The following is a 133,470-nucleotide window of genomic DNA, read 5'->3' on the forward strand; positions in this document are numbered from 1 at the left end:
CATAGAGGCCAATATTTCAATTACAGCTAGCTCTTATCGACAGGGGGATTCATTGACCAATAAGGGATTCATTCATAATCACCTCAGGATACAAGGACACAGTGAATGTCAGGTGGGTGAGTCTGGGGCAACTGTCTTCCACCTGATGCAGCAACAAGTTACGCAATTGGTGTCAATTGGGAAACGTCGTTGGATCAGCCAAGACCTCAGAAAAAAAATTGTAGACCTCCACAAGTTTGGTTCTTCCTTGGGAGCAATTTTCAAACGCCTGAATGTACCACGTTCATCTGTACAAACAATTGTGAAGATGATGGAGAAAACAGGTAGAAAAGTATCAAATACATTTATACTCAGTTTTTCACAATTTCTGACATGTTAGAAATTGTGAAAAACTGAGTTTAAATGTATTTGATACTTTTCTACCTGTTTTCTCCATCATCTTCACATCTTCACAAGGTCACAAGGTCCTTTGCTGTTGTTCTGGGATTGATTTGCGCTTTTCGCACAGAAGTATGTTCAGAAATTACATGTCAGAAATGGTGAAAAACTGAGTTTAAATGTATTTGGCTAAGGTGTATGTAAACTTCCGACTTCAACTGTATATAGGGGATCAAACTGATGATATGATAGACACAGGGGACTGAGGAGACAGTAGGTATGTAGGTATTACATACAGCATGTTCTGGTTGCTCCAATGTGATCCGATCTCCATCCAATCTCTCATCTCATCATTTTCTCACATTTTATGGTAATCCCTGAGGTTGCCTGACATCCTGTAAAAGTACATTATATGGTAATCCCTGAGGTCGCCTGACATCCTGTTTCTGTACATTTTATGGTAATCCCTGAGGTCGCTGGACATCCTGTAACAGTACATTTTATGGTAATCCCTGAGGTCGCTGGACATCCTGTAACAGTACATTTTATGGTAATCCCTGAGGTCGCTGGACATCCTGTAACAGTACATTTTATGGTAATCCCTGAGGTCGCTGGACATCCTGTAACAGTACATTTTATGGTAATCCCTGAGGTCGCCTGACATCCTGTTTCTGTACATTTTATGGTAATCCCTGAGGTCGCTGGACATCCTGTAACAGTACATTTTATGGTAATCCCTGAGGTTGCCTGACATCCTGTAACAGTACATTTTATGGTAATCCCTGAGGTCGCCTGACATCCTGTTTCTGTACATTTTATGGTAATCCCTGAGGTCGCTGGACATCCTGTAACAGTACATTTTATGGTAATCCCTGAGGTCGCTGGACATCCTGTAACAGTACATTTTATGGTAATCCCTGAGGTCGCTGGACATCCTGTAACAGTACATTTGATGGTAATCCCTGAGGTCGCCTGACATCCTGTTTCTGTACATTTTATGGTAATCCCTGAGGTCGCTGGACATCCTGTAACAGTACATTTTATGGTAATCCCTGAGGTCGCCTGACATCCTGTTTCTGTACATTTTATGGTAATCCCTGAGGTCGCTGGACATCCTGTAACAGTACATTTTATGGTAATCCCTGAGGTTGCCTGACATCCTGTAACAGTACATTTTATGGTAATCCCTGAGGTCGCCTGACATCCTGTTTCTGTACATTTTATGGTAATCCCTGAGGTCGCTGGACATCCTGTAACAGTACATTTTATGGTAATCACTAAGGTCGCTGGACATCCTGTAACAGTACATTTTATGGTAATCCCTGAGGTCGCTGGACATCCTGTAACAGTACATTTGATGGTAATCCCTGAGGTCGCCTGACATCCTGTTTCTGTACATTTTATGGTAATCCCTGAGGTCGCTGGACATCCTGTAACAGTACATTTTATGGTAATCCCTGAGGTTGCCTGACATCCTGTAACAGTACATTTTATGGTAATCCCTGAGGTCGCCTGACATCCTGTTTCTGTACATTTTATGGTAATCCCTGAGGTCGCTGGACATCCTGTAACAGTACATTTTATGGTAATCCCTGAGGTCGCTGGACATCCTGTAACAGTACATTTTATGGTAATCCCTGAGGTCGCCTGACATCCTGTAACAGTACATTTTATGGTAATCCCTGAGGTCGCCTGACATCCTGTAACAGTACATTTTATGGTAATCCCTGAGGTCGCCTGACATCCTGTAACAGTACATTTTATGGTAATCCCTGAGGTCGCCTGACATCCTGTAACAGTACATTTTATGGTAATCCCTGAGGTCGCCTGACATCCTGTAACAGTACATTTTATGGTAATCCCTGAGGTCGCCTGACATCCTGTAACAGTACATTTTATGGTAATCCCTGAGGTCGCCTGACATCCTGTAACAGTACATTTTACGGTAATCCCTGAGGTCGCCTGACATCCTGTAACAGTACATTTTATGGTAATCCCTGAGGTCGCCTGACATCCTGTAACAGTACATCTTATGGTGACACTGAACCATATACACCCAAGCATACATGTATCAGCAAGTTGATCAATCAATCAATCAATCAATCATTCAATTGATAAATCTAAATGTATTTATATTGCATTTGTCATAATGTGTTTAGTATTTACTCCCACTGCTCGTTGACCATTTTCAGTGTTGGTTGGTTATTCACCATGCAGCGTAATAAGTGTTATTCCTGCTAGTGTAACAAGATATTGGAAATGAAACACCAACTCCTTAGAAAAATGTTCCCCCTATTTGACCATGTTTCCTTGTTTTCTCTGTCAGGCTGCAGCTCAGGAACTGGACGAGCTATGTTTCCTCTCAGCCCAGTCCATGTCCACTCTGGAGACCTCCGACCACTTCCAGATGGTCAAGCTGCTGGGAGAGGGATCCTACGGCAAGGTCATGCTGGCCGTCCACAAGAAGAGAGGTCAGTAAAGCACCAGAGGTCACTGTGGTGGTTCCTGGAGAGTTATGGGGTGGGCAGGTGTTATAAATGATGCCTTCCGATATTATACTTATGCTAAAACATTTATTCTGTTCAACTGAGCCACTTACTTAATTTTGTTGTTGTTGAATTTTACCCCCTTTTTCTCCCCAATTTCATGGTATCCAATTGTTTTAGTAGCTACTATCGTGTCTCATCGCTACAACACCCGTATGGTCTCGGGAGAGACGAAGGTTGAAAGTCATGCGTCCTCCGATACACAACCCAACCAAGCCGCCCACACTGCTTCTTAACACAGCACGCATCCAACCCGGAAGCCAGCCGCACCAATGTGTCGGAGGAAACACTGTGCACCTGGCAACCTTGGTTAGCGTGCACTGCGCCCAGCCCGCCACAGAAGTCGCTGGTGCGCTATGAGACAAGGATATCCCTACCGGCCAATCCCTCCCTAACTCAGATGACACTAGGCCAATTGTGCATCGCCCCATGGACCTCCCGGTCGCGGCCGGTTACGACAGAGCCTGGCCGCGAACCCAGAGTCTCTGGTGGCACAGCTGGCGCTGCAGTACAGCGCCCTTAACCACTGCGCCACCCGGGAGGCCGTTGAGCCACTTACTTTATGTTCGTATTCTTATCTTCTATAATTTCTCATTGTTGTTGCATTGTCGAGAATTAACCTGGCAGTAAGCATTTAGCTGGACGGTATAAACCATGTGTATCCCGCACAGACAGCTAATAAAACGAGAAACTTGTTAGTGTCCACGGCACACCTATAATGGCTTGTTAGTGTCCACGACACACCTATAATGGCTTGTTAGTGTCCATGACACACCTATAATGGCTTGTTAGTGTCCACGACACACCTATCATGGCTTGTTTGTGTCCACGATACACCTATAATGGCTTGTTAGTGTCCGCGACACACCTATAATGGCTCGTTAGTGTCCGCGACACACCTATAATGGCTCCTTAGTGTCCACGACACACCTATAATGGCTCGTTAGTGTCCACGACACACCTATAATGGCTCGTTAGTGTCCACAACACACCTATAATGGCTCGTTAGTGTCCACGGCACACCTATAATGGCTCGTTAGTGTCCGCGACACACCTATAATGGCTCCTTAGTGTCCACGACACACCTATAATGGCTCGTTAGTGTCCACGACACACCTATAATGGCTCGTTAGTGTCCACGACACACCTATAATGGCTCGTTAGTGTCCACGGCACACCTATAATGGCTCGTTAGTGTCCACGACACACCTATAATGGCTCGTTAGTGTCCACGACACACCTATAATGGCTTGTTAGAGTCCACGACACACCTATAATGGCTTCTTATAAAGGTAAAACATTGTCAGACTCCGGCCACCCAAGTCATAGACTGTTCTCTCTGCTACCGCACGGCAAGTGGTACCGGAGCGCCAAGTCTAGGTCCAAGAGGCTTCTAAACAGCTTCTACCCCCAAGCCATAAGACTCCTGAACATGAACTCAGACTATTTGCATTGTCCCCCCCCTTCCCCTCTCCACACCACTGCCACTCTCTGTTGTCATCTATCCATAGTCACTTTAAAAACTCTACCTACATGTACAAACTACCTCAACTAACCGGTGCCCCCGCACATTGACTCTGTACCGGCACACCCTGTATATATTGTTATTTTATACTGCTGCTCTTTAATTACCTGTTACTTTTATCTCTTATTCTTATCTTTTTTTAAACTGCCCTGTTGGCTAGGGGCTCGTAAGTAAGCATTTCACAGTACGGGATACACATGGTATATACCTGTTGTATTCAGCATTTCACAGTACGGGATACACATGGTATATACCTGTGTATTCAGCATTTCACAGTACGGGATACACATGGTATATACCTGTTGTATTCAGCATTTCACAGTACGGGATACACATGGTATATACCTGTTGTATTCAGCATTTCACAGTACGGGATACACATGGTATATACCTGTTGTATTCAGCATTTCACAGTACGGGATACACATGGTATATACCTGTGTATTCAGCATTTCACAGTACGGGATACACATGGTATATACCTGTTGTATTCAGCGCATGTGACTAATAACATTTTATTTCTGGTTCTAGTGAAATATAGGTCTGAAGGGGTCTGGGGTTATAGTTCAGAGGATAAAACTACACGTGAACAGTGAGTGTAGAGGTGTCTTTAAATAGTGTCAACTCAACCGTTAGCATGAGTGTTGCTGTTATGAAGTGCTTTACTACATTCTTGGGGATAGAGTTGCTGTGGGGTTTCCTCAGGGGAGAATGACTGCCCCTTCTCATTGAAGCCACGCAGGGTTGGATGGGTTACTTTCTAAATGTCATACGTAACAGTTACTAGTTACCTGTCCAAAATTGTAAACTGTAACTTTTGGATTACCCAAACTCAGTAATCTGATTACTTTCCCCTAAAGAGGCGTTAAAAGAAGACAGACTATCCATCAAACATATTTTTTGTGTCATCATAGAGGTCTCTGACTTGTGGTCAGACTCATTGGGTGGAACAAACTTAAACCTTTCTTCAATGCTGAATTTTTTTAACCTTTATTTAACTAGGCAAGTCAGTTAAGAACAAACTCCTATTTTCAATGACGGCCTAGGAACAGTGGGTCAACTGCCTGGTTCAGGGGCAGAAAGACAGATTTGTACCTTGTCAGCTCGGGGATTCGAACTTGCAACACTCTAACCACTAGGCTACCCTGCCTATGTCATTGACAAAACAGAAAGGTGTCATATTGTATTTTTTCGCAAGCATCCTTTCTGAATTGAAAAGTAATCCAAGAAGTAATCATCTAGTTTTTCAAAATATATGTATTCTGTTTACAATATTTTTTGCAGGCAATGTCATTTCTTAGTTAGTTTTTTTAACCAGTTCTCCGCAACCCTGAAACCCCGGAAGTTCAAGGCCGACCGCATTACTGCAGGCATTGTTAGCAAAAAATGGGATCCCCATGATAGTGAATGGAAACTTGTCAATCTTCGTGGTGTAAATAAAAAACTTTGTCACTTGATCGATGGCTTTGTCCATTCATAAACAGTCATTGGATTTCCTCTATCTAAACCCCAGGGAATAGGGAAGTAATGTAATTAGACATCCCCGGGGCTATATGGAATCTGCCAGGATGTTTTTATGTTATCAATGTGGTCACAGTGATGACAACATGATTTACTCTATAATTGATCTATTGATGTTTTAGTGCAGTATTTGATTTGATTTTAATGTCTAAATCATTTCTTGGGCCTCTCCTCCTCTCCACCAGGCACTCCCATGGCTCTGAAGTTCTTCCCCCGCCAGTCCACATCCCTCTTCTCTTTCCTGCGTGAATACAACCTCTCCCTTTCTTATTGCACTCATCCCTCTCTCACCCGGGCCCTGGGTATCTTCTTCTCCACCCCCTGCTACTACGTCTTCGCCCAGCAGGCTGGTCTCTACGGAGACCTCTACAGTGTCATCGTGTCAGAGGTCAGTTAGAATCATACATCTGTTTACAATCTCTGAGTCAGTCATACATGAGAGGTGTTTCATTTCCATGTCAAAGCACTAAAGCTAAGTGCACAACACAGACCCAGTATTGTAATTCCTCCGAGGTCTGATCTCTGTCTGCCACCACCTCTACTGTTCCATATTGCCCTGGTCCCAGTTGCCCTCTTCCTCTGTCAGTGAGTACATGATAAAGACTTCAATGGAATCTCTCCAGTAGCCTCCACCTCATCCCCTCTAGTGACTCTTTGTTTGTGTCGGTCTATGCCATTAACCTACAGTGGATGATAAGCTTGCATCATCTTCAAGACCCTGGTGCTTGCCGACATAGCAGCAAGAGGAACTGCACCTCCTTACCTTCAGGCTATGTTCAAACCCTACATCCCAACCTGAGCACTTCGTTCTGCCACCTCTGGTCTCTTGGGCCTCCCACCCCTACAGGAGGGCAGGTCCTGTCAAAGCTCTTCTCTGTCCTGGCATCCCAATGGTGGAACAACTTTTACCCTATAGTCATGCCCATTTTTCGAAAACGTCTGAAACCCTACCTCTTTGAAGAGTATCTTAAATAACTCTCACGGTGCCCCCCCCCCCCCACCTCTTTTCACCCTTGCACTGACTTTGCTGGTAAATGCTTTGTCGAGGGAAAATGTCCTTGATACGATTGTGATGTGTTGTTGTCTCACCTAGATACTGTATCTTCAGCACTAATTGTAAGACGCCCTGAAGAAGAGCATCTGCTAAATGTCTAACTTGTAAATGTGAAAAATTACAAAGTGTTTGCTGTCCCCGATCCATTTGGCATCTTTGGGTGGGACGAGGACAACGTGATAGAACAGTGGTTCCCAAACATTTTTGCATCGTGACCCACATAAAGCTTATTGTGTGACCTAACTAGTAAACTGAACCTAGCAGCCGCCTATGTTGAACCATGACCCAAAAGGAATCCAGGTCATACCATTTATGAAACAATGATATACAGTATAATGTTGTTTCTCTCTCTGTCTCCAGGTGGGTGTAGATGAAGAGTGTGTCCAGAGTGTGATGTCTCAGCTGAGTGGTGCCGTCTCACACCTCCACTCCATAGGCTTCGTCCACCGGGACATCAAACCAGAGAACATCTTCCTGTGTGACCGCACCTGTCGCTGGGTCAAACTGGGTGACTTCGGCCTGGCCCGCCCCACTGGCTGCACTATCCGCGCCATCTGGTACGACTCACCCTTTTGCACGCCTGAGGTGGAGCAGGCCAAAGAGTCTGAGAAAGTGAGGGAGCAGAGAGAGGAGGATGGACAGGAGGAGGAGAACATTTGGATCACAGTGGAGACCACTATAGACAGCTGGGCCCTGGGCGTGCTGGTCTACTGCCTGCTGACGGGATGCTTTCCCTGGGAAGAGACCACGCACAACGACCCCGCCTACAGGAGGTACAAGGAGTGGTACGACTGCGAGATGGAGAGGGAGGAAAGGAGCGAGGGACTGAGAGGGGAGCAGGAAGTAATTTGGTGTGAAGGTGAAAGGGAAAAGGACAATATCCTGAGCCTGGAGATGAATCAGAAGTCGAACCCTGTGGCCCCACAGTTTGAAGGCTTTAGCCCACTGTTGATGTCTCTTTTCAGGGAGCTGCTTAACCCACAGCCCAGGCTTCGAGGAGGCCCTGATGAGATCCTCAGCTACCTGGGTGGGCCCTGGTTGATGGAGACGGAGAGAGAGGAGAAGAGGAAAGCAGAGGAGGTAGAGAAGGAGGCCAGGAAAATAAGAGAGGCAGGAACGGTGGAGGAAGGGAGGGAGAGGGAGGGAAGAGGGGAGAGATAAAGTGTTTCATACTAGACAGGTTCGAGAATTTTTAAGATGTACTGTACATTTTCAAAGACAATATTTGCTTTATAGAGGTTGATATTCAGAATATTTTGCTGAACATTTCTTACTCTGTATTGATAGAATTGAGATAACTGTATTTTGATATTGTTGTATGTTTTACCTTGTAATAGTTCTCTACAGTGTAGTGCAACTTAATATAATGTGTGTGTGTGAGCGTGCATGTGCCATTCCTGCCTGTGTATGTGCGTGGTTGAACATGATCGTGAGTGTGCATGTGTGCTTAGGGGCAGCTAGCCTCTTAAGAGAATACATGAATTCGTTCTCCTTCAACACACAGGCAGTATTATAATGATCACTCTATGACACTTTAAGTTGTAAAAATATCTGAATAAACCAGTTTGTATTTATATACATGTCTTGCTTCTCTATGTTTGTCTAATACACTTTTTCTTGTATTATTTTTAAATAATACATTTTCCAATATGCAAACCTAGGGATTTTGTCAAAAATCAGCAAAACAACTAGGTTATCCACAAGTGTACCTGGCTCCACGAGGGCACTAAAGGGGGCTTAGTCCCCTCAGTTCAAACTTTAGCCAACTCAGTTTTCATTTTAAGTCACTATATAAAAATAGCAAAAAAGTTACAAGCAGTGTGTGTATGGGGCTATGGAAAGCTACTGGGGCGGTTAAATCAAATCCTATTTTATGCGCAGAATACAACAGGTGTAAAAGTAAAAAATACAAATAGCAAAGAATTAAAAAGCAGCAGTAAAATAGCATTAGAGAGGCTGTATACAGGAGGTACAGGTACAGCAGGAGGTATCTTGAGAGGCTGTATACAGGAGGTACAGGTACAGCAGGAGGTATCTTGAGAGGCTGTATACAGGAGGTACTGGTACAGCAGGAGGTATCGAGAGAGGCTGTATACAGGAGGTACTGGTACAGCAGGAGGTATCGAGAGAGGCTGTATACAGGAGGTACTGGTACAGCAGGAGGTATCGAGAGAGGCTGTATACAGGAGGTACTGGTACAGCAGGAGGTATCTTGAGAGGCTGTATACAGGAGGTACAGGTACAGCAGGAGGTATCTTGAGAGGCTGTATACAGGAGGTACTGGTACAGCAGGAGGTACTGGTATCGAGAGAGGCTGTATACAGGAGGTACTGGTACAGCAGGAGGTACTGGTATCGAGAGAGGCTGTATACAGGAGGTACTGGTACAGCAGGAGGTACTGGTATCGAGAGAGGCTGTATACAGGAGGTACTGGTACAGCAGGAGGTATCTTGAGAGGCTGTATACAGGAGGTACAGGTACAGCAGGAGGTATCTTGAGAGGCTGTATACAGGAGGTACTGGTACAGCAGGAGGTACTGGTATCGAGAGAGGCATGACTCCTTTGAGTTTCCATAAAAAAGCGGGGGAAAGCGCTTCTCTTCTCTGTGGTAGGCTGTGAATAACGTGATGTAATATTTGATTTTGATTTATAAGGGTGTGGTCCAGTTGATGGTCTAACGGACCTTTCTGGTCCACTGCTGTTCCTATGGGTGGCGCTCTGAGGGTTGTCTTCCTTATGATGGTGTGACGTTTTCATCCTGACATTTCCCAGTTCAAAACAACTGGGAATGACGTCAGTGATCTTCAGGTCGTAAAGTCGGAGCTCCAGAAAGAGCAGAAAGAGGCTCGAGTTCCCGAGTTGGAATTCCGACTTGGATGACCGTTCAAAACTATTTTTCCCAGTTGGAGTTCTTTTCCCCTGTCACGCCCTGGTCTAAGTATTTTGTGTTTTCTTCATGTATTGGGTCAGGCCAGGGTGTGGCATGGAGTTTTTGTATTGTGGTGTGTTTTGTCTTGGGGTTTTGGTGTGTATGTTTTTGGGATTGTAGCTAGTGGGGTTATCTAGCAAGGTCTATGGCTGTCTGGAGTGGTTCTCAATTAGAGGCAGGTGCTTATCGTTGTCTCTGATTGGGAACCATATTTAGGCAGCCATATTCTTTGAGTTTGTCGTGGGTGATTGTCCTATTTGTCCTGAGTGTCTTGATGTCCTTGTTTGATGTTAGTTGACACAAGTATAGGCTGTTTTCGGTTTTCATTTCGTTTATTGTTTTTGTAGTGTTCGTGTTTAGTCGTGTTTACGTTTGTTTAAATATACATGGATCGCAATCGACACGCTGCAGTTTGGTCCGACTCTCCTTCACCACACTTAGAAAACCGTAACAGAATCACCCACCACCAACGGACCAAGCGGCGTGTCAACAGGCAGGAGCAGCCGAAAGAGGAGAGGCAACAAAGGCAGCAACAGCGGTGTTATGAGGAGGTTATGGACAGCAGAAGCATGGAGTATACGACGTGGGATGAAATAGACAGGTGGGCGGCCGACCCAGAGAGAGTGCCTGAGCCCGCCTGGGAATCGCTAGAGCAGTGCGAAGAGGGCTATAGGCGAATGGAGTTGGAGAAACAGACACGGCGGCGCAGAGCGAAAACCGAGGGTCACCCCAAAAAATTTATTGGGGGGGGGCTCAGAGGGAGAGTGGCTGAGTCAGGAGATAGACCTGAGCCAACTCTCCCTGTTTATCGTGAGGAGCCAAGGAGGAGACCAGAACCAGAGCCGGTGTTGGAGGTGAGCGAAACAGAGACTGTGAAGGAGTTAATGGGGAAATTGGAGGAGAGAGAAATGAGGGAGTTGCTGTGTTGGTGCTTTTTGCATGGAATTCGCCCGACGGAACGTGTCGGAGATTTGATGGCACCTGGGTTAGCACTCCATACTCGTCCTGAGGTGCGTGTTAGTCGGCTGGTGAAGTTGGTGCCAGCCTCACGCACCAGGCCTCCTGTGCACATCCCTAGCCTTACACGTCCTGTGCCAACACTGCTCTCAAGATCTCCAGTACGCCTTCACGGTATAGCCCATCCTGTGCCACCTCCACACTCCAGCCCTCCGGTAGCAGCTCCCCGCACCAGGCTTCCTGTGCGTGTCCTCGGTCCAGTAACACCAGTACCAGCACCACGCATCAGGCCTACAGTGCGCCTCGCCTCTCCAGCGCTGCCGGAGTCTCCCGCCTGTTCAGCGCTGCCAGAGCTTTCCTCCTCTACAGCGCTGCTGGATTCTCCCGCCTGTTTAGCGCAGCCAGAGCCTTCCTCCTCTCCTGCGCTGCCGGAGTCTCCTGCCTGTTCAGCGCAGCCAGAGCTGCCAGCCTGCATGGAGCAGCCAGAGCTGTCAGTCTGCATGGAGCAGCCAGAGCTGTCAGTCTGCATGGAGCAGCCAGAGCTGTCAGTCTACATGAAGCAGCCCGAGCTGCCAGTCTGCATGAAGCAGCCAGTCTGCATGAAGCAGCCCAAGATGTCAGTCTGCATAGAGCAGCCAGAGCTGTCAGTCTGCAAGGAGCTGCCAGTCTGCATGGAACTGCCAGTCTGCAAGGAGATGCCAGTCTGCAAGGAGCTGTCAGTCTGCATGGAGCAGCCTGAGCTGTCAGTCTGCATGGAGCAGCCTGAGATGTCAGTCTGCATGGAGCAGCCAGAGCTGTCAGTCTGCATGGAGCAGCCAGAGCTGTCAGTCTGCAAGGAGCTGCCAGTCTGCATGGAACTGCCAGTCTGCAAGGAGATGCCAGTCTGCAAGGAGCTGTCAGTCTGCATGGAGCAGCCTGAGCTGTCAGTCTGCATGGAGCAGCCTGAGATGTCAGTCTGCATGGAGCAGCCAGAGCTGTCAGTCTGCATGGAGCAGCCAGAGCTGTCAGTCTACATGAAGCAGCCCGAGCTGCCAGTCTGCAAGGAGCTGCCAGTCTGCAAGGAGCTGCCAGTCTGCACGACGCTGCCAGTCTGCAAGGAGCTGTCAGTCTGCAAGGAGCTGTCAGTCTGCACGGAGCTGTCAGTCTGCAAGGAGCTGCCAGTCTGTAAGGAGCTGCCAGTCTGCAAGGAGCTGCCAGTCTGCACGGAGCCACCAGAGACGCCAGTCAGCGTGGAGCAGCCAGAGCCGCCAGTCAGCATGGAGCAGCCAGATCTTTCAGTCTGCCAGGATCCGCCAGTCAGCCAGACTCTTCCAGATCTGCCAGTCAACCAGACTCTTCCAGATCTGCCAGTCAGCCAGACTCTTCCAGATCTGCCAGTCAGCCAGACTCTTCCAGATCTGCCAGTCAGCCAGACTCTTCCAGATCTGCCAGTCAGCCAGACTCTTCCAGATCTGCCAGTCAACCAGACTCTTCCAGATCTGCCAGTCAACCAGACTCTTCCAGATCTGCCAGTCAGCCAGACTCTTCCAGATCTGCCAGTCAACCAGACTCTTCCAGATCTGCCAGTCAACCAAACTCTTCCAGATCTGCCAGTCAGCCAGACTCTTCCAGATCTGCCAGTCAACCAGACTCTTCCAGATCTGCCAGTCAACCAGACTCTTCCAGATCTGCCAGTCAACCAGACTCTTCCAGATCTGCCAGTCAACCAGACTCTTCCAGATCTGCCAGTCAACCAGACTCTTCCAGATCTGCCAGTCAACCAGACTCTTCCAGATCTGCCAGTCAACCAGACTCTTCCAGATCTGCCAGTCAACCAGACTCTTCCAGATCTGCCAGTCAACCAGACTCTTCCAGATCTGCCAGTCAACCAGACTCTTCCAGATCTGCCAGTCAACCAGACTCTTCCAGATCTGCCAGTCAACCAGACTCTTCCAGATCTGCCAGTCAGCCTGGATCTTCCAGACCTGCCAGTCAGCCTGGATCTGCCAGTCAGCCAGGACCTGCTGAAACCGCCAGCCAGCCAGGATCTGGTAGATCTATCTACCTGCCTGAGCTTCTTCTCACTCCTGAGCTTTCTCTCACTCCCGAGCTTTCTCTCACTCCCGAGCTTTCTCTCACTCCCGAGCTTTCTCTCACTCCCGAGCTTTCTCTCACTCCCGAGCTTTCTCTCACTCCCGAGCTTCCTCTCACTCCCGAGCTTCCTCTCACTCCCGAGCTTCCCCTCAGTCCCGAGCTTCCCCTCAGTCCCGAGCTTCCCCTCAGTCCCGAGCTGTCCTTCAGTCCCGATCTGCTCCTCAGCCCAGTGGGGTTCTGGGTGAGGACTACTAGGCCATGGTCGGCGGCGAGGGTGGTCTATCCAGGGACGCGAGGAGAGGGGACTAAGACATTAACTGAGTGGGTTCCACGTCCCGCGCCGGAGCCGCCACCATGGACAGAAGCCCACCCGGACCCTCCCTATTGTTTTGAGGTGCGTTCGGGAGTCCGCACCTTAGGGGGGGGGGGGTTCTGTCACGCCCTGGTCTAAGCATTTTGTGTTTTCTTCATGTATTTGGTCAGGCCAGGGTGTGGCATGGAGTTTTTGTATTGTGGTGTGTTTTGTCTTGGGGTTTTGGTGTGTATGTTTTTGGGATTGTAGCTAGTGGGGTTATCTAGCAAGGTCTATGGCTGTCTGGAGTGGTTCTCAATTAGAGGCAGGTGCTTATCGTTGTCTCTGATTGGGAACCATATTTAGGCAGCCATATTCTTTGAGTTTGTCGTGGGTGATTGTCCTATTTGTCCTGAGTGTCTTGATGTCCTTGTTTGATGTTAGTTGACACAAGTATAGGCTGTTTTCGGTTTTCGTTTCGTTTATTGTTTTTGTAGTGTTCATGTTTAGTCGTGTTTACGTTTGTTTAAATAAACATGGATCGCAATCGACACGCTGCAGTTTGGTCCGACTCTCCTTCACCACACTTAGAAAACCGTAACATCCCCCCCAGAGTTCCCAGGTTTGACCGGGGCACTAATCCCGACTGATACTTATTAAAGTAGTGGAGTGGAGCTATACATCGTATCAATTAATAGGGCTGATGGAAAAGATCGGAATGTTTAGCTTATGTTGATAAACTTTTATTTATTCACATTTTAGGAGCAGCAATGTACACACGGCAGTAGGCCTACCCGTGAATGTTCCAAAATGCATTTGCGGGAAACACCGTTCTGAAATGGGCACCTGCACACGCAAGAGATTTCATTGACAGACATGGAAATATCCATTAGAAAGAGGGGGGATTTAAACATGCAACAACTATCATGAGTTGCTAATATGATTAGGATAATGCCTTTAGCTGCTAGAATAATAATTGCCTCCACGTTTCTGTGGTGGGATTTTGGCTATAGGCTAGTTTGAATCAAGGTAAGACATGCGTCATAATATGAAATACAACATCCAGGTTTACTAATGACAGCGATGCTAATGATAGGTCTAACCATATTCTGGTAGATGAAATGTTAACTAGCTACGAAGAAGCCTACCTGTCAGAATGACGGTGGTGGAAAAAGTACCCAATTGTCATCCCTGAGTAAAAGTAAAGATACCCGAAAATGACTCAAGTAAAAGTGAAAGTCACCCAGTAAAATCCTACTTGAGTAAAAGTCTGAAAGTATTTGGTTTAAAATATACTTAAGTATCAAAAGCAAATGTAATTGCTCAAATATACTTAAGTATCTAAAGTGAAAGTATATAAATAATTTCAAATTCCTTATATCAAGCAAACCATTTACAACTGTCAAAACAAGCAACTTGTTCTCTAAAAAATAAAAATAAACGAAGTATGTGTGTTCAGTGAGTCTGCCAGATCAGAGGCAGTAGGCATGACCAGCGATTTTCTCTTGATAACTGTGTGAATTGGACGATATTTCTGTTCTGCTAAGGGTTGAAAATGTAACGAGTACTTTTTGGTGTCAGGGAAAATGTATGGAGTAAAAAGTACATACTTTTCTTTAAGAATGTAGTGAAGTAAAACTAAAAGTTGTCAAAAATATAAATAGTAAAGTACAGATGCCCAAAAAAACTACTTAAGTAGTAGTTTCAAGTATTACTACTAAGTACTTTACCCCACTGCAGAATGATACCATGATGTTATTTGCGTCAATCCAGTGGCCATTTATTTGACAAATTCCATCTCATGTGCTACAGAAACACCGCAAACAATGATGCTAGGTGCCTGCACACTTGAATTAAAGGGTAACTACTCTAAAAAGCAACATTTCTGAGATTTTTCCCAGACCTCAAAAGAGGTCTCCTGATATGGTTTAAGCACTGTTATGGACTTAGAACATCCAATTTTTCGGGAGAAAAAAAGTGGGACTTCTGAAACCTGTGAATTTCTGACTCAGTTTATCTGTTCCAATAGTAGGCCTACTATTAGCCTTCTGCACGGTACAGCTTGGGTTGGCCTGACTGTGACAGACCAATATGGGATTCATGATTTTAGGTCGTTCAGAGTGTATGTCACTGTTTCTCATAGAATTTTTCACACAGGGCGCCTTTCCTTCGCCTGGCGGCCGGTTAGATTTTTTTGTTGCAATATTAGAGTATACCCACTTCTCCAGGCACCACTACACCACTACACCACTGCTCCGACTGGGAATAATCTATTTGAATAGTCATCCAACTCGGAATTCCACCTTGGGAACTAGGTCCTCTTTCTAGAGGACCTAGTTCCAGGCTCTCTCCAGAGCCTGGAAAGGAGAGGGTGTGCTCTGACCCTTTCACAGGCATGGAGAGAAAATGACTGCACTGCTGGGGGGTCTGGAGACAACCCCAGTGTCCACTGTGCAGAATGGGGAGAGAATGCTCCCTTACCTGCTTCAGCAAAGGCAGGCCACCACATTGCCAAAAGATTGTCTAGGGGGGAAGTGTTCATCTGCCTCAAGGCAACTGTGTCAGGTGGTGGGTAACTGGTGCAGTGAATCAGGTGCAGGAATGAGCAGAAATGAGTGTATAAGGTATTTAATTCCATGACAGCACCAGTATACAGACAATACTCAAGGTGCGGAGAAATACCGGTAACTCGAAAATAACGTCCGTAAATACATAACCCGGCAAACATAACCAGCCAACAAGTACCGACATGAACAATCAATAAACACGCACACTAACATGTGGGAAACAGAGGGTTAAATAATGAACATGTAATTGGGGAATAGAAACCAGGTGTGTAGAAAACAAAGACAAAACAAATTAACAATTAAAAGTGGATCGGCGATGGCTAGAAGACCGGTGACGTCAACCGCCGAATGCCGCCCGAACAAGGAGAGGGACCGACTTCGGTGGATGTCTTGACAAACTGCTATGTTATTCCTTTATTTGCTCCGCCAAACCAAATGGACATATCATGTTAATCAATATGTATCATGTACCCAGTGCTCGTTTAGAATGAGGCGCACCGTTTGAGTGTGTCCAGAACTGCAATGCTGCTGGGTTTTTCAAGCTCAATAGTTTCCTGTGTGTATCAAGAATGGTGCCCCACCCAAAGGTCATCCAGCCTACTTGACACAACTGTGGAAAGCATTGGAGTCAACATGGGCCAGCATCCCTGTGGAACACTGTCGACACCATATACAGAGCCTTCGGGAAAGTATTCCGACTCCATATTTTGTTACGTTACAGCCTTAGTATAAAATTGATTAAATAAAAAAAATCCTCAGCAATCTACACACACTACCCCATAATGACAAAGCAAAAACAGGTTTACATTTTTTTTGTACAAATCTATAAAAAAGAAAAACATAAATACCTTATTTACATAAGTATTCAGACCCTTTGCTATGAGACTCAAAATTGAGCTCAGGTGCATCCTGTTTCCATTGATCATCCTTGAGATGTTTCTACAACTTTATTGGAGTCCATCTGTGGTAAATTAAATTGATTGGACATGATTTGGAAAGGCACAGTTGACAGTGCATGTCAGAGCAAAAATCAAGCCATGAGGTCGAAGGAATTGTCCATAGAGCTCAGAGACAGGATTGTGTCGAGGCACAGATCTGGGGAAGGGTACCAAAAAATGTCTGCAGCATTAAAGGTCCCCAAGAACACAGTGGCCTTCATAATTCTTAAATGGATGAAATTTGGAACCACTAAGACTCTTCCTAGAGCTGTTCGCCCGGCCAAACTGAGCAGTCGGAGGAGAAGGGCCTTAGTCAGGGAATTGAACAAGGACTCGATGGTCACTCTGACAGAGCTCTAGAGTTCCTCTGTGGAGATGGGAGAACTTTCCAGAAGGACAACCATCTCTACAGCACTCCACCAATCAGGCCTTTATGGTAGAGTGGCCAGACGGAAGCCACTCCTCAGTAAAAGGCACATGACAGCCCGCTTGGAGTTTGCCAAAAGGCATCTAAAGACTCTCAGACCATAAGAAACAAGATTCTCTGGTGTGATAAAACCAAGATTGAACTCTTTGGCCTGAATGTCAAGCGTCACCCCTGGAGGAAACCCGGCAACATCCCTACAGTGAAGCATGGTGGTGGCAGCATCATGTCTGGAGGAAACCCGGCACCATCCCTACAGTGAAGCATGGTGGTGGCAGCATCATGTTGTGGGGATGTTTTTCAGCGGCAGAGAATGGGAGACTAGTCAGGATCGAGGCAAAGTACAGAGAGATCCTTGATGAAAACCTGCTCCAGAGCACTCAGGACCTCAAACGAGGGTGAAGATTCACCTTACAACAGGACAACGACCCTAGGCACACAGCCAAGACAATGCAGGAGTCTTTGAATGTCCTTGAGTGGCCCAGCCAGAGCCGCCAGGACTTGAACCCAATTGAACATCTCTGGAGAGACCTGAAAATTACTGTGCAGCACCACTCCGATGTGCAGTCCAAACCTCTCTTCCAATAACAGCTTTTTCAGTGTCGCCTCCCCACCCAGAATTTGTCATTATGCGGTATTGTGTGTAGATTGATGAGATTTTTAAAAAACAAACGTTTTAGAATAAGGCTGTAATGTAACAAAATGTGGAAAAAGTCAAGGGAATACTTTCCAATTTTTGGGGAAAATGTATGTGTTTTTTTGTGTATCTACCTGCCAAGACTCTCCAGTTAGCTAGCTGGCTATATCTGGCACATTTACAAAAATGTTGATTGATGTGCAGTCCAAACCTCTCTGCCAATAGCAGCATTTTCAGTGTCGCCTCCCCACCCAGAAATGGCTCTTTGCTAAGAAGCTATTTTTGTTTATTTTTGACTGTTTACATGTTTTTTAAATATCACCTTTATTATTTATACAAGTAAGTCAATTAAGAACTCATTCTTATTTACAAAGATGATCTGTCAAACATCAATAAACAGCACATCAATAAACAACAGTTTCCCTTTACATATATATATATATATATATATATATATATATATATCTTTATACACATCAACAAACAAGTTTTACTATACATATCTTTATACACATCAACAAACAACAGTTTTACTATACATATCTATATACACATCAATAAACAACCATTACACTATATATATCTATATACACATCAATAAACAACAGTTTTACTATACATATCTATATACACATCAATAAACAACAGTTTTACTATACATATCTATATACACATCAATACATGAAAAGCAAACACAAAACACAAAAAGCAATCAACAAACACATTCTTCAGGAAAAAAGGTCCTCTTACATCCGACTGAATTTTCTTGGAGGCACCAAATCTGGCAACTTTAAGGACTTTTGGAGGTCATTTTCCATGAGGACAAAAAATAGGTTATCTGTCCCTGAGTCGGGGTCTGAGTCTGGGTCTGAGTCTGGGTCTGAGTCGGGGTCTGAGTCGGGGTCTGTCCCTGAGTCTGAGTCGAGGTCTGAGTCGGGGTCTGAGTCTGGGTCTGAGTTGGGGTCTGAGTCTGTCCCTGAGTTGGGGTCTGAGTCTGGGTCTGAGTCGGGGTCTGAGTCTGGGTCTGAGTCTGGGTCTGAGTTGGGGTCTGAGTCTGTCCCTTAGTCGGGGTCTGAGTCTGAGTCGGGGTCTGTCCCTGAGTCTGAGTCAGGGTCTGAGTCGGGGTCTGTCCCTGAGTCTGAGTCGGGGTCTGAGTCTGGGTCTGAGTCGGGGTCTGAGTCGGGGTCTGGTAACTTATACGTCTGAAGGTTGGTAAGGTATGGCAGAAGTTAATGCAAGAGTGCTTTATAGACTGAAAGAGACAGATGAGGTAAAGGAGTCAATGGAACGCAGACCAGATTGGCGCACAATCAAAACATCTGAACTAACAAAGTGGATATTGGTCAAATTTGTCATGATTTATATGTTGTAACAGGCCCACAATGTGGTTACTTAAGTCCGATTTGTATATATTTGTTTGTTTTTGTTGCATAACAACAACAAAAAGTCCCTTTTCAGGTTTAGAAGAAGTGACTGCTAAATGCTAACTCCTGTATAAACTGGTTAGCATAGCTAGCATACAGAAATCAGTGGTGGTAGTCAAAGTCATTTGTAACTGTAATGAAGTTGATTGGTGACGATGACATGAACATGTTTTGGGGTTGGCATCCATACAAGCTTTATACTCAGATTTTGACCCCAACATAGAGTGAGATGTCATATACACAATAGCCTAAATGTAGGCTAATTTTGCTGGGGAGCAATGAGGAAATTCGGGATCTTTCTCCCACGGCCCTTTACCCCACACGATTCCATAGTAATTCCATTGTTTTGTTCGATTTCGATTTACCTTTTTACCGCATCTATGCATTGATCTTTGAGACTTCAAGGAGGGCCAGCCTACTTTCTGATACAAAATGCAATGATGTGTACAGAACATATCGTTGTAATAAAGCGCACTGTGCTATGATAAACTGTGTACAATGGCTTCAATACAGTGGCAGCTGGATTCATTAGATATGGCCATAGTCAATAACCGGAATGAATGTTGACCGGATTATTTGTTTTCTGCTATTTAACACAAGACCGGACCTGTTCCTGTAGATGAAGACTAATAATTATTGAAATAATAATACATTTCTTAATTAACTCATCAACATGCTTTTTGAAAGATACTTTTTCATCAATCCAGTTACCCAGGTAGTCATAAACAGGGACACGATCAATGTGGGCACCATCCAAAGTATGTATGCATCAGATACATTTTGGGAAATAACATATACTTGGTTTTACCTGTATTAATGACCAATATCAGTTCAACAAAGGCCTTCTACAGGGCTATAAAGACAGATTGAAGATTTGACAGAGGCTGGTCAGCTGTGGGGGCAAAAGCATTCACCACAGTGTCAGCTGCATACAGGTGAAAGTCATTTCTTTATTTATTTTTTTAACAGATAAACTAATATTGTTCATGTAAATAGTGAAATTAACTGGACCAAGAATCGATCCCTGTGGGACACGCTTTGTTACGCCCAGAATACCTGATTTAACACCATCAGTAAATACACTCTGTTCTGTCCTTTAAATCATTTCCAAACCAGCTACACGCAGCCTGGTCCAGGCCAATTGATGAAAGCCTCTGAGTAAGTAATTGTGTCGAAGGCTTTAGACATATCAATAAAAAGGGCCGAACAGTGTTTCTTCTGATCCAAACAATTAAGAACATCAGTTAACCAAAGAAGTAGCAGAAATGGTGCTATGATCAGGTCTGAAACCTACCTGACTGGTGTTCATTTTAGAATACATTTCATAGTTGAAAGGGATCTAAGTTGAGTATTTACCAAGGATTTGATCATTTGTGCTAGGCAAGAGAGTTAGGAAGTGGGGTGGTAATTATTTAAGTCACACAGGTCTCCACCACCTTTCAAAACCCGGGGGATGGTACCAGAAATAATTTGAAGGTTATTTAAAAAATAAATACTCTGCAATCAGAGGAGCAGAAATCTGCAGCAAGAAATGATCAAGCAAATCAGACCCCCATTTATTTTTTACTTCAATCTTGCTTAAGGTGTCTAGCACATCAAAAGTAGAAAGTTGATGAAATGAAAACAAAGATTCATTAGAAGTTGCCAGAACTTCCATTGAGACAACTAGAGGTGGGGAGAGGGGCAGGCAGTCGACTCGCTGACCAGGGCCAATTAAACCACAATTTTTTTTACAATAAAAAGCCTGCAGAGATAAAATGATTAAAAGCATCACATCTCACTTTTCTTAGTAATGATCCCAGAGTCTGACACAATTTGCTTAGGCAAGGAAGGAGTGGGATTTCCACTCTTCAGCGCATTAACTGTTTTCCAACATGTAGACGGATCACCAGCAGTCTGAGATGGAACTTAGACAGTAGATAGATTTAGCTGGCCTAATTTGCGAAAGTGCATCAATTTCCCAATTGCCTGAAAAGCTGCAAATCAGCTACAGAGTCATTTTTTCTATACTTGACGCAGCCTTGACCCAGCCTTGGCCCAGCCTTGACCCAGCCTTGACCCAGGTCTGGACCCAGCCTTGACCCAGCCTTGGCCCAAGCCTTGGAATTTTTCCTATTTTGTTGCCTTACAACCTTGAATTCAGATAGATTTTTGGGGGGTTTGTATCATTTGATTTACACAACATGCCTACCACTTTTAAGATGTAAAATATTTTTATTTTGAAGCAAACAGGAAATAACATAAGCTTGGCACATCTAGCCACTTTTTCAAGGCAAAACTGCTCCAGCTCCTTCAAGTTGGATGGGTTCCGCTGGTGTACGGCATTCTTTAAGTCATACCACAGATTCTCAATTGGATTGAGGTCTGGGCTTTGAGTAGGCCATTCCAATACATTTAAATGTTTCCCCTTAAACCATGTGAGTGTTGCTTTAGCAGTATGCTTAGTGTCATTGTCCTGCTGGAAGGTGAACCTCCGTCCCAGTCTCAAATCTCTGGAAGACTAATTCCCTCAAGAATTTCCCTGTATTTAGCGCCATCCACCATTCCTTCAATTCTGACCAGCTTCCCAGTCCCTGCCGATGAAAATCATGTTGTTCTCAGGCTGATGAGAGGTGTTGGGTTTGCACCAGACATAGCGCTTTCCTTGATGGCCAAAAAGCTCAATTTTAGTCTCATCTGACAAGAATACCTTCTTCCATATGTTTGGGGAGTCTCCCATATGCCTTATGGTGAACATAAGCAATGGCTTTTTCTGGCAACTCTTCCAGCTCTGTGGAGTGTAAGGCTTAAAGTGGTCCTATGCACAGATACTCCAGTCTCCGCTGTGGAGCTTTGCAGCTCCTTCAGGGTTATCTTTGGTCTCTTTGTTGCCTCTTTGATTAATGCCCTCCTTGCCTGGTCGGTGAGTTTTGGTGGGCGGCCCTCACTTGGCAGGTTTGTTGTGGTGCCATATTCTTTTCTTTTAATAATGGATTTAATGGTGCTCCGTGGGATGTTCAAAGTTTCTGATATTTTTTTATAACCCAAACCTGAGCTGTCCGCAACCTGTATGGAGAGCTCCTTGGTCTTCATAGTGCCGCTTGCTTGGTGGTGCCCCTTGCTTAGTGGTGTTGCAGACTCTGGGGCCTTTCAGAACAGGTGTGTATATATACTGAGATCATGTGACAGATCATGTGACACTTAGATTGCACACAGGTGAACTTTATTTAACCAATTATGTGACTTCTGAAGGTAAGATCTTATTTGGGGGCTTCATAGCAAAGGGGGTGAATACATATGCACGCACCACTTCTCCATTTGACTTTTTTTTGTTTGTGTAACGGCGTTCTTCGTTTGTTGAAAGAGAGGACCGAAATGCAGCGTGGTGGTTACTCATGTCTTTAACGAAAAAAGTGACGATACATGAAATAACTTAATAAATACAAAAACAACAAACGGAACGTGAAACCTAATACAGCCTATCTGGTGAACACTACACAGAGACAGGAACAATCACCCACGAAACACAAAGTGAAACTCAGGCTACCTAAATACGGTTCCCAATCAGAGGCAACGAGAATCACCTGACTCCAGATTGAGAACCGCCTCAGGCAGCCAAGCCCAACTAGACACACCCCTAATCATAGCAATCACAAATCCTATAAAACCCCAATACGAAACACAACACACAAACCCATGTCACACCCTGGCCTGACCAAAATATATAACGAAAACACAAAACACTATGAACAAGGCGTGACAGAACCCCCCCCCCCCCCCCCCCAAGGTGCGGACTCCCGGACGCACCTCAAAACCATAGGGAGGGTCCGGGTGGGCGTCTGTCCTTGGTGGCGGCTCCGGCTCGGGACGTGGACCCCACTTCATTAATGTCCTAGTTCCTCCCCTTTGCGTCCTGGGATAATCCACCCTCGCCGCCGACCATGGCCTAATAGTCCTCACCCAGAACCCCACAGAACTGAGGAGCAGCTCGTGACTGAGGGGCATCTCGGGACTGAGGGACAGCTCGGGACTGAGGGGCAGCTCGGGACTGAGGGGCAGCTCGGGACTGAGGGGCAGCTCGGGACTGAGGGGCAACTCGGGACTGAGGGGCAGCTCGGGACTGAGGGGCAGCTCGGGACTGAGGGGCAGCTCGGGACTGAGGCAGCTCGGAACTGAGGGGCAGCCCGGAACTGAGGGGCAGCCCGGAACTGAGGAGCAGCCCGGAACAGAGGGGAAGCCCGGAACAGAGGGGAAGCCCAGTACGGAGAGGAAGCCCAGTACTGAGAGGAAGCCCAGTACTGAGATGAAGCTCAGGTAGGTAGTAGGCTCCGGTAGATCCTGGCTGGCTGGCGGATCTGGAAGATTCAGGTTGACTAGCAGATCTGGAAGATTCTGGTTGACTAGCAGATCTGGAAGATTCTGGTTGACTAGCAGATCTGGAAGATTCTGGTTGGCAGGCTGATCTGGAAGAATCTGGTTGACTGGCAGATCTAGAAGATCATGGCTGACTGGCGGATCTGGAAGATTCAGGTTGACTAGCAGATCTGGAAGATTCTGGTTGACTAGCAGATCTGGAAGATTCTGGTTGACAGGCTGATCTGGAAGAATCTGGTTGACTGGCAGATCTAGAAGATCATGGCTGACTGGCGGATCTAGCTGCTCTATGCAGACTGACAGCTCTGACTGCTCCATGCAGGCTGACAGCTCCTTGCAGACTGGCAGCTCTGGCTGCTCATGCAGACTGACAGCTCTGACCGCTCCACGCAGGCTGACAGCACCCTGCAGACTGGCAGCTCCTTGCAGACTGACAGCTCCCTGCAGACTGACAGCTCCCCGCAGACTGGCAGCTCCCTGCAGACTGACAGCTCTGACTGCTCCACGCAGGCTGACAGCTCCTTGCAGACTGACAGCTCCTTGCAGACTGGCAGCTCCTTGCAGACTGGCAGCTCCTTGCAGACTGGCAGCTCCTTGCAGACTGACAGCTCTGGCTGCTTCATGCAGACTGACAGCTCTGACTGCTCCATGCAGGCTGACAGCACCCTGCAGACTGGCAGCTCCTTGCAGACTGACAGCTCCCTGCAGACTGACAGCTCCTTGCAGACTGACAGCTCTGACTGCTCCACGCAGGCTGACAGCTCCTTGCAGACTGACAGCTCCTTGCAGACTGGAAGCTCCTTGCAGACTGGCAGCTCCTTGCAGACTGGCAGCTCCTTGCAGACTGGCAGCTCCTTGCAGACTGGCAGCTCTGGCTGCTTCATGCAGACTGACAGCTCTGACTGCTCCATGCAGGCTGACAGCACCCTGCAGACTGGCAGCTCCTTGCAGACTGACAGCTCCTTGCAGACTGGCAGCTCCTTGCAGACTGGCAGCTCCTTGCAGACTGGCAGCTCTGGCTGCTTCATGCAGACTGACAGCTCTGACTGCTCCATGCAGGCTGACAGCACCCTGCAGACTGGCAGCTCCTTGCAGACTGGCAGCTCTTTGCAGACTGGCAGCTCTGGCTGCTTCATGCAAACTGACAGCTCTGACTGCTCCATGCAGGCTGACAGCACCCTGCAGACTGGCAGCTCCTTGCAGACTGACAGCTCTGACTGATCCATGCAGGCTGACAGCTCCTTGCAGACTGACAGCTCCCTGCAGACTGGCAGCTCTTTGCAGACTGACAGCTCTGGCTGCTTCATGCAGACTGACAGCTCTGACTGCTCCATGCAGGCTGACAGCACCCTGCAGACTGGCAGCTCCTTGCAGACTGACAGCTCCTTGCAGACTGGCAGCTCTGACTGCTCCATGCAGGCTGACAGCTCCTTGCAGACTGGCAGCTCTGGCTGCTTCATGCAGACTGACAGCTCTGGCTGCTTCAGGCAGGCAGGAGGCTCCGGCAGCGCAGGAGAGGAGAAAGTCTCTGGCTGCGCTAAACAGGCGGGAGACTCCAGCAGCGCAGGAGAGGAGAAAGGCTCCGACAGCGCTGGAGAGGCGGGAGACTCCGACAGCGCAGGAGAGGCGAGGCGCACTGTGGGCCTGATGCGTGGTGCGGGCACTGGTGATACTGGAGCGAGGACACGCACAGGAAGCCTGGTGCGGGGAGCTGCTACCGGAGGACTGGTGTGTGGAGGTGGCACAGGATGTGCAAGGCTAGGGATGTGCACAGGAGGCCTGGTGCGTGAGGCTGGCACCAACTTCACCAGCCGACTAACACGCACCTCAGGACGAGTATGGAGCGCTAACCCAGGTGCCATCAAATCCCCGACACGATCCGTCGGACGAATATGATATCTATAGCACCAAGCTAGCAACTCCCTCATTACTCTCCACTCCACTTTCCCCATTAACTCCTTCACAGTCTCTGCTTCGCTCACCTCTAACACCGGCTCTGGTTCTGGTCTCCTCCTTGGCTCCTCACGATAAACAAGGAGAGTTGGCTCAGGTCCATCTCCTGACTCAGCCACTCTCCCTCTGAGCCCCCCCCCCCCAATACATTTTTTGGGGTGACTCTCGGGTTTCGCTCTGCGCCGCCGTGTCTGTTTCTCCAACTCCATTCGCCTATAGCCTTCTTCGCACTGCTCCAGCGAATCCCAGGCGGGCTCCTGCACTCTCCCTGGGTCGGCCGCCCACCTGTCGATTTCTTCCCACGTCGTATACTCCATGCCATTGCTGTCCATAACGTCCTCCTTTCGCTGCTCCTGCCGTCGCTGCCTGTTACCAATCTGCTTGGTTCGTGTGTGGTGGGTGATTCTGTAACGGCGTTCTTCGTTTGTTGAAAGAGAGGACCGAAATGCAGCGTGGTGGTTACTCATGTCTTTAATGAAAAAAGTGACGATACCTGAAATAACTTAATAAATACAAAAACAACAAACGGAACGTGAAACCTAATACAGCCTATCTGGTGAACACTACACAGAGACAGGAACAATCACCCACGAAACACAAAGCGAAACTCAGGCTACCTAAATACGGTTCCCAATCAGAGGCAACGAGAATCACCTGACTCCAGATTGAGAACCGCCTCAGGCAGCCAAGCCCAACTAGACACACCCCTAATCATAGCAATCCCAAATCCTATAAAACCCCAATACGAAACACAACACACAAACCCATGTCACACCCTGGCCTGACCAAAATATATAACGAAAACACAAAACACTATGACCAAGGCGTGACAGTTTGTTGTTGAAACAAGTTATTTTATTCATTTCACTTTGCCAATTTGGACTATTTTGTATATGTTCATTACATGAAATCTAAATAAAAATCAATTTACATTACAGGTTGTAATACAACAAAATAGGAAAAATGCCAAGGGGTGTGAATACTTTTGCAAGGCACTGTGGCTGATAGAGGAAATGTCAGAGTAATACATTATGAAGAAAGCTTGTTGGAATTTAAAACATTTCTCGTCATGATTATTTGAGGATCAGTGTTAATCTGTTTGACATCACTAATAAATGCAGTAGGACAGTGATCACTGAGATCATTGAAAACAATCACAGTAAGGTATTGAATTGTTACCCAGAAATGATTTGATATTGACATAAAAACAGCTGCATTGGACCTTTAAGACCTTGGGACAGTAAGAAGCCAGTACTGGAACTAGAGATGTGGACACACACACACACACACACACACACACACACACACACACACACACACACACACACACACACACACACACACACACACTTGGCTACCATTAGCAGTAAATAATACCTAATACCCTGGCTGTTCCAAGCTCAGTATTCAATCTCATATGGCCCCTATCTGCCCTCTTCACCCACGTTAGGAATTAGAGCTTATCAGGGTGTTTCATTAGAAGCAGGTCAATCAGGCACCATTATTACACTGCTGATGTTAGCAACAACTGACCCTAACACCTAACTACAGGACAGGCTCCTCTAAAGTTATGTCACTGCCTTAGCAACAACTGACCCTAACACCTAACTACAGGACAGGCTCCTCTAAAGTTATGTCACTGCCTTAGCAACAACTGACCCTAACACCTAACTACAGGACAGGCTCCTCTAAAGTTATGTCACTGCCTTAGCAACAACTGACCCTAACACCTAACTACAGGACAGGCTCCTCTAAAGTTATGTCACTGCCTTAGCAACAACTGACCCTAACACCTAACTACAGGACAGGCTCCTCTAAAGTTATGTCACTGCCTTAGCAACAACTGACCCTAACACCTAACTACAGGACAGGCTCCTCTAAAGTTATGTCACTGCCTTAGCAACAACTGACCCTAACACCTAACTACAGGACAGGCTCCTGTTAAAGTTATGTCACTGCCTTGGCAAAAACTGACCCTAACACCTAACTACAGGACAGGCTCCTGTTAAAGTTATGTCACTGCCTTAGCAACAACTGACCCTAACACCTAACTACAGGACAGGCTCCTTTTAAAGTTATGTCACTGCCACAACTGACGAATATAATAACCTGCTGTGGAGAGATCTGCCTCCATGACCCTTGACCTTCTTAACTGTCCCCCTGAGTACAATAACTATACCCTGCAGCAGAAGGAACTCTGGACCTGTCCCATTTCTGTCACTGAGAATGATGCCAACAGATGAAAAATGACCTCCCTGAATGTTACCCTAATAGCCCAGACCCAACCATGCCATGCTGTTAGCCTGTCAGTAGCCTATGTAGACTTGACCCCTAATTGAATGCAAAGCCAATGCTACCAGTTACGTAGCAGCATTTATTGGTTGATAGTGGGCAGACTGAACTGTATACCAATTAACACAAATAGAAAAACTACAAATCCTCAGCGTGTGTGAGTGCGTGCGTTCATTTGTGTGTGTGTGCATGTATGTGCTTGTGTGTTTGCGTGTGCATGCGAGTGTGTATGTGTGTGTCAGGAAGGGAGGTCTGTGCTAACCCCAGCTAAGGGCCACTCCAGATGACTTTATAAATAGACCCCAGGCCCATCTATTTACACAACACATACATCATCAGCTCTGGGGGCTACACTGCCACCGTGGCTCCTTCCCTCCTCCTCTCTACTTCTCTCATTCTCTCTGCCTCCCTCTCTCCCTGGCTCCCTCTCTCCCCCCTCTCTACTTCTCTCATTCTCTGACTCCCTCTCTCCCTGGCTCCCTCCCCCTCTCTACATCTCTCCCTCTCTGCCCCCCCTCTCCCTGGCTTCCTCCCTCCCTCTCTACATCTCTCCCTCTCTGCCTCCCTCTCTCCCTGGCTTCCTCCCTCCCTCTCTACATCTCTCACTCTCTGCCTCCTCTCCCTGGCTCTCTCCCTCCCTCCCACTCTCTACTTCTCTCACTCTCTGCCTACCTCTCTCCCTGGCTCCCTACCTCCCTCTCTACATCTCTCACTCTCTGCCTACCTTTCTCCCTGGCTCCCTCCCTCCCACTCTCTCCTTCTCTCCCTCTCTGCCTCCCTCTCTTCCTGGCTTCCTCCCTCCCTCTCTACATCTCTCACTCTCTGCCTCCCTCTGTCCCTGTCTCTCTCCCTCCCTCTCTACATCTCTCACTCTCTGCCTCCCTCTGTCCCTGTCTCCCTCCCCCTCTCTACTTCCCTCCCTCTCTACATCTCTCACTCTCTGCCTCCCTCTCTCCCTGGCTCCCTCCCTCACTCTCTACTTCTCTCCCTCTCTGCCTCCTCTCCCTGGCTTCCTCTCTCTTTACCACTCTACCTCTCCATACCTTAAAGCACAATTTGGCCAAACAGTTTGACCTTCTGCTATTGGTTCTCTCACACTCTCTTTCTCTCTCTTCCTCCCTCCCCTTCTCACTCTGTACCTTTCCTCCTCTCCAGAACTCGCAAGGCAGCCTGACTTAGACTCTAGTGGTTGTTCAACAGTTTGTCTATTCTCTCTATCATGGCACCCCTTCTCGCTCTTCTCTTGCACTTTCTCCCCCTTTAACTTTACCTCATGCTTTTTTGTTTCCTCTCATTTTTTTACTTATTACATCTGGTCCCCACTATAGTTTTTAAAAATGCACTCTTTCTCTTCATTGCCTTCTGTCTCTGCAGGTCACTGTTTACTTGGGCCAGTAACAGCCGGTGTAGTCTAGAGTTCTGTGTGCAACATGTGGACATACTACAGTGCCTTTGTTACATTACAGCCTTATTCTAAATACATTTTCCTCATCAATCTACACACAATAGGCCATAATGACAAAGCAAAATCTGGTTTTTAGACATTTTTGCTACTTTAATAAAAAAAAACTGAAATATCACATCTACATAAGTATTCAGACCTTCTACTCAGTACTTTGTTGAAGCACCTTTGGCAGCAATTACAGCATTGAGTCTTCTTGGGTATGGTGCTACAAGCTTGGCAAACCTGTATTTGGGGAGTTTCTCCCATTCTTCTCTGCAGATCCTCTCAAGGTCTGTCAGGTTGGATGGGGAGCGTTGCTGCACAACTTTTTTCAGGTCTCTCCAGAGATGTTTGATCGGGTTCAAATCCGGCGTCTGGGAGGGCCACACAAGAATGTTCAGAGACTTGTCCCGAAGCCTGCTTTGTCTTGGCTGTGTGCCTAGGGTCGTTGTCCTGTTGGAAGGTGAACCTGAGCCCCAGTCAGTAGTCTTGAGCGCCCTGGAGCATGTTTTCATCAAGGATCTCTCTGTACTTTGCTCCGTTCATCTTTGCCTTGATCCTGACTAGGCTCCCAGCCTCTGCCACTGAAAAATATCCCCACCGCATGATGCTGCCACCACCATGCTTCACCGTAGGGATGGTGCCGGGTTTTCTCCAGACGTGACGCTTGGCATTCAGGCCAAAGAGTTCAATCTTGGTTTTATCACACCAGAGAATCTTGTTTCTCATGGTCTTAGAGTCTTTAGATGCCTTTTGGCAAACTCCAAACAGGCTGTCATGTGCCTTTTACTGAGGAGTGGCTTCCGTCTGGGAAATCAACCATAAAGGCCTGATTGGTGGAGTGCTGCAGAGATGGTTGTTCTTATGGATGGTTCTCCCATCTCCACAGAGGAACTCAAGAACTCTCGGGTTCTTGGTCACCTCCCTGACCAAGGCCCGTCTCCCCCATTTGTCCGGGCAGCCAGCTCTAGGAAGAGTCTTGGTGGTTCCAAACTTCTTCCATTTAAGAGTGATGGAGGCCACTGTGGACCTTCAATGCTGCAGACATTTTTTAGAACCCTTCCCCAGATCTGTGCCTCGAACACAATCTTGTCTCGGAGCTCTACGGACGATCCCTTCGACCTCATGGCTTGGTTTTTGCTCTGACATGCACAGGTGTGTGCCTTTCCACATCATGTCCAATCATTTGAATTTACCACAGGTGGACTCCAATCAAGTTGAAGAAACATCTCAAGGATGATCAATGGAAACAGGATGCACCTGGTATTTCTGGTTTTCAAGAAAACAGTCAGGTTCAAACTAGGGATTTTGTGGCTAATTGAGGTAAGACAGTAATTCTGCTCATAGATTATGTATGTATGAACTACATATTGACACATCCCAAATCGGGAGGTTTATAAAATACTTCTTTATTGCCAAAGTACCAGAGCATGTCTTTAACACCCCTCACCCCCTCTCTTTGTAAATGGTTGTGCTGGATCCCCCCCTCAGTTGTAGATGTTTAGGGTGCGCTATTTCCAGGAAACAGGGGGACAGGGCTCATGTGACAGGGTTGGGGGGGGGGGGGGGGGGAGTTCAGGAGCACGGAAACTCTGTTTGACAAATGGAAACACATGGTGCAGGGAGACAATGGAGTGCCAACACAAAGATGCTGATCCAGGCGTAGATCTGTGGGAGGCTGTCTGCATGGCAGAGAGAGAGAGAGAGAGAGAGAGTGAGAGAGGTGATTAAATAATAGGACATAGCCAGGAGGACAGTTTGATATGAGGGACAGTGAGACAACAGGACAGAGAGGGGGTGGGGCAAAGCCAGAGGGACAGATAGACAAGAGGACAGACAGAGTTAAACAGAGACAGACAGACAGACAGAGGTAAACAGAGAGACAGACTGGGTAAATAAGAGACAGTAGATAACCAGACTGAGCGAGACAAGACGGTGAGATGTGCCCCGCCCCCTTGTTAAGTCAGTAATACTGGAATTGTTCTGCTGGATCAGGGGAATGGCATCAGTAAGGAGTCTGGATGATTCTCAAATTAACTATCTTACTAGAGGGAGCACTGACTCACACAATGTCACCTGATCTAGGTCATAAAGGCTGTGAGTGATTGAGTGTGAGTGTGTATGCGAGGGAGAATGTGCACTTGTTGTTTGTGTGTGTTTGTGTCCAGGGCTGTAACCAGGGTTAGAGTATTAGTGAGTGGGAGGCAGAGCTCCGCACAAACAGACATCAAAATGCAAAATGGAGCACACAGATGATCATATTATCACATTCACATGAATTATTAGAATATTACTTACAATTCTGTATTAATATCAGTGATGTAGAGGTTAAAAAAAAAGAGGGTAATGTATCAGACAAAACAACCACCGATATAAACTAAAACATTACATTTTTACAGAACTGTATTGTTTGCTATTTTTTTAAATATAATTTTAATGTAGGCCTATAGGGAAGATAGGCCATGTGGATGTGTTTATATTGTAACATACATTTGAAGTCAGAAGTTTACATACACCTTAGCCAAATACATTTAAACTTTTTCACAATTCCTGACATTTAATCCTAGTAAAAATGCCCTGTTTTAGGTCAGTTAGGATCACCTCTTTATTTTAAGAATGTGAAATGTCAGAATAATAGTAGAGAGGATTATTTATTTCAGCTTTTATTTCTTTCATCACATTCCCAGTGGGTCAGAAGTTTACATACACTCAATTAGTATTTGGTAGCATTGCCTTTAAATTGTTTAACCTGGGTCAGACGTTTTGGGTAGCCTTCCACAAGCTCACCACATTAAGTTGGGTGATTTTCGGCCCATTCCTCCTGACAGAGCGAGAGTTCTGCCCACAAATTTTCTATGGGACTGAGGTCAGGGCTTTGTGATGGCCACTCCAATACCTTGACTTTGTTGTCCTTAAGCCATTTTGCCACAACTTTGGAAGTATGCTTCATGATCCAAATGGATCATTGTCCATTTGGAAGACCCATTTGAGACCAAGCCTTAACTTCCTGACTGATGTCTTGAGATGTTGCTTCAATATATCCACATAATTTCACTGCCTCATGATGCCATCTATTTTGTGAAGTGCACCAGTCCCTCCTGCAGAAAAGCAGCCCCACAACATGACGCTGCCACCCCTGTGCTTCACGGTTGGGATGGTGTTCTTCGGCTTACAAGCCTCCCCCTTTTTCCTCCAAACATAACGATGGTCATTATGGCCAAACAATTCTATTTTTGTTTCATCAGACCAGAGGACATTTCTCCAAAAAGTACGATCTTTGTCCCCATGTGCAGTTGCAAACCGTAGTCTGGCTTTTTCATGGTGGTTTTGTAGCAGTGGCTTCTCCTTGCTGAGCAGCCTTTCAGGTTATGTTGATATAGGACTATATAGATAATTGTGTACCTGTTTCCTCCAGCATCTTCACAAGGTCCTTTGCTGTTGTTCTGGGATTGATTTGCACTTTTCACATCAAAGTACGTTCATCTCTAGGAGACAGAACCCGTCTCCTTCCTGAGCGGTATGACAGCTGCGTGGTCCCATTGTCACGCCCTGGTCTTAGTATTTTGTGTTTTCTTTCTTTATTTGGTCAGGCCAGGGTGTGACATGGGTTTATTTTGTGGTGTTTTTTTGTATTGGGGTTTTAGTAGGTATTGGGATTGTGGCTTAGTAGGGTTGTCTAGTAAAGTCTATGGTTGCCTGAGGCGGTTCTCAATCAGAGGCAGGTGATTCTCGTTGTCTCTGATTGGGAACCATATTTAGGCAGCCATATTCTTTGAGTATTTCGTGGGTGATTGTTCATGTCTCTGTGTTTGTTTGCACAAAATAGGCTGTTTAGGTTTTCGCGTTATGGTTCTTGTTTTTGTATTGTTCGTGTTTATTCGTTATTAAACATGTATCAAAATTACCACGCTGCATTTTGGTCCGATCCTTGCTACACCTCTTCGTCAGAGGAGGAGATAGAAGAAAACCGTAACACCCATGGTGTTTATACTTGCGTACTATTGTTTGTACAGATGAATGTGGTACCTTCAGGTATTTGGAAATTGCTCCCAAGGATGAACCGAACTTGTGGAGGTCTACAATTTATTTTCTGAGGTCCTGGCTGATTTCTTTTGATTGTCCCATGATGTCAAGCAAAGAGGCACTGAGTTTGAAGGTAGACCTTGAAATACATCCACAGGTACACCTCCAATTGACTCAAATTATGTAAATTAATTCTTATCGGAAGCTTCTAAAGCCATGACATAATTTTCTGGAATTTTCCAAGCTGTTTAAAGGCACAGTCAATTTAGTGTATGTAAACGTTTGACGCATTGTGATACAGTGAATTACAAGTTAAATAATCTGTCTGTAAACGATTGTTGGAAAAATGACTTGTGTCATGCACAAAGTAGATGTCCTAACCGACTTGCCAAAACTATAGTTTGTTAACAATACATTTGTGGAGTGGTTGAAAAGGGAGTTTTAATGACTCCAACCTCAGTGCATGTAAACCTCCGACTTCAACTGTATGTTGTTTTTTAAAGTTCCTAACCTGTTTGATAAGATTATTGCAGGTCTTCTCAGAGGACCACATATGGGGCTCCGACCCCAAGTTTTGGAACCACTGGACTAACCTCTCACTTTCCTTGCTTCCTCTCTCTCTGTCTCTGCTTCCTGTGTATGTAAACTTCCGACTTCAACTGTAGGTATTACAGACTCGGTCGGTGCAGACACTTGCCAGTTGGTCCACGCATGCTTTGAGTACATGTCCTGGTAATCCATCTGGCCCCTCGGCTTTGTGAATTTTGACCTGTTTAAAGGTCTTGCTCACATTGGCTACAGAGAGCGTGTTCACACAGTCGTCTGGAACATTTGGTCCTCTCATGCATGCTTCAGTGTTGCTTGCCTCGAAGCGAGCATAAAAGGCACTGGGCAGCATCTGGGTTTCACTTTGTAATCTGTAATAATTTGCAAGCCCCTCAACTACTGTCAGCTCAGCTCAGCAGTTCCAGTATTCGGTTAAGTCTTGTTCCATGTTAGACCATCCGTTGATTATTATTTTCTTCATGTTCTTCATGTTTCAGTGTCTTTTTCTGTCTCAGTCCCTATGTTTCCATCTGCAACTGGCAATGCTGGTGTGATCATATCCACTTCTGCTCTCACTTCTTCATCTGCTTTGGTCCTTGCTGGCGCCTTCGGGTCCACAGCTCTAGAAATAGTGTCTGCTGTGTGCATCATCTTTCCTGGAGTGTATTCTACATTCATAGCATAGCGTTGTAGTTTGATCATCATTGTTTGGACTCCCAGCGGACAGTCATTCAGTGGTTTTTGAAACAGCGGAATCAGTAGTTTGTGATCCATTTCAACGCTGATCACTTGTCCTGACACAAACTGATGGGATCTCTCCCAAGCATATGTTATGCTGAGCAGCTCCTTTTCAATTTGAGCGCATCTCAGGGTCAGTCATTGAACAAGATGCATATGCCAGTTGTTGTCGTACTTCTGCAACAGAACAGTCCACTCTGTGATGCATCTGACGATGTCTTGATGGGTCTCGCTGGGTCGTAAAATCTCAAGACTGGTTTCTCTGTCAGCTGTTATTTCAAGTTGTTTAATGCGGTCTCATGTTCATGACTCCATTCCATTTTCTTTTCCGTCAGTCTTCTCAGTGGAGCAATCTTCTCTGAGATGTTGGGTGTGAATTTTCCCAAGTACTTGACCATCCCATTAAACCTCTGGGCATCCTTTTTGCTTTATTGTTTTGGCATGTTATCCACAGCAGATATCTTTCTCAGGTCTGATGCCTTCACAGCCGATGATGTCTCCAATGAAAGTCAACTCCGTTACACCAAGCTGGCATTTCTCTTTGTTCAGTTTCAAGTTTGCTTTCCTTACTGATTCTAGCACTTTTTTCAGTCTTGTGTCATGCTCTGCTTTCGATGTCCCCCATACAATAATGTCATCCATCGACATGTCCACACCTTCAATGTGTTCGTAGATCAGATGTATGGTTTTGTGATAAACTTCAGGAGCTGAGGCAATGCCAAAAGGTAATCTCAGGAACCTGTATCTGCCATGAGGGGTATTGAATGTACATCAGTTAGAGCTGGCCTCGTCTAACTGCCACGAGTGTCATTCCTGCACATGCTTTATCCTGCCCAGGCATGGTAATCAATCTAGCAAACAATATTTTCTTATATCATTACAAATATCTAAATATATTCTTGATCTGACCGAGTTCTAATCGCGCATGCCTTTTTGCGAATGAGTGGAATCAGTGGATTGTTTATTATTATTTGCCTCCCAGATTAGCCTTTTTAGTAGCACATTCACCCCCACTCAAATGGTAAACTTGGTCTTCTCGAGGCACAGGCCGAGGGCCTGAGACATGAAACAAACTACCCCAGCTCTATCTGGCTCACTAGAGAAGTAGGCAGAACTAAAGACGCTGCTGACAATGCGTTTGCGAGATGCAGGACCAAAGGCAATTTAAAACAGTCCTGCAACTCCTACCATGTCTCAGACATACCCCAAACAAAAAACAACTCTTGGAGAATGAGTGCACAAATGGTAGTCACTTTTAGATACAGTATGTCAGTCAGTCAGGTGGCTATAGCTGCCGGGAGAGACTTCTATTGCAGTAACCTGAAGGGCTCTGGCTAGTATTACTTAGCCAGCTAGAAGGGTGAAGTAAGAAGCTAACATTAAATGGAGCCTACCTCAGCAAGAGCAAAAAAAGTTATCCAAATAATTTTGCTTTACAGAGAATGGGCTACTAAGACAGACAGTGATGTTGCGCTCAGTGGTGAGGCTGAGGCAGGCTGCAATGCATGCAGGAGGAAGCAGAGACAGAGAGAGAGGAAGCAAGGAAAGCGAGAGGTTAGTCCAGTGGTTCCCAAACTTGGGGTCGGAGCCCCATATGTGGTCCTCTGAGAAGACCTGCAACAATCTTATCAAACAGGTTAGGAACTTTAAAAAACAACATACAGTTGAAGTCGGAGGTTTACATGCACTGAGGTTGGAGTCATTAAAACTCCCTTTTCAACCACTCCACAAATGTATTGTTAACAAACTATAGTTTTGGCAAGTCGGTTAGGACATCTTCTTTGTGCAAGACACAAGTAATTTTTCCAACAATTGTTTACAGACAGATTATTTCACTTAAAATTCACCGTATCACAATGTGTCAAACGTTTACATACACTAAGTTGACTGTGCCTTTAAACAGCTTGGAAAATTCTGGAAAATGATGTCATGGCTTTAGAAGCTTCCGATAAGAATTCATTTACATAATTTGAGTCAATTGGAGGTGTACCTGTGGATGTATTTCAAGGCCTACCTTCAAACTCAGTGCCTCTTTGCTTGACATCATAGGACAATCAAAAGAAATCAGCCAAGACCTCAGAAAATAAATTGTAGACCTCCACAGGTCTGGTTCATCCTTGTGAGCAATTTCCAAGCGCCTGAAGGTACCACGTTCATCTATACAAACAATTGTGTGCAAGTATAAACACCATGGGACCACGCAGCCGCCATACCGCTCAGGAAGGAGACGCATTCCCCTAGAGATGAACGTACTTTGGTGTGAAAAGTGCAAATCAATCCCAGAACAACAGCAAACGACCTTGTGAAGATGCTGGAGGAAACAGGTACAAAAGTATCTATATCCGCAGTAAAACGAGTCCTATATCGACATAACCTGAAAGGCCGCTCAGCAAGGAGAAGCCACTGCTCCAAAACTGCCTTAAAAAAGCCAGTCTACGGTTTGCAGTTGCACATGGGGACAAAGATCGTACTTTTTGGAGAAAAGTCCTCTGGTCTGATGAAACAAAAATAGAACTGTTTGTCCATAATGACCATCGTTATGTTTGGAGGAAAAAGGGGGAGGCTTGCAAGCCAAAGAACACCATCCAACCGTGAAGCACAGGGGTGGCAGCATCATGTTGTGGGGGTGCTTTGCTACAGGAGGGACTGGTGCACTTCACAAAATAGATGGCATCATGAGGCAGGGAAATTATGTGGATATATTGAAGCAACATCTCAAGACATCAGTCAGGAAGTTAAAGCTTGGTCGCAAATGGGTCTTCCAAATGCACAATGACCTCAAGCATACTTCCAAAGTTGTGGCAAAATGGCTAAAGGACAACAAAGCCAAGGTAATGGGGTGGCCATCACAAAGCCCTGACCTCCAATCCTATAGAAAATGTGTGGGCAGAACTGAAAAAGTGTGTGCAAGCAAGGAGGCCTACAAACCTGACTCAGTTACACCAGCTCTGTCAGGAGGAATAATTCACCCAACTTATTGTGGGAAGCTTGTGGAAGGCAACCCAAAACGTTTAACAAGTTAAACAATTTAAAGGCAATGCTACCAAATACTAACTGAGTGTAATGTAAACTTCTGACCCATTGGTAATGTGATGAAAGAAATAAAAGCTGAAATAAATCATTCTCTCTACTATTATTCTCTCTACTCTCTACAATCCCTGGTCACATATGACTGCGTGACCAAGTATGACTCCAATGTCATCATTAAGTTTGCTGATGACACAACAGCCTGATCATCACAACAATGAGACCGCCTATAGGGAGGATATCAGAGACCTGGCATTGTGGTGCCAGGACAACAACCTCTAACTCAACGTGAGCAAGACAAAGGAGCTGATCGTGGACTACAGGAAAAGGCGGGCTGAACAGGCCCCCATTAACATCGATGGGGCTGTAGTGGAGCGGGTCGAGAGTTTCAAGTTCCTTGGTGTCCACATCACCAACAAACTATCATGGACCAAACACACCAAGACAGTAGTGAAGAGGGCACGACAACACCTTTTCCCCCTCAGGAGACTGAAAAGATTTGGCATGGGTCCTCAGATCCTCAAAAAGTAAAACATAACTATTTCCTGTACCCCTACACACTGACTCGGTACCAGTACCCCTGTATATAGCCTCATTATTGTTATTTTATTGTGTTACTTTTTTATTTTATTTTTTACTTTATTTTATTTATTAAATATTCTCTTAACTCTATTTCTTGAACTCTATTGTTGGTAAAGGGCTTCTAAGTAAGCATTTCATGGTGAGGTCTACACCTGTTGTATTCGGCGCATGTGACAAATAAAATTAGATTTGATTTAATGGAATGGATGACCTTGTTCTTACAGACTACTACTCCCTGTATCCAGAGGTTTGTCGGCTGAACACCACCACCTCAGACACTGAGGTAATGTGTATGAAATCCATATTATCCAGACCCAGAGTGGCAAGTGAAGTCTTCAGCGATACTAGACCGTAATTCTCTAATGCAAAAGTTCAAACAATTCAGCAAGGACTGGGACTTGGTCCACGCTACGTCAAGTCCCCACTTCCCACAATCGAACGGACTCGTGGAGAGATCTGTTCAGACAGTGGAGAGACTGATGTACAACGCAAAAGACAGTGGAACTGCCTTCTACAGGAGCCTGCTTGTTTACTGCACGTTGCCACTTGACTGGGAGTTTTCCCCAGCACACCTCCTCATGGGATGCAGACTGAGGACCAACTGACCCATCACGCAGGACCTCCTAAAAAGGAAAGACAGAGAGAAAGTGAGGAAGTTCAAAGAACAACCGAAAACGAATCAAAAGTTCTACAATGACAGAGGAACAAGAAACCTATCTGATCTCCAACCTGGTGACAACATGAGGTGCAAAGATTAAACAAAGGCATGGGCACAAAAAGGAACAGGTACGGAAGTACAGCCAAGGTCATACAACATACGAACATAAGATGGCGCTGTTCTATGAAGAAATCGCCGTGATCTTCTAATCTAAGGGGACCAGCAACAGACAGTCATGACACTGTTGAAGAGGCTGAAAGCACAGCTCTGGCAGCAGCCCAGCGTGATGAACAAATCATCAAAAGATCGACAATGCAAGTGAGTGTCCTCGTGTAGTTAAGGCCATGTTTGTGTTGTTGCAAATAGATACGGAACACTTGTGTGGACCTGTGGGGCTAAGAACAACTAAAGGAGAATAAAAAGAGAGGGAGAGAAAGGTGCTGCAGGGTTAAAGATGCACTCTCAAACCTTTGTATCATTTCAGCCACTAGTTTTGAAAGTGGTGCTCACAAGCCAAAACTGGTCCCTGTTTTTTGTGTACAATGTCATCCAGTTTGTGTGATATGTTATGATTTTTTGTTTTTTGTTGACCAGTTAAGAACACATTCTTATTTTCAATGACAGCCTAGAAACAGTGGGTTAACTGCCTTGTTCAGGGGCAGAACAGATTTCTACCTTGTCAGCTCGGGGATTCAATCTGGCAACCTTTCGGTTACTAGTCCAATGCTCTAACCACTAGGTTACCTGCCACCCTATACATTTGTGTGATATCATCCCATTTTATGCAATTTGTGTGATATGTTAAGAATCCAGTTTTTGCAAATGATACAAATTTGTTGTGCTTAAGATCCCAGAGTGCATCTTTAACAAGGGGTTGTGTGGAGAAAATATGCACCAGACAAGAATGGGCAGTCTTGTGGAGGGGTGGGGAGAAAGGCCAAGTCTGGAGGTTGTTTATTGGTAAAAAATTGGGTCAGTCGCAATTGGGTCAGTCCCATTCCTTGATTTTAATGTCTACAGATATTGATTTTTGAGCCAATCTGGCCTGGCCAGACCGGCCTTGATTTGGTTGCAAAATAGTTTTTTTCAACATCCATAAAAGAGGTTGTTTAAACTTTCACTCTGTACCTTCACTCTGGACATCAGGCAGAGTCATATTTTCTGTCTTGCTGACTGGGTCTTGCTCACTATGCCCTCCCTCCCTCCCTATTTCTCAGGGTGAAAGCAGAGTGTTCAGAATGGCAGGTCAGTGTGTTCCCTGGCCTGATCTCTCCATCACTCAACCTGTCATCAGCCATGCCTGCCTGACCTTGTTAGGCCAGCACTTCCCTCCCCCTCACCCCTCCTCACCTCTCCTCACCCCCAGCCTCATCCCAGAGACTATGTAGCCCCAATATGTCAGGGGGATGATGAGTGTGTGTCCCTCTTGAAGTGACTTTGGGAGAGAGCGCGCCAGCGGGGTTTTGTTGTCTGTGACTCTGGTAGCATGTGTGACAATATTTATATTGGTCAAGTTCATGGAAGCCTGCTGTGATCAGGTTTCCCCCATACAAGCTATTAATGGTCCCCATGGAAACCCTCTTTTCAACACAAGTAGGGGATCAAACAAATGGTCAGGTGTTTCGGTCGTGATATTCACTCATCTTTGTTGCAATGCCTTTTGATGTAGCAATATAATTGTCTACTCTAGTTTCTTAATCCTGCACGGTCCTTCGGGTCCCACAGCACATTTCTGCTTCAGCCCATCACCTAATTCAACTACCCAACCTAACATAGGCCCTTGATTAGCATGATAAGGTGTGTGTTAGTGCTGGGCACGATCAAAATATGCACCCCTGTGGGTTCCCAATACCAGGATTAAGAACCCCATGAATACAGAAATATGTGTGACCTTTAGCTACAAGCAACTCTGGACAGTGATACAGGCCGCGCAAGCTTTTACTCCAGCCCTACACTAGCATGCCTCATTCAATCTAGACCATGATAAGTTGGTGTACAGTTAGAGCTGGGCTGAAACAAAAGCCTGCACACACTGCTGCTCTTTCAAAACCAAAATTGGCCACTTCTGAGCTGAGACCACACTCACCAACTACACTGTTGTTGTCTGGTGAATATAGCATATCTAATAAGTTGAAGTATCATACACACTCATTCATAGAATCTACCCTGTAAAGAACTTTATTATACACAGATTTAAAATAGATATTGATAACTTTGTGGTTGTGACCCAGTAGAACCCATTAGAACTGTTCTTATGTCAGAAGTGTTTTGAGTGAGTTAGAAGATTTTATTTGAAAATAAACAACTATTAATGTTGTTATGTTTTATTTTGATCTAAATGATATGGACCCTGATTTACCTTTCATTGTTCATGTGTTTATTTTTCATGGAAGATTCTTTATCCATAAAATGAAGTGAGCAGAGAACAAACTCTTCTTCACATTATTTAAGATAGAATTGAAATATTATTTTGAAATGATCAGTAAATGTAAAAACAAAAAAGCAAAACACACCATAAAAAAATTTGACAAATTGAAAATGTATTTGATATGTAATACTGTTAGGTCTGTTAGGTCTGTTAGGTACTGTTAGGTCTGTTAGGTACTGTTAGGTACTGTTAGGTACTGTTAGGTACTGTTAGGTCTGTTAGGTACTGTTAGGTACTGTTAGGTACTGTTAGGTCTGTTAGGTACTGTTAGGTACTGTTAGGTACTGTTAGGTACTGTTAGGTACTGTTAGGTCTGTTAGGTACTGTTAGGTCTGTTAGGTACTGTTAGGTCTGTTAGGTCTGTTAGGTACTGTTAGGTCTGTTAGGTACTGTTAGGTCTGTTAGGTCTGTTAGGTCTGTTAGGTACTGTTAGGTACTGTTAGGTCTGTTAGGTACTGTTAGGTACTGTTAGGTACTGTTAGGTACTGTTAGGTCTGTTAGGTCTGTTAGGTCTGTTAGGTACTGTTAGGTCTGTTAGGTACTGTTAGGTCTGTTAGGTACTGTTAGGTCTGTTAGGTACTGTTAGGTACTGTTAGGTACTGTTAGGTACTGTTAGGTACTGTTAGGTACTGTTAGGTACTGTTAGGTCTGTTAGGTACTGTTAGGTCTGTTAGGTACTGTTAGGTCTGTTAGGTACTGTTAGGTACTGTTAGGTACTGTTAGGTACTGTTAGGTACTGTTAGGTACTGTTAGGTCTGTTAGGTACTGTTAGGTCTGTTAGGTACTGTTAGGTCTGTTAGGTACTGTTAGGTACTGTTAGGTCTGTTAGGTACTGTTAGGTACTGTTAGGTACTGTTAGGTACTGTTAGGTACTGTTAGGTCTGTTAGGTACTGTTAGGTACTGTTAGGTCTGTTAGGTACTGTTAGGTCTGTTAGGTACTGTTAGGTCTGTTAGGTCTGTTAGGTACTGTTAGGTACTGTTAGGTACTGTTAGGTACTGTTAGGTCTGTTAGGTACTGTTAGGTACTGTTAGGTACTGTTAGGTACTGTTAGGTCTGTTAGGTACTGTTAGGTCTGTTAGGTACTGTTAGGTACTGTTAGGTCTGTTAGGTACTGTTAGGTACTGTTAGGTCTGTTAGGTACTGTTAGGTCTGTTAGGTACTGTTAGGTCTGTTAGGTACTGTTAGGTACTGTTAGGTACTGTTAGGTACTGTTAGGTACTGTTAGGTACTGTTAGGTACTGTTAGGTCTGTTAGGTACTGTTAGGTCTGTTAGGTACTGTTAGGTCTGTTAGGTACTGTTAGGTACTGTTAGGTCTGTTAGGTACTGTTAGGTCTGTTAGGTACTGTTAGGTCTGTTAGGTCTGTTAGGTACTGTTAGGTCTGTTAGGTCTGTTAGGTACTGTTAGGTCTGTTAGGTACTGTTAGGTCTGTTAGGTCTGTTAGGTACTGTTAGGTACTGTTAGGTCTGTTAGGTACTGTTAGGTCTGTTAGGTACTGTTAGGTACTGTTAGGTCTGTTAGGTACTGTTAGGTACTGTTAGGTCTGTTAGGTACTGTTAGGTACTGTTAGGTACTGTTAGGTACTGTTAGGTCTGTTAGGTACTGTTAGGTCTGTTAGGTACTGTTAGGTACTGTTAGGTACTGTTAGGTCTGTTAGGTACTGTTAGGTCTGTTATGTACTGTTAGGTACTGTTAGGTCTGTTAGGTACTGTTAGGTCTGTTATGTACTGTTAGGTCTGTTATGTACTGTTAGGTACTGTTAGGTCTGTTAGGTACTGTTAGGTCTGTTAGGTACTGTTAGGTACTGTTAGGTCTGTTAGGTACTGTTAGGTCTGTTAGGTACTGTTAGGTACTGTTAGGTACTGTTAGGTACTGTTAGGTCTGTTAGGTCTGTTAGGTACTGTTAGGTACTGTTAGGTCTGTTAGGTTTATGTACTCTTGTTTGTATATTTCTGTTTTGGTATTTGTTGTGTTCATAATAAAAATTAAAAATAAATCACCAAGTTTACTGCCCCGCCTAGTGGAGAAAGGGGATCACTGCAAACGCAAGGTCTGCCAGACCTGTACCAGACATTCCAACATATTCCTTTAGCTGCTCTAAAGCATACTGGGCTAATTGTTATTGTTCATATTTATTACACAATATTCTATCTATCATCGTGTGTATTATTCTTTTAGTTGTTTTGTATTTGTAAAGTGTAAGTTCCTAGTTCAATGCGCTGATAGATGTGTTTACTATTAGTGATGGTTATTGTGAAATCAACAGATATATATTTTTGATAATGAGTTTGTGTTGTTTGGGTGTATACGAAATCAACTCTGGACTAGAACACTTCTCCCTGAATCTCTGCCAGATTGGAGGAGAGGAAAGTCAGAGCAAGAGAATTGTAATGAGAGGGGAGGAGAAGGGGTGGAGGAGAAGGAGGAGGAGGGGATGGAGAGAGAAGGAGGGGAAAGGAGAGAGGACAAAATATTCAAAAACAAAGGACGCTTTTGGACGACAGAAAAAGTTGTGAGTATGAAAACATTGTGTTCTTTTCTTAATTTTGAAGACTATAAAGACATTAGTAGCACTGTAGTATTGTATATAGAATGATTCAAATAAATAACATGAAGTACATATATAAAAGATGCATAGAGAAACCAAACTATATTTTACTGCAAAAAACTCACTTTACATGAAGTCATCCTAGTAGAATACTGTTTGTGAACTTCGGTCATGGATGACAATATGTCATTTAGAACTATGTGCCCTGGCATACAAGAGTGTATAAATGAGTCGCAGCAAGTTAAATCAATTTAACGTATTCAGGGCCTGGGTAAGATGCTGGTAAAGGAGGAACGGGTGACATATTAAACATATTGAGTGACAAAACTGTTCGGACGCTTTAGAACATTCTTAATGAGGTTTACGAAAAGAGAAGTGTATGAAAAGAGTGTGTATGAGAAAGGAGGAGTAGAGGGGTGCTCAGATAGGGCACAAAAAACACATTCTTTTGTGAGAACTCATGTCTTGGACTCCAAACTCACACTGACACATCACAAGAGGAATGATGCAGGGAGAGAGCTGAGGGAGTGTGTGTGTGTGTGTGTGTGTGTGTGTGTGTGTGTGTGTGTGTGTGTGTGTGTGTGTGTGTGTGTGTGTGTGTGTGTGTGTGTGTGTGTGTGTGTGTGTGTGTGTGAGTGAGAGAGTGAGGTGTTTGTCTCTATATACTGATACTATCAACAGCACATATACTGATACTATCAACAGCACATACACTGATACTATCAACAGCACATACACTGATAATATCAACCCCACATATACTGATAATATCAACAGCACATATACTGATAATATCAACAGCACATATACTGATAATATCAACAGCACATATACTGATAATATCAACAGCACATATACTGATAATATCAACAGCACATATACTGATACTATCAACAGCACATACACTGATAATATCAACCCCACATATACTGATAATATCAACAGCACATATACTGATAATATCAACAGCACATATACTGATACTATCAACAGCACATATACTGATTCCAAGAACACAGGATGAGATGTTACTATCCTTTGTGCAAGCACTTCCAAGAGTTAATGAACAGTGAGCCTGGTGAAATTTGGGGAGCGCATCGTCAGTAGTGTACCTTTGGTTCCTAGGGTGTTTCGGCCTTTCACACTATACACCCTCCCCAAAGGCGGCCAGCGACAGGGTGATCAATCCTACGCTTGCGTCCCATTCCCAATTAGTCATAGGAGTTGCCTTGTTGATGATAGCCAACATCCCATGGGACTATGCATGGCAGGGGCGTCCTCCTCCCTGAGTCAAGCATTGTTGACTGCATACCTCCTGGCCCTCTCACTTCGGGGCCCAGCTGGGGTCTTTCCTCTTCATCCAGAGCCCCTGACTGCTGCCTTCTGCCGCCTCCGATACAGCTTTGATTGCCGAACGCTGGCTCTGGCCCTTAATTCCAAGGTCTCTAAGCAGTCTGGTTGTAGATGTTGCCACAAAACCTCTGCAGCCCACCTCCACTGGTCGGACTTCTGTGTTCCAGCCATGATGCCGTGCTTCGGCAGCTAGATCGGCATAGCGCAGATGTTTTCGCTCATAAGCCTCATCTACTGAGTCCTCCCAGGGTACTGTGAGCTCAGTGATGAAGACCTTCTTGAGCGAACGGGACCAGAGCACCATGTCAGGTCTTAGGGTGGTGGTTGCGATCTCCGGAGGAAACACAAGTTGTCGGCCAATGTCAGCTAGCATTTTCCAGTCGCGGGCCAAGCGCAGCTGGTCTCGCTCTAATGGTGTCGAGCCGCGCTTCGGTGGTTTAGCCCCTTCGCGGACAAAGTTTGTCCGTAAGGGGTGTGATGCTGCTGGGGGTGGTAGGGAGTTGGTGGCAGCTCGCTTGTCCTCCAGGGCGGACGCAAGGTTTTTAAGGACTTGGTTGTGACGCCAAGTGTAGCGTCCTTGGGTGAGGCTTGTTTTACACCCCGTGAGAATGTGCCTGAGGTTGGCTGGCATGGAACAGAGGGCACAGTCCGGATCTTCACCATACCATTGGTGAAGATTAACTGGAGTTGGAAGGACGTCATATGTTGCTCTGATGGAAAAGCTCAACCGCCTCGCTTCCATGGCCCACAGATCCTTCCAGCTGATCTTCCTCTTCTCCACACTGTCCCATCGAGTCCACTGTCCCTGTTTGGCAAGAGAGACTGCCTTGGCCCACCTTGCAGCCTCCTCCTGATGGCGTACTTCCTGCACTACCATCTTCCGCCGCTCTGGTGCAGTGGCCTTACTCCAAGCAGCACGGCTAGTTAGCCCAAGGCCTCCTCTCCCTTGCTGAACATGACCCACAATGTCAGCATGTCTGAGGGCTGCTGTTGCCTCCTGGACTGCTTTTCCTGGCCTCCATTTGCGCCCAGTTGCCAAGGTCGGCGCGTTGTTGCTCACCACTGGGTCTCGAGATTCATTCAGTGTCATCTGGAGCCTGGTTTTTGAACACTTGAATTCCTCTGTTAGACTGGTGAGGGGCAGCTTGAGGACACCATCTCCATAGAGGCCGATGGTGGTAAGGCATCGTGGAACTCCGAGCCACTTCTTTAAGTAGCCTGTGACTCCTCTTTCCATCTTCTCCACTGTTGAGATTGGAACCTCATACACTGCTAAGTGCCACAACACCCAGGGTAGGAGACCAAACTGCAGACACCAGGCCTTTAACTTTCCAGGTAGCTGGGTGTTGTCAATGGACTGTAGGCTACTACTGATGTCTTTGCGCAGCTGTTGCACCTGGTCTTTGTCCTTCAGGCTTGCATCATACCACCTTCCAAGGCTTTTTACCGGCTGCTCAGACACTGTTGGGATTTGGTCATCTCCGATGAAGAATTTCAGGTCAGAGAGTCCTCCCTTCACAATCGAGATGCTGCGTGACTTGGATGGTTTAATCTTCATACGGTCCCAGCTGATGTTCTCCTCGAGTTTTCTGAGCAGTCTCCTGGTGCATGGGACAGTGGTAGTCAATGTTGTAATGTCGTCCATGTAGGCTCTGAGTGGAGGGTGGCGGAAACCAGAGTCGACTTGCTGTCCACCAGCAACCCATTTTGAGGATCTGATGATAACCTCCATTGCCATTATGAATGCCAACGGAGAAATGGTACATCCTGCCATTATACCTACATTCAGGCACTGCCATGAGGTGGTGAACTCTGAGGTGGTGAAGCAGAACTGCAGATCCTGGAAGTACGACTTCACCAGGGTTGTGATGGTGTCCGGTATGTGGAAAAATCTTAAGGCAGACCACAGGAGTTCATGGGGCACAGAGCCAAATGCATTGGCGAGGTCGAGAAAGACTACATGGAGGTCCCTTTTCTCCACCTTGGCCATTTGGATCTGGTGCCAGATCATGCTGGAATGTTCCAAGCAGCCAGAGAACCCTGATATTCCTGCCTTCTGTACAGATGTATCGACGTACGCATTCCTTTGCAGGTACTCGGCCATCCTCTGGGCAATGACCCTAAAGAAGATTTTACCCTCGACATTCAGTAAGGAGATTGGGCGGAATTGGCTGATGTTCACTGCATCCTTCTCCTTAGGGATCAGGACCCCGCCTGCCCTACGCCACACTTTGGGTATTATCTTATTTTTCCAAGCTGTTCTCATAAGCCTCCAGAGGAACCTCAGGACGTCTGGTGCGTTCTTATACACTTTGTACGGGACTCCATTTGGCCCCGGGGCTGATGCTGTTCTTGCCCCTCGAACTGTGTTTTCCACCTCTTTCCATGTCGGAGGGCTGGTCTCAATATGATGTTCCGGGGGTTCAATGGGTGGGATATCTGATGGGATGGCCAGATGTTCATGTCGCTTTGAGTCAAAGTTTGTTGTTCTCAGGTGCTCCTCTAGGTCTTTCTTTGTTGTTTTTAGAGCTCCACTTTTTCCCTTCGTGAAGAGACTTTTAAGGAACTTGAAGGGATCTTTATAGAATCGAGTTCTAGTTTGTTCTTTCTTCCTTCTGCGTTTCCGTAGGTTCTCTGCTCTACGGAGGGATGCCAACCGGGTTTTGATATCAGCCTGAAGTGCCTCTATGCCCTCCTTCTCCACTTCCGAGGCCTTCTTCCACTGTTTCTTAAGCTGTCGCCTTTCTTGAACGAGGCGCTTGATTTCTTGTTGCCTCCTGGAAACTGGTGGGGTTGGAACCGGGTCTGTGCCCTGGTAGTCTCCTCTCGACTGCAGGTCTGGGAGGCTCGGTGAGTTCCACTCCTGTTGTTGGTTCCACCTCAGTTGTTACTTCGGGGCTTGAGTTTACGTCCTCCATGACAGTGGTACTGATGCACTGCAAACTATGGTTTGCGTCCAGTTGCTGTGCTTCATTCGACTGATTTGATCGCTTTCGCAGAAAGTAATCAATGCGAGGCCTCTGTCTCTCTTTACCCAAACACCCCTTCTTCCCCTGGTGGATCCTCAACCCATGGTGTGATGTAACTTTCCTCCAACCACAGACACATACCTGCATCTGTTTGTGGCCCGCTGTTGCAGCAGAACTTGTGACAGTTGCTGTGGTGTTCTCTTGTGCTGTGCTCTCATTACTCGTAGTCGTTTCCGGTCCAGTCGTTACCATGTTGTCAGCCGATGAGTCATCTTCCGCCCCCGCTCTCGCAGACTCTAGGGGTATTCTCGTATGTTGACTTTCTGTAGCTAAAGCGGGTGTTTCCAAAATACTGCGACGCATGGGAAACTACAGAAATGGGAAGCTACCCCATGACTGTCCCAGTGGGGTCTATTCCCTCCTGTCAGCCGTCTCTCCGTGCCGCCACAAGGACTTTCCCCTGTTGTTAGCTGATCTTTCTCAGCAGTCACTGGACAAGTCCAGATATTCAGATTCCAAGAACACAGGATGAGATGTTACTATCCTTTGTGCAAGCACTTCCAAGAGTTAATGAACAGTGAGCCTGGTGAAATACTATCAACAGCACATATACTGACTGTCAACAGCACATATACTGACTGTCAACAGCACATATACTGATAATATCAACATCACATATACTGATACTACCAACAACACATATACTGATACTATCAACTGTATATACTGTATCTAGCTCATTTACCTGGATTTCATCAGGTACACATTTTCTACAACTGCCTTAGAGAAGAGTATACATTGCATTAGAAACAGCAGAGGTAGGGCCAGGGGCAGAGCAGAAGGAGGAAATGTAAAGTCGAGATATTGAAGAGTTCCTCTGTGTGAATTGAAACATATAAACTATTTTCCTCTTGGGCTTTTGTGGGTCCTGTTTCCTTCAGCTCGTAAACATTCAGCTCTTACAAGGATGGGCAGTCTTCCAATCGCCCTGCTCCTCTGCGGTTTCCACGGTAACCCCTGACAAACACAACACACAAATCATCACCTTCAATTAGGTTTGAGTCCATCACTGTTTGTTTTAACTCCATAAAAGACTCCCCTCATATGGTTTTCTGTTCCACAGTCCTCACAGCTGTAGCCCAAGCCCCGCAGGCTGGTAATAATGCCCTCTATTCAATGGTCACACGTTATTTCAACAGACATTAAGTTACATGATATGTCTCTGTCTGTGAGTCATGCCGTGGGTAGAGGTTGTTCCCATGCTGGTTGTGTTGTTTCCCTGCTGGTAGAGGTGGAACTCCACAGAGGTGACTGGAATGAAGAGGAGGCTTTGGTGTCTATCTCTACCCTACCGCCTGGTGAGTGAGGTGTCTGTCTCTATCTTACCACCTGGTGAGTGAGGGGTCTGTCTCTATCCTACCACCTGGCGAGTGAGGTGTCTGTCTCTACCCTACCGCCTGGCGAGTGAGGTGTCTGTCTCTACCCTACCGCCTGGTGAGTGAGGTGTCTGTCTCTACCCTACCGCCTGGTGAGTGAGGTGTCTGTCTCTACCCTACCACCTGGGGAGTGAGGTGTCTGTCTCTACCCTACCACCTGGGGAGTGAGGTGTCTGTCTCTACCCTATTACCTGGGGGGTGAGGTGTCTGTCTCTACCCTACCGCCTGGTGAGTGAGGTGTCTGTCTCTACCCTATCACCTGGGGAGTGAGGTGTCTGTCTCTACCCTATTACCTGGGGAGTGAGGTGTCTGTCTCTACCCTACCACCTGGGGAGTGAGGTGTCTGTCTCTACCCTACCACCTGGGGAGTGAGGTGTCTGTCTCTACCCTACCACCTGGTGTGTGAGGTGTCTGTCTCTATCCTACTGCCTGGTGAGTGAGGTGTCTGTCTCTACCTTACCACCTGGTGATTGAGGTGTCTGTCTCTACCTTACCACCTGGGGAGTGAGGTGTCTGTCTCTATCCTACCACCTGGTGAGTGAGGTGTCTGTCTCTATCCTACCGCCTGGTGAGTGAGGTGTCTGTCTCTATCCTACCGCCTGGTAAGTGAGGTGTCTGTCTCTACCCTATCACCTGGGGAGTGAGGTGTCTGTCTCTACCCTACCGCCTGGTGAGTGAGGTGTCTGTCTCTACCCTATTACCTGGGGAGTGAGGTGTCTGTCTCTACCCTACCGCCTGGTGAGTGAGGTGTCTGTCTCTACCCTATCACCTGGGGAGTGAGGTGTCTGTCTCTACCCTATTACCTGGGGAGTGAGGTGTCTGTCTCTACCCTACCACCTGGGGAGTGAGGTGTCTGTATCTACCCTACCACCTGGGGAGTGAGGTGTCTGTCTCTACCCTACCACCTGGTGTGTGAGGTGTCTGTCTCTATCCTACTGCCTGGTGAGTGAGGTGTCTGTCTCTACCTTACCACCTGGTGATTGAGGTGTCTGTCTCTACCTTACCACCTGGGGAGTGAGGTGTCTGTCTCTATCCTACCACCTGGTGAGTGAGGTGTCTGTCTCTATCCTACCGCCTGGTGAGTGAGGTGTCTGTCTCTATCCTACCGCCTGGTAAGTGAGGTGTCTGTCTCTACCCTATCACCTGGGGAGTGAGGTGTCTGTCTCTACCCTACCGCCTGGTGAGTGAGGTGTCTGTCTCTACCCTATTACCTGGGGACTGAGGTGTCTGTCTCTACCCTACCACCTGTTGAGTGAGGTGTCTGTCTCTACCCTACCGCCTGGTGAGTGAGGTGTCTGTCTCTACCCTATCACCTGGGGAGTGAGGTGTCTGTCTCTACCCTGTCGCCTGGTGACTAAGGTGTTCAGTGTGGAACAGAAACATCACTAAACAATGTTAGGCCAGGGATGACCAGGGGTGTCCAGTGTTATCTAAACATTGTGTGTGAGTTATCTGGATGTTGTGTGTATCCTCTGTGCTAGACTGTAGGGAAGAAACGTACCCCTGCACCAGGATGTACTCTGTCCACCGGCCCATCAAGAGATGCATCCACTCCCTCTGCCTTTACAGGTAAACTGCAACTACAGGTTCTCTCTCACAGGAAAACATAGACACACTCAGTGCCTCCTGGTCATGCGGTCAAAGTTCATTGGTTTCAACCTGAGAGCCTGTACAGAGAGGCATGTTTTAGAGACAGCAGCTGGGCTCTGATTATAGTGTAATGATGTATGTCTCCTGGTTTGTCTCAGCCTCCCTCGTGTCTATGTGATCAACAAGGAGATATGTGTTAGAACTGTCTGCCAACAGGATGAGTACCTGAAGGGTAAGACAGTCCACCTGATAGCACTTCATTAGACCTGTCGTTAGGATTACAACAACATAACAATCTTAGAGTGCATGAAACACTTACTGGCTTTAGGACAGCATGTACATCTGAGCCCACACATCCTCTCTCTCTTCTCTCCATCCCAGCTGAGCTCTGCAGGGAGCGGTCCGGCTGGCCCAAACGCTTCCAGAGGTCAACCACCAATAAGAAACGCTGTCGCAATCGCCATGGCAACCCCCAAACCTGGGAAAACAAGGCCTGATGGGCCCAAGATGGCGGAGATGGAAGGAGGGGCGGAGGAAGAAGGGAGGAAGGAGAGAAGGAGTAGAAGGGAGGAAGGAGAGAAGGAGTAGGAGGGAGGAAGGAGAGAAGGAGTAGGAGGGAGGAAGGAGAGAAGGAGTAGGAGGGAGGAAGGAGAGAAGGAGTAGGAGGGAGGAAGGAGAGACAGAGTAGGAGGGAGGACACCCTTGGAGACAGAACACTGGGTTGTCTCCATAAAAACATCATAAATCCACCGCTCAACACCTGGTGCTAGCCAGCCACACACACACACAACCAGACACACACAAACAAACAACATATATATAACACAGTCCATGTAACTCCAGTTAAGAACAGTCTGAGTCATATTTCTCAGTTCTGCTATTAGCCCTGTGTTTTAATAGAACTGTCTGTGAATATCAGGGGAGAAATCACTCCCCACAGATTGGACCTGTGTTTTATTTGACACAGATCATGTTCTGTGCCGTTGCGGGCTGTATAATACTGTTCAGATGGAACGCTGTTGAGTTCCTGTAGTTGTGTACTGTAGAGACAGTCTGAGAACAATGTTATCCACTCTGTCATTACTGACACCTTATTGTAAAGCACTCTATCACAATCCAATACCAAAGCAGTGCAATACTACAAAGCAGTGCAATACTACCCAATAAAATGTCATTCATTGGTTTGTGTGGATCACTTTATTGATGTAGTCCAGTTTTTTCCTCATGTAGATAAAAAGAAAACAAGTCAACCTTGACTCAACATTAGTTGATATCTTTATGCTTTGATTTTCAATACATCAGCTTTTACATACACATATATTGTATTTGTAATGTCAAGAATAAACACATAAACCAACATGAGTAGAGTCTACACAGACTCTCACCAGTTCATACCAATTCTCCCACTAGCTGTGTTCTCACACAGGAAATCAATCAATTATCACCTCATTAATAAACATAATGTCATCAGTCAATGCAAATGTTTGAGTCCATGTGTGTCCATGAGAGAAAGACGCACACAATGATAAGTACAAAAGCCACATAACTGGCTTACTGTAATATGATGTCCTGTACAGCATTATCACCCATCTCTCCCTCTATCACCCCTCTATCCATCCATCTATAAATGTATCCCTCCATCCATCCATCCATCATCCCTCCCTCCCTCCTTCCCAATATCCCTCTATCCCTCCCTCTATCCCTCCCTCTATCCATCCATCCCTCCCTCTATCCATCCATCCCTCCCTCCATCCATTCATCCATCCCTCCCTCCCTCCATCACTCCCTCCATCTATCCCTCCCTCCCTCCCTCTATCTATCACTCCCTCCCTCTAGCCATCCATCCCTCCCTCTATCACTCCCTCCCTCTATCCCTCCCTCGATCTATCCCTCCCTCCCTCCCTCTATCCCTCCCTCCCGATATCCCTCTATCCCTCCCTCACTCTATCCCTCCCTCCCTCCCTCTATCCATTCATCCCTCCCTCCCTCCATCACTCCCTCCCTCTAGCCATCCATCCCTCCCTCCCTCCCTCTCACTCCCTCTATCCCTCCCTTGATCTATCCCTCCCTCCCTCTATCCCTCCCTCTATCCCTCCCTCCCTCCCTCCATCCCTCTATCCATCCCTCTATCCCTCCCTCCCTCTATCCATCCCTCTATCCCTCCCTCTATCCATCATCCCTCTATCCCTCCCTCCCTCTATCCATCCATCCATCCCTCCCTCCCTCTATCCCTCCCTCCCTCCACCCATCCTTTCTCTCACAATAACAACACAACAGTAAAGTAAAACACTGCATCTCACAAGGACTGGAATGGTCTGACTGCATTGACAGAGTTACGTTAGTTCCAGGGTTCAACGTATAGAATACAGACAGACAGACGGACGGACAGACAGTTGTATGTACACACACAGGGCTATTCATCCAGCAGGGCAAAAGTCGTGACCTAAATGAGTCATCTACCCAGAAACCCCGAAGGGACTGTTTACATCACAAGGCCTAAATTATTACATCACAAAGCCTAAATCAGGCCTGTCTATCACCCCATGGGTTTAAGCCCTTCCTCACCCTCCATCCCTCCTCAGAACCCACTCATCTTTCCCTTTCATCCCCTCACTCTGCTGTCCCTTCCCTCAATTAGCTAACTTTTTTCCTCTCACTCCCTCCATTTCTGTGTTAACTAACACCAGCTTCCTGTTAAAACAATGCAGCCAAGTGATCCAGACAAGTGCTCATCCCCAGCCAGCAGTGATCACGTCCACAGCAGCTGCTGTTGTGCATCTCACCACTCTCCCTGTCAGACTGTGGTTGTAGGACCGCAATAGCCCACTAAGGGGCGCCAAACAGCATGCCTGCTGTGTAAACGTACAGTAGATCAGTGTCCACTCAAAGCAGAAGCTGCTCCAAAGCACAGCTCCAGACTCACCGTGGCCTGACCTTAGCAATTAAGAGGAAAATGCAAATCTGACCTTAGATCAGATATGAGATAACTTGGTCATATACTAATGCATCCAGGCAAGCCTGTAAATCAGTTATTTCAGGCGATAATTCCAGTTGTACTGGAGATTCTAAAGGAAAATTAGCTACAACACTACCACAACAACAATGGGAATTACAAACTACTGACAATATATACATTTACAATAATATATTATGTACATAAATTAATTACGGTATTTATTTATCAAGACTATATTAGTGTGAGTCACCATCATTCCTTTCTGTACCATCTTTCATTTAGAGATTTGCCCTCAGTCTTTTCCCTCAGTAATAAATAAACTCTGTTGCAATAGATAGAGAGACATAGGGAGAGAAGGGCAAGGAGAGGAGACGGGGGGACAGAGTGTAGAGTTGGGGCTGAGAGGGAAAGATGTAGAGGGAGAGGATGGTAAGGAGAGGAGACGGGGGGAGAGAGTGTAGAGTTGGGGCTGAGAGGGAAAGATGTAGAGGGAGAGGATGGTAAGGAGAGGAGACGGGGGGAGAGAGTGTAGAGTTGGGGCAGAGAGGGAAAGATGTAGAGGGAGAGGATGGTAAGGAGAGGAGACCGGGGGAGAGAGTGTAGAGTTGGGGCTGAGAGGGAAAGATGTAGAGGGAGAGGATGGTAAGGAGAGGAGACGGGGGGAGAGAGTGTAGAGTTGGGGCTGAGAGGGAAAGATGTAGAGGGAGAGGATGGTAAGGAGAGGAGACGGGGGGAGAGAGTGTAGAGTTGGGGCTGAGAGGGAAAGATGTAGAGGGAGAGGATGGTAAGGAGAGGAGACGGGGGGAGAGAGTGTAGAGTTGGGGCAGAGAGGGAAAGATGTAGAGGGAGAGGATGGTAAGGAGAGGAGACGGGGGGAGAGAGTGTAGAGTTGGGGCTGAGAGGGAAAGATGTAGAGGGAGAGGATGGTAAGGAGAGGAGACGGGGGGAGAGAGTGAAGAGTTGGGGCTGAGAGGGAAAGATGTAGAGGGAGAGGATGGTAAGGAGAGGAGACGGGGGGAGAGAGTGTAGAGTTGGGGCTGAGAGGGAAAGATGTAGAGGGAGAGGATGGTAAGGAGAGGAGACGGGGGGAGAGAGTGTAGAGTTGGGGCTGAGAGGGAAAGATGTAGAGGGAGAGGATGGTAAGGAGAGGAGACGGGGGGAGAGAGTGTAGAGTTGGGGCAGAGAGGGAAAGATGTAGAGGGAGAGGATGGTAAGGAGAGGAGACGGGGGGAGAGAGTGTAGAGTTGGGGCTGAGAGGGAAAGATGTAGAGGGAGAGGATGGTAAGGAGAGGAGACGGGGGGAGAGAGTGTAGAGTTGGGGCAGAGAGGGAAAGATGTAGAGGGAGAGGATGGTAAGGAGAGGAGACGGGGAGAGAGAGTGTAGAGTTGGGGCTGAGAGGGAAAGATGTAGAGGGAGAGGATGGTAAGGAGAGGAGACGGGGGGAGAGAGTGTAGAGTTGGGGCTGAGAGGGAAAGATGTAGAGGGAGAGAATGGTAAGGAGAGGAGACGGGGGGAGAGAGTGTAGAGTTGGGGCTGAGAGGGAAAGATGTAGAGGGAGAGGATGGTAAGGAGAGGAGACGGGGGGAGAGAGTGTAGAGTTGGGGCTGAGAGGGAAAGATGTAGAGGGAGAGGATGGTAAGGAGAGGAGACGGGGGGAGGAGAGTGTAGAGTTGGGGCAGAGAGGGAAAGATGTAGAGGGAGAGGATGGTAAGGAGAGGAGACGGGGGGAGAGAGTGTAGAGTTGGGGCTGAGAGGGAAAGATGTAGAGGGAGAGGATGGTAAGGAGAGGAGACGGGGGGAGAGAGTGTAGAGTTGGGGCTGAGAGGGAAAGATGTAGAGGGAGAGGATGGTAAGGAGAGGAGACGGGGGGAGAGAGTGTAGAGTTGGGGCAGAGAGGGAAAGATGTAGAGGGAGAGGATGGTAAGGAGAGGAGACGGGGGGAGAGAGTGTAGAGTTGGGGCTGAGAGGGAAAGATGTAGAGGGAGAGGATGGTAAGGAGAGGAGACGGGGGGAGAGAGTGTAGAGTTGGGGCAGAGAGGGAAAGATGTAGAGGGAGAGGATGGTAAGGAGAGGAGACGGGGAGAGAGAGTGTAGAGTTGGGGCTGAGAGGGAAAGATGTAGAGGGAGAGGATGGTAAGGAGAGGAGACGGGGGGAGAGAGTGTAGAGTTGGGGCTGAGAGGGAAAGATGTAGAGGGAGAGAATGGTAAGGAGAGGAGACGGGGGGAGAGAGTGTAGAGTTGGGGCTGAGAGGGAAAGATGTAGAGGGAGAGGATGGTAAGGAGAGGAGACGGGGGGAGAGAGTGTAGAGTTGGGGCTGAGAGGGAAAGATGTAGAGGGAGAGGATGGTAAGGAGAGGAGACGGGGGGAGAGAGTGTAGAGTTGGGGCAGAGAGGGAAAGATGTAGAGGGAGAGGATGGTAAGGAGAGGAGACGGGGGGAGAGAGTGTAGAGTTGGGGCTGAGAGGGAAAGATGTAGAGGGAGAGGATGGTAAGGAGAGGAGACGGGGGGAGAGAGTGTAGAGTTGGGGCTGAGAGGGAAAGATGTAGAGGGAGAGGATGGTAAGGAGAGGAGACGGGGGGAGAGAGTGTAGAGTTGGGGCAGAGAGGGAAAGATGTAGAGGGAGAGGATGGTAAGGAGAGGAGACGGGGGGAGAGAGTGTAGAGTTGGGGCTGAGAGGGAAGATGTAGAGGGAGAGGATGGTAAGGAGAGGAGACGGGGGGAGAGAGTGTAGAGTTGGGGCAGAGAGGGAAAGATGTAGAGGGAGAGGATGGTAAGGAGAGGAGACGGGGAGAGAGAGTGTAGAGTTGGGGCTGAGAGGGAAAGATGTAGAGGGAGAGGATGGTAAGGAGAGGAGACGGGGGGAGAGAGTGTAGAGTTGGGGCTGAGAGGGAAAGATGTAGAGGGAGAGGATGGTAAGGAGAGGAGACGGGGGGAGAGAGTGTAGAGTTGGGGCTGAGAGGGAAAGATGTAGAGGGAGAGGATGGTAAGGAGAGGAAGCCAGGAGAGGGGTGAAGAGAGAGAGAAATAAAGAGAGGGGGAAGAGAGAGAGAGAAAGAGTACACTGAGGTTGAGGTGATAATATACAGTGTTCTGCTGGAGTCCTCCGCTGGTCAGGGGTTAAAGGTCAGGTGAAGGTCAAGTGAAAGAGATTGTGCGACGACCTCAGAACTGCTGCCAGTTGGTAGAACCATCATCGTTGGCGAGAGGAGACATTGAACTGCATTATGGGGAAAAAGAGGAGAGCATTAATGGGGGGAACAGATTAATGAAAGAAGAGAGAAAAGGATGAAAGAGAGAAGATTTTCCCCTTACTTTTCTGGGGCAGAGAAGTCTCCCCACATGTCCGAGCCGCCTGCGGGATTGGGGTTCGGCTGCACCACAGAGTTGGAGTTACTGCTGTCCAGGTCTAACAAACAGCCTGAGAACAGAGAGACAACGATAGAATTAGGAAAATAATGTAATAGGATCTCTATGGAGACAACACACATCAAACCCTTCCATACACACCCTCTACTGCTTTCTCTACATTCATACTCTAACGACAATAGCCTTTTTTCTTGGTTAGCTCATAAAACTAAACTAAAAAACACGCAGGGCCCCATTCAATCCTTAACCTAATTACACAGTGGCATATAAAACATACCCTTTTTCCCTTCAGTCAAATGAATTCACAGCCTGGTTTGGGGAACTGGACAAATAGTCTTCAACAATGGTAGCAAAAAGTGCTATACAGAAAAAGCAGTTACTAGGGTAACCGAACAAGATAAACAAACAGATGAATCAGAAGCAGCAATATAAAAACAGGGTTGCATTCAGGAGAACACAACGCTCTGAACGTTGCACATAGAATTGTCTTGTATGGAGCTGACATCATCCCTAATCTACATGCCAGAGCAGATCTATACTGAACAAAAATATAAACGCAACATGCAGCAATTTTAATGATTTTAATGAGTTACAGATCATATACGGAAATCAGTCAATTGAAATAAATAAATTAGGCCCTAATCTATGTATTTCACAAGAGAGGCCAGGAGCACAGCCATAGGTGGGCTTGGGGGGACATAGGCCCACCCACTTGGGAGCCAGGCCCAGCCAATCAGACAGACAGTATTTCTGATAGACAGAAATACTGCTCAATATCATGAGTTGTCCGGGGTGGCTGGTCTAAGACAATCCCGCAGGTGAAGAAGCCAGATGTGGAGGTCCTGTGCTGGTGTGGTTACGCGTGGTCTGTGGTTGTGAGGCCGGTTGGACGTACTGCCAAATTCTCTAAAACAACGTTGGAGGCGGCTTATGGTAGAGAAATTAACATTCAATTCTCTGGCGACAGCACTCGTGGACATTCCTGCAGTCAGCATGCCAATTCCACACTCCCTCAAAACTTTAGACATCTATGGCATTTTTTTGTGACAAAACTGAACATTTCAGAGTGGCCTTTTATTGTCCCCAGCACAAGGTGCACCTGTGTAATGTTATGCTGTTTAATCCGTTTCTTGATATGCCACACCTGTCAGGTGGTACGATTACAGTATCTTGGCAAAGGAGAAATGCACACTAAAAGGGATGTAAACAAATTTGTGCACAAAATTTGAGAGAATTAAGCTATTTGTGCATATGAAAAATTTCTGAGATATTTTATTTCAGCTCATGAAATATGGGACCAACACTTTACGCGTTACATTTTTTGGTTATTATATACACTATATATATATACACATACACAAAAGTATGTGAATATCTCTTCAAATTAGGGGATTTGGCTATGTTAGCCACACCTGTTGCTGACAGGTGTATAAAATTGAGCACACAGCCATGCAATCTCCATAGACAAACATTGACAGTAGAATGGCCTTACTGAAGAGCTCGGTGACTTTCAATGCGGCACTGTCATAAGATGCCACCTTTCCAACAAGTCAGTTTGTCAAATTGTCAAACTTCCCTGCTAGAGCTGCCCCAGTCAACTGTAAGGGCTGTTATTGTGTATGGAAAGGTGGAAACGTCTAGGAGCAACAACGGCTCAGCCGCGACGTGGTAGGCCACACAAGCTCACAGAATGTGACCGGCGAGTGCTGAAGAGCGTAGCGAGTAAAAATAGTCTGTCTTCTGTTACAACACTCACTACCAACTTCCAAACTACCTCTGGAAGCATCATCAGCACAGGAACGATTCGTCGGGAGCTTCTTGAAATAGGTTTCCATGGCCGAGCAGCCGCACACAAGCCTAAGATGACAATGCACAATGCCAAGCGTTGGCTGGAGTGGTGTAAAGTTCACCACCATTGGACTCTGGAGCAGTGGAAATGTCTTCTCTAGAGTGATAAATACGCTTCACCATCTGGCTGTCCGACGGACGAATCTGGCAGATGCCAGGAGAACGCTACCTGCCCCAATGCCTAATGCCAACTGTCAAGTTCGGTTTAGGAGGAATAAAGGTCTGGGGCTGTTTTTCAGGTTTCAGCTAGGCCCCTTTGTTCCAGTGAAGGGAATTCCTAAAATTACAGCATACAATGACATTCTAGACGATTCTGTGCTTTCAACTTTGTGGCAAAAGTTTGGGGAAGGCCCTTTCCTGTTTCAGCATGACAATGCGACAGTGCACAAAGCGAGGTCCAGACAGAAATGGTTTGTTGAGATCGGTGTGGAATAACTTGACTGGCCTGCACAGGGCCCTGACCTCAACCCCATCGAAGACCTTTGGGATGAATAGGAACGCCAATTGCGAGCTAGGCCTAATTGCAGAACATCATTGCCTGACCTCACTAATGCTCTTGTGGCTGAATGGAAGCAAGTCCTCACAGAAAGCCTTCCCAGAAGAGTGGAGGCTGTTATATCAGCAAAGGGGGGGACCAACTCCATAATAATGGCCATGATTTTGGAATGAGATGTTCAGGGAGCAGGTGTCCACATAGATATGCACTCCATGACCAAATGTATCTGAACAACCAGTAGCATTACACTTCGCTGAACGTGGCCCAAAATGCTGTTCACCTACCTGTGTTACTTCCCCCTGAGAACATGTCACTTCCTGCTGAGTATGTGTTGTTTCCTCCTGAAAATGTGTCACTTCCCCCTGAAAACGAGTCACTTCCCGCAGAGAATAAGTCTCCCCCTGAGAATAAACCATCATTGTCATTGGAGGAGCTTGACATAGGGGGAGGGGCTATCTTGGAGCCTCCACCGCTAGGAGGAGGAGGGAGGAGCCCAAAGCCACCAGCGCTCTGGGGGCGGGACTTGTCTCTCTTTCTGCCTTGCTGAGAGAGGAACAGAAATAGAAAGAAAGAGAGAGGTGCGACGGGTGAGAAGGAAGGAGAGGAATAGGTGTCTGCTTGACAAAGCTTATAAACAGAACATGGGTTTGCAACATGTGCGTGCATGTTCGCGTTTTAGTTGTTAAGTGCTAACCAGGTACCATGGAAGGAGTATTATGGGTATGAGTTGAGGAAGTTACCCCGATATTGAGAGTGATGGTCTGTCCTTCTTTGAAACCCAGGTCCAGTTTAGGAGTGTTGTCTGGAGTCTGAGACTGCTTACTGATCTCAAGCTCCTGTTTCACCCACCTGAGAGAGAGACAGAGGTAGCGAGCGAGCGATAGAGAGAGAGAGAAAGAGATATATACAGTAAACAGAGAGAAAGAATGAGAGGGAAAAAGGGACAGAGTTATTATATATATATATATATATATGATCTGTAGATATTACATTTCAAGCGTCTTTATTCTTTTGAAAAATGTTCTGTGCATAATGTTTACTCTTAATTTGTGATTGTTTATTTCACTTGCATTGGCAAGACAAAGGAGATGATTGTGGACTATAGGAAGAGGAGGACAGAGCACGCCAACATTCTCATCGACGGGGCTGCAGTGGAGCAGGTTGAGAGCTTCAAGTTCCTTGGTGTCCACATCACCAACAAACTAACATGGTCCAAGCACATCAAGACAGTCGTGAAGAGGGCACGACAAAACCAATTCCCCCTCAGGAGACTGAAAAGATTTGACATGGGTCCCCAGATCTTCAAAAGGTTCTACAGCTGTACCATCGAGGGCATCCTGACTGGTTGCATCACTGCCTGGTATGGCAACTGCTCGGCCTCCGACCGCAAGGCACTACAGAGGGTAGTGCATACGGCCCAGTACATCACTGGGGCCAAGCTTCCTGCCATCCAGGACCTCTATACCAGGCGGTGTCAGAGGAAGGCCCTAAAAATTGTCAAAGACTCCAGCCACCCTAGTCATAGACTGTTCTCTCTGCTACCGCACAGCAAGCGGTACCAGAGCACCAAGTCTAGGTCCAAGAGGCTTCTAAACAGGTTCTACCCCCAGGCCACAAGACTCCTGAACATCTAGTCAAATGGCTACCCAGACTATTTGCAGTGCCCCTCTCACCCCCTCTTTACACCACTGCCACTCTGTTGTCATCTATGCATAGTCACTTTAATAACTCTACCTACATGTACATACTACCTCAACTAACTGGTGCCCCTGCACTTTGACTCTGTACTGGTACTGGTACTGTCGTGTATTGTGAGGTGCTCGGTTAGGTATTACCGGTATTTGTTTTCACGGGTTCTGAAGTATATGAGTGTCGGAACTTTGTTTGTTCCTCCGTACGTTTGTACGGGTTTTTTGTTGTCGAGTGCGTTGTCCTTTTGATTGTGCCATTCCTGTGTTGGTGGACTTTCTGATTCAACACACTTCTCAGACACCCCTGCTCTCCTGCGCCTGACTCCTACCTACCACCTAGACGCACGTTGTCACAGGTACACCCCTGTATATAGTCTCCACGTTGTCACAGGTACCCCCCTGTATATAGTCTCCACGTTGACTCTGTACCGGTACCCCCCTGTATATAGTCTCCACGTTGTCACAGGTACCCCCCTGTATATAGTCTCCACGTTGACTCTGTACAGGTACACCCCTGTATATAGTCTCCACGTTGACTCTGTACAGGTACCCCCCTGTATATAGTCTCCACGTTGACTCTGTACAGGTACACCCCTGTATATAGTCTCCACGTTGACTCTGTACAGGTACCCCCCCTGTATATAGTCTCCACGTTGTCACAGGTACCCCCCTGTATATAGTCTCCACGTTGACTCTGTACAGGTACACCCCTGTATATAGTCTCCACGTTGACTCTGTACAGGTACCCCCCTGTATATAGTCTCAACGTTGACTCTGTACAGGTACCCCCCTGTATATAGTCTCCACGTTGACTCTGTACAGGTACCCCCCTGTATATAGTCTCCACGTTGACTCTGTACAGGTACACCCCTGTATATAGTCTCCACGTTGACTCTGTACAGGTACCCCCCCTGTATATAGTCTCCACGTTGACTCTGTACAGGTACCCCCCTGTATATAGTCTCCACGTTGACTCTGTACAGGTACCCCCCTGTATATAGTCTCCACGTTGACTCTGTACAGGTACACCCCTGTATATAGTCTCCACGTTGACTCTGTACAGGTACACCCCTGTATATAGTCTCCACGTTGACTCTGTACAGGTACACCCCTGTATATAGTCTCCACGTTGACTCTGTACAGGTACCCCCCTGTATATAGTCTCCACGTTGTCACAGGTACCCCCCTGTATATAGTCTCCACGTTGACTCTGTACAGGTACACCCCTGTATATAGTCTCCACGTTGACTCTGTACAGGTACCCCCCTGTATATAGTCTCCACGTTGACTCTGTACAGGTACCCCCCTGTATATAGTCTCCACGTTGACTCTGTACAGGTACACCCCTGTATATAGTCTCCACGTTGACTCTGTACAGGTACCCCCCTGTATATAGTCTCCACGTTGACTCTGTACAGGTACCCCCCTGTATATAGTCTCCACGTTGACTCTGTACAGGTACCCCCCTGTATATAGTCTCCACGTTGACTCTGTACAGGTACACCCCTGTATATAGTCTCCACGTTGACTCTGTACAGGTACCCCCCTGTATATAGTCTCCACGTTGACTCTGTACAGGTACACCCCTGTATATAGTCTCCACGTTGACTCTGTACAGGTACACCCCTGTATATAGTCTCCACGTTGACTCTGTACAGGTACCCCCCTGTATATAGTCTCCACGTTGTCACAGGTACCCCCCTGTATATAGTCTCCACGTTGTCACAGGTACACCCCTGTATATAGTCTCCACGTTGTCACAGGTACCCCCCTGTATATAGTCTCCACGTTGTCACAGGTACCCCCCTGTATATAGTCTCCACGTTGTCACAGGTACACCCCTGTATATAGTCTCCACGTTGTCACAGGTACCCCCCTGTATAGTCTCCACGTTGTCACAGGTACACCCCTGTATGTAGTCTCCACGTTGTCACAGGTACCCCCCTGTATATAGTCTCCACGTTGTCACAGGTACCCCCCCCCTGTATATAGTCTCCACGTTGTCACAGGTACACCCCTGTATATAGTCTCCACGTTGTCACAGGTACCCCCCTGTATATAGTCTCCACGTTGTCACAGGTACCCCCCTGTATATAGTCTCCACGTTGTCACAGGTACACCCCTGTATATAGTCTCCACGTTGTCACAGGTACCCCCCTGTATATAGTCTCCACGTTGTCACAGGTACACCCCTGTATATAGTCTCCACGTTGACTCTGTACAGGTACCCCCCTGTATATAGTCTCCACGTTGACTCTGTACAGGTACCCCCCTGTATATAGTCTCCACGTTGACTCTGTACAGGTACACCCCCTGTATATAGTCTCCACGTTGACTCTGTACAGGTACACCCTGTATATAGTCTCCACGTTGACTCTGTACAGGTACACCCCTGTATATAGTCTCCACGTTGACTCTGTACAGGTACCCCCTGTATATAGTCTCCACGTTGTCATAGGTACCCCCCCTGTATATAGTCTCCACGTTGACTCTGTACAGGTACACCCCTGTATATAGTCTCCACATTGACTCTGTACAGGTACCCCCCTGTATATAGTCTCCACGTTGACTCTGTACAGGTACCCCCCTGTATATAGTCTCCACGTTGACTCTGTACAGGTACCCCCCTGTATATAGTCTCCACGTTGACTCTGTACAGGTACCCCCCTGTATATAGTCTCCACGTTGACTCTGTACAGGTACACCCCTGTATATAGTCTCCACGTTGACTCTGTACAGGTACCCACCCCCTGTATATAGTCTCCACGTTGACTCTGTACAGGTACACCCCTGTATATAGTCTCCACGTTGACTCTGTACAGGTACACCCCCTGTATATAGTCCTCCACGTTGACTCGGTACAGGTACCCCCCCTGTATATAGTCTCCACGTTGTCACAGGTACCCCCCTGTATATAGTCTCCACGTTGTCACAGGTACCCCCCTGTATATAGTCTCCACGTTGTCACAGGTACACCCCTGTATATAGTCTCCACGTTGTCACAGGTACCCCCCTGTATAGTCTCCACGTTGTCACAGGTACACCCCTGTATGTAAGTCTCCACTTGTCACAGGTACCCCCTGTATATAGTCTCCACGTTGTCACAGGTAACCCCCCCTGTATATAGTCTCCACGTTGTCACAGGTACACCCCTGTATATAGTCTCCACGTTGTCACAGGTACCCCCCTGTATATAGTCTCCACGTTGTCACAGGTACCACCCCTGTATATAGTCTCCACGTTGTCACAGGTACACCCCTGTATATAGTCTCCACGTTGTCACAGGTACCCCCTGTATATAGTCTCCACGTTGTCACAGGTACCCCCCTGTATATAGTCTCCACGTTGTCACAGGTACCCCCCTGTATATAGTCTCCACGTTGTCACAGGTACCCCTGTATATAGTCTCCACGTTGACTCTGTACTGGTACCCCTGTATATAGTCTCCACGTTGTCACAGGTACCCCCCTGTATATAGTCTCCACGTTGTCACAGGTACCCCCTGTATATAGTCTCCACATTGTCACAGGTACACCCCTGTATATAGTCTCCACGTTGTCACAGGTACCCCCCTGTATATAGTCTCCACGTTGTACACAGGGTACACCCCTGTATATAGTCTCCACGTTGTCACAGGTACCCCCCTGTATATAGTCTCCACATTGTCACAGGTACAACCCCTGTATATAGTCTCCACGTTGTCACAGGTACCCCCCTGTATAGTCTCCCACGTTGTCACAGGTACACCCCTGTATATAGTCTCCACGTTGTCACAGGTACCCCCCTGTATATAGTCTCCACGTTGTCACAGGTACACCCCTGTAGTAGTCTCCACGTTGTCACAGGTACCCCCCTGTATATAGTCTCCACGTTGTCACAGGTACACCCCTGTATATAGTCTCCACGTTGTCACAGGTACCCCCCTGTATATAGTCTCCACGTTGTCACAGGTACCCCCCTGTATGTAGTCTCCACGTTGTCACAGGTACCCCCTGTATATAGTCTCCACGTTGACTCTGTACTGGTTACCCCCTGTATATAGTCTCCACGTTGTCACAGGTACCCCCTGTATATAGTCCTCCACGTTGACTCTGTACTGGTACCCCCTGTATATAGTCTCCACGTTGTCACAGGTACCCCCCCTGTATATAGTCTCCACGTTGTCACAGGTACCCCCCTGTATATAGTCTCCACGTTGTCACAGGTACACCCCTGTATATAGTCCTCCACGTTGTCACAGGTACCCCCATGTATAGTCTCCACCTTGTCACAGGTACACCCCTGTATATAGTCTCCACGTTGTCACAGGTACCCCCCTGTATATAGTCTCCACGTTGTCACAGGTACACCCCTGTATATAGTCTCCACGTTGACTCTGTACAGGTACACCCCTGTATATAGTCTCCACGTTGACTCTGTACAGGTACCCCCCTGTATATGTCTCCACGTTGACTCTGTACAGGTACACCCCTGTATATAGTCTCCACGTTGACTCTGTACAGGTACCCCCCTGTATATAGTCTCCACGTTGTCACAGGTACCCCCCTGTATATAGTCTCCACGTTGACTCTGTACAGGTACACCCCTGTATATAGTCTCCACGTTGACTCTGTACAGGTACCCCCCTGTATATAGTCTCAACGTTGACTCTGTACAGGTACCCCCCTGTATATAGTCTCCACGTTGACTCTGTACAGGTACCCCCCTGTATATAGTCTCCACGTTGACTCTGTACAGGTACACCCCTGTATATAGTCTCCACGTTGACTCTGTACAGGTACCCCCCTGTATATAGTCCTCCACGTTGACTCTGTACAGGTACCCCCCTGTATATAGTCTCCAACGTTGACTCTGTACAGGTACCCCCCTGTATATAGTCTCCACGTTGACTCTGTACAGGTACACCCCTGTATATAGTCTCCACGTTGACTCTGTACAGGTACACCCCTGTATATAGTCTCCACGTTGACTCTGTACAGGTACACCCCTGTATATAGTCTCCACGTTGACTCTGTACAGGTACCCCCCTGTATATAGTCTCCACGTTGTCACAGGTACCCCCTGTATATAGTCTCCACGTTGACTCTGTACAGGTACACCCCTGTATATAGTCTCCACGTTGACTCTGTACAGGTACCCCCTGTATATAGTCTCCACGTTGACTCTGTACAGGTACCCCCCTGTATATAGTCTCCACGTTGACTCTGTACAGGTACACCCCTGTATATAGTCTCCACGTTGACTCTGTACAGGTACCCCCCTGTATATAGTCTCCACGTTGACTCTGTACAGGTACCCCCCTGTATATAGTCTCCACGTTGACTCTGTACAGGTACCCCCCTGTATATAGTCTCCACGTTGACTCTGTACAGGTACACCCCTGTATATAGTCTCCACGTTGACTCTGTACAGGTACCCCCCTGTATATAGTCTCCACGTTGACTCTGTACAGGTACACCCCTGTATATAGTCTCCACGTTGACTCTGTACAGGTACACCCTGTATATAGTCTCCACGTTGACTCTGTACAGGTACCCCCCTGTATATAGTCTCCACGTTGTCACAGGTACCCCCCTGTATATAGTCTCCACGTTGTCACAGGTACACCCCTGTATATAGTCTCCACGTTGTCACAGGTACCCCCCTGTATATAGTCTCCACGTTGTCACAGGTACCCCCTGTATATAGTCTCCACGTTGTCACAGGTACACCCCTGTATATAGTCTCCACGTTGTCACAGGTACCCCCCTGTATAGTCTCCACGTTGTCACAGGTACACCCCTGTATGTAGTCTCCACGTTGTCACAGGTACCCCCTGTATATAGTCTCCACGTTGTCACAGGTACCCCCCCCCTGTATATAGTCTCCACGTTGTCACAGGTACACCCCTGTATATAGTCTCCACGTTGTCACAGGTACCCCCCTGTATATAGTCTCCACGTTGTCACAGGTACCCCCCTGTATATAGTCTCCACGTTGTCACAGGTACACCCCTGTATATAGTCTCCACGTTGTCACAGGTACCCCCCTGTATATAGTCTCCACGTTGTCACAGGTACACCCCTGTATATAGTCTCCACGTTGACTCTGTACAGGTACCCCCCTGTATATAGTCTCCACGTTGACTCTGTACAGGTACCCCCTGTATATAGTCTCCACGTTGACTCTGTACAGGTACACCCCTGTATATAGTCTCCACGTTGACTCTGTACAGGTACACCCCTGTATATAGTCTCCACGTTGACTCTGTACAGGTACACCCCTGTATATAGTCTCCACGTTGACTCTGTACAGGTACCCCCCTGTATATAGTCTCCACGTTGTCATAGGTACCCCCCTGTATATAGTCTCCACGTTGACTCTGTACAGGTACACCCCTGTATATAGTCTCCACATTGACTCTGTACAGGTACCCCCCTGTATATAGTCTCCACGTTGACTCTGTACAGGTACCCCCCTGTATATAGTCTCCACGTTGACTCTGTACAGGTACCCCCCTGTATATAGTCTCCACGTTGACTCTGTACAGGTACCCCCCTGTATATAGTCTCCACGTTGACTCTGTACAGGTACACCCCTGTATATAGTCTCCACGTTGACTCTGTACAGGTACCCCCCTGTATATAGTCTCCACGTTGACTCTGTACAGGTACACCCCTGTATATAGTCTCCACGTTGACTCTGTACAGGTACACCCCTGTATATAGTCTCCACGTTGACTCTGTACAGGTACCCCCCTGTATATAGTCTCCACGTTGTCACAGGTACCCCCCTGTATATAGTCTCCACGTTGTCACAGGTACCCCCCTGTATATAGTCTCCACGTTGTCACAGGTACACCCCTGTATATAGTCTCCACGTTGTCACAGGTACCCCCCTGTATAGTCTCCACGTTGTCACAGGTACACCCCTGTATGTAGTCTCCACGTTGTCACAGGTACCCCCCTGTATATAGTCTCCACGTTGTCACAGGTACCCCCCCCTGTATATAGTCTCCACGTTGTCACAGGTACACCCCTGTATATAGTCTCCACGTTGTCACAGGTACCCCCCTGTATATAGTCTCCACGTTGTCACAGGTACCCCCCTGTATATAGTCTCCACGTTGTCACAGGTACACCCCTGTATATAGTCTCCACGTTGTCACAGGTACCCCCCTGTATATAGTCTCCACGTTGTCACAGGTACCCCCCTGTATATAGTCTCCACGTTGTCACAGGTACCCCCCTGTATATAGTCTCCACGTTGTCACAGGTACCCCTGTATATAGTCTCCACGTTGACTCTGTACTGGTACCCCCTGTATATAGTCTCCACGTTGTCACAGGTACCCCCCCTGTATATAGTCTCCACGTTGTCACAGGTACCCCCTGTATATAGTCTCCACATTGTCACAGGTACACCCCTGTATATAGTCTCCACGTTGTCACAGGTACCCCCCTGTATATAGTCTCCACGTTGTCACAGGTACACCCCTGTATATAGTCTCCACGTTGTCACAGGTACCCCCCTGTATATAGTCTCCACATTGTCACAGGTACACCCCTGTATATAGTCTCCACGTTGTCACAGGTACCCCCCTGTATATAGTCTCCACGTTGTCACAGGTACACCCCTGTATATAGTCTCCACGTTGTCACAGGTACCCCCCTGTATATAGTCTCCACGTTGTCACAGGTACACCCCTGTATGTAGTCTCCACGTTGTCACAGGTACCCCCCTGTATATAGTCTCCACGTTGTCACAGGTACACCCCTGTATATAGTCTCCACGTTGTCACAGGTACCCCCCTGTATATAGTCTCCACGTTGTCACAGGTACCCCCCTGTATGTAGTCTCCACGTTGTCACAGGTACCCCCTGTATATAGTCTCCACGTTGACTCTGTACTGGTACCCCCTGTATATAGTCTCCACGTTGTCACAGGTACCCCCTGTATATAGTCTCCACGTTGACTCTGTACTGGTACCCCCTGTATATAGTCTCCACGTTGTCACAGGTACCCCCCCTGTATATAGTCTCCACGTTGTCACAGGTACCCCCTGTATATAGTCTCCACGTTGTCACAGGTACCCCCCTGTATATAGTCTCCACGTTGTCACAGGTACACCCCTGTATATAGTCTCCACGTTGTCACAGGTACCCCCCTGTATATAGTCTCCACGTTGTCACAGGTACACCCCTGTATATAGTCTCCACGTTGTCACAGGTACCCCCCTGTATATAGTCTCCACGTTGTCACAGGTACCCCCCTGTATATAGTCTCCACGTTGTCACAGGTACACCCCTGTATATAGTCTCCACGTTGTCACAGGTACACCCCTGTATATAGTCTCCACGTTGTCACAGGTACCCCCCTGTATGTAGTCTCCACGTTGTCACAGGTACCCCCCTGTATGTAGTCTCCACGTTGTCACAGGTACCCCCCTGTATGTAGTCTCCACGTTGTCACAGGTACACCCCTGTATATAGTCTCCACGTTGTCACAGGTACCCCCCTGTATGTAGTCTCCACGTTGTCACAGGTACCCCCCTGTATGTAGTCTCCACGTTGTCACAGGTACCCCCCCTGTATGTAGTCTCCACGTTGTCACAGGTACACCCCTGTATATAGTCTCCACGTTGTCACAGGTACACCCCTGTATATAGTCTCCACGTTGTCACAGGTACCCCCCTGTATGTAGTCTCCACGTTGTCACAGGTACCCCCCTGTATGTAGTCTCCACGTTGTCACAGGTACCCCCCTGTATATAGTCTCCACGTTGTCACAGGTACCCCCCTGTATATAGTCTCCACGTTGTTACTGGTACCCCCCTGTATATAGTCTCCACGTTGTCACTGGTACCCCCTGTATGTAGTCTCCACGTTGTCACAGGTACACCCCTGTATATAGTCTCCACGTTGTCACTGGTACCCCCCTGTATATAGTCTCCACGTTGTCACTGGTACCCCCTGTATGTAGTCTCCACGTTGTCACTGGTACCCCCTGTATGTAGTCTCGCTATTGTTATTTTACTGCTGCTCTTTAATTGCTTTTACATCTTATTCTTATCCTTATTTTTTTTAAACTGCATTGTTGGTTAGGGGCTCATAAGTAAGTATTTCACTGTAGGATCTACACCGGTTGTATTCTGCACATGTGACTAATAAAATGTGATTTGATTTTGATTTGAATATAAACATATTTTCCATGTCAATAAAGCACCTTGGAATTGAATCGAGAGTTATAGAGTGAAACAGATGACAGGCCATTACTAATTCATGTCAGTTAGAAGTCAACATTGTAGCTCTGAGCTGCACTTGTTTGCTAATGTTATGAGTGTCATCTCTGTTGAGACAGCTGTAAGAGCAACACACTTAAAGTGGTCCTGCAGCGCCACGTTGAAGTCAAACGAGTCTCCTCTGTCCCCGAACCCGATGCCTATGAACGCACTGCGACCTGAGAAACAGAGGCCAGAAAATAACAACAATGTAAATTACAAATCAAATCACTTGGTACACACACTGATCCTAAAACAGAGACATAGCACAGGAAGAAACAACTGATTGAGTACTCCAAATGCTGTAGTAGAATACTGTTTCATACTACACACTCAAATGATCCAAAACAAACCCTGTTATTACTGTGGTATACTACTACTACTACTACTACTACTACCACCACTACTACTACTACTACTACTACTACTACTACTACTACTACTACTACTACTACTACTACTACTACTACTACTACTACTACTACTACTACTACTACTACTACCACCACCACTACCACTACCACCACCACCACCACCACTACTACTACTACTACTACCACTACCACCACTACTACTACCACTACCACCACTACTACTACTACTACTACTACTACTACACTGAACAAAAATATAAACGCAACATGAAACAATTTCAACGATTTTATTGAGTTACAGTTCATGTAAAGAAATCAGTAAATTGAATTAAATAAATGAAGCAATGGTCTATGGATTTCACATGACTGGGCAGGGGCACAGCCATGGGTTTGGCCTGGGAGAGCATAGGCCCGCCCACTTGGGAGCCAAGCCCACCCACTGGGGAGCCAGGTCTAGCCAATCAGAATAAGATTTCCCCCCACAAAAGGTCACAGGAAATACTTCTCAGTTTCATCCGCTGTCCGGGTGGCAGGTAAAGAAGACAGATGTGGATGTCCTGGGCTGGCGTGGTTGAATGTGGTCTGAGGTAGTGAGTCCGGTTGGATGTCCTGGGCTGGCGTGGTTGAATGTGGTCTGAGGTAGTGAGTCCGGTTGGATGTCCTGGGCTGGCGTGGTTGAATGTGGTCTGAGGCATGTGAGTCCAGTTGGATGTCCTGGGCTGGCGTGGTTGAATGTGGTCTGAGGTAGTGAGTCCGGTTGGATGTCCTGGGCTGGCGTGGTTGAATGTGGTCTGAGGTAGTGAGTCCGGTTGGATGTCCTGGGCTGGCGTGGTTGAATGTGGTCTGAGGTAGTGAGTCCGGTTGGATGTCCTGGGCTGGCGTGGTTGAATGTGGTCTGAGGTAGTGAGTCTGGTTGGATGTCCTGGGCTGGCGTGGTTGAATGTGGTCTGAGGTAGTGAGTCTGGTTGGATGTCCTGGGCTGGCGTGGTTGAATGTGGTCTGAGGTAGTGAGTCCGGTTGGATGTCCTGGGCTGGCGTGGTTGAATGTGGTCTGAGGTAGTGAGTCCGGTTGGATGTCCTGGGCTGGCGTGGTTGAATGTGGTCTGAGGTAGTGAGTCCGGTTGGATGTCCTGGGCTGGCGTGGTTGAATGTGGTCTGAGGTAGTGAGTCCGGTTGGATGTCCTGGGCTGGCGTGGTTGAATGTGGTCTGAGGTATGGATGTCCTGGGCTGGCGTGGTTGAATGTGGTCTGAGGTAGTGAGTCCGGTTGGATGTCCTGGGCTGGCGTGGTTGAATGTGGTCTGAGGTAGTGAGTCCGGTTGGATGTCCTGGGCTGGCGTGGTTGAATGTGGTCTGAGGTATGGATGTCCTGGGCTGGCGTGGTTGAATGTGGTCTGAGGTAGTGAGTCTGGTTGGATGTCCTGGGCTGGCGTGGTTGAATGTGGTCTGAGGTAGTGAGTCCGGTTGGATGTCCTGGGCTGGCGTGGTTGAATGTGGTCTGAGGTAGTGAGTCCGGTTGGATGTCCTGGGCTGGCGTGGTTGAATGTGGTCTGAGGTACTGAGTCCGGTTGGATGTCCTGGGCTGGCGTGGTTGAATGTGGTCTGAGGTAGTGAGTCCGGTTGGATGTCCTGGGCTGGCGTGGTTGAATGTGGTCTGAGGTATGGATGTCCTGGGCTGGCGTGGTTGAATGTGGTCTGAGGTAGTGAGTCCGGTTGGATGTCCTGGGCTGGCGGGGTTGAATGTGGTCTGAGGTAGTGAGTCCGGTTGGATGTCCTGGGCTGGCGTGGTTGAATGTGGTCTGAGGTAGTGAGTCCGGTTGGATGTCCTGGGCTGGCGTGGTTGAATGTGGTCTGAGGTAGTGAGTCCGGTTGGATGTCCTGGGCTGGCGTGGTTGAATGTGGTCTGAGGTAGTGAGTCCGGTTGGATGTCCTGGGCTGGCGTGGTTGAATGTGGTCTGAGGTAGTGAGTCCGGTTGGATGTCCTGGGCTGGCGTGGTTGAATGTGGTCTGAGGTAGTGAGTCCGGTTGGATGTCCTGGGCTGGCGTGGTTGAATGTGGTCTGAGGTAGTGAGTCCGGTTGGATGTCCTGGGCTGGCGTGGTTGAATGTGGTCTGAGGTAGTGAGTCCGGTTGGATGTCCTGGGCTGGCGTGGTTGAATGTGGTCTGAGGTAGTGAGTCTGGTTGGATGTCCTGGGCTGGCGTGGTTGAATGTGGTCTGAGGTATGGATGTCCTGGGCTGGCGTGGTTGAATGTGGTCTGAGGTAGTGAGTCCGGTTGGATGTCCTGGGCTGGCGTGGTTGAATGTGGTCTGAGGTAGTGAGTCCGGTTGGATGTCCTGGGCTGGCGTGGTTGAATGTGGTCTGAGGTAGTGAGTCCGGTTGGATGTCCTGGGCTGGCGTGGTTGAATGTGGTCTGAGGTAGTGAGTCTGGTTGGATGTCCTGGGCTGGCGTGGTTGAATGTGGTCTGAGGTAGTGAGTCCGGTTGGATGTCCTGGGCTGGCGTGGTTGAATGTGGTCTGAGGTAGTGAGTCCGGTTGGATGTCCTGGGCTGGCGTGGTTGAATGTGGTCTGAGGTAGTGAGTCCGGTTGGATGTCCTGGGCTGGCGTGGTTGAATGTGGTCTGAGGTAGTGAGTCCGGTTGGATGTCCTGGGCTGGCGTGGTTGAATGTGGTCTGAGGTATGGATGTCCTGGGCTGGCGTGGTTGAATGTGGTCTGAGGTAGTGAGTCCGGTTGGATGTCCTGGGCTGGCGTGGTTGAATGTGGTCTGAGGTAGTGAGTCCGGTTGGATGTCCTGGGCTGGCGTGGTTGAATGTGGTCTGAGGTATGGATGTCCTGGGCTGGCGTGGTTGAATGTGGTCTGAGGTAGTGAGTCCGGTTGGATGTCCTGGGCTGGCGTGGTTGAATGTGGTCTGAGGTAGTGAGTCCGGTTGGATGTCCTGGGCTGGCGTGGTTGAATGTGGTCTGAGGTAGTGAGTCCGGTTGGATGTCCTGGGCTGGCGTGGTTGAATGTGGTCTGAGGTATGGATGTCCTGGGCTGGCGTGGTTGAATGTGGTCTGAGGTAGTGAGTCCGGTTGGATGTCCTGGGCTGGCGTGGTTGAATGTGGTCTGAGGTAGTGAGTCCGGTTGGATGTCCTGGGCTGGCGTGGTTGAATGTGGTCTGAGGTAGTGAGTCCGGTTGGATGTCCTGGGCTGGCGTGGTTGAATGTGGTCTGAGGTACTGAGTCCGGTTGGATGTCCTGGGCTGGCGTGGTTGAATGTGGTCTGAGGTAGTGAGTCCGGTTGGATGTCCTGGGCTGGCGTGGTTGAATGTGGTCTGAGGTATGGATGTCCTGGGCTGGCGTGGTTGAATGTGGTCTGAGGTAGTGAGTCCGGTTGGATGTCCTGGGCTGGCGTGGTTGAATGTGGTCTGAGGTAGTGAGTCCGGTTGGATGTCCTGGGCTGGCGTGGTTGAATGTGGTCTGAGGTAGTGAGTCCGGTTGGATGTCCTGGGCTGGCGTGGTTGAATGTGGTCTGAGGTAGTGAGTCCGGTTGGATGTCCTGGGCTGGCGTGGTTGAATGTGGTCTGAGGTAGTGAGTCCGGTTGGATGTCCTGGGCTGGCGTGGTTGAATGTGGTCTGAGGTAGTGAGTCCGGTTGGATGTCCTGGGCTGGCGTGGTTGAATGTGGTCTGAGGTAGTGAGTCCGGTTGGATGTCCTGGGCTGGCGTGGTTGAATGTGGTCTGAGGTAGTGAGTCCGGTTGGATGTCCTGGGCTGGCGTGGTTGAATGTGGTCTGAGGTAGTGAGTCCGGTTGGATGTCCTGGGCTGGCGTGGTTGAATGTGGTCTGAGGTAGTGAGTCTGGTTGGATGTCCTGGGCTGGCGTGGTTGAATGTGGTCTGAGGTATGGATGTCCTGGGCTGGCGTGGTTGAATGTGGTCTGAGGTAGTGAGTCCGGTTGGATGTCCTGGGCTGGCATGGTTGAATGTGGTCTGAGGTAGTGAGTCCGGTTGGATGTCCTGGGCTGGCGTGGTTGAATGTGGTCTGAGGTAGTGAGTCCGGTTGGATGTCCTGGGCTGGCGTGGTTGAATGTGGTCTGAGGTATGGATGTCCTGGGCTGGCGTGGTTGAATGTGGTCTGAGGTAGTGAGTCCGGTTGGATGTCCTGGGCTGGCGTGGTTGAATGTGGTCTGAGGTAGTGAGTCCGGTTGGATGTCCTGGGCTGGCGTGGTTGAATGTGGTCTGAGGTAGTGAGTCCGGTTGGATGTCCTGGGCTGGCGTGGTTGAATGTGGTCTGAGGTAGTGAGTCCGGTTGGATGTCCTGGGCTGGCGTGGTTGAATGTGGTCTGAGGTAGTGAGTCCGGTTGGATGTCCTGGGCTGGCGTGGTTGAATGTGGTCTGAGGTAGTGAGTCCGGTTGGATGTCCTGGGCTGGCGTGGTTGAATGTGGTCTGAGGTATGGATGTCCTGGGCTGGCGTGGTTGAATGTGGTCTGAGGTACTGAGTCCGGTTGGATGTCCTGGGCTGGCGTGGTTGAATGTGGTCTGAGGTATGGATGTCCTGGGCTGGCGTGGTTGAATGTGGTCTGGGGTAGTGAGTCCGGTTGGATGTCCTGGGCTGGCGTGGTTGAATGTGGTCTGAGGTAGTGAGTCCGGTTGGATGTCCTGGGCTGGCGTGGTTGAATGTGGTCTGAGGTAGTGAGTCCGGTTGGATGTCCTGGGCTGGCGTGGTTGAATGTGGTCTGAGGTATGGATGTCCTGGGCTGGCGTGGTTGAATGTGGTCTGAGGTAGTGAGTCCGGTTGGATGTCCTGGGCTGGCGTGGTTGAATGTGGTCTGAGGTAGTGAGTCCGGTTGGATGTCCTGGGCTGGCGTGGTTGAATGTGGTCTGAGGTAGTGAGTCCGGTTGGATGTCCTGGGCTGGCGTGGTTGAATGTGGTCTGAGGTAGTGAGTCCGGTTGGATGTCCTGGGCTGGCGTGGTTGAATGTGGTCTAAGGTAGTGAGTCCGGTTGGATGTCCTGGGCTGGCGTGGTTGAATGTGGTCTGAGGTAGTGAGTCCGGTTGGATGTCCTGGGCTGGCGTGGTTGAATGTGGTCTGAGGTAGTGAGTCCGGTTGGATGTCCTGGGCTGGCGTGGTTGAATGTGGTCTGAGGTAGTGAGTCCGGTTGGATGTCCTGGGCTGGCGTGGTTGAATGTGGTCTGAGGTAGTGAGTCTGGTTGGATGTCCTGGGCTGGCGTGGTTGAATGTGGTCTGAGGTATGGTTGTCCTGGGCTGGCGTGGTTGAATGTGGTCTGAGGTAGTGAGTCCGGTTGGATGTCCTGGGCTGGCGTGGTTGAATGCAGTCTGAGGTATGGATGTCCTGGGCTGGCGTGGTTGAATGTGGTCTGAGGTAGTGAGTCCGGTTGGATGTCCTGGGCTGGCGTGGTTGAATGTGGTCTGAGGTAGTGAGTCCGGTTGGATGTCCTGGGCTGGCGTGGTTGAATGTGGTCTGAGGTAGTGAGTCCGGTTGGATGTCCTGGGCTGGCGTGGTTGAATGTGGTCTGAGGTATGTATGTCCTGGGCTGGCGTGGTTGAATGTGGTCTGAGGTAGTGAGTCCGGTTGGATGTCCTGGGCTGGCGTGGTTGAATGTGGTCTGAGGTACTGAGTCCGGTTGGATGTCCTGGGCTGGCGTGGTTGAATGTGGTCTGAGGTAGTGAGTCCGGTTGGATGTCCTGGGCTGGCGTGGTTGAATGTGGTCTGAGGTATGGATGTCCTGGGCTGGCGTGGTTGAATGTGGTCTGAGGTAGTGAGTCCGGTTGGATGTCCTGGGCTGGCGTGGTTGAATGTGGTCTGAGGTAGTGAGTCCGGTTGGATGTCCTGGGCTGGCGTGGTTGAATGTGGTCTGAGGTAGTGAGTCCAGTTGGATGTCCTGGGCTGGCGTGGTTGAATGTGGTCTGAGGTAGTGAGTCCGGTTGGATGTCCTGGGCTGGCGTGGTTGAATGTGGTCTGAGGTAGTGAGTCCGGTTGGATGTCCTGGGCTGGCGTGGTTGAATGTGGTCTGAGGTAGTGAGTCCGGTTGGATGTCCTGGGCTGGCGTGGTTGAATGTGGTCTGAGGTAGTGAGTCCGGTTGGATGTCCTGGGCTGGCGTGGTTGAATGTGGTCTGAGGTATGGATGTCCGGTTGGATGTCCTGGGCTGGCGTGGTTGAATGTGGTCTGAGGTAGTGAGTCCGGTTGGATGTCCTGGGCTGGCGTGGTTGAATGTGGTCTGAGGTATGGATGTCCTGGGCTGGCGTGGTTGAATGTGGTCTGAGGTAGTGAGTCCGGTTGGATGTCCTGGGCTGGCGTGGTTGAATGTGGTCTGAGGTAGTGAGTCCGGTTGGATGTCCTGGGCTGGCGTGGTTGAATGTGGTCTGAGGTAGTGAGTCCGGTTGGATGTCCTGGGCTGGCGTGGTTGAATGTGGTCTGAGGTAGTGAGTCCGGTTGGATGTCCTGGGCTGGCGTGGTTGAATGTGGTCTGAGGTAGTGAGTCCGGTTGGATGTCCTGGGCTGGCGTGGTTGAATGTGGTCTGAGGTATGGATGTCCTGGGCTGGCGTGGTTGAATGTGGTCTGAGGTAGTGAGTCCGGTTGGATGTCCTGGGCTGGCGTGGTTGAATGTGGTCTGAGGTAGTGAGTCCGGTTGGATGTCCTGGGCTGGCGTGGTTGAATGTGGTCTGAGGTATGGATGTCCTGGGCTGGCGTGGTTGAATGTGGTCTGAGGTAGTGAGTCCGGTTGGATGTCCTGGGCTGGCGTGGTTGAATGTGGTCTGAGGTACTGAGTCCGGTTGGATGTCCTGGGCTGGCGTGGTTGAATGTGGTCTGAGGTAGTGAGTCCGGTTGGATGTCCTGGGCTGGCGTGGTTGAATGTGGTCTGAGGTATGTATGTCCTGGGCTGGCGTGGTTGAATGTGGTCTGAGGTAGTGAGTCCGGTTGGATGTCCTGGGCTGGCGTGGTTGAATGTGGTCTGAGGTACTGAGTCCGGTTGGATGTCCTGGGCTGGCGTGGTTGAATGTGGTCTGAGGTAGTGAGTCCGGTTGGATGTCCTGGGCTGGCGTGGTTGAATGTGGTCTGAGGTATGGATGTCCTGGGCTGGCGTGGTTGAATGTGGTCTGAGGTAGTGAGTCCGGTTGGATGTCCTGGGCTGGCGTGGTTGAATGTGGTCTGAGGTAGTGAGTCCGGTTGGATGTCCTGGGCTGGCGTGGTTGAATGTGGTCTGAGGTAGTGAGTCCGGTTGGATGTCCTGGGCTGGCGTGGTTGAATGTGGTCTGAGGTAGTGAGTCCGGTTGGATGTCCTGGGCTGGCGTGGTTGAATGTGGTCTGAGGTAGTGAGTCCGGTTGGATGTCCTGGGCTGGCGTGGTTGAATGTGGTCTGAGGTATGGATGTCCTGGGCTGGCGTGGTTGAATGTGGTCTGAGGTAGTGAGTCCGGTTGGATGTCCTGGGCTGGCGTGGTTGAATGTGGTCTGAGGTAGTGAGTCCGGTTGGATGTCCTGGGCTGGCGTGGTTGAATGTGGTCTGAGGTAGTGAGTCCGGTTGGATGTCCTGGGCTGGCGTGGTTGAATGTGGTCTGAGGTAGTGAGTCCGGTTGGATGTCCTGGGCTGGCGTGGTTGAATGTGGTCTGAGGTAGTGAGTCCGGTTGGATGTCCTGGGCTGGCGTGGTTGAATGTGGTCTGAGGTATGGATGTCCTGGGCTGGCGTGGTTGAATGTGGACTGAGGTAGTGAGTCCGGTTCGATGTCCTGGGCTGGCGTGGTTGAATGTGGTCTGAGGTAGTGAGTCCGGTTGGATGTCCTGGGCTGGCGTGGTTGAATGTGGTCTGAGGTAGTGAGTCCGGTTGGATGTCCTGGACTGGCGTGGTTGAATGTGGTCCGAGGTAGTGAGTCCGGTTGGATGACCTGCCAAATTCTCTAAAACGATGTTGGAGGTGGCTTATGGTAGAGAAATAAACATTAAATTCTCTGGCAACAGCTCTGGTAGACATTCCTGCAGTCAGCATGCCAGTTGCACACTCCCTCAAAACTTGAGACACCTGTGGCATTGTGTTGTGTGACAAAACTAAACATTTTAGAGTGGCCATTTTTTGTCACCCGCAAAAGATGCACCTGTGTAATGACGATGCTGTTAAATCAGCTTCTTGATATGCCACACCTATGAGGGTAGATGGATTATCTTGGGAAAGGAGAAATGCTCACTACAAGGAATGTAAACAAATATGTGCACATTTATTTTGTGAAATAAGATTTTTGGGCATATGGAACATCTCTGGGATCTTTTATTTCAGCTAATGAAACATGGGAACAAAACTTTACATGTTGCATTTATATTTTTGTTCAGTATAATAACTGCTAATAGAAAATGTGGGGAAGTAGTGTGTGATACTTCTTTCTAATTTAGCCAGATGGTGACTAGTGATGACAACCAACAACCCACCACTCTCATCCTGGATCCGAAGCACAAAGTAACGACTGGAGTCACTGACGGTTTCTATGGCGATGCCAGGGTACTCGTCCACTGGTGCCTGTGCAAACAGCTCCCCTGCAGAGACGGAGGGAAATTAGAACCCAGGCATTATAACTAATCGTTCGAGTCAAGAGTCAGAGGGCAAGGTGGAGAAGTTAACATAGTCCTTTCAGATCAACAAGAAGTGCCCAGGGGACAATTTGGAATTGGGCACGATGATCTTCTGACTAGAAGTGCCTTGAGGTAGGCTAGGGGCTAGGGGCTAGGGGCTAGGGTAGGAGTCCCCAATTACATTCAGCAGTGGGACAAATTTTCCTTGAGCGGATGCTCAGAAGATAGTTATAAATAATTTGTACACTGCAAATTGACCGCAAGAAACAGATATAGTATTTGACAAAAACAGAATCATTTCAAACCTTGATTACATTGGGATACGATCACATATGCCTCTCTATTTATGCGTGAGAATACTTAGATGTAATACAGATGTAAAATTAAAATTACTTTGATCTTTTCCTGGTGATTTTACAGTCTTTTATGTCCATGAACAAAAATTATTATTTGTAAAGATTTGGCCTCTCACCAGAGATCTTGTCCTCCAGTTTGATGAAAGCCACTTTTCCCCGAGCCGTCACTCTCATACGGCCTGTCCAATCAGGGGCGTCCAGCTTCCAATCCGCAGCCCTGAGGGCGACACAGACAGCCAATCAGAGATGAGACTGACTGTATAGGTGTGTGTGTGTGAGAAAGAGGGAGACCATGTTGATAGCCAACCACCACACTTTGATACTGAAATGAGATTGTCTGGGTTGGTGACTGGCTGGCAGTTCACCAGACCTGGGGTGGAATACCCCCTCATTATTATTACTCACTACATCACACAACAGACTCAGCTTTGTGCGTGGTCATGGCACGTTACTGGTGGTCAGCCAATCAGCTCCCAGGAGACAGATACAGTATGGAGCGCTGTCCAGTCAGCATGGAGACGTTAAAACACCAGCCAATGAACAAATGGGTAAACACTATATAGTCACATTGCCAAACATAGACTGTACCCTAACAGGACTGAAGTCAACAAGATATACTTTAACGAACCCTGGTCAGAAAGTAATAGGATAGGCGTCAACAGAGAAAATGCCCAGATAATCCTCAAAGGGAGTAAAAATCTCACCTAATCCTCTGGACCTTTAAATACCGTAGTATCTGCTATAGCCTTTCATTCAACATTCGCCCCAAAGAAGAGTGCAGTCAAAGCTCATTTTATAAAACGGGGACACGACACAGTCACGTTTTCGCACTGAAAACAGGATTCCGTGTCATTCATTGTCAAATACCGAAAGGTGGACATCAATAATGACAGGTGTATTCTCCCGATCCATCCCACTACGCACAACTTTGACATCTGGTGGTAGACTATTCCTCCCCAACCAGTTTGCCTAGTAAACTACCTTAGCAAAAGCTATTGAGTACTGCAAAGGCAACAGAGACGAGCATTATAGCCTTTATATGGGCTATGCATTGCCTTGATGTGGGGACAAGAGCTTTGCCTACGGGGAGGTTGATATATCGCCGCATCAACAATGAATGCTGGAGTCAGACCAGAGCAAGGTCACCGGTTGATGGTGACGGAACCGTGTCTCTTACCTGACTCCCCGGTTCGATGCCCGCGGCGGGATTCGGTAAACGTTGACGTCAGGTTTCACACACAGGATCGACTCGTATTCGCCCTCGGTCGCCATCTTGACTTTAATTCAATCGGTGTGTGGTGATCGTGCACGTTAACGGGTGCGAGACCGTAATACACTGTGTATTTGCGCACATGAAGCGTTCACATCCATTTCTAATGTCATTTATCCAGATTAATCAACCATTGTCAGTGATAGTTTAGGGATCATTGTAATCAATTAACCTACGTTTTATTTGTTTGTTTATCGTTGGCTATGTGAGAGATAAAGAGCTGGTCAAATGTAAATAGAGGACAGGATAATGTCAACACAAAACGACTCAATCACAGTTGGAGGGAATGATTTAATGGATGTGTTACAAGACAGTAATAATGCCACAAAGGGTACAAATGTAAATCCCATGGATTAAATAACAGTATATAAACACATTATTGAGTTGTACAGTTGACCTATTTCAGTTATTATTATTTACTTTACCGTGATAGATTAAAGTGACATTTACAGTATAACACTGACAGATAGCACCAGTGGGAGGAGCAGAAATAAATAGCTCCATATCAGCATATATGACAGGGATAGAGGTGAATCACAGTCCAAGTAGCTCGAAAGCATCTCCCCAATCTTCTGCCTCACCAGGCTGAAAAACAAATCAGTAAATATTATTAGCCTACTAACTCAAGGGTACAGTGTGTGTGCATGTGAGTTCTGATGCAGTCCGTCCCAGGCCTTAAACACACGTTGTCTGCAAGCTACAAAGGTCTGCCAACAGTAGACAACAGTAGAAATAGTCTACAGTGAAGAGACAGAATTATAATGAGAGACGTACTCACACACGCACACACTCACACACACCCTCTCTACCTTCATAGTTCATGACAGTGATCTGCACCCCGGCTCTCTGCAGCATGCGGAGACCCTCTCTCGCACTGCTGTCCTCCGGGTCACAGAAGTAGAGCTGGAGACGTAGATTCTGAGGCGGAGGTTGGGGGTCTGGCTGAGGAACTGGGCCAGCCTGTAGGAGCAGTCTGAGCAGGGGGACCAGGAACATAACCAGGTGACTGAGTAACACAGTCCCACACTGTCTGGAGCTCCATAACCCCACAGGCAGGGACACAGGGCACCTGCTTCCAGGAGGCGCAGGAACAGCAGCTGGGGGGTGGAAGGAAAGAGCATGATGGAGGTGTGTGAGAAAAGGAGAGGGGTGAGGAATGAGGGAGAGATAGTGATGGAAATAGGGGAGGAAGTGAGAGGGATGAGTGAGTGAGTGAGTGATGGAGGTAGGTGAGGAATTAGGGAGTGATGGAGATAGGTGAGGAAGGTAGACAGGTGAGGAATGAGGGAGAGGGTGATGGATGTAGTTGAGGAAGAGAGAGAGAGAGAGAGAGAGAGGGGTGGGGGGAATGACTGAGGGAGGAAGATGTAGATAGAGAGAAAGGAGAGGTAATGCATGGATAGAGAGTGATGAAGACAGGGGAAGGAAATAAAGAAAATGGGAGAGATATGAAATATATATCTCCTCTCCTCTCCTCTCCTCTCCTCTCCTCTCCTCTCCTCTCCTCTCCTCTCCTCTCCTCTCCTCTCCTCTCCTCTCCTCTCCTCTCCTCTCCTCTCCTCTCCTCTCCTCTCCTCTCCTTTCCCTACTCTCTCCCCTCCCTCTTCTCCCTACTCCCTCCCTCCCTCTCCTCTCCTCTCCTCCTCTTGACCACGATGCACAGGTAGGTTTCGTGTCGGCCCTTGGCCCAGCGCATGTTCTTATAGTGGTAGATAAACTTCTTCTGGGCCAACAGAACACCGAGACACAGAAAGTAGGTCTTCACTGAAATAAGTAGTAGAGATGAATCTATTTTTATACGCAAACTGAGGCAGGGCTATGGTGAAAAGGTGAATTGTTATTGCCACTACTATTGCTTTTCCCTCCTCTGCCCCTGAAGTGTCTTCTCTGGTGTGGAAACCCCATATATTCTGGTTATGAGGACTGCACTAACTACTCAACACTATCCTCTTCTTCTTTAACAAAACCACAGGTTTGGTTAACCTTCTGTCAATGAACTGGTGTCTAACAAACTGGCCCTGGTTCTCAGTCTCAGTTTGAATCAGACAGCTTTCAGTGAAACTAGCGAAAGCTATTCAATACATTGTTGTCATCATCACCGAAACTTCTGATTGTGCTGCATAAGAGAAAGATGACAGGAGTGGTTTCATAAAGCATCATCAATAATAAATAGGACAGCAATCACCAATTGGCAGGGATTAGTTTTAAAAATGTACTACACCATGCATCAGTTGATCCCGTCATGTGATATTATATCATATACCTTTTCTCAACTCATTAAACAATGAATACAAAAAAACAGATGTTCATTTTACTCACCTGTCAAATTTGTTGATCATTTCAGAAGCCTAATTTGTCTCACACAGTCAATCAGGCGAGAGCGAGTGGTGTGATGAGTGTGGGGGGAGGAGGGAAGGAGGGGACAGGGTAGATATATATATATACCTATACGCTCAGTCAAACTAGAACAGGGTCGTATAGATACAGTATACTACAGGACATTGTTATTCAGCAAACAACGATGTAGGCCCACAAACTGTCAAACTAGATAAGAAATACTAGTTATACTAGATAGATTCAGTCCGTGTGTTGATTATGATTAATAGTAAACTGAACAAAAATAGAAATGCAACATGCAATAATTTCAAAGACTTTACTGAGTTACAGTTCATGTATGTAAATCAGTCAATTGAAATGAATTCATTAGGCCCTAATCTATGGATTTCACCACTGGGAAAACAGATATGCATCTATTGGTCACAGATACCTTAAAATAAAGGTCGGGGCGTGGATCAGAAAACCAGTCAGTATCTGGTGTGACCACCATTTACCTCATGCAGCGCAACATATCTCCTTCACATAGAATTTATCAGGCTGTTAATTGTAGCCTGTGGAATGTTGTCCCACTCCTCTTCAATTACTGTGTGAAGTTGCTGTATATTGGCATGGAACTGGAACACGCTGTCGTACACGTTGATCCAGAGCATCCCTGGAAGAACTGGGACATTTTCAGCTTCCAGGAAATGGATACAGATCCTTGTGACATGGAGTCGTGCATTATCATGCTGAAACCTGAGGTGATGGTGTCGGATGAGTGGCATGACAATGGGCCTCAGGATTTCATCCCAGTATCTCTGTGCATTCAAATTGTCATTGATAAAATGCAATTGTGTTTGTTGTCCGTAGGTTATGCCTGTCCATACTATAACCCCACCGCCACCATGGGGCACTCTGTTCACAACGTTGACATCAGCCAACCGCTCACCCACACAACGCCATACACGCTGCCTGCCATCTGCCCGGTACAGTTGAAACCGGCACTCTTCCGTGAAGAGCACACTTCTCCAGCGTACCAGGGGCCATCGAAGGTGAGCATTTGCCCACTGAAGTCAGTTACGACACCGAACTGCAGTCAGGTCAAGACCTTGGTGAGGACACCGAGCACGCAGATGAGCTTCCCTGAGATGGTTTCTGATAATTCTTTGTTTTGCAAACCCACAGTTTCATCTGTGGCATTATGTTGTGTGACAAAACGGAACATTTTAGAGTGGCCTTTTATTGTCCCCAGCACAAGGTGCACCTGTGTAATGATCATGCTGTTTAATCAGCTTCTTGATATGATATGCCACACCTGTCAAGTGGATGGATTATCTTGGCAAATGAGAAATGCTCACTAACAGGGATGTGAACAAATTGGTGCACAACATTTGAGAGAAATAAGCTTTTTGTGCAAATGGAAAATGTCTAAGATCTTTTACTTCAGCTCATGAAACATGGGACCAACACTTTACATGTTGCATTTATGTTTTTGTTCAGTATAGTTATACTACATAGATATAGTCCATGAGTTGATTATGACTAATTAGAGAACCACAAGAAACAAATCCGTTTCACAATGCAGGAAACACAAAGTAATTATAGTGACCACACATGACTCCAGGAGTGTTTGACGTGATTTGTAACCTTTTGATTTTCTCACATACGTCAGTAAACTCAGCCAAATGGGTGGAAATTTCCAAAGGCGCTTCGCTCGCTCCCCCAGCCAGTCACCCAACCCTCCACTCTGGTTTTCCCAGATCATAAAAAATGAAAACTTCCAGATACCTTCTCGCCTTGATGCAGACTGGGTTTACCACCCTTCCTCGTTCCACTCCACTCCTCCCTCCTTTCCTTCCCTCCTCCCCCTCGTCACCGTTTCCAGGCCCCAGAGTTGGGGTAGACATGGGCATTCCCCATAACCCAGAGGCCCTGACACCTATACCTCTGATTTGGGTTGTGTGAGTGAATGTGCTTGCACGTGTCATATTTGGGTTTTCCCAAAGTGTGTCAATCATAAAAACGTAGGAGCTGTGAGTGACCTCTCACCCCAGGCTTCCCTCTCTGCTCCACCACCGCAGTGTGTGGCTCTCTCCCCTTACCCACAGTGTGTATAACTCAGACCAACCAGCCTTTGAACCATGAGATGTTGTCATCCATCCTCCTCCATAGACGAGGGTGTGTTCACTCTCTCTCCGGCTTTGTTCTGTGCCGTCGTTCTGTCTGTTTTTGCTCCGGCCTGGTCCCGTTCACTGCAGCTGCACGCATCCTGTGCCTCTGTTTCCCATGACTCCCCACTCCCCTCTCCCTCTCATGCACTCTGTGGTTAGGGGAATTCACCGTTTCCCAGGGTGGGTGTATTTGGAGCTCATCTGTACTGTGTGTATGTGTGAGTGTGTGTTTGGTTGGCTTGTGGAGCCCATCTGTGTGAGTGTGTCATAATTATGATCTTTACACATCATCTGGAATGGATTTATCCACTGCCATTTACGTACCAACCGCCGGTGGTGCGGTGCCCCAACATCAAGATATACACTCCTCTGCAATGTCTGTCTGTGTATGTGTGTATGTATCTATCTGTGTGTGTATGTCTCTGTGTGTGTGTGTGTCTGTGTGTGTATCTATCTGTCTGTGTATCTATCTGTGTGTGTATGTCTCTGTGTGTGTATGTCTCTGTGTGTGTATGTCTCTGTGTGTGTATGTCTCTGTGTGTGTATGTCTCTGTGTGTGTATGTCTCTGTGTGTGTATGTCTCTGTGTTGTGTATGTCTTCTGTGTGTGTATGTCTCTGTGTGTGTATGTCTCTGTGTGTGTATGTCTCTGTGTGTGTATGTCTCTGTGTGTGTATGTCTCCGTGTGTGTATGTCTCCGTGTGTGTATGTGTCGGTGTGTGTGTGTCGGTGTGTGTATGTGTCTGTGTGTGTATGTGTCTGTGTGTGTCTGTGAGTGTATGTGTGTGTGTGTCTGTATATGTCCGTGTGTGTATGTCTCTGTGTGTGTATGTCTCTGTGTGTGTATGTGTCTGTGTGTGTATGTCTCTGTGTGTGTATGTCTCTGTGTGTGTGTATGTCTCTGTGTGTGTATGTCTCTGTGTGTGTGTCTGTATGTCTCTGTGTGTGTGTCTGTGTATGTCTCTGTGTGTGTGTCTGTGTGTGTATGTGTATGTGTCTGTGTGTGTATGTGTATGTGTATGTGTCTCTGTGTGTGTATGTCTCTGTGTGTGTATGTCTCCGTGTGTGTATGTCTCCGTGTGTGTATGTGTCGGTGTGTGTGTGTCGGTGTGTGTATGTGTCTGTGTGTGTATGTGTCTGTGTGTGTCTGTGAGTGTATGTGTGTGTGTGTCTGTATATGTCCGTGTGTGTATGTCTCTGTGTGTGTATGTCTCTGTGTGTGTATATCTCTGTGTGTGTATGTCTCTGTGTGTGTGAGAGAGAGAGTGACTATGTGTTGACAGCAACTAACCTTAGTAACCTTGTTGCACTATGTTGATAAAGCACCTAAAAGTCACTGTGAATGTGTCTATGGAATGTTACCATTCATAACCTCCAGTCTGTATTAAATATGATCATGAAAACGGGTCTGGGTGTGTGTGTGTGTGTGTGTGTGTGGGGGGGGGGGGGTTTAAGTAAGACATATGGATTATACATCACCATCTTCCATGGTTTGACCACAGTTTACCGAGGTCGCCTTTCGGTCACATATCAACTCACATGCACTGGCCCAACTAAGTACACAGCCCTACTGTAACAGACAGCGTGTGTGTCAGAGTACAGTAGGTTATGGTAGACATGGCTGTGCATTTAACCCATAGTCAGGGGGGAACCAACCGGCAGCAGGATGTGCAAAGCCATACTTTCCGAAACCCTTCCACCCAAACACACACACACACACACACACACACACACACACACACACACACACACACACACACACACACAGGCTTACTTTCCAGTAGCGTGAACTCACATCTGTTTCCTGGCAACAATAATGGTTTCAGATGTGTTAGACTATATAAGGCCAGCTAACAGGTGTCTGCAGCAGGGCAGGGCAGCCATGGAGACAGAGAACCATGAATCTCAATAATAAAATGACCTCATGCTCAACAGGAAGAATGAGGAAGACTGTTTCAAGGATAACAATTACTCCCACACTCACCATTACATCTGTCTGCACATTTCCTTCACTAATGTGCATGGCCACTGGTAGGGCTAAATGTGTGAGTGGGAGGGATATTTAATGGGGTTTACTGTAATCCCAGCACTACAAAGAGTTGTGGCATTGTAATGCATTCATTCAGATTGTTTTACTGCAGAGAAATCACTTTACGTTAGAATCCCAGAGGCTTAGAGCTAAGGTTTTGTTCTGGTTAAACAGTTGATGCAAACTTTGGTGGTTCTGTTTTCTTAAACTTTGTATTAGGGGAGATACTCCTCCCCCAAGACCACACACACACACCTCTAGTTGTTTAATTTACAACACTCCAACACTGTATGTCTGTAAGAAACAGGTTAATGTAGTTATGATACGGTCTGAGGTTAGCACGGTGAGCGCACGTTTAGCTAACCACACTCTAATTCTGGTTAGGCCGAGACAGGGCTGAAGAGCAGTGTCACTCATACCCTTCCACCCACACATAAACTGACATTCACCTGCAAACAGCACACTTCACTACTGCTATAATTTACTACGAATGCCATGGTGTGTAAGCTGTACCAGGGATAATATAGCTGACACTTGTGTCCTGCCATGTGACAGGTGTGCAGTGTGAGGAAGGATATTAAGTGACATTAAAAGGAGGGATGAGGAGAGAGAGTGAGAGAGAGAGAGAGAGAGAGAGAGAGAGATGAATGAAGGAGAGCATGTGTTTGCAGACTCATACAAATCTCATACAAAGCCACACGCAGGTGAGGAGGAGTGAGAGAGAAGAGGGGGGAGAAAGAGAGAAAGGAGAACAGAGAAGTTCTGCAGACTCATATAAACCACATACTTCCTCACACACAGTAAATGTATACTCACTGACACAGGTGTGCACACAGCCCGCGTACGCACACATTTATTTGCAAAATCACTTATTTATAAAAATAAGTATTTACAAATAAAGAGCCAGCCAGACATATAAACAGATGTATTTATCAATTTCCCTATAGTATCTCTCCTCCTCCTCTCTCTATTTCCCTATAGTATCTCTCCTCCTCCTCCTCTCTCTATTTCCCTATAGTATCTCTCCTCCTCCTCTCTCTATTTCCCTATAGTATCTCTCCTCCTCCTCCTCTCTCTATTTCCCTATAGTATCTCTCCTCCTCCTCTCTCTATTTCCCTATAGTATCTCTCCTCCTCCTCTCTCTATTTCCCTATAGTATCTCTCCTCCTCCTCTCTCTATTTCCCTATAGTATCTCTCCTCCTCCTCCCCCTCTCTCTATTTCCCTACAGTATCTCTCATCCTCCTCCTCTCTCTAGTTCCCTATAGTATCTCTCCTCCCCTCTCTATTTCCCTATAGTATCTCTCCTCCACCTCCTCTCTCTATTTCCCTAAAGTATCTCTACTCCTCCTCCTCTCTCTATTTCCCTATAGTATCTCTCCTCCTCCTCTCTCTATTTCCCTATAGTATCTCTCCTCCTCCTCCTCTCTCTATTTCCCTATAGTATCTCTCCTCCTCCTCCTCTCTCTATTTCCCTATATTATCTCTCCTCCTCCTCCTCTCTCTATTTCCCTATAGTAGCTCTCCTCCTCCTCCTCTATTTCCCTATAGTATCTCTCCTCCTCCTCCTCTATTTCCCTATAGTATCTCTCCTCCTCCTCCTCCTCTATTTCCCTATAGTATCTCTCCTCCTCCTCCTCCTCCTCTATTTCCCTATAGTATCTCTCCTCCTCCTCCTCTATTTCCCTATAGTATCTCTCCTCCTCCTCCTCTATTTCCCTATAGTATCTCTCCTCCTCCTCCTCTATTTCCCTATAGTATCTCTCCTCCTCCTCCTCTATTTCCCTATAGTATCTCTCCTCCTCCTCCTCTATTTCCCTATAGTATCTCTCCTCCTCCTCCTCTATTTCCCTATAGTATCTCTCCTCCTCCTCCTCTATTTCCCTATAGTATCTCTCCTCCTCCTCCTCTATTTCCCTATAGTATCTCTCCTCCTCCTCCTCTATTTCCCTATAGTATCTCTCCTCCTCCTCCTCTATTTCCCTATAGTATCTCTGCTCCTCCTCTCTCTATTTCCCTATAGTATCTCTGCTCCTCCTCCTCTATTTCCCTATAGTATCTCTCATCCTCCTCCTCTATTTCCCTATAGTATCTCTCCTCCTCTCTCTATTTCCCTATAGTATCTCTCCTCCTCCTCCTCTATTTCCCTATAGTATCTCTCCTCCTCCTCCTCTATTTCCCTATAGTATCTCCGCTCCTCCTCTCTCTATTTCCCTATAGTATCTCTGCTCCTCCTCTCTCTATTTCCCTATAGTATCTCTGCTCCTCCTCTCTCTATTTCCCTATAGCATCTCTCCTCCTCCTCCTCCATTTCCCTATAGTATCTTTCCTCCTCCTCCTCCATTTCCCTATAGTATCTCTCCTCCTCCTCTCTCTATTTCCCTATAGTATCTCTCCTCCTCTCTATTTCCCTATAGTATCTCTCCTCCTCCTCCTCTCTCTATTTCCCTATAGTATCTCTCCTCCTCCTCCTCCTCTCTCTATTTCCCTTTAGTATCTCTCCTCCTCCTCTCCCTATTTCCCTATAGTATCTCTCCTCCTCCTCTCTACATTTCCCTATAGTATCTCTCCTCCTCCTCTCTCTATTTCCCTATAGTATCTCTCCTCCTCTCTCTATTTCCCTACAGTATCTCTCATCCTCCTCCTCTCTCTATTTCCCTATAGTATCTCTCCTCCACCTCCTCTCTCTATTTCCCTAAAGTATCTCTACTCCTCCTCCTCTCTCTATTTCCCTATAGTATCTCTCCTCCTCCTCTCTCTATTTCCCTATAGTATCTCTCCTCCTCCTCCTCTCTCTATTTCCCTATAGTATCTCTCCTCCTCCTCCTCTCTCTATTTCCCTATATTATCTCTCCTCCTCCTCCTCTCTCTATTTCCCTATAGTATCTCTCCTCCTCCTCTCTCTATTTCCCTATAGTATCTTTCCTCCTCCTCTCAAGATTTCCCTATAGTATCTCTCCTCCTCCTCCTCTCTCTATTTCCCTATAGTATCTCTCCTCCTCTCTCTATTTCCCTAAGGTATCTCTCATCCTCCTCCATTTCCCTAAGGTATCTCTCATCCTCCTCCTCGCTCTAGTTCCCTATAGTATCTCTCCTCCTCCTCTCTCTATTTCCCTATAGTATCTCTCCTCCTCCTCCTCTCTCTATTTCCCTATAGTATCTCTCCTCCTCTCTCTATTTCCCTATAGTATCTCTGCTCCTCCTCTCTCTATTTCCCTATAGTATCTCTCCTCCTCTTCTCTCTATTTCCCTATAGTATCTCTCCTCCTCCTCTCTCTATTTCCCTATAGTATCTCTCCTCCTCCTCTCTCTATTTCCCTTTAGTACCTCTCCTCTTCCTCTCTCTATTTCCCTATAGTATCTCTCCTCCTCCTATCTCTATTTCTCTATAGTATCTCTCCTCCTCCTCCTCTCTCTATTTCCCTATAGTATCTCTCCTCCTTCTCCTCTCTCTATTTCCCGAAAGTATCTTTCCTCCTCCTCTCTCTATTTCCCTATAGTATCTCTCCTCCTCCTCTCTCTACTTCCCTATAGTATCTCTCCTCCTCCTCTCTCTATTTCCCAATAGTATCTCTCCTCCTTCTCCTCTCTCTATTTCCCGAAAGTATCTTTCCTCCTCCTCTCTCTATTTACCTATAGTATCTCTCCTCCTCCTCTCTCTACTTCCCTATAGTATCTCTCCTCCTCCTCCTCTCTCTATTTCCCTATAGTATCTCTCCTCTTCCTCTCTCTATTTCCCTATAGTATCTCTCCTCCTCCTCCTCCTTATTTCCCTATAGTATCTCTCCTCCTCCTCCTCTCTATTTCCCTATAGTATCTCTCTCCTCCTCTCTCTATTTCCCTATAGTATCTCTCCTCCTCCTCTCTCTATTTCCCTATAGTATCTCTCCTCCTCCTCTCTCTATTTCCCTATAGTATCTCTCCTCCTCCTCTCTCCATTTCCCCATAGTATCTCTCCTCCTCCTCCTCTCTATTTCCCTATAGTATCTCTCCTCTCTCTATTTCCCTATAGTATCTCTCCTCCTCTCTCTATTTCCCTATAGTATCTCTCCTCCTCCTCTCTCCATTTCCCCATAGTATCTCTCCTCCTCCTCTCTCCATTTCCCTATAGTATCTCTCCTCTCTCTATTTCCCTATAGTATCTCTCCTCCTCTCTCTATTTCCCTATAGTATCTCTCCTCCTCCTCTCTCTATTTCCCTATAGTATCTTTCCTCCTCCTCTCAAGATTTCCCTATAGTATCTCTCCTCCTCCTCTCTCTATTTCCCAATAGTATCTCTCCTCCTTCTCCTCTCTCTATTTCCCGAAAGTATCTTTCCTCCTCCTCTCTCTATTTACCTATAGTATCTCTCCTCCTCCTCTCTCTATTTCCCTTTAGTACCTCTCCTCTTCCTCTCTCTATTTCCCTATAGTATCTCTCCTCCTCCTATCTCTATTTCTCTATAGTATCTCTCCTCCTCCTCCTCTCTCTATTTCCCTATAGTATCTCTCCTCCTTCTCCTCTCTCTATTTCCCGAAAGTATCTTTCCTCCTCCTCTCTCTATTTCCCTATAGTATCTCTCCTCCTCCTCTCTCTACTTCCCTATAGTATCTCTCCTCCTCCTCTCTCTATTTCCCAATAGTATCTCTCCTCCTTCTCCTCTCTCTATTTCCCGAAAGTATCTTTCCTCCTCCTCTCTCTATTTACCTATAGTATCTCTCCTCCTCCTCTCTCTACTTCCCTATAGTATCTCTCCTCCTCCTCCTCTCTCTATTTCCCTATAGTATCTCTCCTCTTCCTCTCTCTATTTCCCTATAGTATCTCTCCTCCTCCTCCTCCTTATTTCCCTATAGTATCTCTCCTCCTCCTCCTCTCTATTTCCCTATAGTATCTCTCTCCTCCTCTCTCTATTTCCCTATAGTATCTCTCCTCCTCCTCTCTCTATTTCCCTATAGTATCTATCCTCCTCCTCTCTCTATTTCCCTATAGTATCTCTCCTCCTCCTCTCTCCATTTCCCCATAGTATCTCTCCTCCTCCTCCTCTCTATTTCCCTATAGTAATCTCTCCTCTCTCTATTTCCCTATAGTATCTCTCCTCCTCTCTCTATTTCCCTATAGTATCTCTCCTCCTCCTCTCTCCATTTCCCCATAGTATCTCTCCTCCTCCTCTCTCTCATTTCCCTATAGTATCTCTCCTCTCTCTATTTCCCTATAGTATCTCTCCTCCTCTCTCTATTTCCCTATAGTATCTCTCCTCCTCCTCTCTCTATTTCCCTATAGTATCTTTCCTCCTCCTCTCAAGATTTCCCTATAGTATCTCTCCTCCTCCTCCTCTCTCTATTTCCCTATAGTATCTCTCCTCCTCTCTCTATTTCCCTAAGGTATCTCTCATCCTCCTCCATTTCCCTAAGGTATCTCTCATCCTCCTCCTCGCTCTAGTTCCCTATAGTATCTCTCCTCCTCCTCTCTCTATTTCCCTATAGTATCTCTCCTCCTCCTCCTCTCTCTATTTCCCTATAGTATCTCTCCTCCTCTCTCTATTTCCCTATAGTATCTCTGCTCCTCCTCTCTCTATTTCCCTATAGTATCTCTCCTCCTCCTCTCTCTATTTCCCTTTAGTACCTCTCCTCTTCCTCTCTCTATTTCCCTATAGTATCTCTCCTCCTCCTATCTCTATTTCTCTATAGTATCTCTCCTCCTCCTCCTCTCTCTATTTCCCTATAGTATCTCTCCTCCTTCTCCTCTCTCTATTTCCCGAAAGTATCTTTCCTCCTCCCCTCTCTATTTCCCTATAGTATCTCTCCTCCTCCTCTCTCTACTTCCCTATAGTATCTCTCCTCCTCCTCTCTCTATTTCCCAATAGTATCTCTCCTCCTTCTCCTCTCTCTATTTCCCGAAAGTATCTTTCCTCCTCCTCTCTCTATTTACCTATAGTATCTCTCCTCCTCCTCTCTCTACTTCCTATAGTATCTCTCCTCCTCCTCCTCTCTCTATTTCCCTATAGTATCTCTCCTCTTCCTCTCTCTATTTCCCTATAGTATCTCTCCTCCTCCTCCTCCTTATTTCCCTATAGTATCTCTCCTCCTCCTCCTCTCTATTTCCCTATAGTATCTCTCTCCTCCTCTCTCTATTTCCCTATAGTATCTCTCCTCCTCCTCTCTCTATTTCCCTATAGTATCTCTCCTCCTCCTCTCTCCATTTCCCCATAGTATCTCTCCTCCTCCTCCTCTCTATTTCCCTATAGTATCTCTCCTCTCTCTATTTCCCTATAGTATCTCTCCTCCTCTCTCTATTTCCCTATAGTATCTCTCCTCCTCCTCTCTCCATTTCCCCATAGTATCTCTCCTCCTCCTCTCTCCATTTCCCTATAGTATCTCTCCTCTCTCTATTTCCCTATAGTATCTCTCCTCCTCTCTCTATTTCCCTATAGTATCTCTCCTCCTCCTCTCTCCATTTCCCCATAGTATCTCTCCTCCTCCTCCTCTCTCTATTTCCCTATAGTATCTCTCCTCCTCCTCTCTCCATTTCCCCATAGTATCTCTCCTCCTCCTCCTCCTCTCTATTTCCTATAGTATCTCTCCTCCTCCTCTCTCCATTTCCCCATAGTATCTCTCCTCCTCCTCCTCCTCCTCCTCTCTCTATTTCCCTATAGTATCTCTCCTCCTCCTCTCTCCATTTCCCCATAGTATCTCTCCTCCTCCTCCTCCTCTCTATTTCCCTATAGTATCTCTCCTCCTCTCTCTATTTCCCGTTAGTGTATCTTCTTTGTCTTATTTTCCACATTGCCTTCGTTGTCTCCTCCATCACTTGAGGTCTTTGACAAACACCTTGGTGACATGGAATCCCAGAAATGTCCTCTCTGGCTGCTCTTCATCCTCCTCTTTTTCCTCCCCATCGTAGCCCACCTCCCCCTGCAGCCTGTAGCCCAGCTTCCTGAAGAAGGCCTCTCCTACTGCAGAGGGGTAGGGGACGTGGGCGTAGACTCTCCTGGCCCCTGTCTGCCTCTCCCTCTGCTCCAGACTCTGGACCAGCAGTCTGCCGAGGCCCTCTCAGCGGTACCAGCAGCCCACCACCACCCTGCAGAACCTCCTCATCCCCAGACGACAGTCACCCTCCCTGGACACACAGCCCACAATCTCCCCTCACAGTCCACCACCCACACCTGCCCTGCTGCCTTCTCCCACTCCACGTCTACGATCTCAGGAGACGAGTCTTTGTCCTTGTCCTCTGCCTTGGGTTTGGTCCTCCGTCTGGCCTTGCCCTTTAATGACAGACAATAATCAACTTTATTTGTGCAGCAACTCAGCCCAAAGCACAAAAAGACCAAATCATTACACACTGTAGTAAAACTGAGCAAGCATGTAACATCCACAACATATAGTACCTAAAGTCAAAGAAAAGGAAACCTACTTTAGCCGGTGGGGGTTTCCCACTGATCCTGCTATAGGGGTTGGGAAGGGTCTCGTCCTGCGCCCCTCTGTAACTGCTCCCCACATAGTCCCAGTAGGGCCGGCTGGTGCCCAGCACTCCGGTGGAGCGTGGCATGGTGAACTTGAGGTAGATGATGAGCAGGAAGACAGGGATGATGAGGGCCAGGATAAAGGAATCAGCGGAGGACAGAAGAGACAGTGGCCAGTGGCCAGGAGTAGGAGGCAGACAGGACGAGTCAGGATGTGGAGGATCAGACGGTTTTCTGTTCCCTGACAACTCTCGTACAGACAGAAAGAGNAAAAATTGAGAGAGAGAGAGAGAGAGAGAGAGAGAGAGAGGGGAGGAGAAAGATCGAGAGAGAGAGAGAGAGAGAGAGAGAGAGAGAGGGGAGGAGAAAGATCGAGAGAGAGAGAGAGAGAGAGAGAGAGGAGGGGAGGAGAAGATCGAGAGAGAGAGAGATAGAGAGAGAGAGAGAGAGAGAGAGGGGAGGAGAAGGATCGAGAGAGAGAGAGAGAGAGAGAGAGGGGGGAGGAGAAAGATCGAGAGAGAGGGGGAGGAGAAAGATCGATAGAGAAGAGAAGAGGGAGGAGAAAGATCGAGAGAGAGAGAGAGAGGAGAAGAGAGGTGAGGAGAAAGATCGAGAGAGAGAGAGAGGGGATGAGAAAGATCGAGAGAGAGAGAGAGGAGGAGAAAGATCAAGAAGAGAGAGAGAGGAGACAAGATCAAGAGAGAGAGAGAGAGGAGGAGAAAGATCAAGAGAGAGAGAGAGAGGAGAAAGATCAAGAGAGAGAGAGAGGAGAGAGAGAGAGAGAGAGAGACGAGAGAGATCAAGAGAGAGAGAGAGAGAGAGAGATCAAGAGAGAGAGAGAGAGAGAGAGAGAGAGAGAGAGAGAGAGAGAGAGAGAGGAGGAGAAAGATCAAGAGAGAGAGAGAGAGAGGAGGAGAAAGATCAAGAGAGAGAGGTTGTAAGGGATTGGGCCAGAGAGAGAAAGGTGAGTTTGAGTGGTAACCTGAAAAAGTACTCTTACAAAAAAAGGTTCTAGAGCAGCTGAGAGTGTAGAGACCGAGCATAACTCAGGCTTGAAGTGTGTATGTGGGTGTGTGTGCATAACTTTGAGGATAAAACACACACCTTGATGATAGCTTTGACAGTCTCGATGTCATCCTCCCTCATCCTCCTCATTACCACCTGATCTAGCTCCAGCTTTACCATGTCTGGACTTCACACACACACCTCACACAGCGACACACACACCCTCACTCACGTACACCTCATACAGCAACACACACACCCTCACTCACGTACACCTCATACAGCAACACACACACCCTCACTCACGTACACCTCATACAGCAACACACACACCCTCACCCACGCACACCTCATACAGCAACACACAAACACACCCTCACTCACGCACACCTCATACAGCAACACACACACACACCCTCACTCACGCACACCTCATACAGCAACACACACACACACCCTCACTCACGCACACCTCATACAGCAACACACACACACACCCTCACTCACGCACACCTCATACAGCAACACACACCCTCACTCACGCACACCTCATACAGCAACACACACACACCCTCACTCACGCACACCTCATACAGCAACACACACACCCTCACTCCACACACCTCATACAGCAACACACACACACACCCTCACTCACGCACACCTCATACAGCAACACACACACACACCCTCACTCACGCACACCTCATACAGCAACACACACACCCTCACTCACGCACACCTCATACAGCAACACACACACACACACCCTCACTCACACCTCATACAGCAACACACACACACACCCTCACTCACGCACACCTCATACAGCAACACACACACACACCCTCACTCACGCACACCTCATACAGCAACACACACACCCTCACTCACGCACACCTCATACAGCAACACACACACACCCTCAATCACGCACCACCTCATACAGCAACACACACACCCTCACTCACGCACACCTCATACAGCAACACACACACACACCCTCACTTACGCACACCTCATACAGCAACACACACACACACCCTCACTCACGCACACCTCATACAGCAACACACACACCCTCACTCACGCACACCTCATACAGCAACACACACACCCTCACTCACGCACACCTCATACAGCAACACACACCGGTCTGCAAATATAGAAAATCTCATGGTCACATAACCCATTGCTTTGTACAGATACACTATGTGGTTGAATTGTGCATATTTGATTACATACAACTCTACAATGACAATATACCTCCTCTCTCTATTTCCCTATAGTATCTCTCCTCTCTCTATTTCCCTATAGTATCTCTCCTCCTCTCTCTATTTCCCTATAGTATCTCTCCTCCTCCTCTCTCCATTTCCCCATAGTATCTCTCCTCCTCCTCTCTCCATTTCCCCATAGTATCTCTCCTCCTCCTCCTCTCTCTATTTCCCTATAGTATCTCTCCTCCTCCTCTCTCCATTTCCCCATAGTATCTCTCCTCCTCCTCCTCTCTCTATTTCCCTATAGTATCTCTCCTCCTCCTCTCTCCATTTCCCCATAGTATCTCTCCTCCTCCTCCTCCTCTCTCTATTTCCCTATAGTATCTCTCCTCCTCCTCTCTCCATTTCCCCATAGTATCTCTCCTCCTCCTCCTCCTCTCTATTTCCCTATAGTATCTCTCCTCCTCTCTCTATTTCCCGTTAGTGTATCTTCTTTGTCTTATTTTCCACATTGCCTTCGTTGTCTCCTCCATCACTTGAGGTCTTTGACAAACACCTTGGTGACATGGAAGCCCAGAAATGTCCTCTCTGGCTGCTCTTCATCCTCCTCTTTTTCCTCCCCATCGTAGCCCACCTCCCCCTGCAGCCTGTAGCCCAGCTTCCTGAAGAAGGCCTCTCCTACTGCAGAGGGGTAGGGGACGTGGGCGTAGACCCTCCTGGCCCCTGTCTGCCTCTCCCTCTGCTCCAGACTCTGGACCAGCAGTCTGCCGAGGCCCTCTCAGCGGTACCAGCAGCCCACCACCACCCTGCAGAACCTCCTCATCCCCAGACGACAGTCACCCTCCCTGGACACACAGCCCACAATCTCCCCCTCACAGTCCACCACCCACACCTGCCCTGCTGCCTTCTCCCACTCCACGTCTACGATCTCAGGAGACGAGTCTTTGTCCTTGTCCTCTGCCTTGGGTTTGGTCCTCCGTCTGGCCTTGCCCTTTAATGACAGATAATAATCAACTTTATTTGTGCAGCAACTCAGCCCAAAGCACGAAAAGACCAAATCACTAACACACTGTAGTAAAACTGAGCAATGCATGTAACATCCACAACATATAGTACCTAAAGTCAAAGAAAAGGAAACCTACTTTAGCCGGTGGGGGTTTCCCACTGATCCTGCTATAGGGGTTGGGAAGGGTCTCGTCCTGCGCCCCTCGGTAACTGCTCCCCACATAGTCCCAGTAGGGCCGGCTGGTGCCCAGCACTCCGGTGGAGCGTGGCATGGTGAACTTGAGGTAGATGATGAGCAGGAAGACAGGGATGATGAGGGCCAGGATAAAGGAAGCAGCGGAGGACAGAAGAGACAGTGGCCAGTGGCCAGGAGTAGGAGGCAGACAGGACGAGTCAGGATGTGGAGGATCAGACGGTTTTCTGTTCCCTGACAACTCTCGTACAGACAGAAAGAGAGGGAGGGAGGGACAAAGAGAGAGAGGGGTGGAGAAAAATTGAGAGAGAGACAGAGAGAGAGAGAGAGAGAGAGAGAGGGGAGGAGAAAGATCGAGAGAGAGAGGAGGAGAAAGATCGAGAGAGAGAGAGAGAGAGAGGGAGGAGAAAGATCGAGAGAGAGAGGAGGAGAAAGATCGAGAGAGAGAGAGAGGAGAAAGATCAAGAGAGAGAGAGAGGAGAAAGATCAAGAGAGAGAGAGAGGAGAAAGATCAAGAGAGAGAGAGAGGAGAAAGATCAAGAGAGAGAGAGAGGAGAAAGATCAAGAGAGAGAGAGAGGAGAAAGATCAAGAGAGAGAGAGAGGAGAAAGATCAAGAGAGAGAGAGAGGAGAAAGATCAAGAGAGAGAGAGGAGAAAAGATCAAGAGAGAGAGAGGAGAAAGATCAAGAGAGAGAGAGAGGAGAAAGATCAAGAGAGAGAGAGAGGAGAAAGATCAAGAGAGAGAGAGAGGAGAAAGATCAAGAGAGAGAGAGAGGAGAAAGATCAAGAGAGAGAGAGAGGAGAAAGATCAAGAGAGAGAGAGAGGAGAAAGATCAAGAGAGAGAGAGAGAGGAGAAAGATCAAGAGAGAGAGAGAGGAGAAAGATCAAGAGAGAGAGAGAGAGATCAAGAGAGAGAGAGAGAGAGAGATCAAGAGAGAGAGAGAGAGAGAGAGATCAAGAGAGAGAGAGAGAGAGAGAGAGAGAGAGAGAGAGAGAGAGAGAGAGAGAGAGAGAGGAGGAGAAAGATCAAGAGAGAGAGAGAGAGAGAGGAGGAGAAAGATCAAGAGAGAGAGGTTGTAAGGGATTGGGCCAGAGAGAGAAAGGTGAGTTTGAGTGGTAACCTGAAAAAGTACTCTTACAAAAAAAGGTTCTAGAGCAGCTGAGAGTGTAGAGACAGAGCATAACTCAGGCTTGAAGTGTGTATGTGGGTGTGTGTGCATAACTTTGAGGATAAAACACACACCTTGATGATAGCTTTGACAGTCTCGATGTCATCCTCCCTCATCCTCCTCATTACCACCTGATCTAGCTCCAGCTTTACCATGTCTGGACTTCACACACACACCTCACACAGCGACACACACACCCTCACTCACGTACACCTCATACAGCAACACACACACCCTCACTCACGTACACCTCATACAGCAACACACACACACCCTCACTCACGCACACCTCATACAGCAACAAACACACCCTCACTCACGTACACCTCATACAGCAACACACACACACACCCTCACTCACGCACACCTCATACAGCAACACACACACACACACCCTCACTCACGCACACCTCATACAGCAACACACACACACACCCTCACTCACGCACACCTCATACAGCAACACACACACACACACCCTCACTCACGCACACCTCATACAGCAACACACACACACACCCTCACTCACGCACACCTCATACAGCAACACACACACACACCCTCACTCACGCACACCTCATACAGCAACACACACACCCTCACTCACGCACACCTCATACAGCAACACACACACACACCCTCACTCACGCACACCTCATACAGCAACACACACACACACCCTCACGCACACCTCATACAGCAACACACACACCCTCACTCACGCACACCTCATACAGCAACACACACACACACACCCTCACTCACACCTCATACAGCAACACACACACACACCCTCACTCACGCACACCTCATACAGCAACACACACACACACCCTCACTCACGCACACCTCATACAGCAACACACACACACACCCTCACGCACACCTCATAGAGCAACACACCCTCACTCACGCACACCTCATACAGCAACACACACACACACCCTCACTCACGCACACCTCATACAGCAACACACACACCCTCACTCACGCACACCTCATACAGCAACACACACACCCTCACTCACGCACACCTCATACAGCAACACACACCGGTCTGCAAATATAGAAAATCTCATGGTCACATAACACATTGCTTTGTACAGATACACTATGTGGTTGAATTTTGCATATTTGATTACATACAACTCTACAATGACAATATACAGCGGAGTATTTACATTCTGGTTACCATAGTAGCTAAATGGTATAAATTCGTATTCAAGATGATGGGAATGTGGTGGGTTATATTTGATCCAGGCTATTTGGGGTTTGAGGCCATGACTCACGAGGGAAAGCAATCCATCCCTGTAACACTGTATATGTAGCCTACATATATACCCGGGTTGGTCTCAATTTTGAAATAAATTGCTTCTACTTTTCAGTTTATTGAGATGTCATTGAAAAGAAATGCCCTTTTTCCAATTATTGGATTGTAATTTTTGTTTATTTCCTGAATTGACTGCCTTCATTTGACAGATACACATTGAAAACACATGACATTATAGTATGAGGGCAGACCCCTATGATATCCCTCTATCAGAGACTATGTATGCCAGGATACATACAGTAGGTGGCTGTATTGTGCAACAAAGTAACAGCACGTTTGTTACTACAATGTAACACACTGGCACAGGTTGGCACAATGTGTCAGTTGTGAGTGCAGTGGCGTTTCCTCCCAAAATCAAGCTCAATAACGGGGGATTATTTGAGGGGGTCGGGAAAGGATTTGTCTATTGCATGGCCACACTGCTTCTACAAGGCGTACCAACAACTAACGGGCCAAGAGACTCCTTTAGACCACTGTTGGTCTTCTATGTACAATAAAATGGAGTTCGCAAATCAATAATATGAAAATTAAAAGGCAAATCATATATTTTGAGCCTGTTTTAAATGTTGAGTGGAGAAGGTTTATTCATGCGTAATGTCTAAATAAACGTCGAACCTTCTCGTTCAACCCGGTCGAACCTACCTCGCCTACCTTGCAAACGTGCAGCGTTGGACCACCGCCAAATGCAGGGAAACGGATTTATATATTCGCTGTGTATTTATTCCTTCAAAACGATTTTTCTTATGTCTGATTGAATGACTCGCAATACTTGCGTGGCCACCATGGACACCTATTGCAAATGTAGCGTTACGTAGTTTAACGATAACATTTACTGCCATGAACGCTGTCTCTACGCCATTTGCATAGCGAGTACCTGGGCCGCAGAAAATTGACTAACCTGCTACGTGAACGTGGTCAGTCGCACTCGTGGAGAACCGCTATTTCCCATAATAAACTGGGATTGTCCGTTATTCTGAGCAGATCCTCTTCCTCTTTAGATAAAGGGACATATTTATATTTACGAAATAAGAAAGGTGAATTAATCAACATTCATTAAAAAATAGTAACAACTTTATTAATAATGACTATTTCCTAGTATGAATATTTCTAGTGAAACCGAGCCAACATAGCCATCTATTCATCCCCCCAAAAAACTCTTAGGTGTTTTATATCAACACTGTCAACATGACAGTTTAATTGAAACTCATAAGTCATTTGTTGAGGTCCCTCTTCCTTAACAGTCAGTGAATACAACTCTTCGTGTTTCTGGCACCTTGGTATTGTTTCCTACAGTACTTTCTATAGTCTCTTTCTGAACGACCATACTCTCCTTTAGTTCAGTAGCTGGACAAGGCCTCCACATCAAAAACACACTCACACACATTGCTCACACACATATGTACATTCATGTGTGCACACACATGCACACGCCTTCACACACATTTCCTGACAGTGGTTGTTTGGTTTAGGTTTAAGAGAACTGAGAGTTAGGTGTAGGGCCATTCGTAGCTGTGTTTTCTCCTTCATTCGCTCCAGTCTCTATTTCATTGCATTCCGCTGAGTTCCTGTCTTTTTCAGGCCTCTCAGTTATTCCACTCCCTCCTTTTGCTTCACTCCTCTCTACAGTTACTCCTCCTTCCCCTCTGTCCATCCCCCCTTCTCTTAGACTGCTGGTGCTAACCTCAATTATGACGATCCCCTCTCCTCCCTCCAGCTGAAAGATGCCCTCCATTGGCCCCCTGCCCTCCTCTACTGCCCCCCCTGCACCGCTATAACTGCCCCCTTCTCCCTCCCCACCCCCTTCGGCTTGGATCAGGGTTATCATCTGCACACTCTCTCCAGACCCCTGGCCCACCATCTTGTTCTCATCCCCCAGCTCAAACACCACCTCCTGCCCATTCAGAGGCATTAAGGCCTGGGGAGGCGGGCAGGAAAGTTCCAGGCTGTTGCTGGGGCCTTCTGGATAGCCACGGTCAGAAGTTGTCCGTTCTTCGCTCTGCGGCTCTGTTTGGAAGTGAAGCACAAAGGACTCTCCCTCGCCACCATCCTCCCCTACTCGTCTTTCTCCTTCCCTCACTCCTCCCCATTCCTGCAGCAGGTTCAGTGACACCAGGCCTCCTTTCTCCTTCCCTCCCTCTCTCTCTCCTTCTCTCTCGCCCTCAGTCTGAAAGCGCAGCACGTATGACTCCCCATCCCCCTCTCTGCCCATTCCTCCTTGCCCCCCCTCCCCGGACCCCTCCCCTTCAAACTGCAACACGTAGGACCCTCCTCCCTCTCCTCCTATCTTTACCTCTTCCTTCTTCCCTCCTTTCTGGAAGCAGAGGACATACTGTTCCCCTCTCATGTCCTGCTCAGTGGACTTGCCCAACTCTGGGGCGGTTTGGGGCAGGGAGGCTGGGGTAACTGAGTTAACTGTGGCAACCTTTAGGGGTCCTGAGGTAACAGTGACAGAGGTAGAGGAGGAGGGGGTAGAAACAGAGACAGAGGCTGTTGGTGGTGAGAAAGGACTTTGTGACTTGGCGGGTAAAGACGATGGCAATGATGATGTCATAGTGTTGGCAGCAGTAACAGTAGCTGGAGTGACACTAGTTACATTACAGCTAGACACAGCTATTACATCCCCCGACTGACTGACGGGAGCTGTTGTCATGGTGACAGAGGTGGTTGTCATAGCAACCAAGGAGGTAGTATGCCGACCTACAGCGGCTTTGGGTTTCCGTCCTCTCCTGGACCTGGCTGTCCGGGTACTTTTCCCTAAAATGGGCTTGTTCAGCATAGAGTTCAGGGAGGGAGTTGTTGTCTTAGCAATGGGAGGGTTGTTTACATTGTTGTTGGTGGTGGTGATGATGAACCTGGGCTGCTGTTGTTGATGGGATATGGTCTGGAAATGTTGCATCTGGGTTTGGGCAGGGTTTAGAACTGTCTGGACCAATGGGAGGCCCTGGGGCTCCAGGGTGGGCTGGGGATTGGTCCCTGTGGTGGGGACGAGAATCAGGCTGGGCTGGGTCCCATTGGTGGAGGGGCACTGTAGGAGGATGTACTGTGTTTGGGGGGGAGGCGGAGGGGGAGGAGGGGGGGCGGGGGCAGACAGGGGGATGAGCTGAAGCCCATTTGCTGTCTGGATCATGAAGTAGTTCTGGGAGGTGTTGGGGGGAATGTCCAGCGTAGGCTGAGACACGATCAGAGACCCAGAGTTCCCTGTGGTCTCTAGGGTGATGGGGTTTAGTAAGGTGGTGGTGGTTGTCACCCCTCCACCCCTTTTACCTGCCCTGCCTCCCTCCTTTCCCCCCACCCCAGCGTCCCCGGCCACAGCCCCGTTCCCATGGGTCCTCATGTGCCTCTGCAAGTAGGTCTGCATGACAAACTCCTTCCCACAGAAGGGACACTTGTAGTCCTTCCTGGAGGAGTGGGTTCTCAGGTGGAGCTGGAGATTGGAGGAGTGGGTGAAGCTCTTGTGACATTGGGCACACTGGAAGGGCCGCTCGCCTGAGTGGGTGCGTTCGTGCTGATGGAGAGAGAGGAGGGTAGGGAGGATGAGAGAAAGATAAAGGGAGAGGAGAAAGTGTTTGTGACAGAGTGATACAGTGCATTCGGAAAGTATTCAGACCGCTTGACATTTTACAAATTTTGTTCTAAAATGGATTCAATTGTTTTTTCCACATTATCAATCTCCACACAATACCGTGTGCAAATTTATAATTGAAATATCACCTTTACATACAGTTGAAGTTGGAAGTTTACATACACCGTAGCCAAATACATTTAAACTAAGTTTTTCACAATTCCTGACATTTAACCCCAGGAAAAATTCCCTGTCTTAGGTCAGTTAGGATCACCACCTTATTTTTAGAATGTGAAATGTCAGAATAATAGTAGAGAATTATTTCTTTCAGCTTTTATTTCTTTCATCACATTCCCAGTGGGTCAGAAGTTTATATACACTCAATTAGTATTTGGTAGCATTGCCTTTAAATTGTTCAACTTGGGTCAAACGTTTCAGGTAGCCTTCCACAAACTTCCCACAATAAGTTGGGTGAATTTTGGCCCATTCCTCCTGACAGAGCTGGTGTAACTGAGTCAGGTTTGTAGGCCTCCTTGCTCGCACACACTTTTACAGTTCTGCCCACAACTTTTCTATAGGATTGAGGTCAGGGCTTTGTGTGGCCACTCCAATACATTGGCTTTGTTGTCCTTAAGCCATTTTGCCACAACTTTTGAAGTATGCTTGGGGTCATTGTCCATTTGGAAGACCCATTTGCGACCAAGCCTTAACTTAACTTAACTGATGTCTTGAGATGTTGCTTCAATATATCCACATAATTTCCCTGCCTCATGATGCCATCTATTTTGTGAAGTGCCCCAGTCCCTCCTGCAGCAAAGCACCCCCACATGATGCTGCCGTGCTTCATGGTTGGGATGGTGTTCTTCGGCTTGCAAGCCTCCCTCTTTTTCCTCCAAACATAACAATGGTCATTATGGCCAAACAGTTCTATTTCTGTTTCATCAGACCAGAAGACATTTCTCCAAAAAGTACAATCTTTGTCCCCATGTGCAGTTGCAAACCATAGTCTGGATTTTTCATGGCAGTTTTGAAGCAGTGGCTTCTTCCTTGCTGAGCAGCCTTTCAGGTTAGGTCAATATAGGACTCGTTTTACTGTGGATATAGATACTTTTGTACCTGTTTCCTCCAGCATCTTCACAATGTCCTTTGCTGTTGTTCTGGGATTGATTAGCACTTTTCGCACCAAAGTACGTTCATCTCTTGGAGACAGAATGCGTCTCCTTCCTGAGCGGTATGACGGCTGCGTGGTCCCATGGTGTTTATACTTGCGTACTATTGTTTGTACAGATGAACGTAGTACCTTCAGGCGTTTGGAAATTGCTCCCAAGGATTCCACCATAATTTACAAATAAATTCATAAAAATCCTACAATGTGATTTTCTGTATTTTTTTTTCTCATTTTGTCTGTCATACTTGAAGTGTACCTATGATGAAAATTACAGGCCTCTCTCATCTTTTTAAGTGGGAGAACTTGCATAATTGGTGGCTGACTAAATACTTTTTTGCCCCACTGTATATATATATATATATATATAGAGAGAGAGAGAGAGATGGAGCGAAGGAGCAACTGTACACAATATCATAAGAATCGTAGCATCGGCCATAGCAGAGCTATCTGTGCTGACCTGTTTGAGGTTGGAGGTCTGTGAGAAGGACTTGGAGCAGATGGGACAGATGTGAGGGCGCAGGCCAGAGTGGAGCTGACTGTGTCTCCTCAGACAACTGCTGTTTTTGAAGGACTTTCCACACTCCTGACACACGTAGGGCCGCTCGCCCGTGTGCTGGCGCAGGTGGTACTGGTAGTGGGAGCTCCACTTGAAGGTGAGCGGGCAGTAGGGGCACTGGAACGCTCGCACACCTGTATGCACCTGGAGAGGAGGGAGGGATCAGTCAGAAAACAACTGAATACGGCCTGGATTCTTCTGAAAGTGCAGGCACATTCAAAAGGTTGAACAAGAAAAGCAGGTCACAAAGTGCTATAATGCAGCAGTGCCGCTGTTCTGCACATTGTGACAAATGCCATAAGCTGCGTTCAGACAGGCTCCCAATTCTGATCTTTTTTTCTCACTAATTGGTCTTTTGACCAATCACATCAGATCTTTTCATATCAGATATGTTTGAAGGTTGATCTGATTGGTCAAAAGACTAATTAGTGAAAAAAAGATTAGAATTGGGTTGCCTGTCTAAACGCAGCCTTAGTGAGATAGAAATGGACGGATGCGTCTTACCCTCTGGTGTATGGAGAGCAGTGAGGACCTCTTGAAGCTCTTGCCACACTCTGTGCAGCGGTAGGGTCTCTCTCCTGTGTGGTCCCTCATGTGGTACCTCAGACCTGATGAGCCCTTGAAGGCCTTCCCACACTCAGAGCAACGGTACGGCCTCTCTGTACCGTACCCACAGGGACAGGGAGAGGGAGAATGTTATATAGACTTCTTTTTCCCCACACATTAATTCTACAGGTCATTTCATGAGCAGCAGTTGGTTCGGCTCGGTTACTATCAAGGTATCTAATTTTAAAAGTATTTTCTATCAAAATGCCAAAAGAAAAAGACTAACTCACCATTGTTCCCCCCAGCAGTCCTACTAGCTGCTCCTCTCCTCTGGCCCTTGACCACTGCTCTGTTGGATGCCTTCACCACCTCCCTGTCCCCCTCCTCGGTCACAGCCATCAGGCGGACGTGGATGTCCCCCTGGGTGTCCTGGTGCTGGTCCCCCTGGCTGGGGGAGGAGGGCAGGGGCAGGGAAAGGGACAGGGACGCCGGGCAGACGATCTCCGCCTCAGCCTCGGCCAGGAGGCGCTGCTCAGGGGTGTGGGAGTGCTGGTGGGTGAGCAGGGAAGAGAGGAGGGTGAAGGAGCGGTCGCATGCAGAGCAGCTGAACTGGGAGCGAGACTGGGAGGGAGAGAGGGAGTGGACCTGGAGAGGGAGCAGAGGGAGAGAAGAAGATTTGGGAAGAGAGAGGGTCATCAAAACAGACTATCTATAGATCAGATAACATCAGCTTTACAGACACCAAGGAGGAGATCAGTTCACACTAATCAAAGTGTAGATTACATCACACATTCCAGAGTTCCAACTTGTAATACAGCTGGAGGGGCTTTCTACTAATGCATCCAATGGAACTGTCTGCGAAAGGCATACCGCCCGGGAGCTGCATGTGAATTTGACAGCTCTCAAGCAAAACCAATGATACGCTATGCAATTGTCAGTTATCGCAGGTTAATGCTTAACTGATTGAATCTAGGCCCAAGTTAGACGAAGTAGAAACAGACTGGCATCCAGGACAGAGACCTTATGACATAGTAGTGAGGATGTGCAGCCCATCAGCTGATTCGGTGAGCGAGTTCATTAGAAAGTGCATTGACTATGTTATACCCACAGCAACGATTAAAACATTCCCAAACCAGAAACCGTGGATTGATGGCAGCATTCGCGCGAAACTGAAAGTGCGAACCACTGCTTTGAACCAGGGCAAGGTGACCGGAAACATGACCGAATACAAACAGTGTAGCTATTCCCTCTGCAAGGCAATAAAACAAGCTAAGCGTCAGTATAGAGACAAAGTAGAGTCGCAATTCAATGGCTCAGACACAAGAGGTATGTGGCAGGGTCTACAGTCAATCACGGATTACAAAAAGAAAACCATCCCCGTCGCGAACCAGGATGTCTTGCTCCAAAGACAGACTAAATCACTTTTTTGCTCGCTTTGACGACACTACAGTGCTACTGACACGGCCTGCTACCAAAACCTGCGGTCTCTCCTTCACTGCTGCCGACGTGAGCAAAACATTTAAACGAGTTAACCCTCGCAAGGATGCAGGCCCAGACGGTATCCCCAGCCGTGTCCTCAGAGCATGCGCAGACTAGCTGGCTGGTGTGTTTACTGACATATTCAATCAATCCCTATCCCAGTCTGCTGTCACCACATGCTTCAAGAGGACCACCATTGTTCCTGTTCCCAAGAAAGCTAAGGTAACTGAGCTAAACGACTATCGCCCCGTAGCACTCACTTCCGTTATCATTAAGTGCTTTGAGAGACTAGTCAAGGACCATATCACCTCCACCCTACCTGACACCCTAGACCCACTCCAATTTGCTTACCGCCCCAATAGGTCCACAGACGACGCAATCGCAACCACACTGCCCTAACCCATCTGGACAACAGGAAAACCTATGTGAGAATGCTGTTCATCGACTACAGCTCAGCATTTAACACCATAGTACCCTCCAAACTCGTCATCAAGCTTGAGACCCTGGGTCTTGACCCCGCCATGTGCAACTGGGTACTGGACTTCCTGACGGGCCACCCCCGGGTGGTGAGGGTAGGTAACAACATCTCCACCCCGCTGATCCTCAACACTGGGGCCCCACAAGGGTGCGTTCTCAGCCCTCTCCTGTACTCCCTGTTCACCCACGACTGCGTGGCCATGCACGCCTCCAACTCAATCATCAAGTTTGCGGACGACACTACAGTGGTAGGCTTGATTACCAACAACGACGAGACGGCCTACATGGAGGAGGTGAGGGCCCTTGGAGTGTGGTGTCAGGAAAATAACCTCACACTCAACATCAACAAAACAAAGGAGATGATTGTGGACAGCAGAGGGAGCATCCCCCAATCCACATCGACAGGACAGTAGTGGAGAGGGTAGTAAGTTTTAAGTTCCTCGGCGTACACATCACGGACAAACTGAATTTGTGCACCCACAGAGACAGCGAGGTGAAGAAATTCAGTTTTTCACCAAAAGCACTCACAAACTTCTACAGATGCACAATTGAGAGCATCCTGTCGGGCTGTATCACCGCCTGGTACGGCAACTGCTCCGCCCACAACCGTAAGGCTCTCCAGAGGGTAGTGAGGTCTGCACAACACATCACCGGGGGCCCTCCAGGACACCTACACCACTCGATGTCACAGGAAGGCCATAAAGATCATCAAGGACAACAACCACCCGAGCCACTGCCTGTTCACCCCGCTATCATCCAGAAGGCGAGGTCAGTACAGGTGCATCAAAGCTGGGACCGAGAGACTGAAAAACAGCTTCTATCTCAAGGCCATCAGACTGTTAAACAGCCACCACTAACATTGAGTGGCTGCTGCCAACACACTGACTCAACTACAGCCACTTTAATAATGGAAATTTATGTAAAAATATATCACTAGCCACTTTAAACAATGCCACTTAATATAATGTTTACATACCCTACATTACTCATCTCATCTCATATGTATATGTATATACTGTACTCTATATCATCTACTGCATCTTTATGTAATACATGTATCACTAGCCACATTAAACTATGCCACTTTGTTTACATACCTACATTACTCATCTCATATGTATATACTGTACTCGATTCCATCTACTGCATCTTGCCTATGCCGTTCTGTACCATCCCTCATTCATATATCTTTATGTACATAATCTTTATCCCTTTACACTTGTGTGTATAAGTTAGGAGTTGTGGAATTGTTAGGTTAGATTACTCGTTGGTTATTACTGCATTGTCGGAACTAGAAGCACAAGCATTTCGCTACACCCGCATTAACATCTGCTAACCATGTGTATGTGACAAATAAAATTTGATTTGCTCAGCTGATTGGTACCTGTGCCAGGTGTCTGTTGAGCCCTCCGCTGGTCTTGAAGCTCTTCCCACAGTAGGCACACTCTGTGCCCGTCCCTGTACCTGTGGTGTTACCCGCTGTCTCCAGGCTGTCTGTGGGGATCTGAGCCCCCACTGCGAAGCTCTGCAGCAGGTCAAACTGGGCCTGGGTAGTCCCCATATTCTGACATGGGACACAACACTATTAGGCCAGAGTCATTGCACTACAACATCACAGCAGTCATATTAGCTGATATTGACCTAGAGGGTAGAGTAAGAAACCAAATATTGATCATGAATGGATGAATCTGGTGTGACACTAAAACAGAGCCTTAGGGGAGGTTACCCCTAAGGCTCTGTTTTAGGGTCACACCAGATTCAGCCATTCCCAGGCTGAGACAAGAGTCCTCCTACTCACCCCTCCGTCCACTCCCCCAGTCAGTCCCAGTAGTTCAGCAGTAGTGTGTCCGTTCTCTGCTGCTGCCGTCGTCTCCACCACCTCCTCAAAGTCAGCCAGTAGATGCCCCACCCCTCCATCTCCCCCCTCCCCCACCCCGCTGCCCCCCTCCTCCCCAGGGCCCAGGTGCATGGCCTGGTGGTCCTCTAGCTCTGTCCGTGTGCTGAATGTCTGACTACAGCTGCCACAGCTGTACAGCAGCACGCTGGCGCCCGACTCCGTGCTCATGTGCACTTCTGTTCCGATGGCCCTGGATGTGCACACACCCCCCTGGGTAGGGGTGAGGGTGAGATGGGGCAGGAGGTGACCTGACGATAGGAACACCTCCCCAACCCCCAACCCCACCGTGGCCTCCTGGCTCACAAAGCCCATGTCCGTCAACATTTGTGATGTCATGTCCTCCCCCACTATCACTTCCTGTATCTCATCCCCCATGTTGTCTCCCCCTGTCTCCCCCACCTTTCCTTCACCAGTGTGACTTTGAGAATTCCGGTGCAGGGCCAGATTGGACGAGTGTGTGAAACTGCGTCCACACTCTCCACAGATGTAGGGCCTCTCTCCTGTGTGGATTCTCATGTGTTGTCTGAGGTTGGTGGACTGGGTGAAGGCCTTGGTACACACGGTGCACACGTAGGGTTTCAGACCCAGGTGAACGTTCTTGTGTCGGCGCAGACTGCTGGAGTTCTTGAAGGCCTTGGGGCAGCTGTCGCAGGGGTAGGGGCACTCGCCCGTGTGCTGGCGCAGGTGGTACTGGTAGTGGGAGCTCCACTTGAAGGTGAGCGGGCAGTAGGGGCACTGGAAGGTCCGCAGGCCTGTGTGGACGCTACGATGGACCTGGAGACATGCACAAGAGAGAGGACGTCCGTGACTGGTCCCTTAACCCCCAAAAGAGCCTTTTACTACTGTAACATTCAACTTTTTAAAGTTAAAAATGTAACACATTTTTACCACAAAATGGGGGAACCACTACTGGCCAGTGTTTCTCACCTGGAGCAGAGAGGAACGTTTGAAGGCTTTGTCACAGTCGTCACACTTATAGGGCTTCTCCCCTGAATGAGACCTGCACAGAAAAAAAAAAACATGAAAACAGACAATCTACTGACCATTCAACGGATCTACAGGACATCCTGCCGGCTACAGAAACAATTCCTGCTTGTATTGATTATTCCACTAGTTTCTAACGGCCCTAAATAGACTCACATTATATTGTTCACGTCACCTTTCCCTCATTTGGATTATTGTGACAGAATGAAACAGATGAAAACAGATGAAAACAAGGAGAAGAATACTCTTCATAAAGTGAGATGTGTGTTATAAGCTGCAAGCATTTCTATAGCTAACTTTCACTGTGCCAGTCCCCCTCTGTCTCCCTCCCTGCAGTACCTCTGGTGGTACAGGAGTGCGGAGGAGCCCTTGAAGGCCTTGGGGCAGAGGTTACAGCGGTAGGGTCTCTCGTTGTTGTGGCTGCGCTGGTGGTGGGCCAGCCTTGAAGACCACTTGAAGCTCTTGCCACAGTCCAGGCACTGGAACGGGTGCTCAGGGTGCTCCTGGAGATGGGGCACAGCCAGGACCGATGACGTCACCATCTGCACCCCTACCCTGGTTAGCACTATATCCTCATTCCCCTCCACCATCCCTTTCTCCCCATCCACTTCTTCCCCCCTTTCCCGGTCCTCCTCCCCTTCTCCTGATCCCTGCAGCGATGGGAAGGGAGAGAGGGAGGAGGACGATTGAGGGGGTAATAGTTCCGCTTGGACCACTAGAGTGGCCACTGAGTTTGCCATGTTGAGGCAAGACACGATTAGGGAATAAAAGGTTGTATGTTTGGTATTAATGTAAGTGTGTGTTTTAGTGTTGGTGGAGCTGTGTCTCTTCTTTCCTGGTTTCATTCATTGCTGGTGGAAAGGTTCCTTCAGCTGATGTGACTCTGTTCCTCAGTGTGGAAACAACAGCTGAGCTGATGTAGTGTGTGGTCTCCTTTCTTAAGAGTAGGACTGTGAAATAAAATAAAACACAAAGTATTGATCAATGACACAAGGTCCATGAACTAACACCAAAGCAATTCAAACATTCAAACATTTACAAATAATAAAGTCGGCCAAAAGGCGGACCCGCCTATCCCTTTAAATCCCACCTCCTCCCGACCCCTCCCTCCTTCTTCTTCTTCTTATTTCTCCCCTCCCTGGCAGTCTTTCTGTTTATACGCGTCTGTCCCTGATGAGCGTGTGCGAAAAATGTCGGTTTCTCCCAGCTAAAAGGCAGAAAAAACAAATGCTACCTACCCTATGTTGTAAACTATAAGCAGAAAATGTTACAAATGCCGCCTTCAATGCCTCCTCTGCAACTGGCCTGCGAATCTATAAGCCTTCATCCGTGCGTCATTCTTCGCTATATAATGTTTGATAGGAATGGTGCGTTAGTAATATTGCAACAATTACTCACCTAGTATCATTAACTCATGGCTAATGGTTTTGTTGATATTGTGAAAAGGGATTGAGACTCGCAGTGCTACTCCATACAACCTTAACAATAAACCTGAGCACAAACTAACTAGCTAGCTAGTTGTCACCCACCCGCTGCCGCCTCCCAACAACGACGATCGCTATAGGCTGGGTCTAGCCCCGAATGCACCACTGCCATTGGGTAAGAGCTTCAACAGTCAACTCTTGTCTCTAGATCTGTTTAAAAATATATAATACAGTACTAATTTGTGATTTAGTACTTGAATTCACACATTGTTTTAATGTTAACCCCAAATATAAAAAATCGTATTATAGGTTAATTGGAAACAGGTTTATGAACTCTGTGCTTGTTGCAATGCCTGATGGTTAAAGCAGTTTTTGGTAGAATGTAGGAAAGGCCCTGTAGTGAGTGATGATGGACGAGACACAGGAGGATGGTGAATAAGGGAGGGAAAGAAAAAAAGAGCGCATGATGTGTAGGCCTACCTAATATTGAAAATATGACAAAGTAACATGAAAAGCCCATCTCATTCATCTCAGTCATTGTGCATGTTCTTTATTAACTTTTTTTTCAAGGCACACATTTCACATTTAGGCCAATCAGTCAGTCTGTGCTGGAGACCCCAAGCACAAGGTTTTCCACAGCGTTCACGCATGGTACTAAAATGATTTCAACATGGATGATAAGCAATGATAATGGTAAATATGAATAGAAACCGTATAAAAGTACAAAAACAACAGGAGACTTGCTCCTCTGCAGCGCAAATAAATAGTTCCACCAAAGTAACTTAAATAAATAGTAAATACTGTAACAAAATACTAGAATAGAATAATATTGATATTGCGACAAAACGATAGGGATAGCATTGACAGAGTGTTCTACATTAAATATCATAGAAAACTATAATAGACAATTGCATTGTATACAACAATTTACATTATTGTACAACTGTGCAGAACCGTAGTATCACAATATCACAATACATAGTATTTTAAGGCTTGGGGTGTTTTTTAATTTCTTATTTATGTCACTAAAACGCTCAAACATTATGTGTACCAAGGCACAGAGTAAGGGTCAGCTGACTCAAAAGGCTAATCCTAACAAATTTGTGCAAAGAGATTAGATCAGGTCCTAGATCAGTGCATACTCATAAACCTTTACCACAGCATTAGATATACCACCTGTTATTTTTACATGTGGGACACAGTGACTGTAAATAGCAACTAAACCCATGGAAAAATGATCTACCCTCCTGATTGTGGCATGGTTCATAATTCGCTTAACAGTTTACAAAACCAAACAGGTGGCACATTTAACATGTTCAGAAGATTCTATGAGTAACCCTAAATCTACAAGGTAAAGTACAGCACTGTAAGAAAAATACATGTAGGCTCTCCCAAGATATGCTTGCTACAAGCCAAGTATGTTTGCTACATCTACTGGCGGAAATAGGCTACTTTTTGTAAAGAGAGACAGGTTAAATAGTTGAAAATACAATCCATATCATTAGAGACTGTAAGAAGTCAGGAAGTGCTACGGTGTGGTCTCCTTGTTTAGTTTGGGAGGAGGGATGAAGGGTGAGAGAGAACAAAGTATTGACAAAGGTACAAGGAATTAAATTCACAACAATAAAGTAAAAATGATATGTGACACGTTACAAAATCAAATAAATAATGACATCAAATAAATAAGTAAATAAATAAATAAATAGATAAATAACACAGTCAGGAACAAGGTATTTAAGAGAGAGGATGGGGTGGCAGTGACGTGTTCGTGAATATTGGAGACCATTACTGGTTGTAATAGTGTGAATATGGTGGATCCTCATAGGCTGTAGTTTGAATATGGAGCTCCCACATTGGCTACAATGAGAATGGACATTCAGTGACAACAGTGCAAGGTTGTAGTGTGGTTATCTTGAATCACCATTGTTTGTAGCGCCGGTTGAAGCTATTAGATCCCCATTGGTTGTAGTGTGGATTCTGTGTATCCCTATAGACTATAGCACTTCAGGAATCATCACTGTACTGCAGACATTTTGGACTTTGTACTGAGCACTGAGAACACTCGTTGGGCCCAATCACAGAAGAGTCTGAACTGTAGTAGCAGCTCCTGGGAAGACTGTAACACATCAAACTGGGAGGGAGGTGGAGGCGGCATCGAGGGAGAGGGAGGAGAGAGACGCTGAGCATCAACTCTCATCATCTATGAGGAGAACGGTGAGAAAGAGGGATGGTTTAGATTTCCTGTCTGAAGTGCTAGGCTAGACTAATGTACCTCCCATCCAAAAAATGTGATGCAACAGGCCTAAATGTAATATAATGATTGAAAATGAGTGCAAGAACTGCAGAGCTATACCATTATTAGACCATCACACAGTGTAAGAACAGTAGAACGATCTGATAAAATCTCACATGTATAATATATCCAAATTATATAAATGTACTAAGCTGCATACTGTATCAGCCGTATTAGTGTTGAACAGAGCAGTTACCTGATGCTCTAGCATGCTGGTGAGAGACTTGATGAGTGACATCATCTGTCCCAGTTTAGGGAGAGCAGGGTGGTGGTGTTTCCTTGACGCTCTGCTCAACCAGGCAAAATGGTGCTCAAACGACTTCAGGTCCGCGTGGAGCTGAGAGAGAGTGGGTCTCATCTGGAGGAGAGAAGAGGGGGGGTGAAGAAAGAGAGAGAGATTTAGTATCAATGTCTGGGACATGACAGAACACATCTGGAAGGCAGAAAGACATAGACACACACAACGTAAAAGACATTCACCTCAAGGGAGTTGATGTCACTGGCCCTGTTGTTCATTAGTGGCAGGGACTTAAATCTATGCTGTTCTGGGTCTGTCTCGAACGCATGTTCCTTCTGTAAGAAAAATGGACAAAACAACACGCTACGTCAGTCAACTACATCCTCACAAGAGTCATGTAAGCATTAGGAAAGTATTACTCCAGCAGCACCTAGATCAGATGACTGTCTGGTCAGGCCAGGACTAGAGACCCTAGCTTTCCCTGAGAAAAGTGTGGTCGGGTCAGGGAGAGTTCACCCAGATCGTAACCCAGAAAACGTCAACAATAAGAGCAAGTGGCCTGAAACCACAGGATGTTTTCTACTGGGAGAGGAGGAGAACAACATATGCTGTGACTTAGAGAGCTCCGAGTGGGACAGACAACACAGAGCTGCAGGGAAACTCCAGGGTCGCAGCTATTAAAAAGTCTGAGATGACGTATTGCTGTGTAGTAATGTGTGTACAATCCTCAGTCTGTCGCCACTGCTCACAGCCACCACTAGGGGGAGGCAGATCACACAGAGATACAGTAGCAGGCCACAGAGATACAGTAGCAGCCCCCCCCCCCCCCCCCCTGTGACCACTAGGGGAGGGGGGGCTGCTACTGTATCTCTGTGGGTCTTAAACAGGTGAAGAAGTGATTTATGAGTAAGAATGTAAATGAATGAGAATGACGTGAAGCACAACAGTGACTGATGCCATGTGCGTCAGAGCACCAATCAGTGGAGAAACATAACAGCATTAGGAAAACATGATGGATGTTGGTACACAATGAGTTGTGTACACTTAATGCTTCCTCATGCTATTGTGGTGTTCTGTCCTCATTGTGCTTTACCATCGTGTTTTGCTATTATTGTTGTTGCTATTGTTGTTTTCCCATCTCTCTCCCTCTCTCTCTCATCCCTCCCTCACTCCCTCTCTCTCTCTCATCCCTCTCTCTCTCCCTCTCTCTCTCTCATCCCTCCCTCACTCCCTCACTCTCTCTCATCCCTCCCTCTCTCTCTCTCATCCCTCCCTCTCTCCCTCTCTCTCATCCCTCTCTCTCTCTCATCCCTCCCTCTCTCCCTCTCTCTCTCTCATCCCTCCCTCACTCTCTCTCATCCCTCCCTCACTCCCTCTCTCTCTCTCATCCCTCCCTCTCTCCCTCTCCCTCTCTCTCTCTCATCCCTCCCTCACTCCCTCACTCTCTCTCATCCCTCCCTCTCTCCCTCTCTCTCTCTCATCCCTCCCTCTCTCCCTCTCTCTCTCTCATCCCTCCCTCTCTCCCTCTCTCTCTCTCATCCCTCCCTCACTCCCTCACTCTCTCTCATCCCTCCCTCTCTCCCTCTCTCTCTCTCATCCCTCCCTCTCTCCCTCTCTCTCTCTCATCCCTCCCTCTCTCCCTCTCTCTCTCTCATCCCTCCCTCACTCCCTCACTCTCTCTCATCCCTCCCTCTCTCCCTCTCTCTCTCTCATCCCTCCCTCTCTCCCTCTCTCTCTCTCATCCCTCCCTCTCTCCCTCTCTCTCTCTCATCCCTCCCTCACTCCCTCACTCTCTCTCATCCCTCCCTCTCTCCCTCTCTCTCTCTCATCCCTCCCTCTCTCCCTCTCTCTCTCTCATCCCTCCCTCTCTCCCTCTCTCATCCCTCCCTCTCTCCCTCTCTCTCTCTCATCCCTCCCTCACTCCCTCACTTGCTTCTGTCTTTTACAAAAGACCACTAATGTTTGTGGCTTAATGTTTTGTCTTTCTTTCAGAAGTAATCCCACCCCTCTTATCCCTTTCACCCCTCTTTGGGTTATTTCTCCTTCTGCTTTCCTCTCTACCTTCGCTCTTACACCCTGTTACACACACACACACACACACACACACACACAGACACAGACACAGATAGGCTGGTGACCACTTCTTATACACCTCTCTCTGATCTCTTTTATATGCTCAGTCTCAGCCTGTAATTCTCTCTTATCCTCCCTTTCTCGTTCTCTTCATCATGACCTCACTCGACTGAACCTTGCACCCCCCCCCCCCCCCCAACAATCTTTCTGAATGCAAATACTGGAATGTGATAAATCTCTGTGATTTTTATCAGGTCACTTTGCTGTGGCGACCGACAACCAAACACTAAACACCACACCTACACAACTATTTACAGCACCCTCAATACACACACACTCTGACACACACAACACATGGACACACACACGAAAACACACAACAGACATGTAGAAACATTACACAGACATGCACACACACACACACACACAGTTTTATTGCTTTCTTGCGGGGACTTTCCGTTGAATCGAATTCTATTTTTTTCCCCTAGCCTTGACCCCTGTTCAGTGGAACTCTGCACAAGAAGAAAAGAAACCAAAATAAATGATTCATGTCTTTGAAAAACAAACAGCAGTTTAAAGCAGCATATTGCCGTTGCTGTGCAGAGTTCTTTGATAAAGCTACTTCCTTACATCTGGCCCCCATACTACATTATTGCTATAGCACTGTGTCCTCATACAGAGATATACACACACACACACACACACACACACACACACACACACACACACACACACACACACATTGACCAATCCCCCTGCCAGAGACTAGTGTGTAACTATTTTCAGTTTTGTGTCTTAAACAAATGTGGTTTCTGATTTACATCATATAAAAATAGTATCTCTTGCGGTCATGAATAACCAAAGATAAGGATATGTTCTGGTTCACCTGTTCAAACACATTGCTTACAGGACACTTCCAGCACATCTGTAGGCCAAACGTACACAGCAATCATTTCCATTTCAATACAAACTCCCCAGCCGCTTTTACTTGGGCATCGAGATTAGAACAACTTCAGGAAACAGCACCAGATAAGCAACAGGTGCCAATCCACATTCCATTTCCTCACAGCTAATAAACAGAGTTAATCAGTTCCAGAAATAACTATTACCGATAGTTACTTTCTATTCTCTTTGAGTGTGTTTCTACTCCAGGTATAAGATGTCCATAGCCACAGATCTAGGACCAGCGTACCTACCCCCAATCATAAACCTTAGCATTAACACTAAACTGACCTGAGATCAGTGTCTAGAGGCGAAGTTAGTCAGCCCTCCAGTTGGTCCTGTCTAAATCAAGGCTGACCTCACATAGTGAAATCTCTACTGACACTTGCCCTGACTGTCCTTCTCACACAGCTAAGGGACTCTTAATACACTGGCTGACACAACACAAGCAGGTTAACGTAGCCAGGAGAATAAGACGTCTAAGTCAACTGTCCAATTCAGCTGTCCAGAGTTGTATTGCGTCACAGTCAGGGAGAGTGAGGCAGAAGGAGCAGGGCTTCTTATGACTGTTCTATGCAATCACTATGCCACTATAGTAGTCATTAAGGGGTCATAAAGGTGAGCTATTGGACAAAAACTTCAGCCAGTCTCTTTTCATGTGCCTCAGGAAACTGGTGAGATTGCTATACTGATCTGGGTACTGTATTGATTGTGTGGTGGTGATCATGCCATGATCACCACCACACAATCAATACAGTACCCAGATCAGTATAGCAATCTCCCCATCATGACATCAGAAGTGAGTACAGTACCATTCCACTCACCAATAGATCTGCTGTGATCTGCCTCAGATTCTTCGTCTGATTGGCCAATCTATCCAGTTCGTGCAAGACGTTCGGCCTCCGGTAGGGGGCGGGGACGGCAGACGTAAATAAAGGAAGCTGGGCCAATAGCAGCGAGAGCAACAGAGAGGAGGAGGAGTCGACAAGCACTGCAGGGTGGGAGGAAATGGAAGCAATTATTAGATTTATATGACCGCAGAGAAGAGCTGTCATGTCGATATAATGATAATGACCTCGGGGTACGATATTGCACCATAATGTAAACATAAACCCAGACTTGGCAGTGGAATCCTTCAGAGTTGCACAAAGCCAGCAGAGTCATGTTTTCACAGGTTGAATGAAATTATATCTAAATCGTTCAATCCTATGACTCATAATATCATTAACAATAACAACACTTTCACAATTATCGACTTTCCTGAATGCCTCTAATTGTCACACCTGCAATACGACACATCAGTTGTTGGATGTGACCAGAGTCATAAATGCAAATCACTTGACCTAAATCATTACATGCAGGACACTTCACACACTATAATATTATGTTGATCTTCACAATTATTGACTTTCATGAACGCCTCCAATTGTCACACCTGCAATAGTATACATCAGTTATTGGATGACATGCATTACACAGCCTAAACCAAGACAGTTTTGTAACAGTAAGCTCATTCATTCCTTCTCTTTCAAGTTCAAATACAAGGTAAAGAAAGTCCCAATTGCTGCTGAAATGATAAATGCCTGTGTAATTACAGGAGAACCACAAGAAGCACAAGCCAGGACTCAGGAGAGCATCAGTCCTTGTTCAAACTTTAACCACCTGCTGGTATAAGACGTCAGTGTCTAGGCTTCTTGAAACAAATGGATCACTCAGTGGTCACTGAACATGGCAATGCTTAGCTGCAATTAAGTAACATTTGCATGCTCAGTAATTGCATTTGAATATGGAATAGCCCAATCAATTATCATACCCTGAGAATCGTGACAGCATATTATTATGCCAACATTTAGACATAGACTTAACTAAACAAGACACGTTAGAGAGAAACGATGATAATAATAAGAACATTCAGAAACAATTGAAAGAATAATCAGGCACTTACATTTCATATTTGTTCGTGTACAATAAATAAATGCACGACTTACAATAAATAAATAGTTTAAAAAACAAGGTAAGAAAATGTATAAATAAATCGAACTCCGGAAATTGTCACGTGCTCCAGTTTCTTCTCGCTTTCACACTCCGCGAAAAGAGTGGAGGCAAGAGATTGCAGAAAAGGAAAAGAACGAGAGAATGAATGAAAAAGTAGAGGAATGAGGGCGAACTATCCAATAAAGAAATAAAATACAATGCCTCCAAACTTTTTGTTCAGTAAAGTTTGAGTGTAGTTCTAGTAATGAACTGATAGTAACGATAGACAGACACTCAGACAAATGGTTAGGGAGGGATGCGAGTGTGTGTAAGTCAAATTTTCGCGCAGTGAAATGTTTAGGCTTGTTTTAAACGTCCTTTTATAAAGACTGGGCTGTATGACACATCGACTGAGTCACCGACATTCATTCATAAAAACACACGCGCTCCCTCTTTCCTCCTCCCCTCCCTGCCAGAGCTGTCTGTCTCCCTTAGCAAATTTTTCAAAATGTTCCGTTGTTTTTTCTTCTTTTTTTTCTGTCTGTATCACTTTCTCTCGTCCATCCTGTCCCTATCTCCAGTAGTCTACACTTCCTCCGTCGCATCCCGCTACCTATTTATCAGTCCATCTACCTCTTTCTATCTTTCCATCTCTAAATCTCTTCCCCCCTCTCTCTATCACTGCAGAAGTTTAAAAAGGCCATTGTTTAATTTTATATCAGTCTATCTCCAGTCCTGTATCCTTTATACAGTGGATCTACCTTGTTTTCTCTCTCTCCCTCTCGTTGTTTATTGTGTTTCTCTGAGTGTTAAAAATGCTTTTTGACTGTGGCTTTACAGTAGGACTCTGCTCCATATGGCACGTTCCCCACTTCATAGTCCATACACAGAGAAAACACCTCTCCCCCCCACTCTCATTTTTTACAGACAGCCACTCCTGAGACATCATCCTGTTATTTCCACTTTCCCCCCTTCTTTTTTCTCTCCCTCTCTCCCTCTCCAGGGTGAAGGAAAGAGTGAGAGACAGAGCGGGACGGGAGAGAGGTGTTGTCCAGAAGGGGCCTAGTGTTGCATAGAAACAGTGACAGGACTCTAGTCCAGTAACACAGTGTCAAGGGAGGGGGAATAAGATGGGGTTAAAACAGTACACACACACACACACACACACACACACACACACACACACACACACACACACACACACATACACATACACATACACACACATACACACACACACACACACACATACACACACACACACACACACACACATACACACACACACACACACACACACACACACACACACACACACACACACACACACACACACACACACACACACACACACACACACACACACACACACACACACACACACACACACACATAAAAACCAACAAAAGGATAAAATGCTTATAGGAGGTGTGGGTCTTCAAGAGAGAACATCAGACACACTAATAATGATGTGGGTAGTGGGTACAAGTGTTAAGTGATGGGCCTACACACACACACACACACACACACACGGATACACAAATAAACACACTGACACTTATGAGGGCATAGTGGCGAGGAGACTGGGTGGTAGAGGTGTTGTGGGAAACAAGTAGTACTCTCTTTTCCTGGGTCAACAGCAGACAAGAAAAGAGAGGAGAGGAGGAGATGGGGAGAGGAGGAGAGGAAATGGATGAATGTGGTGGACCGAGGGAGATATTGATACACTCGCTCTATTTAATTTACCACATCAAAGGGCTGTTTGAAGACACAGCTGGGGCAAGAAGAAAAGAAAGAGTGAAGTTAGTCACTCTCCCTCCCTCGTCCCCTCTCTCTCCTTCTCTCCGTCTGCCTACCATGATGGGGGTCTCCTGGGTGGTTCTGAGGCACTGAGAGTCTGTTAGACAATCTGCCAGTGGTGATCACTCATATCACTCATACACATTGTCACTCTATGTGTTTGTGTGTGAGTGAGAGGGAGGGAATGCACATGTATGCAGTGTGTGTGTGTGTGAGTGAGAGGGAGGGAATGCACATGTATGCAGTGTGTGTGTGTGTGTGTGAGTGAGAGGGAGGGAATGCACATGTATGCAGTGTGTGTGTGTGAGTGAGAGGGAGGGAGTGTACATGTATGCAGTGTGTGTGTGTGTGTGTGTGTGAGTGAGAGGGAGGGAGTGTACATGTATGCAGTGTGTGTGTGTGAGTGAGAGGGAGGGAGTGCACCTGTATGCAGTGTGTGTGTGTGTGTGCGAGTGAGAGGGAGGGAATGCACATGTATGCAGTGTTTGTGTGTTTGTATGCTCATGGGGGGCTATTTTTTGGTCTCTGTGCCATGGTGTGTGTGTGTGTGTGTTAGGAGAAGGTGTAGTGTGTGTGTGTGTGTGTGTGTGTGTGTGCATGTGTGTGGGTAATTAGTAGGCCGGTGGTGTGAATGTGGTGTATATATGTGTACAATAATATTAAGTGTTTGTGTGTTTGTGCCACCCATTACATCACCAAAGTGTATAAACCACCGGAGGAGGAGTAGCAGAGTGAGCCACTGAATTAAACCTCAAACACATCAGAGAGAACGGAACCTGTGACATCGTCTATACCAGCCGTGTGTGTGTGTTAAAATGTTAGACATCGCCTGGCGGTTGGCGCAGTGGTCTAGCTGTGCCACCAGAGACTCTGGGTCCGAGCCCAGGCTCTGTCGCAGCCGGCCACGACCAAGAGGTCCATGGGGCGACGCACAATTGGCCTAGCGTCGTCCGGGTTATGGAGGGTCTGGCAGGTAGGGATATCCTTGTCTCATCAGGCACTAGCGACTCCTGTGGCGGACCTGGCGCAGTGCATGCTGACCAGGTTGCTAGGTGTTAGTGTTGCATAGAAACAGTGACAGGACTCTAGTCCAGTAACACAGTGTCAGGGAGGGGGAATAAGATGGGGTTAAAACAGTACACACACACACACACACTCACATTGGTGCGGCTGGCTTCCGGGTTGGATGCGCGCTGTGTTAAGAAGCAGTGCGGCTTGGTTGGGTTGTGTTTCAGAGGACGGGATTTATAGTGATGAGACAAGACAGTAACTACTAACAATTGGATACCACGAAATTGGGGAGAAAAATGGGGGCACCTTTTTTTTAAAAGTTAGACATCAGAGGAACCTGTGTCACGACGTACTACAGCCCTCCACATGTCTGTGACTGTGTTACGGCTTACTACAGCCCTCCACATGTCTGTGACTGTGTTACGGCTTACTACAGCCCTCCACATGTCTGTGACTGTGTCACGGCTTACTACAGCACTCCATCTGTCTGTGACTGTGTCGCGGCTTACTACAGCACTTCTTGTGTCTGTGACTGTGTCGTGGCTTACTACAGCCATCCATATGTCTGTGACTGTGTCACGGCATACTACAGCCCTCCCTATGTCTGTGACTGTGTCACCACATACTACAGCACTCCTTGTGTCTGTGACTGTGTCACGGCTTACTGCAGCCCTCCATATGTCTGTGACTGTGTCACGGCTTACTACAGCCCTCCATATGACTGTGACTGTGTCGCGGCTTACTACAGCCCTCTGTATGTCTGTGACTGTGTCACGGCTTACTACAGCCCTCCCTATGTCTGTGACTGTGTCACGGCTTACTACAGCCCTCCCTATGTCTGTGTCACCACGTGCTACAGCCCTCCATATGTCTGTGACTGTGTCACGGCGTACTACAGCCCTCCATATGTCTGTGACTGTGTCACGGCTTACTACAGCCCTCCATATGACTGTGACTGTGTCACCACGTGCTACAGCCCTCCATATGTCTGTGACTGTGTCGCGGCTTACTATAGCCCTCTGTATGTCTGTGACTGTGTCTGTGTGTGTATGAAACATTAGTAAGACATCAGAGAGTGAGAGTAGGGAACCTGTGACATGGCCTTCCCTTGCCCTTCTGGCCAGACAAACCTGACTCACTTAGTCCAACTTTACTGGGTTAGTCAATCTTTACGTAGCCTTGACAAACCCTGGCGCCGTGTAGTTCTGCACGCAACTGTCTCTTACATCGCTTCCTCACTGTCATATGAAGCCTTTTGATGGGTCAGAGTGTCTGCTGGGTTTGATCCTTGTGCTCTGATTGGCTGGGAGTTGATCATCCCTGGTATACAATAAGGGCACATTTGAATAATTTCATAATATTTCTCTTACTTTTTTACATTTACATACATTTGAATATGTTGGTATTGTCCAAATAACCCTTCTGGTATTCCAATTGATTTCTGTAGTGTAAAACTCCTGTTCTAAATGACACCATTGGTTACTGTAAGTGACTGTAGTGTAATGGAGGTGAAGGTTAAGGCTCTGATCCTGCCGACCTCACAGCCTTGGATGTGTAAACAGAGGGAATGTTGAATATGACGCAACGCTGGAAACACCGGAAGCTCCAATTGCAAACGTGATTTTGGGAGACAATCATTTCATCATGCTGATATTGCTCCACCATTTCCTCCTCCAGGGAATTCCACCAAGCTGTAGAATAAACAGTGTTTACACTCAAAGGGAACGGACGAGAGGCCGACATAGTATACTACTGTTAATGTTAACTCTACTATGACTGGGTAGATGGACAACCCCTTAACTCTCTCCATAACCTCCGCCTTACTCCTCTCAGGCATCTCTCCCTCCATCCCCTCCCTCACGCCATCCTTCCATTCCTGCCTCAGAGTGCATGATTCCCGTAGGGCATCCTATCTGACCACCTGTCCTGGTAACCCTAACTCACCACCCCCCTACATTCACCATCATTTCCCCCCCTACCCCCTCTCCCCACATGCCCTTTATGCATCTACGTACGTCAAAGAGCGAGTGAGTGTGTTGATGTTTTTTGGGAAAAAGAGAATAGTGACACGGGGATGATAGTCATTGGGTAATAAAGTGACGTCTCTCACTCTCTTTCTCACAGTCAGTAATCACAGTTAATGTGCTGATGTCTTCCGTCCAAGAGATATATGACAATCCATCCCCCTCTCCTCCTACCCCCCCTGCTCCCGCCCATTCACCCCCCTTCACCTCTGGCAAGTTTAGTTAGGAAAACTCCCCACGGATGTGATTTTCAAATTATGCGTGTCAATTGCTCTTTTCCTTTCCATTTGTCTCTCTCTGCCTTCAATATGCAGATATGGCTGTGTTGTGTTGTCCTGTGTAGTGTTTTCTTGTGTTGTCCTGTGCTGTGTTGTGTTGTCCTGTATTGTGTTGTCCTGTGTTGTCCTGTCCTGTGTTGTCCTGTCCTGTGCTGTCCTGTATTGTGTTGTCCTGTATTGTGTAGTCCTGTATTGTGTTGTGTTGTCCTGTATTGTGTTGTGTAGTCATGTGTCGTGTTGTGCTGTCCTGTATTGTGTTGTCTTGTGTTGTGTTGTCCTGTATTGTGTTGTGTAGTCCTGTATTGTGTTGTGCTGTCCTGTATTGTGTCGTGTTATCCTGTATTGTGTAGTCCTGTATTGTGTTGTGATGTCCTGTATTGTGTTCTGTAGTCCTGTGTTGTGTAGTCCTGCATTGTGTTGTGTTATCCTGTATTGGGTTGTGTTGTCCTTTATTGTGTTCTGTTGTCCTGTATTGGGCTGTGTTGTCCTGTATTGTGTTGTGTAGTCCTGTCCTGTATTGTATTGTGTTGTCCTGTATTGTGTTGTGTAGTCCTGTATTGTGTTGTGTAGTCCTGTATTGTGTCGTGTTATCCTTTATTGTGTTGTCCTGTATTGTGTCGTGTTATCCTGTATTGTGTAGTGTAGTCCTGTATTGTGTTGTCCTGTCCTGTATTGTGTTGTCTTGTGTTGTCCTGTCCTGTATTGTGTTGTCTTGTGTTGTGCTGTCCTGTATTGTGTTGTGTTGTCCTGTATTGTGTTGTGTTGTCCTGTATTGTGTCGTGTTATCCTTTATTGTGTTGTCCTGTATTGTGTCGTGTTATCCTGTATTGTGTAGTGTAGTCCTGTATTGTGTTGTCCTGTCCTGTATTGTGTTGTCTTGTGTTGTGCTGTCCTGTATTGTGTTGTGTTGTCCTGTATTGTGTTGTGTTGTCCTGTATTGTGTCGTGTTATCCTTTATTGTGTTGTCCTGTATTGTGTCGTGTTATCCTGTATTGTGTAGTACTGTATTGTGTTGTGCTGTCCTGTATTGTGTTCTGTAGTCCTGTGTTGTGTAGTCCTGTATTGTATTGTGTTGTCCTGTATTGTGTTGTGTAGTCCTGTATTGTGTTGTGTAGTCCTGTATTGTGTTGTCCTGTCCTGTATTGTGTTGTCTTGTGTTGTGCTGTCCTGTATTGTGTTGTGTTGTCCTGTATTGTGTTGTGTTGTCCTGTATTGTGTCGTGTTATCCTTTATTGTGTTGTCCTGTATTGTGTCGTGTTATCCTGTATTGTGTAGAACTGTATTGTGTTGTGCTGTCCTGTATTGTGTTCTGTAGTCCTGTGTTGTGTAGTCCTGTATTGTGTTGTGTTATCCTGTATTGGGTTGTGTTGTCCTTTATTGTGTTCTGTTGTCCTGTATTGGGCTGTGTTGTATTGTGTTGTGTAGTCCTGTCCTGTATTGTATTGTGTTGTGTAGTCCTCTATTGTGTTGTCCTGTATTGTGTTGTGTAGTCCTGTATTGTGTTGTCCTGTATTGTGTTGTCCTGTATTGTGTTGTGTAATCCTGTATTGTGTTGTCCTGTATTGTGTTGTGTCGTCCTGTATTGTGTTGTCCTGTATTGTGTTTTCCTGTATTGTGTCGTGTTGTTCTGTATTGTGTAGTCCTGTACTGTGTTGTGTTGTCCATTATTGTGTTGTGTAGTCCTGTATTGTGTTGTGTTGTCCTGTATTGGGTTGTGTTGTCCTGTGTTGTGTTGTGTAGTCCTGTATTGGGTTGTGTAGTCCTGTATTGGGTTGTCCTGTATTGTGTTGTGGTGTCCTGTATTGTGTTGTGTAGTCCTGTATTGTGTTGTGTAGTCCTGTATTGTGTTGTGTGGTACTGTATTGTTTGTGTAGTCCTGTATAGTGTTGTGTAGTCCTGTATTGTGTTGTGTTGTCCTGTATTGTGTTGTGTAGTCTTGTATTGTGTTGTCCTGTATTGTGTTGTTCTGTATTGTGTTGTGTAGTCCTGTATTGTGTAGTCCTGTATTGTGTTGTCCTGTATTGGGTTGTGTAGTCCTGTATTGGGTTGTGTAGTCCTGTATTGTGTTGTGTAGTCCTGTATTGTGTTGTGTTGTCCTGTATTGTGTTGTCCTGTATTGTGTTGTGTAGTCCTGTATTGTGTTGTGTTGTCCTGTATTGTGTTGTCCTGTATTGGGTTGTGTTGTCCTGTGTTGTGTTGTGTAGTCCTGTATTGTGTTGTGTTATCCTGTATTGGGTTGTGTTGTCCTTTATTGTGTTCTGTTGTCCTGTATTGGGCTGTGTTGTATTGTGTTGTGTAGTCCTGTCCTGTATTGTATTGTGTTGTGTAGTCCTCTATTGTGTTGTCCTGTATTGTGTTGTGTAGTCCTGTATTGTGTTGTCCTGTATTGTGTTGTCCTGTATTGTGTTGTGTAATCCTGTATTGTGTTGTCCTGTATTGTGTTGTGTCGTCCTGTATTGTGTTGTCCTGTATTGTGTTTTCCTGTATTGTGTCGTGTTGTTCTGTATTGTGTAGTCCTGTACTGTGTTGTGTTGTCCATTATTGTGTTGTGTAGTCCTGTATTGTGTTGTGTTGTCCTGTATTGGGTTGTGTTGTCCTGTGTTGTGTTGTGTAGTCCTGTATTGGGTTGTGTAGTCCTGTATTGTGTTGTCCTGTATTGTGTTGTGGTGTCCTGTATTGTGTTGTGTAGTCCTGTATTGTGTTGTGTGGTACTGTATTGTTTGTGTAGTCCTGTATAGTGTTGTGTAGTCCTGTATTGTGTTGTGTTGTCCTGTATTGTGTTGTGTAGTCTTGTATTGTGTTGTCCTGTATTGTGTTGTTCTGTATTGTGTTGTGTAGTCCTGTATTGTGTAGTCCTGTATTGTGTTGTCCTGTATTGGGTTGTGTAGTCCTGTATTGGGTTGTGTAGTCCTGTATTGTGTTGTGTAGTCCTGTATTGTGTTGTGTTGTCCTGTATTGTGTTGTCCTGTATTGTGTTGTGTAGTCCTGTATTGGGTTGTGTTGTCCTGTATTGGGTTATGTAGTCCTGTATTGGGTTGTTCTGTATTGTGTTGTGTTGTCCTGTATTGTGTTGTGTTGTCCTGTATTGTGTTGTGTAGTCCTGTGTTGTGTAGTCCTGTATTGTGTTGTGGTATCCTGTATTGGGTTGTGTTGTCCTTTATTGTGTTGTGTTGTCCTGTATTGGGTTGTGTTGTCCTGTATTGTGTTGTGTAGTCCTGTCCTGTATTGTATTGTGTTGTGTAGTCCTGTATTGTGTTGTCCTGTATTGTGTTGTGTAGTCCTGTATTGTGTTGTGTAGTCCTGTATTGTGTTGTCCTGTCCTGTATTGTGTTGTCTTGTGTTGTGCTGTCCTGTATTGTGTTGTGTTGTCCTGTATTGTGGTGTGTAGTCCTGTATTGTGTTGTGTTGTCCTGTATTGTGTCGTATTATCCTGTATTGTGTTGTCCTGTATTGTGTCGTGTTATCCTGTATTGTGTAGTCCTGTATTGTGTTGTACTGTCCTGTATTGTGTTCTGTAGTCCTGTGTTGTGTAGTCCTGTATTGTGTTGTGTTATCCTGTATTGGGTTGTGTTGTCCTTTATTGTGTTCTGTTGTCCTGTATTGGGCTGTGTTGTCCTGTATTGTGTTGTGTAGTCCTGTATTGTATTGTGTTGTGTAGTCCTCTATTGTGTTGTCCTGTATTGTGTTGTGTAGTCCTGTATTGTGTTGTCCTGTATTGTGTTGTGTAATCCTGTATTGTGTTGTCCTGTATTGTGTCGTGTTGTTCTGTATTGTGTAGTCCTGTATTGTGTTGTGTTGTCCTGTATTGTGTTGTGTCGTCCTGTTTTGTGTTGTGTAGTCCTGTATTGTGTTGTCCTGTGTTGTGTAGTCCTGTATTGTGTTGTCCTGTATTGTATTGTGTTGTGTAGTCCTGTATTGGGTTGTCCTGCATTGTGTTGTCCTGTATTGGGTTGTGTAGTCCTGTATTGTGTTGTCCTGTATTGTGTTGTGTAGTCCTGTATTGTGTTGTGTTGTCCTGTATTGTGTTGTATTGTGTTGTGTAGTCCTGTATTGTGTTGTGTTGTCCTGTATTGTGTTGTGTTATGTTGTCCTGTATTGGGTTGTGTTGTCCTGTGTTGTGTTGTGTAGTCCTGTATTGTGTTGTGTTGTCCTGTATTGGGTTGTGTTGTCCTGTATTGGGTTATGTAGTCCTGTATTGTGTTGTTTGTCCTGTATTGTGTTGTGTTGTCCTGTATTGTGTTGTGTAGTCCTGTGTTGTGTAGTCCTGTATTGTGTTGTGTTATCCTGTATTGGGTTGTGTTGTCCTTTATTGTGTTCTGTTGTCCTGTATTGGGCTGTGTTGTCCTGTATTGTATTGTGTTGTGTAGTCCTGTCCTGTATTGTATTGTGTTGTGTAGTCCTCTATTGTGTTGTCCTGTATTGTATTGTGTTGTGTAGTCCTGTATTGTGTTGTCCTGTATTGTGTTGTCCTGTATTGTGTTGTGTAATCCTGTATTGTGTTGTCCTGTATTGTGCTGTGTTGTTCTGTATTGTGTAGTCCTGTATTGTGTTGTGTTGTCCTGTATGGTGTTGTGTCGTCCTGTTTTGTGTTGTGTAGTCCTGTATTGTGTTGTGTTGTCCTGTATTGGGTTGTGTTGTCCTGTGTTGTGTTGTGTAGTCCTGTATTGTGTTGTGTTGTCCTGTATTGGGTTGTGTTGTCCTGTATTGGGTTGTGTAGTCCTGTATTGGGTTGTTCTGTATTGTGTTGTGTAGTCCTGTATTGTGTTGTGTTGTGTAGTCCTGTATTGTGTTGTCCTGTATTGTATTGTGTTGTGTAGTCCTGTATTGGGTTGTCCTGTATTGTGTTGTCCTGTATTGGGTTGTGTAGTCCTGTATTGTGTTGTGTTTTCCTGTATTGTGTTGTGTAGTCCTGTATTGTGTTGTCCTGTATTGTGTTGTTCTGTATTGTGTTGTGTAGTCCTGTATTGTGTAGTCCTGTATTGTGTTGTCCTGTATTGGGTTGTGTAGTCCTGTATTAGGTTGTGTAGTCCTGTATTGTGTTGTCCTGTATTGGGTTGTGTTGTCATGTATTGGGTTGTGTAGTCCTGTATTGTGTTGTTCTGTATTGTATTGTGTAGTCCTGTATTGTGTTGTCCTGTATTGTGTTGTGTAGTCCTGTATTGTGTTGTGTAGTCCTGTATTGTGTTGTGTTGTTCTGTATTGTGTTGTGTAGTCCTGTATTGTGTTGTGTTGTCCTGTATTGTGTTGTGTTGTCCTGTATTGGGTTGTGTTGTCCTGTGTTGTGTTGTGTAGTCCTGTATTGTGTTGTGTTGTCCTGTATTGGGTTGTGTTGTCCTGTATTGGGTTATGTAGTCCTGTATTGGGTTGTTCTGTATTGTGTTGTGTTGTCCTGTATTGTGCTGTGTTGTCATGTATTGTGTTGTGTAGTCCTGTATTGTGTTGTCCTGTGTTGTGTTGTATTGTGTTGTCCTGTATTGTATCGTGTTGTATTGTGTTGTCCTGTATTGTATCGTGTTGTATTGTGTTGTCCTGTATTGGGTTGTGTAGTCCTGTATTGTGTTGTGTAGTCCTGTATTGTGCTGTCCTGTCCTGTATTGTGTTGTGTAGTCCTGTATTGTGTTGTGTTCCTGTATTGAGTTGTGTTGTCCTGTATTGGGTTGTTTTGTCCTGTATTGGGTTGTGTAGTCCTGTATTGTGTTGTGTTGTCCTGTATTGAGTTGTGTTGTCCTGTATTGGGTTGTTTTGTCCTGTATTGGGTTGTGTAGTTCTGTATTGTGTTGTCCTGCATTGTGTTGTGTTGTGTAGTCCTGTATTGTGTAGTCCTGTATTGTGTTGTGTAGTCCTGTATTGTGTTGTCCTGCATTGTGTTGTGTTGTGTAGTCCTGTATTGTGTAGTCCTGTATTGTGTTGTGTTGTCCTGTATTGTGTTGTCCTGTATTGTGTAGTCCTGTATTGGGTTGTGTAGTGCTGTATTGGGTTGTGTAGTCCTGTATTGTGTTGTGTTGTGTAGTCCTGTATTGTGTTGTCCTGTATTGTGTTGTGTTGTCCTGTATTGTGTTGTGTAGTCCCGTATTGAGTCGTGTTGTCCTGTATTGTGTCGTGTTGTCCTTTATTGTGTAGTCCTGTATTGGGTTGTGTCGTCCTTTATTGTGTTGTGATGTCCTGTGTTGTGTAGTCCTGTATTGTGTTGTGTTGTCCTGTATTGGTTTGTGTTGTCCTGTATTGGGTTGTGTAGTCCTGTATTGAGTTGTGTAGTCCTGTCCTGTATTGTGTTGTCCTGTATTGTGTTGTCCTGTATTGTGTTGTGTTGTCCTGTATTGTGTTGTGTAGTCCTGTATTGGGTTCTGTATTGTGTTGTCCTGTGTTGTGTAGTCCTGTATTGTGTTTTGTTGTCCTGTATTGGGTTGTCCTGTAATGTGTTGTTTTGTCCTGTATTGGGTTGTGTTGTCCTGTATTGGGTTGTGTTGTCCTTTATTGGGTTGTGTAGTCCTGTATTGTGTTGTGTTGTCCTGTATTGTGTTGTGTTGTCCTGTATTGTGTTGTCCTGTATTGGGTTGTGTAGTCCTCTATTGTGTAGTCCTGTAGTGTGTTGTCCTGTATTGTGTTGTGTAGTCCTATATTGTGTTGTGTAGTCCTCTATTGTGTAGTCCTGTATTGTGTTGTGTAGTCCTGTATTGTGTAGTCCTGTATTGTGTTGTGTTGTCCTGTATTGTGTTGTGTAATCCTGTATTGTGTAGTCCTGTAGTGTGTTGTCCTGTATTGTGTTGTGTAGTCCTATATTGTGTTGTGTAGTCCTCTATTGTGTAGTCCTGTATTGTGTTGTGTAGTCCTGTATTGTGTTGTCCTGTATTGTGTTGTGTAGTCCCGTATTGAGTCGTGTTGTCCTGTATTGTGTCGTGTTGTCCTGTATTGTGTAGTCCTGTATTGGGTTGTGTCGTCCTTTATTGTGTTGTGATGTCCTGTGTTGTGTAGTCCTGTATTGTGTTGTGTTGTCCTGTATTGGTTTGTGTTGTCCTGTATTGGGTTGTGTAGTCCTGTATTGAGTTGTGTAGTCCTGTCCTGTATTGTGTTGTCCTGTATTGTGTTGTCCTGTATTGTGTTGTGTTGTCCTGTATTGTGTTGTGTAGTCCTGTATTGGGTTCTGTATTGTGTTGTCCTGTGTTGTGTAGTCCTGTATTGTGTTTTGTTGTCCTGTATTGGGTTGTCCTGTAATGTGTTGTTTTGTCCTGTATTGGGTTGTGTTGTCCTGTATTGGGTTGTGTTGTCCTTTATTGGGTTGTGTAGTCCTGTATTGTGTTGTGTTGTCCTGTATTGTGTTGTGTTGTCCTGTATTGTGTTGTCCTGTATTGGGTTGTGTAGTCCTCTATTGTGTAGTCCTGTAGTGTGTTGTCCTGTATTGTGTTGTGTAGTCCTATATTGTGTTGTGTAGTCCTCTATTGTTTAGTCCTGTATTGTGTTGTGTAGTCCTGTATTGTGTTGTCCTGTA

At 46.9% G+C, this 133,470-nt stretch overlaps 6 protein-coding genes and 2 pseudogenes across 7 annotated transcripts in view; 2 read left to right on the forward strand and 6 right to left on the reverse strand.

Annotated features, from left to right (window-relative positions):
• Window positions 1–8,600, forward strand: part of LOC109879288 (serine/threonine-protein kinase SBK2) — a 9,651-nt gene extending 1,051 nt beyond the window's left edge. The window contains exons 2-4 of the mRNA XM_031785760.1: window positions 2,705–2,849; window positions 6,156–6,358; window positions 7,385–8,600. Coding sequence (XP_031641620.1) covers window positions 2,705–2,849; window positions 6,156–6,358; window positions 7,385–8,185 — 1,149 coding nt within the window. The 3' untranslated portion in view covers window positions 8,186–8,600. The remainder of the gene's footprint in view (window positions 1–2,704; window positions 2,850–6,155; window positions 6,359–7,384) is intronic.
• A 35,104-nt stretch (window positions 8,601–43,704) lies between these two features.
• LOC109879293 (microfibrillar-associated protein 5-like) lies at window positions 43,705–52,388 on the forward strand. Of its 2 annotated transcripts, XM_020471473.2 has the most exons (7): window positions 43,705–43,822; window positions 49,122–49,190; window positions 49,304–49,336; window positions 49,470–49,538; window positions 51,098–51,185; window positions 51,365–51,438; window positions 51,588–52,388. In XM_020471473.2, the coding sequence occupies exons 2-7, from the start codon at window positions 49,148–49,150 to the stop codon at window positions 51,701–51,703; spliced, it is 423 nt and encodes a 140-aa protein (XP_020327062.1). In that variant the 5' UTR covers window positions 43,705–43,822; window positions 49,122–49,147; the 3' UTR covers window positions 51,704–52,388. The 2 variants fall into 2 exon arrangements, with proteins under 2 accessions (XP_020327062.1, XP_031641624.1); XM_031785764.1 differs by having other exon boundaries at window positions 43,756–43,822; window positions 49,304–49,538.
• A 4,572-nt stretch (window positions 52,389–56,960) lies between these two features.
• LOC109879292 (adaptin ear-binding coat-associated protein 1) lies at window positions 56,961–81,433 on the reverse strand. The gene is made up of 8 exons (XM_031785770.1): window positions 81,293–81,433; window positions 80,232–80,332; window positions 79,619–79,723; window positions 70,920–71,001; window positions 60,615–60,723; window positions 60,159–60,417; window positions 57,477–57,582; window positions 56,961–57,381 (listed from the first exon to the last, which is right to left on the reverse strand). Exons 1-8 carry the CDS (start codon window positions 81,385–81,387, stop codon window positions 57,327–57,329), a joined length of 912 nt encoding a protein of 303 aa, XP_031641630.1. The 5' UTR covers window positions 81,388–81,433; the 3' UTR covers window positions 56,961–57,326.
• Window positions 81,434–82,008: 575 nt separating this feature from the next.
• Window positions 82,009–84,983, reverse strand: LOC109879275 (single-stranded DNA cytosine deaminase-like; the record flags this gene model as incomplete). Its single annotated transcript, XM_031803420.1, is given in 6 exon segments — window positions 82,009–82,104; window positions 82,106–82,122; window positions 82,195–82,290; window positions 82,293–82,486; window positions 82,972–83,108; window positions 84,966–84,983. Coding segments are annotated over 6 exon segments (558 nt in total), but the record flags the coding sequence as incomplete, so codon positions are not given.
• Window positions 84,984–94,547: 9,564 nt separating this feature from the next.
• LOC116352928 (N-acetyltransferase 14-like) lies at window positions 94,548–96,615 on the reverse strand (annotated as a pseudogene).
• A 1,342-nt stretch (window positions 96,616–97,957) lies between these two features.
• On the reverse strand, window positions 97,958–100,175 carry LOC116356608 (N-acetyltransferase 14-like; annotated as a pseudogene).
• A 2,133-nt stretch (window positions 100,176–102,308) lies between these two features.
• Window positions 102,309–113,496, reverse strand: znf628 (zinc finger protein 628). The gene is made up of 9 exons (XM_031785779.1): window positions 113,326–113,496; window positions 112,267–112,877; window positions 111,871–111,943; window positions 110,845–111,717; window positions 110,431–110,610; window positions 107,381–107,735; window positions 107,049–107,203; window positions 106,446–106,688; window positions 102,309–104,763 (listed from the first exon to the last, which is right to left on the reverse strand). Exons 2-9 carry the CDS (start codon window positions 112,770–112,772, stop codon window positions 102,730–102,732), a joined length of 4,419 nt encoding a protein of 1,472 aa, XP_031641639.1. The 5' UTR covers window positions 112,773–112,877; window positions 113,326–113,496; the 3' UTR covers window positions 102,309–102,729.
• Window positions 113,497–113,884: 388 nt separating this feature from the next.
• Window positions 113,885–121,228, reverse strand: LOC109879289 (interleukin-11). The gene is made up of 5 exons (XM_031785786.1): window positions 120,843–121,228; window positions 119,722–119,888; window positions 116,125–116,217; window positions 115,841–116,002; window positions 113,885–115,551 (listed from the first exon to the last, which is right to left on the reverse strand). Exons 1-5 carry the CDS (start codon window positions 120,847–120,849, stop codon window positions 115,366–115,368), a joined length of 615 nt encoding a protein of 204 aa, XP_031641646.1. The 5' UTR covers window positions 120,850–121,228; the 3' UTR covers window positions 113,885–115,365.
• Between the last annotated feature and the right edge of the window lie 12,242 nt (window positions 121,229–133,470).

Source organism: Oncorhynchus kisutch, linkage group LG2 (genome assembly GCF_002021735.2).
Source record: "Oncorhynchus kisutch isolate 150728-3 linkage group LG2, Okis_V2, whole genome shotgun sequence".
NCBI classification, from domain to species: Eukaryota; Metazoa; Chordata; class Actinopteri; order Salmoniformes; family Salmonidae; genus Oncorhynchus; species Oncorhynchus kisutch.

Bases quoted from the DNA above. Each gene is read 5' to 3' on its own strand.
- LOC109879292 (XM_031785770.1), bottom strand. From the start codon at position 81,387: ATGGCGACCGAGGGCGAATACGAGTCGATCCTGTGTGTGAAACCTGAC. The intron at 79,724-80,231 runs GTGAGAGGCCAA...CCGTCTCTGCAG, and splicing joins ACTGGAGGACAAGATCTCTG to GGGAGCTGTTTGCACAGGCA. The intron at 60,724-70,919 runs GTGTGTTGCTCT...TCTCTCTCTCAG, and splicing joins GCGCTGCAGGACCACTTTAA to GTGGGTGAAACAGGAGCTTG.
- LOC109879289 (XM_031785786.1), bottom strand. The intron at 116,003-116,124 runs GTGAATGTCTTT...TCTCTCCTCCAG, and splicing joins GTGACATCAACTCCCTTGAG to ATGAGACCCACTCTCTCTCA. The intron at 115,552-115,840 runs GTAACTGCTCTG...TTCTCCTCATAG, and splicing joins CCAGCATGCTAGAGCATCAG to ATGATGAGAGTTGATGCTCA.
- znf628 (XM_031785779.1), bottom strand. From the start codon at position 112,772: ATGAAACCAGGAAAGAAGAGACACAGCTCCACCAACACTAAAACACAC. The intron at 111,718-111,870 runs GTGAGAAACACT...GCATGTCTCCAG, and splicing joins AACGTTCCTCTCTGCTCCAG to GTCCATCGTAGCGTCCACAC. The intron at 104,764-106,445 runs GTCAGCACAGAT...TCTCTCCATCAG, and splicing joins AGACCTCCAACCTCAAACAG to CACGAACGCACCCACTCAGG.
- LOC109879293 (XM_031785764.1), top strand. From the start codon at position 49,343: ATGCCCTCTATTCAATGGTCACACGTTATTTCAACAGACATTAAGTTA. The intron at 49,539-51,097 runs GTGAGTGAGGTG...CCTCTGTGCTAG, and splicing joins TATCTCTACCCTACCGCCTG to ACTGTAGGGAAGAAACGTAC. The intron at 51,186-51,364 runs GTAAACTGCAAC...GGTTTGTCTCAG, and splicing joins CACTCCCTCTGCCTTTACAG to CCTCCCTCGTGTCTATGTGA.